At 39.7% G+C, this 144,179-nt stretch overlaps 2 protein-coding genes across 4 annotated transcripts; both read right to left on the bottom strand.

Annotated features, from left to right (window-relative positions):
• Positions 1-31,823: 31,823 nt before the first annotated feature.
• Positions 31,824-41,766, bottom strand: paqr5b (progestin and adipoQ receptor family member Vb). Of its 2 annotated transcripts, XM_078273310.1 has the most exons (8): positions 41,522-41,766; positions 40,655-40,782; positions 37,756-37,961; positions 35,942-36,068; positions 35,031-35,075; positions 34,378-34,474; positions 33,726-33,870; positions 31,824-32,292 (listed from the first exon to the last, which is right to left on the bottom strand). In XM_078273310.1, exons 1-8 carry the CDS (start codon positions 41,573-41,575, stop codon positions 32,012-32,014), a joined length of 1,083 nt encoding a protein of 360 aa, XP_078129436.1. In that variant the 5' UTR covers positions 41,576-41,766; the 3' UTR covers positions 31,824-32,011. The 2 variants fall into 2 exon arrangements, with proteins under 2 accessions (XP_078129436.1, XP_078129521.1); XM_078273395.1 differs by lacking the exon at positions 35,031-35,075 and having other exon boundaries at positions 41,522-41,764.
• Positions 41,767-49,820: 8,054 nt separating this feature from the next.
• glceb (glucuronic acid epimerase b) lies at positions 49,821-111,475 on the bottom strand. 2 transcript variants are annotated; one of them, XM_078273189.1, is made up of 7 exons: positions 111,283-111,475; positions 97,646-97,700; positions 86,708-86,821; positions 71,925-72,454; positions 61,704-61,949; positions 55,182-55,474; positions 49,821-54,657 (listed from the first exon to the last, which is right to left on the bottom strand). In XM_078273189.1, the coding sequence occupies exons 4-7, from the start codon at positions 72,439-72,441 to the stop codon at positions 53,926-53,928; spliced, it is 1,788 nt and encodes a 595-aa protein (XP_078129315.1). In that variant the 5' UTR covers positions 72,442-72,454; positions 86,708-86,821; positions 97,646-97,700; positions 111,283-111,475; the 3' UTR covers positions 49,821-53,925. The 2 variants fall into 2 exon arrangements, with proteins under 2 accessions (XP_078129315.1, XP_078129231.1); XM_078273105.1 differs by lacking the exon at positions 97,646-97,700.
• Positions 111,476-144,179: the final 32,704 nt, after the last annotated feature.

Raw genomic sequence — 144,179 nt, 5'->3', positions numbered from 1 at the left:
TATATATATATATATATATATATATAAAAACAAAAAAGGTGGCAGAATGGCAGTAGCTCAGTCTGTATGGAGTTGGGTTGGGAACCGGAGTTCAAGTCCTCATACGAACCAAAGTATGGTGGTGGACTGGTAGCTGGAGAGGTGCCAGTTCACCTCCTGGGCACTGTCAAGGTGCCCTTGAGCAAGGCACCGAACCTCAAACTGCTCTGGGCGCCTTTCCTTGGGCAGCCCCCTCACTCATCTCTCAATTAGTGCATGTATAGGTACTGAGCATGTGTGTGTGTGTGTGTGTAATTCAGAGCCGTGTGTAATAACAACAGAGTGAAAACATTGGAATTTCCCCTTACGAGATTAATAAATTATACATTATAATAATAAAGTATACATTATTATTAGAACAAAAAAAATCAATATCGCATTCATTCATAATGAACACGTCCACAATGTTAATTTTCACACAGAAAATAATCTCAGATCTGTATTAATAATGCAAATAATGGAAAAACACATTAAATACAAATTGTCTAGCTCTTGTGTACTTTTCTGGGTGGGGTTACTGTTCCCTTATATGCAGTTCGTGTACAATTACCATCGTGGCAGTAGTTGAAATTTTGAATCCTTTAGTTATCGAGACCAAAACCCCAAACTCACCTACAGCCTCTTTAGCTAGGGCTGTTACACAACACACAATCCCAAGGGGTATTTTTTTTTGTTTGGTATTTGTGGTTTTGGTATTTTTCCCAATATAAATATATTATAAATAGGCTGAGCCAGCTATCCAAAAATGTGTGGGTGTAGTATGTTGATAGGGAGGCCCTAGATGTGTGGAGTGATTTTGGAAGAGCTAGATTCAATAACAGTGAAGCCATTGCATTTTTCCCCAATAGAAGAAATTATTTAAAAATAGGCTGAGCCAGAATTTCAAAAAATAGTGGGTGTAGTATGTTCAGAGGGAGGCCCTAGATGTGTGGAGTGATTTTGGAAGAGCTAGGCTCAATAACAGTGAAGCTGTTGAATTTTATCTTTGTATCCACTTTAGGTTTTGCACTTTGTAGACGGTCCCTAGACGCTCGGCTGAAAGCAGAACGCTCACAGGGATGCGTTGTATTTATCCACATATGTGGACGGTTCTTTCGGATAAAAACCGGGTTGTAGCTTGTTGTCTACCTTACTACGGTTAGATAGAGCTGCCTATTGTGTAAGTAACACGTTTCATCTAAGATTTATTGAACCGCAAACCCGCGAATCTTGCGAATCTGTTGGATTGTGGGTGATTTGGAGCGCTAATACAGTACAGTATTTGATGGGGGTGCGTTTGTTGGCAGGCTAGTAAAGAGCAGTGGTCTGCAACATTAAAAACCTGCTAGTTTATGGCACTGCAACTGGACGAGACGATCTTAGTGTCATAACTCGTTTCTCTGTGCTTCGGTCAGCTTTGTTGCATAGGCGCAGCTCCGTGCTGCCTTCATGGAAACGGGACGTCAGAGCATCATCTTTAATGAGCTCCGTAGCCTACTTCAGTGTGAAGCTGCGTTCAGATAAGATAAAAAAAAAAAAAAACTTTAACCCCCCCCAATGTTGCACAAGTAGACTTTATATTTCACAATAACAGTTTTTCATAAGATCGAACACAATGTTTCCTACTGCATCTGAAGGCAGCTTAATTTCACAGGTTTAGAAATGGTTTAAAAGACACTAACCATAAGTAGATTAACAATGCAAATAGATGAGTGGTTTGTTGTGAGGTCTTTCACCTGGAAGGCTTGTGTTCATTCAATTAATATTTAACAAAACACAAATTATATTTATCATCACTGTACATGTCATGACACATTGTACATCAAAAGTTAAAGATGCTCATTGGCACATATGCACAACAATTACAGTGAAGCAGTCGTTGGCAATTAAATTGTTGTTCACAGAATCTCTCTCTCTCTCTCTCTCTCTCTCTCTCTCTCTCTCTCCTGATCCCAGTATCCCTACCAGAGTCCACCCCCGCCCTGCCTCCTGAACCTTATCTTTAAACACCTGTCTTTCCACCTCATGCAATGTGCAATACAATATTATATGTTCAGCATTTTCTTTAACCCCACAGTTTTCACAGTTCTCACTATTCCTTTCCCCCCCATTAAAAACAAGGTGCCATTCAGTCCTGTGTGATCCACCCTGAGTCTTGTCATTATAATTTCCTCCCTCCTGGTCCTTTCCGTATAATTCTTTATACTGATAGACTTTTGTATTTTATAATATCTCCTTCCTTTTTTGTCGTCCTCCCACCATTTCTGCCATATTTCAAAGCCTTTCTTCTTAACCACCGCGTTTCCTTCGCCTTTTCCTAGTGGAATAGGAACTTAGCCAGTTTGTCTGCACTCTCGTTCCCTTTTACCCCCTCATGTGCCGGCACCCAACAAAACTGAACGTCTAAACGTGATAAAGTCCCATTAATAGGTCTTCTCTGACAGATGTCATGGACTGTATGCTTTTTATGACAGCTAAAGAGTCTGTGCATAGCACCACCCTATCAGGTCTGACCTCTTCAACCCACTGTAATGCAATGATGGCTGCCACCATTTCTGCTGTATATACCGATAACTGGTCAGACAATCTTTTGGAGAGATTAACTTTAAATTCTGGGATATATATTCCAACTCCCACACATTCCTGTTTGTTCTTGAATCCGTCTGTGTAAATCTTTAAATAATTATAGTAACTGTGTCTCAGGTAAATGCTTGTTTTAACTCCCACTTCCTCCATTCTCTTTCCCAGGATATTAATATCGGTCTTTATGTCTGGAAACAGCCATGGTGGAATGTTACTAACAGGGTTGGTCATGGTGAAATCTAAAACTTCCATTCTATATTCCCTCACTCTCTTCCCTCGTCCATCCAAACCCAAGTCCCTGAAACTTGGAATACTCCCAACATTCCTGTATTGACTCTTTTGTAGGGTTCTCTTTTCCACTATCTTTTAATCTGATCCAATATGCCAGCGCAAGTTTCTCTCTTCTCAATTCCAGAGGTGTCTCTCCTGCTTCTATGAGTATTGCATTAATGGGGGTTGACTTAATAGCTCCAATGCACACACGTAATGCTCTATACTGTAATCTATTAATTTTTTCCATTATTGTTTTTGCCGCTGCTCCATAAACTACACAACCGTAATCTATTGATGACCTCATACATGCCCTATATATGTCAATTAATGACCGTCTGTCTGCTCCCCAGTTACATCCGGCCACAGCTCTTAGAAGATTTACAACCTTTTTGCATTTAGTTTCCAAGTGCTTTATGTGTGATTTCCATGAATACTTACTATCAAACCATAAACCCAGGTACTTAAATTCATTGACTTTCTCCATTGGCAGCTCATATAATGTTAGTTTTTCAGCATGGTACTTCTTTGTGAACATCATGTAACAGGACTGGTAACACTTTATAATAACCATCATTAATAGATGATAAATTGATTAGTTAATTCATCTTTAGTTAATTGTCATTTAACTGTTAGCAAACAGTAATTTTACTGTTAAATTATAATTAATAATGTTTACTAATTATTAGTAGTGCTGTAAATTAAGAGTTTATTGTAACACATTATATCCCTCATATACTATATTAGGTATCGGTTAATGATTAAAAAAATGTTTGTAAACCTTTAAGAAACCATTTTTAAGTCATCTATAAACATTACATCGATAGATGGACCAGATATTCCTTACACTTTGTTGAGGGTTACTAGTTGGTTTGTAAACCGTCTATAAATAGTTTCTGGATGGTTATTATAAAGTTGCAACATAAAATAATTATATATATAAATAAATAAATACACGCATAAAGTAAGGAAATTTGTGTTTGGTAGATTATTTCTCTGTGGTAACAATGCTTTTTGGCAATGAATCTTATACCGTTGGAAAGCCTGTTTAGTTCCCTTTCAAGCCAGAAAAAAAGCCAACTCAAACAAATCCAGATTTCGGCAATTATGTTGCTAAACCTCCTGACTTTGCGCTGCCCCCAAATGGCCAAATATGGGTTACCGTTGAATTTGAAACCTGATTCGCATACTATAGCTCTTCACCTTTGTAGTGATGCCCAACCTGTCCACATCTACTGTAGAATTATGGAGAAAAAACATCTTATACAAGCCAGCTCATACAAATCCAGATTTCGACAATTCTGTTGCTAAACCTCCTGACTTTGAGCGGTCCCCAAACGGCTAAATATGTGTTCCTGTTGAATTTGAAACCTGATTCGCATACTATAGCTCTTCATGGTAATAGGGATGCCCAACATGTCCATATCTACTGTGGAATTATGGAGAAAAGCCAGAAAAAAGTCAACTCAAACAAATCCAGATTTCGACAAATCTGTTGCTAAACCTCCTGACTTTGCACTGTCCCCAAACGGCCAAATATGGGTTCCCGTTGAATGTGAAACATCATTCGCATACTACAGTTCTTCACCTTTCTAGGGATGCCCAACATGTCCACATCTACTGTAGAATTATGGAGAAAAAACATCTTATTCAAGCCAGCTTATACAAATCCCGATTTTTGACAACTTTGTTGCTGAAACTCCTGACTCTGTGCTGCCCCCAAACAGCCAAATATGGATTCCCATTGAATTTGAAACCTCATTTGCATACTACAGCTCTTCACGATTGTAGGGATGCCCAACATGTCCATATCTACTGTGGAATTATGAAGAAAAGCCAGAAAAAAGCCAACTCAAACAAATCCAGATTTCGACAATTCTGTTGCTAAACCTCCTGAATTTGCGCTGTCCCCAAACGGCCAAATATGGGTTCCCGTTGAATTTGAAACCTGATTTGCATACTACAGCTCCTCACCTTTCCAGCGATGCCCAACATATCCATATCTACTGTGGAATTATGGAGAAAAGCCATCTTATACAATTCCCGATTTTTGACAATTCTGTTACTGAAGCTCCTGACTTTGCGCTGCCCCCCAACGGCCAAATATGGATTTCTGTTGAATTTGAAACCCGATTCGCATACTACAGCTCTTCACGATTGTAGGGATGCCCAACATGTCCATATCTAAATGTGGAATTATGGAGAAAAGCCAGAAAAATGCCAACTCAAACAAATCCAGAATTCGACAATTATGTTGCTAAACCTCCTGACTTTGCGTTGTCCCCAAACGGCCAAATATGGGTTACCATTGAATTTGAAACCTGATTCGCATACTACAGCTCCTCACCTTTCTAGGGATGCCCAACACGATGTAGCTGAAATCATTCATTAAAGTGTCTCATCTGTAAATAACAACTTGGTAGCTAACATTAGCTCAGGTGCTAAGGGGTATGACTGTTGATGGTAAATGTTGATTTTGTTTAGATGTGCCAAATTGTAATTATATTAGTGATTATTGGTCAGACCATTGATATAAAGTTATACTAGTTGAGCTACCACTTGTTGCCATAGCAACTTGAAACACCCTGCGCTGTATCCGTCTCAAGCCAGAAGACACATTCTGTTTACGTTACATTATCTGGGTCACATGACAAGAGATATTACTAAAAGATTTTTTTCCCGGGGATTAATTCAAAACTTACATCTTTGAAAAACTAATGACTAAAATGAATGAATAAAAACATATTGGACTAAAAGAGAAAATTATTTTGTTAATCTAACTTTTTGTCTTAGCCAATTAATGATTAATTAACATAATGATAATCAAAGACAGGCACGGCGGCCAAAAACACAAGAAAATCAAATAAGAGAGATAATGTTTGAAGTAGAAACAATGTGTGCATTGTAGAGATGCAACAACCAAATGATGTGGGTTAATGTAAAGCACAGCAGGCGAGAGAGAGAGAGAGAGAGAGAGAGAGAGAGAGAGAGAGAGAGAGGAGACATGGCATGGCGGCCTACTGGAAAAACAACACACAAATTAAAATGACACTTACTTTTTGTAGATCTACCTGAAATTTCAAACATGAGCAGATATGGCTTCAGGTTTAGGTTGACACAAACGAGCAGCTGATGTCTTCTTACCTGATGAGGGAATTTAAGATTTACATCGTTCTTCCAAAAAGACAGGTTGAGTGTTAATCTTCGTCTGAAACTCGTTCTGTGTGATTCAACAACAAAGAAACACAATAAATGCAGTCCACCACTTACCATCAAACATAACTGCACAGATCTGATATATCAGATGTAACCTGTTATCTGTGACACAAGTTTATCTTAGTAAACAGAAAGGGAAGTTGGAGTGCTCAGTTCTGACCAGTGTGAAACAACAGAAAAAGATAATTCCCAAGAATTTAGTACACATGATGTAATTTATTTTTTGTGATTGTTTTCATAAAAAGTGACATTTTGCAAATAAACTGGAATTTAAAAAGAGTAAAACTCTGAACCTGAATGACATTGTTGGTAGTTATGATCAAGACTGAAAGTTAAAGTTAAACATATTTATCTCAGAGAAAATTAAAAATGAAATATTATAACATACTATGGCAGTTTTTTAGGTGGACATGATTGTCTTCCAATGACACCAGAGGAACTGTTTTAATATTTAATATTTTTTCATTTTTTTGGAGTTAACTCTTTCCTTGTTTTCAGGTGAACAGGTATGAAAATACAGGATTCACCATTTAACTCAAACTATCACTAACAGAACAACACTGTTACATACAGTCAATTTAACTCAAACATCACTACAGCACACATGACATCAAGCAGGTGTCCTCCTTTAAATACCTAGGAGTTTATAATGATAATGACCTGAGTTGGCGCACACATGTAACATGTCTGTGCAAGAAATCAGCATCTCCACTTTTTGCGCAGACTTAGCGTTTGGGGTCTGTAAAAGTATCACATTAATCTTCTATAGAGCAACAATAGAGTCAATTCTTCAGTATATACCAGCTGGTTTGGGAATTTGACAGTCAAATCAAAAACTCAGATTTTCAATCTGGTTAAGACGGCGGGCAAAATGATGGGAACACCTGTACCCCTCAACGCGCAGGAGCTTTTTGATCAGGCAGGCTAAGACCATTCTATCTGAGAACTCACGTGCTGTTTTCAGAGTTTGAGCTATTGAACTCAGGAAAGCGTTACAGAGTTCCTCTGTGCAAATATAACAGGAATAAGCACTCATTTGTTCTTCTCTCAGTCAAGCTCATTAATGAGCAGCGATGAACGTATGACTATAAATGCATTAATGTAAATCTGTGACTGAATGTATGTATGGATATGAATCGAGGAATGAATGCATATTTATAACTGAATGTATGGATAAACGAATGTTTGTTTTACTGTATGCATGGTTGCCTATGGAAGTAGGAATGAGTGTTTGTAAGGCATGTACGGGAGAACACAAGAATGTAGGAAGGATGACTTTTTTGCACAAGTATAGAAAATGGTAATTTGCAATTTGCATAGCTCTTTGAGTAGCCCAAATGTTTACTGTACATTTGTCTTTTAATTGTTTTAACCCTGTGTTTGTGTCTCTGTTGGAACTCTTGCAGCCATTTAGCTCAGTGCTCAAAACCAATTTCTCCTTGGGGAGACTAATAAAGACACTTTGACTTTGCTACATACAGTCCATTTAACTCAAACATCACTACAGAACGACACTGCTATTTACAGTCCATTTCCCTCAAATATCACTACAGAACACGGCTACATACAGGTGATCACTGGACGTCGGTGAGTAATCAAAATTATTTAGGAGTTACTGCACACTATATTGACTCTAGATTAAAATGTGTGACTAGATTAACACATTTTTTTAAATAAATAAATAATAAACAAATACAAATCTTAAAGTCAAGTTCATAAAGTCACTTTATTTGTATTAATTTGATTCCCAGTCAAGATACACTGGTAAGAATTGCTTTCCATTATTAATATGTACTTAAATACAGTTCTGAAATGCAAAATAATAGAATTTTAATCCTGTGATAAAACATGCAATTAACTGTAGAAATTCAGTGATTAATCGCAATTTAAAAAAAATGAATCGTTTGACAGCCCTAATTTTTTTATATTATATATATATATATATATATATAAAAATCAATTACAGTGAGGCCAGTGTGCTGCTAGCGGACAGAAAAATGCTTTGAGGACCAAATTAAAGAGGTGCCACATTAAATTCCTGACAGGTAGAAGATCTAGGGTACTGCCGTACCATCTGGAGGTCTTGCTGTGCAAAGGGCATTGAAGAACTGGAGAACCATAGCACGCAACATCATGAGATGAAACAGGCAAAAAGGCATGCTAGGAAGGTTGTCCCATCCACACTAAACCCAGTCTGCATATGTTCTGTCTGTAACTGCAGCTATGCTTCCAGAATTGGCCTATGCAGTCATCAAAAATCTCATAAATGAAGGAGTGTTTTTTTTTTTTGTTCTCTCAATCAGCTTCATGAGGTAGTCACCAGGAATGGTTTTCGATTAACAGGTGTGCCTTGTCAGAGTTAATTTGTGGATTTTTTTGCCTTTTTAATGTGTTTGACACCATCACTTGTGTTGTGCAGAGGTAGGGTTGGTACACAGTGATAAACACTAAAAAGCCCTATTCACCTGCTGTTTAAATTATGGCAAGGAATACTCAACTAAGTAAAGAGAAACGACAATCCATCATTATTTTAACACATGGTTAGTCACTCCGGAAAATTTCAAGAACTTTGAATGTATCCTCAAGTGCAGACGTGAAATCGCTGTGATGAAACTGGCACTCATGAGAAGAAAAAAAATCAAGAGTTACTTGTGCTGCAGAGGATAAGTTCATTAGAGTTACAAGCCTCATAAACTGCAAATTAACAGCACCTCAGGTTAGAGCCCACATACATGTGGTGCTGTGTCAGATGACTTGGCCTCCACAATCACCCAACCTTAACCCAATTGAGCTGGTTTGAGATGAATTGGACTGCAGAGTGAAGGAAAAGCAGCCAACAAGTGCTCAGCACCTCTGGGAACTCCTTCAAGACTGTTGGAAAACCATTCCTGATGACTAGCTCATGAAGCTGATTGAGAGAATGCCAAGAGTGTGCAGAGCTGTCATCAAAGCAAAAGGTGGCTACTTTGAAGAATCTAAAATATAAACCATATTCTGGTTTGTTTAACACTTTTTGTTTACTATATCACTCAAAATGTGTTCCTTGAAAATATATGACCATATATGAAATAATACAAATGAATTAAAATCATTGATTGAGATGGTGTGTCTATATATGTATGTATATATATATATATATATATATATATATATATATATATATTTATTTATTTATTTTTTATTTAAGTCCTTGTAAGTTTGCCTACGACAGAAATAAACAGTTTTACTCCACAGAAGTTAAGTTAACATGGAGGTGGAGGAATAGTTTTCTCCAATGAACAAAATAAGTATTTCAGAGCCATTTCCCTTATTTTTCAAAACAATATAACCATACACTATTTTAACTCAAGATTCTCTCTTTTAACAAAACAACAAACAGCAGCAGACAGATGAAGGACTGAACCACAATGAGCAGGTAATGCTGATTGATTAATGAGCTGATTGCTGATTGAACTCAACCTGCTGTTTAAACTGGACACCAACAGTCAAACTAACCGGAACCATGAAGTCTCTCCAGAGTTTCACCGCTCAGCGGCTCAGGATTTGGTCTCAATAATCCCTTAACTCACAGAGGGAGAAGTGGAAGTTTTTGTCTGTTTTACAGCTGCTTGCCTCAGCTGCTGTCTGAGCTAAGGAGGCTGGGAGGGGCGGGGCTACAGAGGCCTAGAGAAGCAGCCATACAGAGAAAGAAGGGCAGGGCTACTGATACTGAGAGGGGGCGGGGCTACAGATACCGGAAAGGGGGGGGGGATCTCAAGTTTAAGTAAAAGGGATTGTCAAAACATCTCCTAACCTCGTTTAAAAACTGTATAAAACTAACCGCATGTGTTTAAAACATACTTTAAATACTGTTTTAAATTGCTTTTATAAATTACAAGAGTGACAAAAGTGCTTCACAGGGGCAGAAAACAGGAATCATAACAGTCTATATCCACGACGTTCCACTTCCGGGATTGCTCCGATGCCGCTGGATGTCCCTCATTTTGGCTGGACATCCATCACCTTCCTCTTCCTTTGTGTTGGCGTTGTAAACTCCGGTGGGTTTATGAAGACTATGGTTAACTGCTCCTCAGATCTCTGCAGGGTTAGGGTTCCAACAGCTGGAAATCATTGTCTTAAACCACTGAGCTATCTGACCTGACAAATCGGTCTGTTTATGACGTTTGTCTTCTTCTCACTGCAACATATAAGGTTCAAACACAAAACTTTCAGTCTACCAATCACTCTCTAATCACCCTGAGCTATCTGGTCACAGTGTCGTTTGAAGAAACTCCAAAATGCAGAGGTTTGTCATGATGAGAATAACTGTTTGGTATGTTCCCTGTAGTAACACGCCAAACCTGAGGACTGTGGGGCTGTTGAAGAAGAAAACCAAACCAAACCCCTTTAAGAATGGGATGTTGAATCATTGAAATCTTTCTGTTATCTTGTAATATAGTCTTATTTTTAAAGGCTGTAGAAAGTGAACCTCCTTTCCTGTGATGCAGCCACTAGATGTCGCTGTTCACTGAGGATAACCCACCATCATGTTCAAGCTAAATGACTGCAGGATGGTTCTCTCTTTAGGTCTTCTCACATGCAAACTCCAAACAATTTCAATGGAATCACAAGTTGACAAGAATCTTCATAGAAATCTTCTGTGAAACAAAATGAGACACTTGACAATGAGTCACGTGTTGTTTATTTTTAAAGTAGCCTACTCCCAACAGAGTTTGGAGCAAACTGGAGTTCATTTGGACATCGGGTCAGAGTTAGAGTGGGTTAGGGTCTGTCACAGCATGTTCTAAAACAAAGCGACAAAAACATCCAAAAAGGAGACAAAAATGTTGAAAAAATGACAAAAATGTAAAAAAAAAAAAAAAAATGAGTCTGCCTAAACAGGAGGTTTCTTTTTTTTTTCCTTTTCAATCAGCTCGGAAAAGAGTTGTAATGTAGCTTTAATTGGACATTTTTAGAATGGCCCGATATTACCCTAGTGACAATCTGGGGGTGGTGTACTATCACCCTGAGGTGAAATGAGTCTGGCTCAACAGGAGGTTTCGTTTTTAGAGCAGCCTGAAAAAGAGTTAACATAGCACAAAAGCACAACATAGCCATCCGCCATGGTATACCCCTGGAGGACATGGAGCCACCGGAGGACATCGCATTCCCCCCCCAACAATATGACATGGCCGAAGGCAGACGTCTACGACAAGAAATTATTGGCAGATACTTCAGTTAATCTTTGTTAGGTAGAATTTGAAAATAAAAAATGGAGTAAATAAATCAAGCCAGACTGGAATAATTGCTTTTTGTGTTCTTTTTTATTTGTTTGACAATGTTTTAACTGATTATGTTTGCTTAGTTAGGCCTTTTTCTTTTTCTTAGAACACGTGTGGGCGTAGATATGACTGGAAGAGGCTCAGGTGTCACTGGGGTGCATGGCGCAGATTGTGCCATGCTGGATGGCACAGGTTTAGGTGGCGCAGACATGGAGGCTGCACATGTGGATGCTGCAGGTGTGGATAAGACGCAAGAGGTCCCCTGCAGACCACCGACCATGCCTGCAGCAATGGTCCTTAGGCAGTCGTTGGTCTGTTGCTGGTGGCGACATAATCTGGTTACTGCCCTGGCCAATCCATTCATTGCACTAACCAGTTCCTTTACCTGCCCGTTATTCCGTCTCATTTCACGGTTCATCTGCTGCACATTACCAGATATATGTTGAAGGGCCTTTGTCTGGGCGCATTGCTCAGTCAACAGCATTTCATCAATATCATCTATCCTGCGTGCAGGAGGCTGAGACGAGGCAGGTTGCACAGGAGGCTGAGACAGACCAGAGGCCTCTACTACGAAGCGAGATTTGGCGTTAACGAGCTAACTTCAGGTTCAACCCAGGGTTTTCTGTACTACGAAGGTTTATCACTTGTGATCGGGTTCAATCGCCGTGGTAACTTATGCTGAACGCCTAACCTGGTCGGGAGCAGGTTAAGTTGGAGATCAGAGATCAACCGGTGTAAAAGCACCGCCTACTGACCAATCAATACTCGATTGATAACGGCGTCACCGTTCTTAGAAGATCAGGCGGAGCTCGGTGCGCAGAGAGAGAGAGAGCACATAAAAGTTAAAACATTTAGAGACCGACAACCCCGTTAGCATTCCCTGATGTGTATATTTATGAAATATATAGATTGTAATGGGAGGGAATTACATATCAGTTTGAATTGTGTTTTTATATTTTTTTTATTTGCTCTCACGATGGCTTCCCCCTGCCAGGGTTGCAACTGAGGTACTAGGCTAAAGCAATGACAGTTTATGGAAAGTGCACAAGTGTAATTATGGTCAGATCTTGGTCCTGACTGATGGGGAAGTGATATTAATAAGCGTTGTGATTTACGCATCTACAGCGTCGGCTATTTTTTTGCCAGCTTACCTTCCTGTTTTAGGAAGCAGCGACTGTATTGCGTTTTGCCTGCAAAACCGTGTCTGTGTTCTTCATATTTATGTAGAATTATAGGTTGCTCTTCTTATGTAAAATATGCGGCTCTGGTAGATGTTTGCTATTGGTCGTGCTGTGCAAACACCGCCTCTTTTATGTGAACGCGCCGCTGGATTGGGAAACCCTGGGTTGACTGAACTAGTTGATAACCAGCGTCGTGATACAGCTTATGCGGGACCGTGGGTGTTAGGTTAGGTGAAGCCGGGTAACTGAAAGAAATCCAGGACATGTTGATCTCGCTTCGTAGTACAGGCCTCTGGTGGTTCAAGTGGTTCCCCAAACGCTGTGAAAGGACAAGTTCCAAACATAGCATCAAATACACTTGGCACAAAAAAAGGAAAAACGGCTCCATGTCTGTTCCATTTTTGATAAGCAATTTTGCGATTATTTAACTATATAACACTCTTTAATTACTTAACCCCATCGGTTGGGTTGACATATTAATGATATAGGCTAAACATATACCCATGCCAACACCAGTATCATAACAAACCACACACACCTTCATTCTCTACAGAGATCTCAGCAGTATCTATGCCGTCCACACCTTCTACCTGTTCGGCAACAAGTGTTTTCTGCACCACCTCTTCAGTAGTAGTTAGTGTGTCTATTTCTGGTGGACCTGAACCGGTTCTTCTCGATTGTGCCTGGTTGTACGCAACCTTCTCTTTTGTTCTGCGCTTTATGTCTTTCCACCGTTTTTTTTTTACCTCCTCCACTTCTCTCCGTGTAGATGATGACGAGTTGATTTTATTTGTTATGGCAATCCAAATTGAATTTTTTTCCGAGTGTGTGGATGTTCTGCCCTGTAATATGTTCATGTTTGCTGTTACTTCATGCACTAAGATGTTAATTTCTTCTTCACTAAATTTAAGCTTGCGCTTTCTTTTTCCCAGAGGAAGATCCATGATAGATACATACGGGCTCATTCTTTGCTCTTTTAGAGGCGCGCTAATGGAGGGCGGAGTATGCGCTGATTGCCTGATGGGTGTCAGGTTTGATAAATACTACATAAAATGTGGAAGTATAGCGTTCGCTATTACCGAACTCGCATAAACAGACGCAGCTCAAACTGCGCTAGTGTTAGTAAATTAGGCCCTCTGTGTCCCGTTTGTTAAAAAATCCAGAATCCAACCAACAAGATTAGGACAAAAATCAAATTGCTCAACAAGACGGTTGGCTAAAATATACAGTTGAATTGTATTAAAAGCAGATGAAAAATCAATAAAAGGAATTTGTGCATGGGACCCACTTCCCTCAAGATGTTTGAGGAGCAAATGAAGCAGAGTGAGAGTTGAGTCTTCTACACCCCTGCGTGGCCCGTAAGCAAATTGCATGGGATCCAATGCATGTTCAGTTATCCTTAAAATATGTGGCCTTATCAATTTTATCTTTATCAAGTTTTTCATTAAAATTGAAGTGAGAGCAACAGGTCTAAAATCATTGAGAGTTTCAGAACTACTACATTTTGGAACTGGGACCACTACCGCATCCTTCCAGATTTTTGGTACATGTTGCGTCTGCAGGGATTTATTAAAAATATATTGGAATATGTGATTCAGCTCTCTTGTACATGTTTTGATCACACACTCACAGATGTTATCAGGTCCTTGGCTTTTATTAATCTTTGTCCTACTAAAGACATTTTCAATTGTTGATTACCCTTGAGTTTGTGTTGGAGTTCTTGGACCTCCTGGCTGAAATCAGACTTGTCGAAACGTGTATAAAAAAAAAGTTGAAAGCATTGGCAAGCTCCGCATCAGATCCAAAACCCTCTGGAAAGACATGGCTACTGTTAATGTGCTTCTGGGTACCTGCTATCATTTTCATACAGGACCAGGCAGAGCCAAGGTTGTTTTCAGCCAGACTTTTTTCAAGTTTAGACTTATATATTTGTTTTGCTTTATATATCTCACCTTTAAGCTCTTTGGTGGCTACATGTATATCTGAGGCAGTTCCCTGCTTATGAGCATGCCTTTTTTTTTGTATACTATCTTTTATAGACCTATTCACCCATGGTTTAGTTTAGTTTACCCAAGGGTAGTTTCTGCACTACCTCAGAAATCACAGTGCAAGCGGTGGTGGCATTTGCCCTCGGGTGTATGTATATGACTGTTAAGAAAATTTGTGGAAACTCCCGTGGTAAATAAAATGGTCGTAGTGACACAGACAGGAGTTCGATATCGGGCAGGCATATTTTTTCTCTAACAGTCAGAGAGGTACAATACTGTCTATTAAAGTACACACATACCCCGCCACCCAGTGTCTTTCCCGTTGCACTGGCCTCCCGAGCCATCCGAACAGGTAATCCAAAGCCGTCAATCCACAGTTCTCGGTCTTGATCCCGGTTGGACAACCAGGTCTCCGTGAAAGGCCATGGCGCAGCATTCCCTGAAATCCTTCTGTAGCTGGACATTTCCCTGGAGTTCATCCACCTTGTTCCTAAGGGATTGCACATTCCCCATTATCATCGTGGGCAGGGGGATCCGTCTCATTCCCTGCTTTCTCAGGCGTAGTCTGACGCCTCCGCGTTTTCCCTGCTTCCTCTTTTTTTCTCTGCCATGTCGAGGATCCGGGCCTGTGATCCTTTCGTATACAGTCTGGTAAGTTTAAGATTACATCTGATATACTAGGCAGGTTCCCAGAGCTAAGATGAAGCAATTGGTCTCTGCTGTACTTGACCTGGCGTGACAAAATTCAAACTGTAAATATATTATAGTTATGCCGAAAGTGTAGCTAGCTAGCCTCGATCTTTAGCTACCCATAGGATTGAATGGACACTAGCAGCTAACGAAACCCCTCCTATTCACAAAAATGCATTAAATTGAAATCAGACACAAGCGTTAGCTTTGTAAGACCTTAAGGTAGCTGTTATATAAGTGGTGTGACGAAATTCAAACTGTAAATATACTACAGTTATGCTGGCAGCCGGCCAGCTCCGCGGAGCCCCGGTTGTCCAGTAACCCAGAAACGGTGACTTTTTCCTGGGTATGGAGTGCAGCGGGGCTGCCGCTGTCTCATCACTGTGTGGACCTCCTGAAATCCGACACATCTTACCAAATTTTCAATTAGCCATCAATTTTCGTAAAACGGCCCATATTTGAGCTTTATATAGTTGATTTCTCGCATAAAAAAAGTCTCAAAAGTGAATTTATTAACGAAACATTGCAGTGTCTGAAATATGAGACCTGCTGTCTCGTCTCCAATGTGTTTGTATGTGGTTCACTCAAAGCAATCAGCGCGCAGCTCATCTAAATATTAATGAGCATACCATATTTGGAAAAAAAGCTCTTATTCACAGGGTAGTTAAGGGCCTAATAAAATAGCATTCGGGCAATTTTCAGCCCAACTAATGTTACATACCCTATTAGGAGACATTAAGGAACAGTGTGAAATACCCTATATAATCATTCTATCACCCCTTTAAAATATAGCTTTAAATAGCATCCTGAGAAAGAGTTCAAATATAGCTGTAATTGTTTTTTTAAAGCCTTCATTTTAGAATCCTAAATCAGAATGCTCTGATATTACCCAAGTGACAGTCTGGGGTGGTGTACGATCACTCTGAAGTGAAATGAGTCTGGCTAAACAGGATGTTTCGTTTTAAGAGCAGCCTGAACAAGAGTTAAATATAGCTTTAATTAGCAGCCTGAAAAGGGGTTAAAGTATAGCTTTAATTGGACATTTTAAAAGCGTTTCATTTTAAAATCCTACATCATAATACTCTGATATCACCCACGTGACAGTCTGGGTTGGTGTACTATCACTCTAAAGTGACATGAGTCAGGCTAAACGGGAGGTTTTGTTTTTACAGCAGCCTGAAATAGAGTTAAAATATAGTTTTTATTAGCAGCCTGAAATAGAGTTAAAATATAGCTTTAATGAGCAGCCTGAAAAAGGGTTAAAATATGGCTTTGATTGGACATTTTTAAAGCCTTAATGGTGTGATCTGGGGTGGGAGTGTTTCGAATAACGCCGTTTAAAAGAATGGCGTTAGGTAACAACGTTATTTTTTCAGTAACGGGGTAATCTAACTAATTACTTTTCCCGTCGTTACAACGCCGTTAACGTTACTGGATGTTAAATGCGGTGCGTTACTATGCATTGATTGAATAAACTGTGTAATCCAAACACACCCCTGGCTCACAGCTAGTGAGGAGGTGGGTTAATAATGAGGTAAGCGATTATGATTGGCTAAGGCAGAGTCATGTTTCATGGTAGCCAATCAGAGCCAGTGTTTTTACACACATGACAGCAGCAACAGCTAAACAGAGATTCGATGAAGCAGCAGAGATGATATAAGCACTACTTCAAATTCATTGTGGTCAAAGGCAAGAACGTGCATGTAATGTATACATTATGTCCAGGAGCGAAGACTTTGTCGACATCTGTTGTAAGCAACTCTAATTTAATGAAGCATCTCACAACGACACATGCATCTACAAAGCTAGTGGCCAAAAACACCGATACCTCCACCACAGATGATAGCTTGCCATCCACTAGCAAAGAAGGACTCGGAGCAAAGTCCTCCAAGCAGCAAAAGCTTTCTGCCTCACAACAAAAAAACTGCTCAAAAAAATCCAAATTCTTTCACACTTTTTTTTTTTTAACAGTAACACAAAAAGTTACTTTCCCTGGTAACGAGTTATTTTTATTATAGAGTAATTCAGTTACTAACTCAGTTACTTTTTGGAACAAGTGGTGAGTAACTATAACTAATTACTTTTTTAAAGTAACGTTCCCAACACTGGGGGTGGTGTACTATCACTCTGAAGTGAAATGAGTCTGGCTAAACAGGAGGTTTCGTTTTAAGAGCAGCCTGAACAAGAATTAAAATATAGCTCTGATTGGACATTTTCAAAGCCTATCATTTTGAAATCCTATATCAGAATACTCTGCGATTACTCGTGTCACAGTCTGGGGTGGTGTACTATCACTCTGAAGTGAAAGGAGTCTAGCTAAACAGGAGGTTTCGTTTCTAGTTCAGCCTGAACAAGAGTTAAATATAGCTTTAATAAGCAGCATGAAAAAGGGTTAAAATATAGCTTTGATTGGATATTTTTAAAGCCTTAATTTTAGAATCCTACATCAGAATGCTCTGATATTACCCGAGTGACAGTCTGTGGTGGTGTACTATCACTCTGAAGTGAAATGAGTCTGGCTAAACAGGAGGTTTGGTTTCTAGTGCAGCTCCCCTTTTATTTAACTACAACTCCTCACCTTCCCATTGATGCCCAGCATGTCCATATCTACCCTGGAATTATTGAGAAAAGGAAAGAAAAGAAATCAAGATTTTGACAATTCTATTGCTAAAGTGCCTGACTTTTCACTGCCCCCAAATGGGCAAATATGGCTCCTCGTTGAATTTGAAAGCTGATTCACATACTACAGCTCCTCCCGGTCCCACTGATGCCCAGCATGTCCATATCTACCGTGGAATTATGGAGAAAACCCAGCTCCAAAGAGAAAACCCAGCTCCAAAATCCAGATTTTGACAATTCTATTGCTAAAATGCCTGATTTTGCACTGCCCCCAAATGGCCAAATATGGCTCCCCATTGAATTTGAAAGCTGATTCACATAGTACAGCTCCTCCCGGTCCCACTGATGCCCAGCATGTCCATATCTACCGTGGAATTATGGAGAAAACCCAGCTCCAAAGAGAAAAGCCAGCTCTAAAATCAAGATTTTGACAATTCTATTGCTAAAGTGTCTGACTTTGCACTGCCCCCAAATGGCCAAATATGGCTCCCCGTTGAATTGGAAAGCTGATTCACATACTAGGCAAGGCAATTTTATTTACATAGCACATTTCAGCAGCAGTGCAATTCAAAGTACTTTACATAAAACAATTTAAAACACAGAAATTAAAAAATAATTAAAACAAAATTAAAAAAAATGAATACAAAATTAAAAACAGATAGAATACAGGAATAAAATTCACTTCCCCTTCCCATTGGTGCCCAGCATGTCCATATCTACCCTGGAGTTATGGGGAAAACCCAGCTCCAACCAAATCAAGATTTTGACAATTCTATTGCTAAAGTGCCTGACTTTGCACTGCCTCCAAATGGCCAAATATGGCTCGCCCTTGAATTTGAAAGTTGAATATTACCCGCTTGACAGTCTAGGGTGGTGTTCTATCACTCTGAAGTGAAATGAGTCTGGCTAAACAGGTTTCATTTTTAGAGCAGCCTGAAAAAGAGTTAAAATGTAGTTTATTTGGACAATTTCAAAGCATTTATTTTTAAAATCAGAATGCTCTGATGTTAAACTAAACAGGAGGTTTCATTTTTAGAGCAGCCTGAAAAAGAGTTAAAATATAACTTTAATTAGCAGCCTGAAAAAGAGTTAAAATATAGCTTTAATTGGACATTTTCAAAGCCTTTAGTTTTAAAATCCTACATCAGAATGCTCTGATATTACCCGAGTGACAGCCTAGGGTGGTGTACTATCACTCTGAAGTGAAATGAGTCTTGCTAAACAGGAGATTTCGCAAGATAAATGCTAGAATAATGTTACATATCACAGATTGTTTTACAGAAATGTCCTACTTTCAGTGGATTTTTCATTTACTTTTTACTTTGATCGTAGAAATGCAATATGAAGCAAAAAAAATAATCGCAAATCGAATCGTAATCGCAATATCTGGCAGGAAAATTGCAATTTGATTTTTTTCCCCCAAATCGTTGAGCCCTAGTTGAGGTCAACTGACATATACGACTGGTGGCGTCAGATATTTTTTTTCTGTTTACCTGCTTGTTTAGACAATAGCTCTTGAGTGAGATATCAGGAGGGAACAACAACAGGTTTAGATTGTCAATTTGCTTTACATGCTCAGATGACTTGCCAAGCAGAGAGGGCTGCAACACACTTACCTCTTTGTATTCCCCATTGCGGTTTGCTTTAACACTAGAACGGGCATGACGGTCATTTTGAAATTTATGTGTAATAACTTTGCTGAATTAAAAAATGAAGGCAGTGAAGGTCAGGGGCCTCGACGGACCAGACCCGGGCAGCAGAGGCTGGCTCTGGGGACGTGGAATGTCACCTCTCTGTGGGGGAAGGAGCCGGAACTTGTGCGGGAGGTGGAGCGCTACCGGTTAGATCTGGTGGGGCTTACCTCTACGCACAGTCTTGGTTCTGGAACCATACTCCTGGATAGGGGTTGGACTCTTTTCTTCTCCGGAGTTGCCCAGGGTGTGAGGCGCCGGGCGGGTGTGGGGATACTCACAAGCCCCCGGCTGAGCGCCGCTACGTTGGAGTTTAACCCGGTGGACGAGAGGGTCGCCTGCGGGTTGTGGGGGGGAAAACTCTGACTGTTGTTTGTGCATATGCACCAAACAAGAGTTCAGAGTATTCGGCCTTCTTGGAGACCTTGAGTGGAGTCCTGCATGGGGCTCCAGTCGGGGACTCCATAGTTCTGCTGGGGGACTTCAACGCGCACGTGGGTAATGATGGAGACACATGGAGAGGCGTGATTGGGAGGAACGGCCTCCCTGATCTAAACCAGAGTGGTTGTTTGTTGTTGGACTTCTGTGCTAGTCATGGATTGTCTATAACGAACACCATGTTCGAACATAGGGATGCTCATAAGTGTACTTGGTACCCAGAGCACCCTAGGCCAAAGGTCAATGATCGATTTTATAATCGTTTCATCTGATCTGAGGCCATATGTTTTGGACACTCGGGTGAAGAGAGGGGCGGAGCTGTCAACTGATCACCATCTGGTGGTGAGTTGGGTCAGGACTCTGGACAGACCTGGTAAGCCCAAACGGGTAGTGCGGGTAAATTGGGAACGTCTGGAAGAGGCCCCTGTCCGACAGACTTTCAAATCACACCTCCGGTGGAGCTTTTCGTGCATCCCTGTGGAGGCTGGGGGCATTGAACCCGAGTGGACAATGTTCAAAGTTTCCATTGCTGAAAGCTGCGGTGAGGAGCTGTGGTCTTAGGGTCTTAGGTGCCTCAAGGGGCGGTAACCCACGAACACCGTGGTGGACACCGGTGGTCAGGGAAGCCGTCCGACTGAAGAAGGAGTCTTTCCGGGATATGTTATCCCAGACAACTCCGGAGGCAGTTGCAAGGTACCGAAGGGCCCGAAAGGGCTGCAGCCTCTGCCGTGAAAGAGGCAAAGCAGCGTGTGTGGGAGAAGTTCGGAGAAGACATGGAGAAGGACTTTCGGTCGGCACCAAGGTACTTCTGGAAAACCGTTCGCCACCTCAGGAGGGGGAAGCGGGGAACCATCCAAGCTGTGTACAGTAAGGATGGGGACGCTGTTGACCTCAACTGAGGAGGTAATAGGGCGGTGGAAGGAGCACTTTGAGGAACTCCTAAATCCGACTAATCGCCCTCTATGGTAGAGGCAGAGCTGGAGGATGAGGGGGGATTGGCATCAATTTCCCTGGTGGAGGTTGCTGAGGTGGTTAAACAACTCCACAGTGGCAAAGCCCCAGGAATTGATGAGATCCGTCCAGAAATGCTTAAAGCTCTGGGTGTGGAGGGGTTGTCTTGGTTGACACGCCTCTTCAACATTGCGTGGAAGTCTGGGGACGGTGCCTAAGGAGTGGCAGACCGGGGGTGGTGGTTCCCCTTTTTTAAAAAGGGGGGGACCAGAGTGTGTGTGCCAATTACAGGGGTATCACACTTCTCAGCCTCCCGGTAAAGTCTACTCCAAGGTGCTGGAAAGGAGGGTTCGGTCGATAGTCGAATCTCAGGTTGAAGAGGAACAATGCGGATTCCGTCCTGGTCGTGGAACAACGGACCAGATCTTTACTCTCGCAAGGATCCTGGAGGGAGCCTGGGAGTATGCCCAACCAGTCTACATGTGTTTTGTGGATCTGGAGAAGGCGTATGACCGGGTGCCCCGGGAGATACTGTGGGAGGTGCTGCGGGAGTACAGGGTGAGGGGTCCCTTCTCAGGGCCATCCAATCTCTGTACGACCAAAGCGAGAGCTGTGTCCGGGTTCTCGGCAGTAAGTCGGACTCGTTTCAGGTGAGAGTTGGCCTCCGCCAGGGCTGCGCTTGTCACCAATCCTGTTTGTAGTATTTATGGACAGGATATCGAGGCGTAGTCGGGGTGGAGAGGGGTTGCAGTTCGGTGGGCTGGGGATCTCATCGCTGCTTTTTGCAGATGATGTGGTCCTGATGGCATCATCGGCCTGTGACCTTCAGCACTCACTGGATCGGTTCGCAGCCGAGTGTGAAGCGGCTGGGATGAGGATCAGCACCTCTAAATCGGGAGGCCATGGTTCTCAGCAGGAAACCGATGGAGTGCCTTCTCCAGGTAGGGAATGAGTCCTTACCCCAAGTGAAGGAGTTCAAGTACCTTGGGGGTCTTGTTCGCGAGTGAGGGGACAATGGAGCGGGAGATTGGTCGGAGAATCGGCACAGCAGGTGCGGTATTACATTCAATTTATCGCACCGTTGTGACGAAAAGAGAGCTGAGCCAGAAGGCAAAGCTCTCAATCTATCGGTCAGTTTTTGTTCCTACCCTCACCTATGGTCATGAAGGCTGGGTCATGACCGAAAGAACAAGATCCAGGGTACAAGCGGCCAAAATGGGTTTCCTCAGGAGGGTAGCTGGCGTCTCCCTTAGAGATAGGGTGAGAAGCTCAGTTATCCGTGAGGAGCTCGGAGTAGAGCCGCTGCTCCTCTGCGTCGAAAGGAGCCAGTTGAGGTGGTTCGGGCATCTGGTAAGGATGCCCCTGGGCGCCTCCCTAGGGAGGTGTTCCAGGCACGTCCAGCTGGGAGGAGGCCTCGGGGGAGACCCAGGACTAGGTGGAGGGATTATATCTCTAACCTCTAACCTACTTCTACTGTTTCAGTTTCGGGAACAACAAAGTAAGCAGTGGTCACTTACTCCAACAGGATCTTTCTCTATGTTGGATGCCTTTTTTGGGCCTGGCCTCCGAGGAGTCTTCCCTTTGCTGTAAGTGATAAAGAAATACAGAATCAATGTCAAACACACACAAAAATGTATGCTACATGAATAAGACACATGACTAATTAATAATCCAGATAATTCACCTCAGTAATTTACACTATGTGGACACCTGAACCTTACCTAGCTCACAATTTGAGGTACAGTCCATCCCCAAACTCTTTCAAACCAAAAGTGTCCCCATACTTTTGGCCATATAGTATCATATTATGTGGTATACTCTGTCGCTTAACCTTAAGTTATTATCTGTTACGCTAACTAACGTTATTTAAGGTGTATATCAGGTGTCACTTGCTAAGGACAATTCACAGGTGACGGGTCAACAAAAATATGAACCTCACATTATGACATTTGCCCCTTTAACATGAAGCTAACCAAAGTTGGATTACATTTTTATAGAAATAGAACACACATTGGTGACAGATTAGATGTACTGTCAGTTGAAAAGTGAATGCTGAGCTCACACACCGACCAGTTGCCAACAGTCAAGCAGCGTTAGCTGACCAGACAGCAGCGAGCTATGCTAACAACACGAAGCTAACACTCTTTTTTGCAATAACGTTACAACTGCAAGCAGGTTACGTTATTTTCTTGGATAATTTTTCCAACACAATGCATAGTTGTAGATTGTTAGTCGTTTATCGAGCTTAATATAAAAGATGATAATACTCACTTTGGTCTCTGCATTGTTTGTGTTGTTAATCTCCTCTCCACTGAACACAGAACTTCACGATTTGAAAAAGTCCCTCTGTGAAACAACAACAACAACAACAACAACAACAACAACTTCTTCTTCTTCTTCTTCTTCTTCTTCTTCTTCTTCTTCTTCTTCTTTATGGTTTATTGGCGGTTGGCAAACCAACGTAAAGGTGCATTACTGCCACAAACTAGATTGGAGTGTGAAATAAATAAATGCAGAAAAAAGAAATTAATTAATTAATAAAAATAAATAAATAAATAAATAAATAAATAAATAAATAAAATAATACCTAAATCCTCTTTAATAAATCAATTTCTCTTAGAAACTTAATAATATAGTGATATACCTTGCCGGCTGTTTTCCCCAAAAGCCCAGACAGTGAAAAGGTGTGGTGGTCTGCCTTACGAAGTGTCTGAAAAAGGTGTTCTCTCTGGGTGTTGTATTCAACAGTTTCTAGCTGGTGACAGTATTCACATTTTCCAGTAGAATGTTTTCCTATTTTATGTAATGAAGCCCACCTTCCTCCCATCACCAACACTTCTTTGTATATAGTAAAGATGCCTTCCTGTTTCACTAATGTTCCAATACTCCTGCCATGTTGTTTGTGCATATGTCCTGATGAATGATTTAACTTCTCACTGGGACCTGTTGGTCTACATATGCAATCTTAAGTGCTTGTTTGGCCAGAATATCCACCTTCTCATTTCCCTCCACACCAGCATGTGCAGGAACCAAAATTAAACTTATAACCATACCCTTAATTTGCATTATGTACAATATAATAAATATTTCATTGATGATATCTGTTCTAGATGATGATCTGCCTGTTCTAATGCTAGAAAGTGCTGAAAAACTGTCAGATGCAATAACAGTTTTGGGTAATTCCTTCTCCTCTATCCACTGTAATGCCAGTAACACTGCCATTAACTCTGTAGTGTATACTGATAAATGGTCTGATAACCTGTTCTTTATTGATGTTTCACTCACCGGGATATACACTGCTGCACCTACACACCCTTTGTCGGGATCTTTAGAGCCATCTGTGAAAATGAAAACCGAGTCTGAAAAATTCTTTTTGACATAATTCTGGACTGTGCGCCATAATAGAAGAAGTTCTGACTTATTCGTCAGTTCCTGATGTATGCTAAGATCTACACTTGGCAAGGGGAATAACCATGGAGGAATGGAGGAGATTGAAACAGTATGACTATATTGTAGTCGACCTAATCCAATGCTTGCTGCTGTAGCATCTGTAGAATATATTGTGAGAATAAAGTGAGAGGCTTTAGAGCTCATGAGCTGACCTTGTCGTCTGTGCTTCTCTGGGTTATCAGAGGCCATCTGGTCTTTTAAAGTGATAAGATATTATAAAGGGAGTGCGGGATATTGGCACTACCCAGGGAAATGATTAGAAACTGAGAAAGGCCTATTCTGATCAGGGGAAGCTAAGACAAAAATGGAGCTGTGTCTAAGATGTGTTTCGCAATAAGTAAGACTCAGGCATGAAATGACCTTGTTGTGCCTCTTTTTTGCTCTGCAGAAGATAAGAACATGTACATATCTCAGGCACAATACACACTGTAAAACATTGATGAAACAGAGTATACAGTTTGAGATACCTGTCTAGTTAACAATAACAGAACTGTCTTCTTGCGCGTCATCCTTTAACAATTTCCATGAGAAAGCCGGACCTGGACTACATCCAGCTGATAAGTGAAGATATCACCATGAAGAAGGCAGAGCCTAAGATGTATAAGAGTATGCGGCTTTTAGTTAGCGATCATCAGATGCTGGACGTGACTATGTCTGTTTGCTAGGAAGAGAAATAGGCTATCTTGAAGGAGTCTGATCCTTGTGCACAATTAATTATTCTGCAATATCATTCACTAAAGCTTTGATATAACTTATCTATAAGCGAATCCTGTGTCTTGATTTGATTCTGGTCTACCATTTTAAAGAACACTTAGGCTACATGGTGTAGTGACCACAAATTGGAGTTGAATAGTATCTGGCCTTTTGGGCCAGACCAGAATTGGTCAACAGTCACACTTTTTCCTACACATCACCAATCCATCCAAAGCTAATGAAATCTGACCCGTGTTCCCAGCAGTCTGTTAAAATGCCCTTTGCAGGATATGAGTCACAATGCCCCTGGAGATTAACCCAGTATGCCAGCATTAACTTGACCCGTCGTATTCTCAAAGGCATCTCTCCCATTTCCACCTGCACACTGCAAACTGGAGATGTTTTTAAAGACCCACTACAGATCCTCAGAGCCTGAGCTTGCAAGACATCCAGCTTCTTGAGATGAGATTCTGCTTCTGACATGAAAGCTATACAACCATAATCTAAAACAGGTCTCATGAGTGCCCAATATATATTTTGTAAAGATGATCTACTTGCTCCCCACTCCTGTCCTGCCAAACAACGTAGAGTACATTAATAACCTTTTTACATTTATTCTGAATCTTTCCAATATGCATATTCCATGTGAGCTTTTCATCAAACCATACACCCAGAAATCGAATTGCTTTTACTTGTTCAAGAGGTTGATCATACAGTTTTAACGTCATGGGTGCAATTTTATGCCGTCTTGAAAAACAGATCACCTGAGTTTTTGCCACAGACAGTTTGAATCCCCATCTATTTGTCCATCCCTCCACCTGAGCCATTGCAGCCTGTATCTTTCTACAAATGCCACATTGCGGCCTCTTATCCACAAAGTCCCGTCATCCGCATACAAAGACCTTCCCACACCTTGATCAACATTACAAAATATATCGTTTATCATAATGTTGAAAAGCAATAAACTACAAACGCTTCATTGCGGTGTACCATTCTCCACCAACACTGGAGTATTCTGCACCTACTTTAAAGTGCCCATATTATGAAAAAAACACCTTTTCTGGGATTTGGGGTGTTCTTTTTTGTCTCTGGTGCTTCCACATGCATGCAAACTTTGAAAAAAATTCATCCATGCTGTTTTGAGTGAGATACGGTTTCTGAATGTGTCCTGCCTTCAGTCTCTGGGACTGGGAAACGAGCTGGCTAACCGCAACCGTTAGCTTGTAGCGTTAGTGTTAGCATGCTAACGCTAATGCTAACGCTAGCATGCTACCTCGTTCTCAATAGCAAAGCACTGCTACAACACATACAAGTTCACCATAATCTACAAAAGAACTACTTACATGTGCGCCCTCATTTAGAAGGGCCCAGCTAATCCTGCCTTGTAACTGACCGAAGTTGTAGAAACAGCCTCTTTTACTGTCTATGGAGTTAGCTAGCTGACATGAAAAGAGGATCTGCAGCAGTGAGAGAGAGCGGTGCAGTACAACAAAAATATAGTGATTTTTGAAAATTAAACCATGTAAACCTATTCTGGTACAACCTTAAAATACAATTATGAACCTGAAAATGAGCATAATATGGGCGCTTCAACTTGTATGTTTCTCTCAAGTAAAAAATCCAAAACCCAATTATATGCTCTACCACCAATTCCCAAAGATTTCAACTTAATAAGTAGTCCTTCTTTCCAGAGCATATCATATGCCTTTTCCACATCAAAGAATACAGCCATCACTACTTCCTTATTGGTCTGTGCTTTCCTATTTTCTGATTCCAAGCACAACACTGAATCCATTGTATTTTGACCTGTACGGAACCCACTTTGAGCTTTACTTTCTAGGAAATATGTTAACCTGTCTTTCCATGATTTTACATAAATATGATGTTAAGGCAATAGGTCTATAACTAGATGGATCTGAGGGGTCTTTCCCTGGTTTTAGAATAGGCACTATTATCGCTTGTTTCCACACTGATGGAAGTTGACCGATATCCCAAACACTGTTAAAAGGTTTTAACACTTTGGCTAGTGAGTTCTCTGTCATATATGTTCCAACATTTTATAGCACACACCGTCTTTTCCAGGAGTGGTTTGACGAGCACCAAAAACTGCTCTTCTCAACTCAAACATACTAAAAGGCAAATCTAATGGATCTTCTGACTCTTCTGCTTTATCCACTATTCTTCTTCTCCATTAGGGTTCTGTTTCTACACTGCCTGGCCTCCACTGAAAGATTATCTGAACTATGCACTGTCCTAAATGTTTGAGCAAGAAGCTCAGCCTTCTCTAAATTGTTGACAGCCATTTTGTCCCCACTAATCAACACTGAAATTTCATAATTCCCACGGATCCCACCCATTCTCCTAATCATTCCCCAGACATCTGACAACTGTACTTCTCTTCCAATACTATTGCAGTACTGCCTCCAATATGTGCGTTTTTGAGTCCTAATTTTTCTCCTTACTATAATCAGGGCCCTTTTATATTGAACCAAAGCTTCCAGAGAATGGAGTTTCTTGAGTTGCTTAAATGCTTTATTTCTGCTTTTTATGGCTTTACTACATTCACTATTCCACCAGGGTACATTCTTGTTCCGTCTAGCTCCTGCACTTTCTGGAATGTTTAGCTGATTGTAGTATTACCTCAACTATACCATCATTACATTTGTTTACATCCACCTGATTTTCCACTTGAAGTATTTTAAAACGGTTTGTACTTTTGTCTTTTCCAGTACCAAGTTCAGTCCTCACAGGATAGTGATCGCTACCCACTGTCGTATGCCTTACCACATTCCACGTACATGTACCTGCTATTGCATTGGATACAAAATTCAGATCAAGTGCTGTTTCGGTATTTTGTGTGCTATTATAGCATGTACCTTCCCCAGTATTAATACAGACTAAATTGTGCTCATCTACAAATTCTTCAATAACTGCACTATTTGCATCTGGGGTGTTATTTTGTGTCTCTGGTGCGTCCACACGCATACAAACTTTGAAAAAAAGACATCCATGCTGTTTTGAGTGAGATACGGGTTTCTAAATGTGTCCTGCCTTCAGTCTCCAGGTGAGCTGTTCAAAATCTGCACGGCTTTCTATGTAACTAGCCGAGACGAGGAGCCTAGGGGGCTAACAGTTTTCGCTAGCATGCAAAATACAATTATGAACCTGAAAAATTAGCATAATATGGCCACTTTAAACTCATCGCTTCGTCTTTCTGCTACATTTGTTCTACACACGCAATCATTATCACTATCATCCGATTTAGCAGTTCTACTCTTTTTGTGTTTATTTTTTCTAACTACATCCCAATCTCCAGTTCCAAAACTCCCGCCACCACCTTCGTCCATCTCTAACCCGCTTCCTACTCCATCACGTCCCTCTGCCATCTCAGGTCCAGTCACAGTCCAGTCAGCCAACCAACCAAGAGCTCTCGCTCCCCTCTGTGAAACGTTTTTCTGCGTGGCTAATATTTCAATCAATCACAGTGCAGAGCGGCGGTCAGCAGCGGAAGTCCTATCCCCAGCACCTAGTCCTGTGGAAAATTTGCGTTTCCTATAATGGCGAAGGCATGACCAATGAGCAGAGATGTATAGTAACGAAGTAGAACTACTTCACTACTGTACTCTAAGTACTAAAAGGCTGTATCTGTACTCTACTGGAGTATTATTTTTTTACTACTTCCACTTTTCTATGAGTTTAATACTTTTACTCTGATACATTTTTTATGTGCTGCATCGTTACTCGTTACTGTTGTGAATTCCTCATGCTACGGAGACTGTGTAGGTTACAGTGTGTGTAGTTACGGCTACGTTAGTTACGTACGCTAAGTTATGTAAGAAATCTCAGAGAGACGATGTAAATTTGTACTCTTTCTATTTAGCTAATGTTGCAGCAGATTAAGCTATTCCTGAGTTGTTTCAGTCTGCAATGGGTACTGAATGTTAACCATTTTACCCTGTGATGTGAAGCTGCTAGTTTATCTGTATTTAACTTTCCACTACATCACACGTTACTAGCTAGTGTGTGATACGTTTTTCGGGGCTTTAGTCGTTACTGTGCTGGAGAGAATGTTCATTTTTCTTGCACAGTGTGATAATTGTACATTTTACTTCAGTATTTGTTAATAAGTGATTAATAACCCACTGTTATATCAGATAATAGAAGTTATAACAGCTGTGACATTAATATACCTTTTTTGGGTTTATTTCAGAAACTTCCTTCATATATCCAGCAATGTACAGCTTGTGACTGCCTGTAATGCACCATCTTACTACCAAGTAAAAAGTTGAACTCCAACAATATGATATTCAAACTTTTGACTGCTTTCTTTAATAACTACGTAACACAATACTTGTACTTTTACTTTCAGTACTTGAGTAGTACATTTCAAAATAAACTACTTGCAATACTTAAGTACAAAAAATGTTGAATACTTTAGTACTTCCACTTAAGTGTGGTGCTTAAAGAGCACTTCAACTTCTACTCAAGTCACTTTTCTGATAGAGCACTTGTACTTTTATGTAAAGTTTTTAGTAAAATGTTTAAGTATGGGTCTCTAGTACTTTATACATGTCTGCTAATGAGTATAATAATAATAAGTATTATTATAACCTATTTGGACCATGTATATATATATATATATAATATAATATAATAATTATTATATAACCTCTTTGACAGCCCTGTGTTTGCCTGATATTTGTTATATATAGGATATATAATGTAGAGCATGTTTTGGAAAGGTTTAAACTGAATATTTATTATTTTTGTGATTTACAGTAGTAGTCCTCATAATTGTGTCTGAACAAAAAACAGAAAATTTAATTTGCATGTAGAAATTAATTTCTGACTTTTGACAAAATAACTCAATGTCCACTAATTTAGCCTAGTACTAAAACCCACTACTTGTAATGCTAGGAAGCTACTCAAATATTATTATTTAATTGTATCCATACAGACATATTATTTAGGAAAATTGGCGTTACATAGTATGACAGTGATATTTTATTTTGAAAACACAAAATGGACAGAATTGTTTACGTATTAATTATTGTTTTTTTTAAGCTAATTCTATATAGAAACAAACCCCACCATTGGTCACTTGGTTAATAATAAATATTCATTTATACACCAACTTTGTTGCTAAATTGCAAAATAAAAGGCATTGAAGACCTGAAAATTAAAAAAAAGTATGAGATAATCGATTTTATATCACCTGATTATACAATATATCTTTACCTCTATTTTTCTCTTGTCTCATATATTAATCTATAAACAGTTCCCTGCATGTTCAGCAAGTGTTCCTTTTCTTCTAATACTCTACATGTGCATGTATATGTTATGATATTTATGTTTATGATTGTTTCATTGAAGTTTTTTTGATACTATCTCTGACAAGACAAAAATTAAATCACTTAAATCTTTTCCCAGTGAACGCTTAAATCTTAAAAAAAACTGTAAACTTTTTTAACTGGACATACTGAATAAGATACACAATTCGCTCCTATTTAGAATAAGAATGACATGCAGGCAGGTTTGGTTAAGTTTATTTGAAAAATCATAATAAATAACAATGTGCATAAATACTTTCAGTTTTGTATCAAAAGAACAATGTGACATGTCTCACAGGTCACAGGGACAGAAACAGCAATCATATGAGGTAAATAAACAAACCTGAATTACTCTGTATTCATGCATTAACAGTAACTAAACGTTTTTTAAGTTTTAAGCTACTTTGCAGGCAGCTCAAACTCAAGAGCAAAACATTTTCTTTCCCTTGTCGTAACTTCCCTTCTCTTTTTTGTCTCTTTGGTACACGGCAGTACAATCCAAAAGGCTGTGTACAAGCACTATAAATATGAAAAGGTCCTGTCAGTGTCCAAATGCAGCAGCGGTGTAGTCTATGTGATACGCAGGTATACGCAGTATACCCACTAAGAAAGCTACAGGATTTGGGTGCCTGGATAGCTCAGTTGGTAGAGCGGGCGCCCATATATAGAGGTTTACTCTTCGATGCAGTGGGCCAGGGTTTGACTCCAACCTGTGGCCCTTTGCTGCATGTCATTCCCCCTCTCTCTTCCCTTTCATTTCTTCAGCTGTCCTGTCAATAAAGACCTACAAATGCCCAAAAAATAATCTTAAAAAAAAAGAAAGCTCCAGGATTCATTTCCATATACCCTCTTAAAAATGCCCAACATACTTTCCATTATATTTTTGATATATTTTGAATTATCATCTGTTTTTCTTCTTCGCACAGGCTAAATAAAGGTATTTCCATCATACATTGGTGAATAAAAGTTATCTGAATGCAGGAAATTAAGTCTTTGATGCTAAAAATAACCCTGGGGGAGGACACCCAGACCCCCACTATGATACGCCCCCCTCCCCCAAAGGCAGATACTGGCCCATATATAGGCCAATATATTTATATACAGTACAGTATACCCACTACAATACATTAGACTACACCACTGAAATGCAGCACTACAATTTGAAATTGACAGTGAAACTAGCATTTTGAATTGTATATATATTTGTTCCCTGCAGCTGACAGTGTCATCTTAACCCACGTGTGGAAATCAGAGAATAGAACAAAAAAGTATTTTATACACATTTACAGCACTGCACTCATAATGTAGCTAACATGCTACATTTGTAGCTTTTGTAGGAAACAGTTTCCTCAGAAACATTTAGATTAATTACATATTATGGCAACCATTTTTTTATATGTCCATTGTATGCTTGTGCAACTAACACCCTTGTTTTCAGTTTACCTAATAGCAGTAATCCCAGTGTTGTCTGAAGGCCGGATCCCACCATGAGTTTAATGCCGACTGCAAGTTATGATTATGTCAGTTCCTCACAGCTGTGTTCTTCAAAATCACCCATATTGCACTCTTTTCACATGTCCATATGTCTCGTAACCAGCCGGAATCTCTCAGCCGTGATTTGAAGCCGGAGGTTTAGTAGCAGGGGCAGACCCTGGCTGAGGTTTTCCTTGGACCTTTATCATGTTTCTTTTCTTGATGGACTGGAGCAGAGAAGAGAGGTAGACTGTAGAGGATGATGATAGTCAAATTTACCACCACACAAAGCAGCGCTGCACCCACTGAGTTGGCAAAGCTAATGGGTATGGAGTGTTCAAGGAGCCAGGGACGCCGGGTTACCATGTCTTGTTCCATGGCCTTCATCTGGAAGTGGGTGCCGAGGATGCCGCACACATGGAAGAGTTGATGGCTGTGACCTGCAGAGGGAGCAGTCGAGTCGTGTTTGAACCAAGGCAGCACAGTGACATGTCACAGTAGAAACAGTAGTTGTACATTCCAAAGCCCTCACCACTGAGCAAATGAGTCACTTGAGTGCCAACTGATTTCAACAGAATGAAAAAATGTGGAGGTGGTTACACATTAGCTTTACTTTACAATGTTTAACACAATGAGAATACATTTAAAGTATGTGTATAAGTGAATCCTGTGTTTCACAAAGTTTGACAACGTATTTAAGTTGTTTAAGATCTTAAATGTGACATTTGACAGGGAGCTGTAAAAAAGCTGACTTTAGATCAGTAAATTGCACATGAATGCATCATTATGGCATAACTTTTCACTCAATCCACTTTTTAAATTGGTTTCATACTTTAAAAAAAGAGAGAATTATACAAGTTTAAAACATAATGTTTTATATAAGCATACGTTTTTTAGTCATCTTTGACTTTTCCCAAATGTTTCCTTGCATATAATGAGTAGTAGCCTGTGATACATGTATATTACTGTAGTCTCTTAGATCTCTTCTGAATCTTGGGCTTTGCTCTGCTCCCACATTACATACTTCATGTTGTTACATTTAAGTACTATGTTGTCTTTAAACTCATTTGAGACAAGCTTGTGAGAAAGGGATATGTAAGGAAATGAAACTGCACTTAAAATCAGTATCACCACTATTGCAACATTACTGACTATACTTACAGTAGGCAATAAAACCTAAGACTTTAAGTCCTTAACAAAATCTACTGGCACTTAAAAATGCAGAAGTTGGTAAATGGTCCAATGAACAGTAAATACAATATTAAAAGAAACAAAAGATTAAACATAAACTGAAAACAGAATAATAATACAGAGGTAGATATACTGTGTATTTATCATTTACACCTACTTTAACTATTTTTTAGGACATGGAAAAAAGATGTAAACACAACACTGACATGTCATCATTGCCTTTTAAGTTGATATGACTTGTTAGCAAACACTATCTCATTTACGCATCCACCAGATATGAAGCAACATTTATTTATATACTGTAGTACTCTCCTATTAGCTCTGTTTTAGTCTCAACCTACTCTTGAGGGAAATATTTGGCTCTGTAACTGCTAAGTGGTCCACTATGTTCACCAGCTAATTGTTAACTTTGTCTGTCATTTGGTTATGAGCAGTGGGGTTTTCTTGCTAAAAACAGCTGACCACTGTGACTGGAAACAACACTGATAAAGAGTGGTGATAATGGATCAAAACAGAAAAGACAAGCGAACAAATTAGCTGAAAGATGCTGAAACACTCCTCAGAGTTCTAGGGAACAGCAGATGTTAATTCTCGGTGGGTTCTGGTTGACACACTGGGCAAACAAACCAAAGCTTAACATGCTAATGACAACAACAAAAGCTACTCCTCAGATCAGTCTTACCTATGTAGTCGAAGCTGCCAGGTGCCAGGCGCTCAGGTAAATGTGTGGCAAACAGAAAGCCTGTGAGGAGAGCCAAGGCGATGTGGTTGTAGTGGAGGATGTTGGTATCATTGTCTGTACAGCCCTCTCCTTCACACAGAAACACCTGTGAACAGATTTAACAGATGACAGTGCTCCATTATTACCATTACATATGATACCTTTTATCACCTTTACATTTCTTAAGGAGGCATCAACTTCTTTATTAAGTAACTGTTAGTGGAGCTGCCAGGTGATTTGCAACATGAAACTGTAGTTCTAGTCTCAGGGTGAATTATTTACTTTTCCACTGTAACAGGACCAGATTCACATCATATATCATATCATAGACTGTTCATATTTACAGTCTATGCTAATAACCCTCGTCATGAAGAATAACAAAAAGTCATGTATATGAAAGTGTAAGCATGGAGCACCAGAGCCCTAAAAAATGTCTGACTTTCTATTTTAGTATCTTGCTGTTTACCAGAAAAGTCATTCCAGTTAAAGATTTGTGTTTTAAAACACTATCCAATATATTGAATGTTATCTGTGACACACACTGGAGACACACATGTCTTTTCAGATGTGCCTTGTGTGAGGACATTTGTGAAGTGCACAGAGGTGGCCCTACCCTGTAGAACAGAGGGATGTTGTCAAACAGGTAGGGATAGGCAAAGGCAACAACACGGAGAAATTTGCTGAACTTTGGACCCTGGCTCTCAGGGAATCTGAAATAACAAGAAGAAAGATGTCATTTTCAATAATGACAAACAATAATTATATTCATTAAATATTCCTCATGGATACACGTGTTATACCTGTGGATGAAGCTATGTGGAAACTTACAAAAATAGTATACCTTACAGAATTCTTATACAAGAGTTAAAAAAAAAGGTTATTAGGCATGCACATATTGTATAGTGCCAGAACACTTAATCCATCTTTGATTTTCTTAGAATCAAAGTCAGTGAGTCATTTGTTACAGAACACGTTTTGCCACTCTAAACGGCCCAGCTGAAACTACAATTAGAGTAAACCACGAGGTCTGGTCCCTATAGTCACACTTAGCTAACACCCATTGTATTAAACAAAGAGTTGCTCAACTCTTGAAAGTCAACAATGTTTATGGGATGAAGTCTGTCTGAAGACATGCCAATAATCACACATTTTAAAAAGATGAGATTGTATTTATCTATTGCTACCATCATTCGAGGCACAACAAAAATAGATAGAATAGTGAAGCGAACAGGAGGAGCACATTTTTAGCATATGTATTGTCTTTACCTCTTTACAGTGTCATAATTATATTGCAGAAATGGTAAGCCAAGCCTGAGGAGTGGGGAAAGATGAGTGAAAGTACAATACATTAGCTACACCGAGCCAACATTAATACATGATGAGATAACAGTGCTAACTGTGTGATGATTGTTGTAAGTGAAATAGAACAGGGCTGCATTGCTACAGACTGGGTACTGAAGCCACGCCCCCCATCAAGCTTTATATTATAACCACAGTGATCAGGCTGTTTGGCAGGATTTAACTCACACAGTTACTCAGATTGCACATCACAAATATTTGAGACCAGTCACATTAAAATGCTGCCATGGATCAGGACTTGGAAAGTAATAATTACATTTAAGTACAATTTTGAGGTACTTGTACTTGAGCATTTCCATTTTATGCTACCTTATACTTCTACTCTACTACATGTCAGAGAGAAATGTTGTAATTTATACTCAACTCCATTTATCTCATACCTTTAGTTACTTTCAGTATAATAATACAACAAATATATTATGATATGTATGCATTCTGCATAATAAGTACTTTTACTTTTGTACTTTAAGTATATTTTGATGCTAATACTTTTGTACTTTTACTTAACTACAAATTTGAATGCAGGATTCTTACTTAACGGAGTATTTCTACACAGTGGTATTGCTACTTTTACTTAGATCTGAGTACTTTTTCCACAACTGGACCAGGACTAGATTACAACATAACATTATCCTTATTTACAAGTTAAACCAACACTGAATAAACACACTGGAGATTTGAGAATGCTGTGTGAAGTTATGAGTTCAGTGTTACAGTAATATGCATGTTAACACCTACTAAATGTTGATTTGCTGAAGTTTAGCATGTACATTTAGCATAAGAACATTTTAACATGCATGCTTATGTTTTCACCATACCTGGAGTAGCAGGCCACAGCGGTGCAGATGACAGTGTTGAGCACAGCAATGGGCATGTAGCACTGATGGAAGAAGCTGTTCACCCACTTGTCCGGGAAAACATAAGCTGAATAGACGATTGCTGAACCTGCATGGGGACACATCGACAGTGCAAAGTGGTAAACTTCTAAAACTGTATATTTTATTTCAGGAAAAAGTATCTTTACATTCCAGTTTGAGGGATTATCATTTATGATATTTGTCCACCACTATACAATATATATGCACAGTGCAACTACATATATATAGAAAGTGCGGTTGCACTGTGCCCGCCCATGGGGTGGGAGGGCCCATAGACAGGGTGGAGGTGGGGGCATAGACAGGCGTTATTATAGACCCTTTGCACGTGACGTCACGCTCCACTCCACACACGTGAATTATGAATGTCATGACGAACGGCGGAAGAGCTATGCTGTAGACGGACGGCAAGTTAACTCGTACGTTTTCGTTTGTGTTCTCACATTCACAATCTGCAGAGTAATCCTCACCAACACAAGCATGCAGAGTAATCCTCACCAACACAAGCATGTGTATGTATTGCCTTTCTGTTTTAAATGAGTGATAAATAAAATTATCCTCAACCAGCTAGCTAGCTGCCGTGCTAACCAACTGTTCCTGCTAACAGGACCAACCCGATGATGACCCACATAACTAGCTAACATCGGTTATTCACTGACCTAGCTACATATCCAAAGAAGAAAGCCGTTCCCTTGATCATTTAACTTAACACACATACAAAAAATATCGGTTAAATTAAAGATGACATGGCACGGAAACTAGCTTCAAAAAGGCCAAAAAACCTGAGTTAATTACGGGTTTGCGGAGCTCCTACCCAGCTAGCTGACGAGCTAGCTGCAGCTAGCTTTGGACTGCTTGCTAGCTGCTGCCCATCGCGTCGTAATATCCACCGGTCAAATCTTAACATAGGCTACAGCGAATATAATCACAGATAAGAAGATGGCTAGATGTTACAATTATGTGTGGTTACTACTGATCATATACACTTCGTGATTTACTGCATGGATTAACGTGTGATAGATAATTAATGACTGCACTTCCCAGAGTTGGGATGTGTTCAGGCATCCATTAGGAAGTTGCATTGGCACACCCAGTGAACAACGGTATGTGGGTAGTCACGACCGACCATGTCCTCTAAAAATATGGGCTACGTGTTATATAAATCTTTACTCAAGTAAGGAATAGATGTTAATACAAAATAAACCCTAGATTGATGTCTTATATTTGCCATTATGAGGTTATATCTCTGCTATCTCCAACTTCTCCAAATACTGTTCTTTGTGAGCACCTACCAGATGCCCTACCTCGACCGATAACGGCACGACAACTTGTTCAATAGAAGAAACCATAAAGCCATAAATAACTTAGTGTTATGTATTTCAAACTGATTGAAACTTACATGGTCGTGGTCACGTGTTTGCAAAGGGTCTATAGAACCCACGCAACTTCAAGGCACTTAAATCGGATCGGTGTGTGTGTGTGTGTGTGTGTGTGTGTGTGTGTGTGTGTGTGTGTGTGTGTGTGTGTGTGTGTGTGTGTGATTGTATTTCATAAGTAGTAACTAGCGTGCACTAGAGCCCGTTATAAAAGCCTGCACTGGGGCCCATCATTACTACCTTACGCCACTGGACAGAATATTACCACCTGTTGATATACTCCAAAACAACACCACCACTAACTTCAGTCAGTACCTAAAACTGAACATTAAAGCTTATGAAACAGAACCATGGACAGAGTGACAGTGAACAAACACTTACCCAGGCTGTAGAGACTGAGGGCACCATAGTCGAAGAAGAAGCAGATGTGGCGTGCCCGCGTCGACATGCTGCTGAAGGTGTGAGCACAGCTTGACGCCAGCGGATAAATGCAGCAGGTGAGCAGGAAGATCACAAGAGGCCAGATGAAGGAGTCCTGCCATGCTGTCTGCATCAGCACCACTGTCACTACTTTCCATAGGAAGTACCTGCCAGGAGAAACGGGTCACATTAAGTTAATTAGATTGGATGCAGCAGCACTGATTTTTGTGTGTGTCTTTAGTTCCAACTAATTGTAATTTCAAATCACTTAGTTTTGGAGCTTGATCAAGCAATTGGCACCATACGTAATACAAAAAGTGTGTCCAAACATACGGAGGACTGACATATGAAAGGAAAAACCTGTGTAAATGAGTGGAGAAATGTAACATGAGCAGATACTTCCATACAGGACATGAGGGGCCACTGAATGGTTTATGTGAATCGCATGGCCTTCACAGTCACACATATGAGAGATTTTTTTTTCCTTAATTTGTCACCCAACCGTAGATTTCTACAGCCAAGAGGAGGTATGTAGCCTCTACCCTTTGAGCGAGTGAATGAGAGAGAAAGTCATTCACTGTCTTTAAAAATGGTAACAATGTTACATGTGAATAGAGAAGCAAACACTGTTCAGTGGGCCAATTGTGACTTTATACATCTAGTGGCATGAACTTATTAAGATGAAAAATGGACAAAGTACGTAACATTAGAAAGTAGTTAATGTTCTCGCAGCCAAAGCTAAAACAAGCACACAACTGATCAGTTTCTCTTTTAACTACATTCATTCATGATAATTAGCCATTACACTGAAGTAGTATCACTAGTAGTATCACTAGTAGTATCGCTGGAATATTTACACATATATGAGATAATGAAGGAGTAGATGAACATTTTGTATATTATTTGATCATCATAGTTACAGCACCTAACTGCCCATATAACCACAACTTGCCATTTTTACGTTTTAGATAAAAAATACAACATGTTAATTGGAGAGAGCCATGCTAGCTGTTTCCCTTGCTTCCAGTCTTTATGCTAAGCTAAGCTAACTGCCTCCCAGCTCTAGCTTATATTTCATGCACAGAGAGAGTGGTATCCATCTCTTCATTTAAGTTTCAGCAAGAAAGCAAGTAAACATATTTCCTATTATTTAACTAACCCAAACAAACTGGAACACTGAAGCAGCTAGCATAACAGCTAACAGTTCTACACAAAAACCTCAATCTTAGAAGGAGGCTATAGTTTGCCTTGTGCATTTGTTTTCCACGTCTTAGTGCATCTCATTAACAAATCAACATTATTTGTGCTTTTCCCCATCACTGAGCAGTTAACTAATAGAGGCAACTCGTATTAAAGCCTCGAGCACAGATCTGCTCATTACCGGCATGACTGTAGGTCTCTGCTGAGCCCCAAGACACAAATACCCATGTGGCCTTAGCATAAGCTCAACACACACACACACACACACACACACACACACACACACACACACACACACACACACACACACACACACACACACACACACACACACACACACACACACACACACACTTTTTTCCTGGACTATGCAGTCGAAGCAACTGGGCATTTTATTTTAGCAGGGAAGAAGTGCAGCGTGAATCATGGGACCAGCAGCCTCTGTAGTAACTTTGAATCATCAGACCTAAAAACACACTATATGCATATAATAAAAAAATTGCATCAGCTGAGTCTTGGATAAATTGTGATGCAGTGTTTGTCAAATAAAGAGGAGACACTAAACTTGGGGAGGAAGCTGAGGAGCCAAAATGTTGCTTTTATGGAGCTCCAGTTAGTAAGACTGTGTTATGAGGTGCAGTAGACAGATATGGAAATTATTATCATTCTTTTACTTGCTATCTATCTTCCTCTTCAGCTTTCTGTCTATCTGTCTGCACCTACAGGTGTTGCAACTCTCTCAATACACTATAACAAAAGCTGCGAAAACTCTAAGAAATAACCCTTACCCTAACCCTAAGGCAACTAGCTGCAAAGTCTTCTTGAGTTCCCTCAATTTTAGGGCCAGCTAGTTTTTTTGTCAACTCAGTTTAAGACGTTTGTTTCATTAAACATTGAATGTTAACATTAACTCTAACTCTTTTGTTCAGATAACTTGAAAGTTTTAGGGTAGACAAACTTTTTAAATTAAGTTGAGCCAACAAGTGTTTAGTTCTGTTGTCACTACTGTAGCTGCTAGGACTGATTATGAGAGTCCTGTTGCACATACTGTACAGTAAAAGGCCATTGACAGGGAGGCACTGCAGGAGGTCTATAGACATGGTTGCCAGGATGTCTGACTTTAAAACAAACCTGTCTGTTTAATCCTTCTCATATTAGTTGAGTTTGTGAGTCCCGTGAGTGATTTGGCACACACTGTGTGTTGCTCTACAGTTTCCACAACGATTTTATTACTATGTTAAGGGCACTGCTCTTCTGGCATCTATTTAACTCCTTGAAGAGTGCATTTATGGTTATAAATATACACTGGGATGTATTCACTGACAGATACTGTGAATACTAAGCAAACAGATATTGTAACTCTGGATAAATTGAATGATAGTCTTTAGTCGGTAATGTGCCAGAACTAATATAATTAACCCTTAGTCTTTGAGTGATAGTAGGTAGGTTCAGTATAATAGAATAGAATTCAGAAAATGTCCTACCTTTGAGCAGGACAAAGAACACCTTGTGACTGTTATGAAAACAAAAACAACTGAAAGTGCCCTCAGGTGTATCACTTTGTGTTGTCAGTCTACGACAAACGACAGGTAGCAAATACGTTTATGAACCTTAAATCTTGCGATGCATTGCAGAAAGAAATAACAATTGTCAGCTGTACCAGGTGGGCAAAAAGTGAGTCCAGATGTTGAGCGTCTCATTGGTCAGCTGGAAGAGGCTCAGGATGCAGTCAGTGGCGGAGCTGCGGGGGTGTCGGTAACCAGAGATTATGCTGTCCTCATGGAAAACCTTGAGAAAGAAAACTTTTGGTTAGTCCTCAGCCAGTTTGACAACTTTGTTTGACAACTTTGTATTTTTCTCTGGCTCTGGAGGCAAAATAAGTCTCTCAACAAACAACAAAATACGCCACACAAGGTTATTCTTAGTGGACCAAGTGTTGTATGTTTCTCAGGATCCCCCCAAGGTGTCTCAAGATAAATCTGAGGGGTCACAATATAATTAAAGGTATAAGAAAGTGGTCATGTTTGTTCTTGTGTAGTCTATATCCTTGACGTTCTACTTCTGGGATGGCTCCGCCGGATTTCACTCATTTAGGCTGGATATCTGTTGCCTTGGACATGTTTTCCTCCCATCCCCGAATGTGATGTGGAGTAGCCAGACTCTCCTCCAGCACACTTTGGAGGAGGGTCTGTCAAAGCAAGACTAGTTCTTGTGAAATACTGGAAACTATTCACCTTGTAAGGCTTCTAAAAATCTAAAAAGGATAAATGACCCTTTGCTCGAACTACTTACAGCTCCTGTCCGTATATACTACACTGTGATGAGGATCAATCTTTTTTTTTTCATAATGTGAAACATGAAAAGTGTAAATAAGTCAAAGTATGACTGTGAGCAAAATGAACAAACTTTTCTCCATTTTGTTATTTTATACCGTATTTAACAGTTAACCTCCTTCTGAGTCCAGCTCAGTCTGACTGTGTGAAAGCTGAAATGTCCAGTAAAGATACAGAAGAGAAGAAGAACTTACTTTGGGCACTTGATTGATGGTGAAGACTCGTGGTAACTTGATGAGGCTGAGCATGGCTACTGGCTGCTGCTGCTGCTGCTGCTGCTGTTCAGAAGGGGAGCTGAGGCTGCTGGTGAGGGTGTGCCTCCTTCTTTATAAGGTTTGTGTTGCTATGTTGCCCTCAAGGTTTCTCCCCTTCATCTCCTCCCTCTTCAAACCTAGCGAGAATATCCAGCGTACCTGTGCCACTCCTCCTGCTGCCTCCTCTCTGGAGGTGGAGAGTACGTGCACACAGGTGTATACTCTCACACACACACACACACACACACACACACACACACACACACACACACACACACACACACACACACACACACACACACACACACGTAGAGGAAGACAAGTTTTTCAAGATCAAAACCTTGCATTCATTCTTTTTCACCCTGACTGCTGTTTCCAAAACAAAGCTTTTCTTTTTGTAATTGCGTGGCCACATCACAAAGAGACAACAGTCAAGCCAGTAAGGCAGGTTTCAGTAAAAAAAAAAGAATCACCCACCAGCTGTGACTGACAATAATGTAACTGAGGCTAATTTTTTCAGCCATTTTCCTGCCAGAAACTGTGCAGCAGATGAGTAGCTCAGCTCAACGCTACACAACAAGTGCTATCTGAGTTTCAGCCGGTCCAGATAAGGTGTGACATCATGAATGAAGGGTGTAAATCGGTCTGGCAGAAAAGTCAACCGAGTTCCTTTCATGCCACTTTCTTGCTCCTCTCATGGTTAAACGGACATGTCACCAACTGCCCACACAGTCCGCCGGCAGCCGTCACACCCAGCAAATACGGCTGGGCCCAGCCTGAGCCCTGCAGGACTGTTATCTTATTTAAACTCTAGAGCAATGAAAGCAAACACGTCTCACTGCCACCGCAGAATTACGAAGTGGAAAAGCAGGAGATGTTGTTTGTGGTTTGTTTGACAGTTTGCACATGTTACAAAGAAAAAAGAAAAGTCTATTACGATTATTTTTGGTGTGATACATTTTTACTTTGGTGACATCACTTTAGAGTGTACAAAAGCTGTTTTGTTTTGAGCTCAGTAATCTATAACAGAGTGTCATGCTTGCTTAAATTTAAACACAAAAGACAAGTTAATGCTTTATCCCAAAGGCTTGATGGAACACCCAAATGACTCCGAAATGCCTAATCCTCAGTATCAAGCTTCTGTTTACAAGTCCATTCAAATTAAATTTGAAATTAAATTTGAAATTAAACATACTTGGTCTGCCAAGTATGTTTAATTTGTCACAATGTTTCTTTAAACTCTTCGATTTTGTTACGCCAAAGAAGTCAGCTCAAAATTCAAGCACGTCTCCAAACCATCCACCATGTTTTCAGTGAAACCACTTTCAGTAATCCACCATGTTGTGTTTTAAGATGCAGTCAGAACAGCTGTGAAAGTGTGATGAACTAATAACATGTAGTACAGCACAGCACCTTGGGATCTCATTCAGCTCTGTCTCTCAGAGGAGCAGAGCTGCAGTCAGAGCAACACCACAGCTTTAGAGCCAAAGAAAATAAACAAACAGGTGATGCACATCTGACTGGAAGTTAGTTTGGTTAGCTTTGAGTCAGTTAGTTTATAGGTAAGTCATTAAGACTTCCAGTGGTAACAGTTTAAACAAAGTCAAGTGCAGAGGGTTATGCCCCAAGAGAGAGCCAAGAGCACAGAAAACAAGGTCAAGCAACAACAACAACAAAGTTATTTGTAGGAATATGGTGAAAAAACAAACAAAATATACAATGAGAGGGAAATCACAGGGGTCTCTGTTGAGATGAACAGATTAACATACCCTCTTAGTTTTATAGTTATGTTAAAATTGAATTTTTATTTTCAATTTTTATTTTTGGTGGTACCATCTTTACTCACCACACTTCCTTTGGTGAGTAACTGAACGGGAGCGTGACTATGTTCCCACAGTATGTTTTTTTTTTAATTCAATTTCAATAGGTTTTCCAAGATGGCAGACAAGTAAGTTTGTTACTGCTGAGCTCCTGCACAAAAAGTTTTTAATTTCGTGGAAAGCCAAGAAAATTCCTCTAATGCTGGACTGTTTTTTATTGCCTATGTGGAAAGCAACCTGATGTCATCTCGTGACAGAAAAAGAATGCAAATAGGCAAGAAGAAGCGCTTTTCCTGTTATGCGTTTGCACCTGAAACCAACAGTGATGTCACTGTGTGCTAATAAAGTTAAACCACTGGAGGTCCCCAGAAATTAGATTTCCAGGTAGAGTTAAGTTCCTTTAAAAAAACAAAACAAAGAAGTACCTTTACTACTGCAACGACAAACTATATTTTGGTATTACTTGCAGGTAATGGTAATGTTCTATAGCTCTTGCTTCACTCCTCTTTTGTTAGACAACTTTACAGAAGTGTAAAGTGGAGTAGAAGTGTAAAGAAGCAGAAAATGGAAACATACCATAAAATTGCTCTTAAGTAGCCTTCTGTACTTGAATAAATGTATTTCCTTATTATTATTGTTTTCCAACACTGGTGTATGTGTGTGTTTTGATTAGAATACCTCAACAAAATGAAAGGGAAATCTATAATACATTACAGGCTTTAAGCAAAGAATGAATCTATGTACATATACACAAAACATAATTTATAATTACTTAAAAATGAGTGTTTTTGGTGTTCCCATCATAATGATTTTGATATTCAGTAAAAGCTCAATTTGATCTTGATTTATCAGTTTGATGTCTATTAGAGACATAGAGATGGTGACAAATTAAAGGAAATACCGAAATTAATGAGCGGAGAATCATAACGAACGCAGATGTTTCCATACACCACATGGCAGTGTCACTGACAGGTTTGATGAAAATGACTCAAATGCTGCATGAGATATGTCAAAGACAGACCACACACACACACACACACACACACACACACACACACACACTTCCCATCATGGTCTGTCTTTGATATATCTCATGAACCGTTCATCCAATCTACTTCACACTTGGTTTCCTTGGTACCCGCTGAACTTGGGATTTGGAATTTGGAGCAGTTTGGACAGCGTTGGATATTAAACTGTGAATAAAACTAAAAGACCGCGGAAAAAAAGTTTAGGGGGAAAAAAAGCCCTGCCATAATGCTGGCTCTTCCATGTCTACCCTTCACAATAAACAGTATATAGAATATCTTTAGGAAGAATGGTGTTCATCCCTCCAGAAGAATTCACAGAGTGGACCAACACTATAAGGACTATTATTTTGCCACCCATCTGTATAAATGGAACATAAACATGATACTGAAACAATCTATTACTGCCACAGAGTCACATTTGTATTTCTAATCCAGCACCTGCTGATACTTGTACCATCCCATCTCACCACAAGGCGTCAGTGCCTTCACACAGAAGCTTCACAGGTGTGAGCATGAACAGCTACTGCGGTTGATTATGAAGATGAGCAGTATGAGGAGAACAGGGAAAGTTTTCAGTTCATGCAGTTTATTTTTAGCCTGAATTGAAGGTTTTCTTTATAGGAGCTTGGTGTCCTCAAACGTTGTCCTTAGATTTTATGTTTTGCCTTTGTTTGTCTGTTTTATTAATTCATTTAACACTCAGTGACCTCTGACTGCAGAGCTACATTTTCTTGGAGACATCACAGGGAATTAAAGTGCATCACTGTAAGGACAGAATGGTCTTGGACCGCTGATTCTTTCATTGACTGTTAATGAGAAAAAGTAACAAGTTCGCTTCAGGACAAAGCTCCTCTCTACCATGCAAGCCAAACTGAGCCTCCTGTGTGCCCTGAATGTTTGTGTAACATCAGCACAACTACTAGCAGCTTCTCACAATATGCATTCATTGAGTCTTTGCTGCTGATGCAAACGCTGCTTTCTTTACTAAGAGATAGAAATAACTTTCAGATGTCAGATGAAGGTGGTCCAAAAGCTTCCAGCACAAATATTACCTTGATTGAAAGTGTCAGTTAAAGTACGGAAGTATTATTAGCATTTTGTACTTAAAGTATCAAAACTAAAAGTCTTTATAGTTCAGATAAATTGCTTCTGTGAGTGTTCTACTATCATATATTATATTCATGGATTGTTGTTACTGATGCATTTATGTGCAAGCAGAACTTTACTGTTGTAATTAATCGACATGGAGCTAATTTGAACTGTTTTATTTTTAGTGTAGTGTAATTTAATCTGTAACAGAGTATACTATTGTCTCTGAAATGTTGAGTAGCGATGTAAAGAAGCATGAAATGGAAATACTCAAGAAAAGCAGAAGAACCTCAGATTTGTACTAGTACAATAGTTAAGTAAACAAGTACAGTAGTTGAGTAGATGTACACAGTTGCATTCCATTACTGCATTTACTGCATGTAATCATACATGAGATAAGATTTCAGATGCAGTTATAATAATGCCCACTCATGTCTTTCTTGAAATGTCTACTTTATCAAACAATACATTTCCTTCTTTGGATTTGCTATTTTAAATCCTAATAATGAATGATGCTGTGCTGAGTTTGTGTTGGGATCTGTGGTGGCTGTGTGGTTACAGAGAGACAGATATGCGATAGACCTCACTGAACCAGGCTGCTGTGCTGCAGCTGCTGAAAGTGTTGGTGCCTCCCTGTTGTTTTGGTTGATGAGGTGTCGTTTGTGTCTCCAAATGAGGGGCTGGTGTGTGGCAGACACCCCCATGATACATTATTAATAGTTATTAGACTCCAGGCGCTTTCCTTTTCTCTGCTGAATTTCAAACTTTGAAAGCATCTCCTCTTTGCTCAATCTAGAAATCCCCACCACAGCAGACTTGCTTGCTCATACTGTACTGTCATCTCTATATCTTTTTTTATTTACACTACCCCCTACTGCTGCTGCTGCTCTGTCTGCTCATTCTTCTCTTCCAGCACCATCGTCATCTCTGACTCTGGCTGGTGATTGCACTGTTGAAGACTTTTATTCTCTCTAGCCATAAAAAGCAAAATGTGCCAGCTGCTCATGAATGAGCAAAAGACAGCAATTACCAGGTTTGGAAACTGAGGCAGGATATTTATTTTATTTTAGTCTAATGATAGTGTCTCTGTATCTGGCATTCATTTAGAAGAGAGGATGAGACTGAGTTGGATTTGATAACACTGTTTTTGATAGCAAACAAAAGCACAAAAAGAAAACATTCTAATTTCCTTGCGGGAGTCATCCCAAAAGGATCTATAAAGAGAAGTCTGAGTCTAAATGAAAAGATAGGAAGTGACATTTGAAGGTAGATCTGATTTAGAAAAGCTTCACAGCAGACTGCTCAGCTAGCTGCTAATGTAAGAAGGCAGAGTTTTAAAGGAGTACTTAAATATTTTTTTTAATGTGCTTGTTCCTTTTCATGCTGAGAGTTATAGATAAGATTGATACCACTCTCATATGTGTTCCTTAAATTAAAAAAGCTACAGTCAACAGCTGGTTAGCTTAGCACAAAGACTTTAAACAGGGGAAAACTGTTAAGCAAGCTCTGTTCAAATGTGACAAAATCCACCTACCAGCATATCTAAAAGCTCACTAGTGGACACTTTATATTTTGTTTGTTTAATCCATTAAAAAAACAAGGGTCGACAATTCATGGCAACCAGCAACCAGTGGAGATTCCAGGAAGTTACCACTCAGAGCCAAGACATCCACTGGTGAGATATAATGTGTTAAATAGTGAGTGATTAGAGGTGATGGTAGGTGGATTTTATTTTTAAATCTTTAGACAGAGCTTGGCTAGCTGTTTCGCCCTGCTTCCAGTTTTTGTGCTACACCAAGCTAAGCCAAGTGGCAAAAAAAGAAGCTAATTAGCTGTACACTCATTATTTGTTTCATGGACAGATATGAAATGGTATATTCATTTTCTCATCTCTAACTTACTGCCAGAAAGCAACAACAGCAACAACAAAAAAAATCTAACTTTTGCTTTAAGATGAAAACTTTGGAAGAACGTCCCTCAAAAGCCTGCTGGGACGTTAATTGTCAAAATGCAGGTGTATTGCTTCGGTTTTCTTTTCACTGGATGCTTTCACATCCCGTTTTCTCTTTTCCCACCTCGTCTGAGACCACCAAACAACACACAAACAAATTCAATAATGCAGGGTTCAACGGAGTGGTAATTTTATCAAGTAAGGGTAAATTTATGGACACCATAAAGCCTGTGGCCTCCGGACGCTGGAGTACTAAGGATTCACTGTAATGTTATCACAGCCATCTCAAAGGCATCTGAATGGCAGCAGAAGAGGCCTGCACAGAGCCCATGAAGAGGCTGAGCTTATCGGGTTTATGTGGAGCTAATTACAGGACTGGGAGACAGACTCACTGTCAGGAGGGACGGTAATGTCATCAGCCTCGAGGAAAGAAGAGGAATGAGATGTGTGAGGCAAAGTCTGTGGCTGCGAGGGATAAATTGTGGCTGGATTGTATAAATGCCAGAAGGTAATGAAAAATGCAAGCGGTTGGCAGGACATACAGTCCTTCTCAGGTGTCTGCGCTTCTCTCTGGATCAGAATATCCTAATTAGGATAAATTATTAATCAGGATTGTTTTTCTTCTGAGCAGTTTCACAGAGATGACGTTCAGTATGAGCACACTGTTTCTCTACTGCAGGCACAGCTGCCTAACAATGGACATTATTGTAGGTAGAACACAACCTGAAATACACAAATATCTGGAAAGAATCATCAGAATAAATAGCTAACTGGTTAAAATCAACCTTCTCTTTAAAATTTAGAATTACCAATAAATGAAATTCTGGAGATAAGGTACATGAAAGGCGGTGGAGTTAATGATCCTATCCTATATCCTAATGATATTAAATAATATAGAAAGCTTTGTCATTACACTTGAGAATAAAAGATGTAATGTTATGGCTGTTAAGCTGACAAACTAAATAATTAAATTGATGATTAATCAAATCAATAAGTTGGTCATACCACTAACTGTATTTACTTCAATAAAGCTGAGATTAAAAATACATAAATAAAAAGGGAATTAATTAATATTCATGTATGTTTGGTAATGCCTTTGTTGCCATTGTTTCTTGCTTTCATTGAAACATGAACTATATATAGATAGATGGATAGATATTCAAGAAATCACGTAATGTAAACAATTTGAAATGTTGTAGTCTCTTGCAATAAACTATCTACATCTGTCCAGACTCACTATTTATAAAAAGGTATTAAGTGCATTTTTGGGTGAAAGGTTGATGCTTTACACACATCTTCAACCTGGCAGCAGAGAAGATCTATGCAATCACCACAGTTTCAGGATTAGTGTCACCAATTTAGTCCATTTATAATTACCATAGGAATTCTTGAGTTATGGCCAAAATTGCATTTTGTGAGATGACATTGACCTTCGTCTGGCTCACCGGATGTACAGTGCTGGGATAAAGCCTGACAGCCGGCACATTGTCGCTCCACTTCCGCTAACTAATTTGCAAGGGCACCGTCGCTGCATCCGGGGCTTAGCGCCGCCCAGGACGGTTGTGATTTAAAGCAATGCAAACAATCCAGAGTGTCCCCCCCCGCCGCCATCCTAGGATAGATAAGCAGTGTAGCCAGACCATACTCCAGCGCTGACACAGCTCAGGAGATAGGTCTGGCGTTGTGAGACTAGAGGGACCTTGATGTTTGACCACCAGATCTAATCAGCTGAACCCAAGTGGACGTTTGTGCCAAAATTGAAGAGATTTCCTCCAGGGGTTCCTGTACAGAATACCCGAAACATAATGCCTCCGGCCAACTAACGATTATTTACGTATCAATTAATCTGATGTGTATTTTCTCTTTTAATCTATTAATTGTTTAATCTATAAAATAGTGAAAAATGGCCAAGATTTCCAATCTATTACTTGTTGCGTCCAACCAAGAGCCCAAAAACGACAAACAAAGATATTCAGTTTTTGATCACAAAAGACAAGACAAAAACAAGCTGGAAATCTTAACAATTGAGAACCAATACATAGGATAATAAAGCAGTGATAGATCTGTAGGGAGATCTTCATAGACCTTTTTCACGGCAGACATGTTGACATGTCATAGTAGGAAAAGCACAGGTGTATTCAAAACCATTAATGATGGCTGCATTCCACTTAGGAGAGGCCCTGGTGTTGTTCATGCTAACTCACTGAAATAGCTTACTGGGACACTTGATGGAACTGAGCCATCGTGAAGGTTATCAGCTTCAGCTGTGCTTTTCCTACTATGACAAGTCAAAAATGTCTGCTGTGAAAAAGGTCCATTAAACGTCACAGAGGAAGTGATTCGACCAGAAGTTTAAGAAAAATGCTTTTATTTTTTACACCTTTAAAAAGCACATTTTTAAAGCACTAAGATTTACTCTGTATATAAACACTGTATATCTTCATTGGACTAAAAAAATGGTAGCATTTGCACATTGTGCTTGAATTGCAAAGTCTGTAGATCCGCTCTGGGTCTCCTGTGGTGCTCATGACCCCAGTGAACATGTTATTGCATAAATCACATTTGACTTCAGGGGTCATTTGTTAAAGTCTTTAACGGATCGTGGAAAGACTGAAAAAAAAATAAACACTAAAATGAGGAAAAAGAAGCTCTCATACCGGTTACACAGTGAACAATGATAGCAGCTTTCCTAATGAAGGCGTTGCACATTGTCCTGAAAAGAAAAACAAAGCAATCTGAAAGAAATGCAACAAAAAAACGTGACAATAAACGGCAGTTGTGCTTTTGTCTATCTAGCAAAACATCTTACTCCTCTGCAAATTATTCCAATAAATGATGAATGATGCAAACACACACTCCAACAAAAGACAAAACTGCAGCTACGGGCTCATTTCCTTCTAAAACAGTAGCCGACTCAATGCTAATCTCTAGTTGCACACATCCCCTTTACGATAAGCAAGATTTACACATCTTAGTTTTGCTATAATCTATTCAACCTACATTTGAAAAACTAGCATTTCTCTAAAGGCAGTGTCTCTCTGTGACATCTCCAAGGAGACTTAACATCATTAAATGCTGAATGGAAAATCGGTTTGCACAAAAATAGACAAATTCAAATATACTTGAATCAATGACTTTGGTATAAACAAAATAAAGACAGTTATTAAACTTCCATTCCTGAATGTTCGTTTTAAACTAAATATTTCTACCTGTCGTGTCAAAATGGCAAAGAATGGAAGAAGGGTTCATGGGAGAAAGATACCACCAGGAAATGAAGAAAACAAGCATACAAAAAAATTTGCATTATCAAAACATGCACTCATACCGCTTCTCTGGGATATTTTATCTTTTTAACTTTAAAAACAGAACTTCAATAGAATGAATTGCATCTACATTACAACCTCTACTGTACAAAAAAAGATTTTGGGAAAAAAGTAAGTAAAAAAGAAAGTTGAAATTTTACGAGAAAAATGTATATTTCAAGAATAAAGTCATAATTTTACAAGACTAAAGTCATATTAAGATAAAGTGCTTCAAGAACAATATGCTGTATTTTATGATTAAACGGGATGGATTGTATTACAAGTGCATGTTGTAGCTTTTCCTGAACTAGTATCTGAACAATACAGTACATATGCACTATATATACACTGTATTGAACAGTTACCATTCTTCCTTGTTTTTCCTCTTAATATTGTGACTTTATTCTTGAATATTACAACTTTTCTTGAGATCTCGGATTATTTTCTTCCTAACAGTGGCCGTAATACTCCGTCGTAAATCCTTCCTTAGTTCTGAATGCACAAAGTTGAGTTACAGATGAAGCTGTGAGGTAGATGCACCCGGAGGAATTAATGAGTTTAAACGAAAGAATGACTTGTCTTGTATCCAACGTTACATTGGAAAGAATAAATGCTTCTTTGATTTTGTCTTATTAGCTCGCATCGCACTAAGACAATTTCAAGGCAGGGAAATTGTTTTTCATCTCAAAGTTTACATGAAAATGACCAAAGAAAATTCGGAGAATTCAACGCCTTGAAGAGAACAAACGGGCCTGATTCTCCTCCATTAATAATCTTTAAGGTAGATCGATGAATGCCTCATTGATGCTGAGGTTTCCACTTTGTTTTGTTGCGGAGAGTGCTGACTCATCCCTGACTAGCAACTGCACTGTGTGTGCAGGCTCTCCAGCCTATTAGCCGGGTGAATTGTTAGTGCAATGAGAGCATGCTGGGACCGACGGCCTCTTTATGCTCGTCAAGAATTGACCTCCACCTTCAGTACTCCCGGCATTGTCTATTTAAATGTTATAAACTGACGGGTTAGCGAGACGCAGCTGTGCTTCTGCTGCCCACGTCTTTCTCCCCGAATACACAACACATACATCTACCACCACCTACACTTGTTTCGTGCAATTATTATCTGGAAGTACATACCAATTACAGAGGAAGAGCTTTTCAGATGGGTTTCCAAAAAAGGTCATCAGCGGGGCATCTAAATGAATGAAATTAAATGTAACTAATGGCGCCCATTTACATCTGTAGGCAGAATAGTTACCTGCAAATATCTGAAGAGATGATTGACAATATTATCAGAGACGGCACATATTTGCAGCATAGTCTGCACACTGGGAATTAGGGCTGCACAATATACCGTTTTTTTTTTTATCATCATCGCGATATCAACTGGTGCAATAAACACACCGCGAAAGACACGGAAGACACTCAAGAGATTTTCTGTGTTAGTAGAATGAAAATATCATTGGACTGCACTTTAAAACGTAACTGTCTATTTTTTATTCAATTCAGTGTTCAATTTGTTCAATAAAAGAATAATTGCCTTTCATTTGTTTTAAATTCAACAAGCAATTTGTTGTATTTTAGCAGAATACTGAAAGCAGCAGAAAGGCAGAACTGAGTACAATTTAGTATCCGTTTATGTATCGCAAGTAATATCGTATTTCGCGTTATTCAACAAATTGTCTCATATCGCATATTTTCCCCATATCGTGCAGCCCTACTGGGAATACACTTTAAGACAACACACCCATGAAGAAGTTAAATATATCTGGCTCACTCAATCTAAATCCCAACTGTTTTCTAGCTTTTACCCAAAACAAAGCAAATGAGAAGAACAGAGCAACAGTGACAGTGACGCAGAACTGACGTTTGTAGCTGTGTTTTGCAGCGGCATATGAATTATTAAGTTTGTTTGTGAGGAACTAAGAACCTTTAGTGGGGTTAGAATGATAGCACACAGTTTGTCATCTTAAAACATCTCATAAAAAGGTAACAACAGCATTTCAGTGGCTTCAGCCCTGACGGATAATTAGGATAAATATTATTTATCTCAGGGAATGTACCATGTTGTGGCAGCATGCTACCTGCAGTCTTCCATGTGTCACCTGAAACACAATAGTCACATAACTAAATATGCAGTTATAGAGTCAGCTCTGACCAGATGTGGCTACACAACAGCTCAGCCAAACACAGTGGAATTGTGGGTAGGAACCAAGGAGACCTACTGGTAGCGGAGTGGTTTAACCATCTGAAATGAAATGTGTTTATTCCTCAGAGCTGATTTCAAGCAGCATGAGAGACACCTAATCCATGACTTAATATTTATATTAAAAGGAAAAAAATATTTAAAGGGGTTAAGCCCATTAAAGACATAACCACATTATCCCCACCAAAATTATTTGCAACTATTCATCTGTGTTTTAAGGGAATGAGATTCAGAAAAGAAGCTGCAAGTTTGGAAGCATAAAGTATTTGACTCTTCAGTGTTTCTGTAAAGGGATGATAGTGAAAAAATGTATCTCAACTAACAGCTTTGATATGGTGTTCTTACTTAAGGTTGTGGGATAAAAATAAAAAAAATAAAAAAAATGTTTGCAGTGGAGGAATAAATCCAAAATGTTTAACTAGTTCATATTAATAGGATAACTTGTTCTGGCAACATTCTCCTCCAAATAATTTATAATATATTCTGTTCTGGTTTTCTTTTTTAGTTAATTTTTGTTCAATAAACTTTGCATACTGGGATGAAATGGTAAACAAAAATAAAATTGGAGAAGAGACTTCTGTTGGATGTATCAAAGAATGTCGGAAATATGATTCAGCTTAAACAATTCAAGGAGCTTCATCTTTCTCTAACGCCATAAATCGTTACTTTAAAAACGCGCGCGGGCGCACACACACGCCGAAACTAGGTCTGTGCATAATTACAAACACTAGCTCAAGGAAACAAACAGGAGGGGAAAGCTACAGTCAGCGCTGCAGAAAATATAGACCCTGCAGCAGAGCACACAAGAAACTTTTAGTGTTGAGAGCTGCAGCTGAATAAACTCGTGCTTTAGATCACGATCACACACACACACTCTCACTCACTCACTCACTCACTCACACATCAGTTGTCATCATCTCAGCTCTATACTATATGTGGTTTACTGTTTGTCTAGTTGTGCTTGGCACGAATCCCTTTTAAGTAGTTTTTCCAGCGCTTGACCACATCCTTAAAGATGGGAGCGTTGTCTATGGATGCCAGCAGCTGCAGCTGGTTAATGTGCGTGGTGTGATAGTCCCAGCGTGCCAGGTTGGGCGCTGTGGTCACCATGAAGTGACGCAGGTCGTAGATGCTCCCAGACCCCGTGTCAAAGAGCGGAAGCATGGCCTTCAGCGACTCCATGCCGCGGCTGAACAGCTGCCCTGCCTCCCTGCCAAGCTTCTCCCCGGCTGTCTCAGTCAAGTCGTAGAGTCCCAGCAGGGAGTAGATGAAGCCGTTGAGGACAAAGGAGCTGGGTGTGGTGGGGTATTCTTCATACCAGTCGTATTTGTTCATGAACACAGCTTTGACCCCGTGCTGCGCTGAAGGCACCTTGTAGGGTCCTGTTGCCTTCAGCGCAGCGTCAAGGTACGCCTGGTCCTTGGTGAGGAGGTAGGCTCTCACCAGGGTGGACATGGCCTGGCCCTGAGCCATGGCTGAGTACCAGCCGGGCTCCAGAGGCCGGAAGCCTTCACCCAGTTTACGGGTGACCATGATGGGCCAGCCACCTCGCTCGTCCTGGTTGCGCATCAGCCAGTCGCTGGCGGCGAAGAAGGCGGCCATGTGGGCAGTGGTGGAGATAGTAACATTGTCAACAAAGCCACGCCCATGTAGGATTAATCGCACCACCCGTCTTGGCATGATCTGAGAAGGACCACAGATGCAGAGACAGACAAAATTATATTATGACTGGAATTAGGATTTGGCATACATTTTTTTTCTTAACATTGTTTGTCTTTTCTACATGGAATTATTTAGTGTCTATTAGTGAGATACACAAGTTCAATTTTACAAAAATCTACATACATTTTACAAAAATAAAAACTATGCTGCAATTTTTATCGTGCTATTAGTTTTGTTCATACCACCAACTGAAATGCAGCTTTAAGATGGGAAAATTATGATTAACTATGTACGGTGTAGGTTAGGGCTGCAACCAACGATTATTCCGAAACCCCAAAATATTCAGCAAATCTTCACATTTAAGAAGCTGAAACAAGGAAATGTTTGTCATTTTTGCTTGAAAAATTACTTTAACAATTAGTGAATTATCAACATAGTTGGTTGATAAACTAACTGTTGCAGCTCTAGCCCAGTTACATAGTTATTAGAACACAGGCGTTTCATCAAGAGGTACTTTCAGCACCAAGCGTTGGACATCAACCAACCTTCGTGGCCTTCACAGCCTTGGTGTTGGACAGCCCGACACCCTTCCTGAGGTCAGTGAGCAGGTCCCGGGTCAGAGTGCTCCAGACGTTTCGTGGCCCGACACCGTATGTGATTTCATGGTCTTTGAAGGCGATAAGCTGCGTGCTGGTCACATAGTGGATGGTAAACGGCGGGCCCTTCTCCGTTGTTTCCAGAATCACAGACACGCTGCCGTTGGAAGCAAACTTGATGTCCAAACTGAGGATGAAGTCTTTGGAGTTACCCAGCTGGAGGGACACGCCTTCTGAGGACTCTGTGGTGGCGGGATGAGAACAGGGTGAGTGTTGTAAATGTGTATAATGAATCCAAAATTGAAGTAAAAAAAACAAGTTTCATAGCGTTACTTCAAGTGCATCCGGTCTGAAAAAAACATGACTAACCTCATTTGACAAACTTCTGACGAGTACTGGATGACACAGTGGACTATTTTTAACAGACTGACTGAAAGCCTGTTACAAATGTGTCTGTCTCCTTTAATGTGGTCTTTTTCCTCATGTTCCCAAGATTCACTCTGTAGTCACATTCTCAAATGATTTATAACAGTCATGACGTCTGCGGTCAAAACCTTAGGGTCTTGTATCGTTATTACCTGTGTGAAGTGCCTAGCTCTGTGTGTGTGTGTGTGTGTGTGTGTGTGAGTGTGAGTGTGAGCCTCAAACACACACAAAATTCTAATGGGATGTACAGTACAGATGTGTCAGTGCACACAGAGCCTAATTAAGAGGAGGACAGAAGGGAGGGAATAGAGGGAGGAAAAGAACAGAGTAGCAGGAAGAGAGTGAAAGAGGAAGTTGATGCACTGCAGCAACTTTTCCCTTTGCATCTCCACATCTCTTCCCTACAAAGCTCAAAGTTAGAAACCCAGATGCTATTCAGTTTCCACACAGCCACCGCTCCTCTTACATTATATCAACTCAGTGCCAGGCACTTTAGTTGCTGTTCTGAATTCATTTCAACCCCCTAAAACACTGGCAGCTTCTAACATGATCTCTCCTTTAGCCATGTAGCTCGGTCTGCACAAAACACCCTCAAGAAACCTTTTCTAATCAAGGCTTCCGAAAGAATGAAAAGAAGTTTAAGTGTCAAGAAGTGCCCTTAAAGCCAGCCCGAGACCAGAGAGAGTGAAAATGAGCCAATAGTGAGAAGACAATTGAGAATCAGATCTCACATGACATGAGCTGAGAAAGCAGAAGCAATCGAGGCCGCCCGAGACACAAAGACTGTCGATCAGGAAGGAGAATGGAGGAGAGAGCCAGTCTGGCAGGGGCCTCTGGATGACTATGGCTCTTTAATGCACTCATAAATCCATTACTTAAGGCAATGCAGAGAGTAAGTGGATTTGTACTCTGGCCCCGTGATAACTCTGGCATCAATAAAGGATGGGAAGGGAATATAGACGAGATTCCACCTCCTCTGCGCTGCTTTTCTCTCTGGCTGTTTAGCAATAAGGCAGGAGACAGAGATGACATGGAGCTACAAATATGTCAGCGTCAAAACAATGCATGTATACATGAGTGAGCATGACGAACACTTGAAAACACATGTTCAGTACGTGTTGTGAGGATACAAAGAATCCAAGCGACAACAGTCAATGCATGTTGATTATTCATCCACATTCACATTCGGTGAATAAATCAGGACATGCAGTGCTTATAAAAAGTATTCACACCTCGGGATGTTTTCATGTTTTTAGGGCTGCAAATAACTATTTTCATTATCAATTAATCAGCCAATTATTTTCTTAATTTATCTTTTTGCCCATGAAATGGTGCACAATATTCAAATTAGTTGCCAATTAATTTCCTGGCGATTGCCTAATTGATGGATCGTTTCAGATATACATGTTTATCTTACAATATTGAATGAAAGAAGATTTTACATTCTTGACACTGATGAACATAAAAAGTTTAAAGTTTTTAAAGTGATCTAAATTAATAGCAAATGTAAAATATAAAGATTTAGCACATTTGGCAGCATTTACAGCCTCAAGTCTGTGTGTATAGGATTTCCCGCATTCTTCTTTGCAAAACTGCTCGAGCTCCGTCAGGTTGCATGGAGACCATGAGTGAAGTCCAGCTACAAATAATCGATTGGATTGAGATCTGGACTCGGACACTGACTTGGCCAATAGAGGTCTGTTTTCACTTTGACATAAAAGTTATATTCCTGAAAATTTTAATGAAACCAAATCCCATGTTTTCATTTCCTGCCTAAACACCAGCGATTCACAGGAAAATGATCTATGCCAGAATCCAGTGGTACTGTTTTTGGATATCAGCCTCTCTGTTTACCGTTCATTCTCCTACAGCGGCTTCAGAGCCAGCATTATCTACTGCTGCTGCTTCACATACAGTACATGGTGGCTTTTATTGTGAAGCATTCACAGGAAATGCAATATATCTGTCACCGGGATTAGCGGCGTCCACAGTCATTCATCAAAAATGCGTCTACAGAACAAGACTACTGTCATTTTCGACATTCGGTCATTTTTATTTTTTCAACAGAGTAATGGAACAGCTGCAATTATTACTCACTGACAGCTTCCTTAAAAAAAATACACCAGCAGTTGCTCTTCCGTTTGTCACAAAGGAGCTGCTCAAGGAGTGTTTCTGTTACCATGGTAACAACAGGTGTTGTCAAACCAACATGGACTGAAATCTTAACAATTACGACTTTAAAAAGGTCAAAAAAGAGACTTTAACTCCACTTAGATTCAATGTTGTGAGACAACAAAACAAAAACATTCAAGGTGGCTGGTGACAGATGTCACTCCACTGTATCTCCGTACACAGATCGCCTTGCTAATTCTGACGGGGGTTGTACAAACTGCATTTCTGAGCTATCAAACGACCACCAGGGGATTCGGAAAATAAAGGTGCTTAGTGGCGGAGAGTGTTCGTGCAGGAATGTGCCGTTGATGGATGGTAGATGGTAGGTTATTATCAGGGGACTGACGATTGATCCACTTGTCAGAGGATTCGAGAGGCTGTTCAACACCAGTGCCCTAGATACAGTAAGGAGGGAAAAAAGACCAAAACAGAGCGAAGGGAGTAGGAGGAGGAAGTGGAGGGAGGCAGAGACAGAAAGAGAAACTGACAGCAGAGGAGGACAAACGTCATTCATACAAAGTTTGAATGACAGAGCAGAATAAGGCGTTAAAATGGACAGAGCATAATATGACTGCAATGTTTTGGAAGGGCTGAGGGCTGATAAGTGGGTGGAAATGAGTGAAAAGAGGTGGAAAACTGACTGAAATCTGAGGGTATAGATGAGGAAGATTAATGGAGAATGAAGACTGCCGAGGGAGGGCTGAGAAGTGATGATGAAAACACGATGATGCCGAGGAAAGAGAGCTGATGACGGCGAGTTGATGCTCTAAGGCACGGTGAGCGAGGAGCAGAGAGAAAGAAAAGTGTAGAGCGGTGAAATGAAAAGAAATTGTTGATGATGAGAGGTTGAAAGCAGAAGAATTAGGAAGAGGGTGGAATTAGGAGAGGCAGCAGCTCAACAAAGGACAGAGACTGAGAGAGAGAGAGAGAGAGAGAGAGAGAGAGAGAGAGAGAGAGTGTGTGTGTGTGTCCTGGAAATATCAGCAGGAGATCAAAAGAGAATAAAGACAGCTCACAGTCAGCACTAAAATAAAAAATATTGGGTAACACTTACTTGAAGGTATCTACATAAGAGTGACATGACACTGTCATGACACATGAACCCGAACCCTAACCCTAACTTGTCATGACAAAAACCAAATGACACTTACTAAAAGAAGTGTTATGTCATAAACGTTTATGACTTGTTTATAATGTTCATGACATGTTCATGATAGTGTCATGTCACTCTTATGTAGATACCTTCAAGTCAAGTGTAACCCATCTATTGAATATTCTGACTTAATCCCAAACCCAAAAATAACTGCCAACTATCTTGTGGCCTTGGTGGTCATTTAACAGCTTTAAAACTAGGCCAGATTTCCAATCTCTATTACAATAAAAACAGTCAGATTGTATTCATAGTTTAGATTATTAGACCACTCAGAGATATTCACAATCAAAAAACACAATCTCGACATCGGACTGAACATATTTAAGGAAAATATCTGATTGCAATTTTTCTGACCAATATTGCCCTTTCAATTGAAACAATTTTTGAAGGAAGCTACAGGTCTGTAATCGTGGTCTACATAGTATTAAATAGATCACAAACATTATCAAACACTTATTGTTTCTACATTAATAGAAAATATTGCTATTGCTTGTTGTGGAGGTCCTCGGGGGTCCCTTTTTTCTAACTCTACTCAGTTAGAGAAAGAGCTTTCTATTGAAAAATTGACCAATTTACCACACATTAACATTTTTTATCAAAGATAAAGGAAGAGAAGCAAGAGCTTTAAAAGGAATAAGGTTAATAGTTTAACTAGGAGATTCCAACAAATCTGTTCACCAGCTGTCATTTAGCATTTCACACGACAACTGCCGATCTACCTGCAAACTAGGCTGAAATTTAAGTTAGGGGATCACCCAGATTGTTAATGTAGAAGAAAATTCATCACTCTGTTGCTCTTTTAACTACAGCAAAACGACAGCCTGCTCAGGCAGAGTGGGACGACTTCTTCCACAAAACCAGCTTTGGCAAAGCGTAAATCTATCGATACCAGCATGCAGAGAGTGAGCAGACAATATTAACCAGGCAACAGCCAAGACTTATTGATTGTTGTTTCACACATTCACAGAATTAACATTAATTGACAACAGCTGGGTAAAGATACAGGTATTATAGCTGGTGACGGTCACGGTCACCGGATTAAACTTTAATTCGCACTTGTGATTTGAAAACTTGCACTCTTTCAAATAATATATACACATACTGCTGCCCTGAATACAATTCTCTTTGGAGCACAATGAGAAGGACAATAGGAGTGAAGAGGGAGACAGTCTTTTCTTCATATTTTCTCTCTTTAGAGACACATTTTTAGATACATAAGGGAGAAGGCTGCACACAATAAACAACTATATAGTCTGAGCATCCTCAGTACCTTGATACAAAGCGAGTGAGGTGGATTCAATTAGAGTCCTTGGATAGTGCCATCCTTCAGTCAGTTTTATTACAATGGACCTATAAACTATGCACTGACAGAGAATTAAACAGATACATTATAATGTATAAGGTTTCTTACTGCAATGTTCAAATCTTACCAATTCCCGCAAAAAAAAAAAAAAAGTAAATGCCTGACACATCATAGACATTCATATCTTACGGTATAAACTCTTCTAATGTATTCTAAACTGAAAATGGGTTGATTAAAACATGTACACGGTTTGTTTAATATTACATTCTGATAATATTAATAACATTACAGATACATCACTTCTGTTAATGTTAAAGCTAATGATATCTGACTGATGATCACCAAATGGCACTGCTGAGTGCTCTCTCCACTGTAGCAGAGTGAGCTAACATTAGCTTCACACACTGACAGCACAAACAACTCTGAATCCTGGAAAACTTGACCCAGGGCTATAAGGTTAGTTTGCCTAAAATATAAATATGATTTATATAATATGCTCGTAGGAATAATCTGGTGATATTCTATATATGTTTTTGTCAAGAAATACCATAAAAAGACCAACACTGAACCTGATTCTACACTATGTAGCCAAATCTTGATCTACCTTATTTCTCTATGCCATAGACTTCCACTGTTGTCCACAAACAACGAAAACCACATCAATGTTGCCCTGGGTGACATGCATATTCATGACAATGAACATGTTGTTGGTTTTAGACTCAATCTAACATACGCTGTCCTGCTGCTGTGTGAGAAACAAATGCACCATTTACCTTTTTGTAAAGTAAATATGTCACATCATATCATATACTGTGTTTCTGAACAGCAAAAAAGGCAAAAGTTAACTACCTTTCACTAAAGCTCATATGGCACGTACAATGGTTTGCAAAGAGCACACTAACCTAACAGCCTTGAGATTTATTTCTGTCCTTTGACCAACAAACTGAATTAAGGTTAATTGGCTCCAGCTGATAAAATGTGGACAGTTATCATTTCAACCACTAATATTCATGCTCTGTAAAAAAAAAAAAAAAGAAGAAAAAAAAGGGAGTCTTTCGTGAAAATAATTTTGAGTAAATGTGTTTCTGTCTGTAGCATCAGCGGGAAGTTTTACAATGCATTTGGACAGCATAAATGTGACAATGTCTGACTCAGTGAAGAAAATACGATGATGTGTGTGATGCCGCATTTGCTGGTTCTCTAATCATCATATATTTTCAGGAATCGGTCATTATGTGGTGGGTCCACTGTCAACTAACGCAGTGTGCCAGTATTCTCGTGCTGTGGCGGTGACTCACCGCAGACCATCATCCTGTCCTGAGGATGTAGTTGCATATCGAGCCTCCAAAAGCAACAGCTAACAGGAGATTTTGCTCTTTGCCCGGAGGCCATCTGGGCTCACGGAAAGCTTACATACCTGGAGCACTGAACTGACGCACGGAGGTAGCTCGGGTCTTGTCGAGGACACGGCTGAGGACGCAACCTTTCGGCACACTCCAGGGCGCTGTGCTGGCCCGGCTGTCTCGGTCCTCGGCTGTATCGTAGACCTCCACGTGGGGAGGGCGCTCCGTCAGGTTTTTGCTGTAGTGGCTTAAGCCATACTGAGCAATCTGGATGGCGTAGAAGTAGCCCTGAGGCCCCCACTGAGTGGACAGAGGCACGCCTGGGTGGAAAAGAGGAATGTAGAGAAAGAGGATAAGGACAATGGTGTTAAGTGAATGGAGACAATAACCTCCTTATAGGCAAGAGCCCATAGACGAAGCTTCTGTGGTTGGTTGTCTTTTTATGGTTGTTACTTTTATAGTGTCTTGAAATTTGTGTATCTTGTTTTAAGCTCTTTGCAGTCTATTTCAAGCAAACGTTCTTTTTTTTCTTTTTTTTTTAAGATGGCAGTGGTCATAACAGCTTATTGTTTTTGCAGTGTCACATTGAGTTCATAACCACCAGTCATATCAATTAGAATTTGATAGAACCAGTCAAGCTGCAGTTTATAAACATGTCTGTCCAGACTCATATAATATATGTAGTGAAGACTTTGAAGCTATTTAATACATTTGGTGAAAGGTGGATGTTTCATACACATCTTCAACTGGCAGCACAGAAGATCTGTGCAATCACCACAGTTTCAGGACTAGTGTCACCAATTCAGTGTCGGACCGATCACAGTGAAGTTGACCTTTGGGATATAAAATGTCTTCACTTCCTCATTTTATTTTATTAGACATTTGTGCGAAATGTTGGCATAATTAGCATAGGAATTCTTGAGTTATGCTCAAAAAACATTTGTTTTGTGAGGTCACAGGAACCTTGACCTTTGAACTTTCAAAATCTCATCTGTGCATCCTTGAGTCCAAGGGGACGTCCGTGTCAAATTGCAAGACATTTCCTCCAGGGGGTCCTGAGATATCACGTTCAAAAGAATGGGACAGACATACCGACAACCTGAAAACATAATGCCTCTGGCCATTGCGGTCGTTGGAGCAGAGGCATAATAAAACTGGTCTTAAATTAATTTTTGATATTAAACATACACATTTTAGGACTTTCCAGTAATTGGATGAGACTGACTATGGCAATTACAAAGATTCTAATCTGGGTCTATTTTATAAACACAAACACAGAAGACAAAAAAAAAGAAGCAGAAAAAGATAAAAACTAAAAAAAAAAAACACACCACCAGCTATGGTAAATGATTGCACGGTCTGGTTAAATTCAAGCTAATCTACTGCATTTCACCGGAGGCGAGCTTCCCTGTTCACACAGCCAGAAATAGCTCAGGCAGGAGAATCACTCTGATTAACAGATAGTTCACTTAAAGACCTTGTGACAGAGAGATCACATGTGCAGCCCAAACCTCATCCTTCTGAGAAGACCATAATATACTCATGTTAGGGCTGGGTGATAACGTGCCTCCTTTCAAACTAATCACCACTGCATACAAAGCTGATCACTTATGTTGTACTTTCCTTATTGCCATTTGGGCCGTTTCCCCAATAGGATGCATCTTGCACAAAATATATTTGCTGTTCTGTAGTGATTTACTGATTTCATAGGTTGCTAAAATTGCACTTTTTTTACTGTATGATTAAAAGGGAGAAGATCTTGGATATTAAACAAGAGCTTATTCATTATTTTACCTACTACTGTTAAAAGCAAATACAGGCTAGTCTTTTTGCACTTGCTCGGTTTACTTTAAGTTTTTATTTTTGTATTCCTCCTGAAAGTGACTTTATTTTGTTGTTGGATTGATAGCCTACATCTGGCTTCAGGTTGCCCTATAAATTCATTGTACTTGAACAGTGCAGTGTTAAACAATTTTAATAAATAGAGATTTGAACCTTATTGACATATGTTTTGTGTAAATTGTTAGCAATGGGAAAATAATCGCTAATTGAAAAAAATTAATCGTTGGATTAGTAGACTAATCTAAAAAAAATAATCGCTAGATTAATCGTTTAAAAAATAATCGTTTTGGGACGTACAGCCCTACTGTATGTGCATTACTGTGAAGAGTTATTTCAGACAGACCAAATCCTTTCCACAAAAACAATCAACTTCTTCTAACTGTAGAGTAGCAGTCACACTGATGAGCAGAAGTAAAAGATTTTGCACATTTGCCAACTGCTTCCTGCAGTGTTTCGACTGCAGAGAGCCTATATGGACAGCCCATCAACATAGATTCACTCTAATCCACAAAGATTTTTCATGTTTGTATAGATTTATATTCCTTTCTGAAGTCAAAGTGACATAAAGATGAATATCAATAAGTAATAAGTATGTGGACAGTCCCTCCTCCCTGCACTCTTGTATCATGCCAGACAGAGCTGAAGTTGTGCTGCATGCATAGCCATTGCATGTGTTGGCCCATTTTAACTTTGGATCTGTTTTTTGTTTTTTTTTTTTATAAACAGAGACAACAAAGTGCTCAAATGTGTCCTCAAATAAATTACAAGTTATTACGGGCTATTGTTTGTCTATGTCAGGGAAAACCTATTATTTAATGTTCCCTGACATTGTCACTGAAAGTCCCTATGTGGATAGAGTGTTACTGGTGCAATACGCATGGTTGAAATCCTGTTAGCAACAATCACAAGGTAGCCTGCTTCATGGAAAACATATCTAAGTTATGTATCTGAAATATGCATTTTCACATTACTGGTGGGGCATTAATTTATGCCCCATTTTAATGTTAATTTTTAAAGGGACGCGTACACAGCATGGACCGATGCCACATATTACATTTAAACAGTAAAGTCATCACAAACACTTCTGATTGAGAAGTGATATATTTGATATATACACTCTCATACATTCCCACTCAAAAACACTCTCCAATCCCTTGCCTGACTTTTCTCCATGCTTGTCTTGTTACTGGCGTCTCCCTTGACAACTTAAGTCAAATGACTGTCAAAATCCTAACACTGTAACGCTGTGCTACTCACTGAATAGCACTAAGTAATCCATGTGGAATTGACTGTTAAGCCTCCACATATTTTCATGACTCCAGAGAGCAGACTTTTCTAAAAATCTGAAGGCTCTAAGCCTACTGAAGTTAATATAGCAGCAGAAGTGCTAGACCATCTTATTGTTATGCAAGCTTTTCTTTTCTTTTAACCTTTAGTTAGGTCAGCAAGACTAACATCTGGATGAAGGTTGGCAGACATTATAGCTCCATTAAACAATATTATTAAACTAAATGACTAATGTGTCATGTGAAAGGGTTGATTGTTGTGCTGAGAATTAAGACCCAACTAAGTCTTCAGAACTGTTTCTATAAGGTTTTTTGTAGTCTTTCTGCCAAAAACAGCTTAATGTAGCTTAACGTTTGCATTATGGCTGGGTGATCCAGCTAGGTACTTTATGAAACACTTTGGGGGAATAATACTATATTTATTTTGCTATATTGCATCTATTTAAATTAAATTAATTTGTGTTTTATAGTCATTGCAACCTAGCTGTAACCACAACAGTTGGCAACAGTGTCCTGGATTCAGAGACTATTCATCCCACTTCTGTCTTCACTAGAAAGCGCTGCATCCATCTTGGTCAGTAGGTTGACCATGTGCAGGTGTTGCGTTAAGAGAGATCGCATGTCATGTATGTGTTTGCACCGAGAGTGTAAGTGAGAGTATGTGTGTTTTATTAAGCACTTAAAAGGTTAGAAGATGTGTTTTAGGACTGTGTGCATGGGTTTGTGCAAATGTTTAGTTTGAAGATAAAGATGGTTCAAAGAAAAATGAGACACAAAAAACGCATAATTTAAGAGGGTGTTGTTAGAGAGGATTAACTACTTCCACTAATGGTAGTGCTCCGGCTGCTGGAGCTTCATTATTCTCAACTTTTGTTCTTTGTCTGATGGAGGCTGTACCGCAACAAAGAAAAGTAAGACCTCAATTTCGAATCCTCTGCTATAAAACCACAAGCCCTACAGGAGATGTGATATAGTAGAAGTAATGGCATATAAAAGTGCTGCGTTTTTATGACCCTTTCTAATAATAAAAACCTTGAGAGCATACTTTTGTATTCAGTGACTGGTTGTGAATTTCAGACTAATGTATCTGAAATGCTCTCAATTTAAAGTTTTTTCATCCCAATAGTATTACAGTTTAAAGAAGCGAGTGACTGCTTGAGATTGAGATATCAGTACATTCTGGGTTTGTGTCAAATGCCTCGACTCCTGACACAAGTTACATCCCAACAGAGTATGGGAGAGGCCAGAGTTATGTAAAAGGACCATCACGACATTTAATGAACATTGCTGAGGATTCTGTTAAATAACTTTACCATGGGTAGCAAGGTCTGTTGGGAGTGAAATGCTCCCATGACCTTGTTTAAGCCCTGTGGTAAATTGGACTGTGACAGGCTAATTAATGAACTGCTATTTTCACCTATAAAAATATGCTAAGTTCAGGAGAGGTGTGTATGCTTGGGCGTGTGGAGTGCTAAAAGACCTTTGGGCTTAATTAATGGACCTTGTTAAATTGTGTATGTGTGTGTGTATATATATATATATATATATATATATATATATATATATATATATATATAAATATATATATAGGAGTGTAGATGTGTTTTCTCTGTGTTGGACTAAAAGAAATGGTCTAGAGGAAATGAGAGGGTGAGAATAACTGGGCTCACCGCTCCTCAGCCCTGAGGTACTAACAGATTTGGCTAGATTCCAGTCTGACCTATTTCCTGCGATATACGTTCCCTGCTATATATGTTCCCTCCCTTACATATCGACTACTAATCGACCGAATGTGTTACCGGGCTTTCTGACCTGTCTCATAATTTGGCATTCTCTGCATCCATGCGAGTATTACAGCCTCTGAAAGAGTGTATAGCAGATTTACACAAATACTTCTTGCAGATTTTTGATATATATATAGATAGATAGATAGATAGATATATATACACACACACACACACACACACACACACACACACAGTATGTTTGTGTAATGAACAGAAAGGCAGGTAAATATCTAAAAGAGACTGTAGACCTCTCTTCATCTCTCCCTCTGCACTGTGGTTGGTGCTAGACTGAGAACTGAGCCCCTTAGCAAGTAGCTAATTAGCCAGCCGACTGTCCGGCCACTAAATTAGTAAGATGTAACAACTTAAGGTTTCATTCATATACTCAGTCAGTAGTCTCGCTTTGCCAGACCCTCCTCCAAAGCGTGCTGAAGGAGAGTCTGGCTACTCCACAAAGCATTCGGGGATGGGAGGATGGTTTAATGGCATTTCTTTAAACCAATCCGAATCATCAAGGTGGGGTGCTAAACTCCACACAGAGCTGCTAAAACTAATAGTCATGCGAGAAAACTCAGATTGGACAGATAGTCTAGCTAGCTGTCTCCATTTACCATGCAGTGATCTGAGGAGCAGTCAACAATAGTCCTCATAAATCCACTGTTTAAAATTCCAACACAAAGAAAGCGGAAGGAAACAGAAAATACATGCATCCGGCGGAATTTCCTGCAGCACCGGGGCAATCCCGGAAGTGGAACGCGAAGGATATAGACTAGCTAGTCAGGTACCTTGCTCCCCACTGCAGAGAGACTTCTTTGCCTAGAGAACGGATGACAGATGGACAATCTGGTTTGCCATCTCCCAGTGTCCGCTGTCATCTCGGCAGGGAGTGAAGCAGAGTTGGATCTGTGCTGCAGCTGGCTGATTTTTTGTTGTATGTATCATCAAGGTTTGTTTATCTGGTTTCCCTTTTTGAATGACAAATAGATTACAGCCACCTGCTGGCATGGAGAGTTATTTCGTTATGCAGGCGCATAATGTACATAGTGTAGGGCTGTTGGAACGAATACCGAAAGTCGAGTATAATTTGAATAGTAAAAGAAGCAATACTATTCGAATGCTGAAATTACTATTCGAATGTGAGTTTTTATAAATATGTTGGCTAACGATAGCTAATCTCCCTCTTCTTGCCTTGGCCCACCTGCATGTGTCACTCATGTCACGTCTTATAAAAATAAGTAAGCGGGAGTGAGAAACACAGGCATTGTGATATCTAAGCTAACGTTACGTACCGAGTAACGTTAGTACAGGGGGGAGTGACAGGCTGCGGCTGGAAATCGGAATGGAAATAGTTTTGACATGACTTTAAAATGGACATCCACCGAGCCAAAGTGCTTATGTTAACATTAGTTAGCTCGTTCTTGTTTCCTAACTGCGTTGCGAGTTATAGTAACGTTAGCTTAGCTGGGAGCTTCATGGAGAAAGCTAAAGTTTATGTTAGCTGCCCTACAGCTGTCAGAGTTAGCTTCAACTTCATATATTACCTTCTAATAGATGTATTCTCAGTAATATGACAATCTGCAAGAAACAGGTTGCTAATAAATCACTTAAATAATAGTGACAGCACAGTTTGGCTTAGTTATCAATGCCGATAGCATCGTTTGTCACTTAGTTTATGACAAATCGTTTCGGCTGTACTTTCAAACATGATGTTATTGTGCTAACCGAGCACCATTAGCCCTTACAACAGAGCAGCTTTAATACACTTGTTAGATAATGTTTCATTACAGAGTTCTGTTGATTTGTGTTTGTTGCTGTGTACTCGTGGTGGAAAATGAATGTAAACAAAGTTGCATGCAATGCGCCATGACGTAGGTCCCCTTCAAGGCCAGGCCTTTAGCCAGGCTTAGAGCCCTTTATTTAGAGAGTGTGGCCAACTAGGGAATCGAATGTTCTGAGCTATCCCGTTATGCGATTGGTTCCGAGGTGGTCACGTGTTTCGTGGACTCCATGTTGGATACCAACATTCATCTGATTCCCACTGACACAGTGCAGGGAATAGTGGAAAAATTTAATGAAATTATTTAAAAAATGACATAAATCACTGAAGAAATGCCCAACTGTTGCGCGTTTGGCTGCAATGAAAGACAGGGAAGCAGCAAAAGATTTCACAAGTCCCCCCGTGAACCAAAAAGGCGAAAAGTATGGGAGCTGTTCATTATTGTGGGAGGTAAATGTCAATTTCTCTCTTTAATATGATAACAAATTACATAGGACAGATATAGTAATACCATTGTTAATGTGTACCATGCTGTCAAAAATGTTCTAACACTGCTTAAGAAATTGAATGAAGTTTGAAGTTAGCCTTATGCTAGCGTTAGCTTTTTCGCTAGCACTCCATGTGCCTGACTCCATCTGCAGGTGGATCACTGACTTCCTGTCTGACAGGAAGCAGCATGTGAAGCTGGGGAAACACGTCTGCGACTCACAGACCATCAGCACCGGATCCCCTCAGGGCTGTGTTCTTTCCCCCCCTGCTCTTCTCCCTGTACACCAACAGCTGCACCTCCAGTCACCAGTCTGTCAAGCTTCTGAAGTTTGCGGACGACACCTCCCTCATCGGACTCATCCAGCTGACCACCTGGTGACCTGGTGCAAGCAAAACAATCTAGAGCTCAACGCTCTAAAGACAGTGGAGATGGTTGTGGACTTCAGGAAGAACCCAGCCCCACCTGCCCCCATCACCCTCTGTGGCTCCACAATTGACACTGTGGAGTCTTTCCGCTTCCTGGGAACTACCATCTCCCAGGACCTCAAGTGGGAGCTGAACATCAGCTCTCTCGTGAAGAAAGCACAACAGAGGATGTACTTCCTGCGGCGGCAGAAGAAATTCAACCTGCCAAAGACAATGATGGTGCACTTCTACACAGCCATCATTGAGTCCATCCTCACATCCTCCATCACCATCTGGTACGCTGCTAGCACTGCCAAGGACAAGGGCAGACTGCAGCGTGTCATTCGGTCAGCAGAGAAGGTGATTGGCTGCAATCTGCCGCCGCTTCAGGACCTATACGCCACCAGGACTCTGAAGCGTGCTGGAAAGATTGTGGCCGACCCCTCCCACCCCGGACACAAACTCTTTGAGCCACTCCCCTCTGGCAGGAGGCTGAGGTCCATCAGGACCAAAACCTCACGTCACATGAACAGCTTTTTCCCCTCCGCCACTATCCTTATTAACAAGGCCCAGAAACCACCCTGACTCTCCACCGTCATGCCACTGTTCTCTCTCTACTGTAATGCTCTTTGCTCTTTATTTTTTATTTATATCTTTATTTATTCTTTATTTTTAACTTAATACATACTGTGTAAATATACTTATACTTATATTGTTTGTACCTATACTTATATTGTTTAATATTCAATCTAAAGAATGTGTGACGTGCACCAACAACACCAAAACAAATTCCTTGTATGTGTTAAAAAACGTACTTGGCAATAAAACCCTTTCTGATTCTGATTCATGTACCTAAATGCTTGTGATCTTGTCATATGGCTTTTGGTCTCGACCGAGCCCAGTTGTCTTTATTATGTTCATAACAATATTGGAGGGAAAGTGAAACACAGCTTGAACGGGGATGTTGTTCGGCTTTTCACAAGTTTAGACAGCTAGCTAGCTAACGCTACGCCACCGTTTGCTAACGTTAGCACAACAGCGTTAGCTTAGCCTGCTAGGTAAATATTATGACTGCCTTCGGCGTTTCCACGTTGTCAACATAAGACCTGTGGCATTAGTGCACCTTTTGTACCATCAGCTTTGCTCCTCTGAGATGGGTGGGGTTTTGTTACGTTACACAGAAAGCTAACTGGCTATAGTTAGCCTGTACTATGCTAGCGGACATTAGAATGGTAAACACTGCTCAGAGACTTATTAGGCGACTGGTCACTCACTACATGGGCCTTTTTTAGAGGCCCATTTACGATATAGAAGGTAAATATACACTGGAATATTTCCGTAAGGGCCTTTTACATATTGACAAACATTGATAATAACATGTATATGCCCGTTTATGGTGAAAATAAGCGATTTATTTCAAGATAGCATATTCGCCCCGTAGGGTTACACTGTAGAGTCATCTGACGTTGGTATCCAATATGGCGCCCATGATTTGAGTTGGCCACACTCTCTAAATAAAAGGCTCTAGCCAGGCTAATGTTAGAAGTCCCTCTAGTGGACAGAACATGTAACAATAACCACATGCTTATAGTGGCATTGACAATGCATAAGCCTGAGTAGTGTAGTACATATTAATAACAGCTGCATTTGAGCATTTAATATTTAAATATTATTTGAATATTTAAAAAAAAAAAAAAAAAAAAAATTTGAATGGTATTATAGAGGAAGATTGACAGCTCTAACGTGGTGGTTGCCCGTAGTCGGCCTTCATTGCCACTAATTCTTTGCCGTGTGCCTGGTGTGTCAGGGCCTTAAGGACTGTGGCCAAATATCTACGACTCTTCTACTTCAGTCATTTTCACTGATAACACTGACATGTTTAAATTTGGAAGGAACGTTTTGGGGGACTTAAAACAAACCCCTACATTTTGAGTTTCTGGTGTGATGGTGTTTCTTTTTTTTTTTTTTTTTTACTGGTGGCTCTAGCTATCTGGCAATTAAAAGATTAATAATGAATATCTATTTTGTAATTTCAGGCAAGTATACAGGGTCACTTCTTCAAGTGAGTGGAGCATGGAACTATATTGATGACAATGTGGTTTGAACTAATAGCCTTTTAAAATGAGCTATTGATCCTTCCTGGTAATTATTTTAAAAGGAACCTTGAAGAGAAAACTACTTTGAGGATGGACTCAAAGTGTGAAGGAACAGGGAGGGATACACTCACTTAACAGACATCCAGCAGCAAGATATCTATACAAAGTGCTGACTGTGTCTAAGTGAAGAAAAGATACATTTTTAAATTGACTCCACACAAATCACATTTGATCGTGTTCAAGAAAGGCTAATAGCATTTGGGAATGGGTGGCAGAGATTGATTAGGTGGTTTTGAAATCTGATCTATCTTTTTAATCAAGTCTTGATTCACTTCCTCACAGATCAATTATGAGAATTTACGATGCAATACTTTGCTGGAATAAACCTCATTAAACAAATCATATATTTCTCTTTGACAAAGTGTTTATTAAACACCTAAAAAGAATCAAAGTTTAAAATCAAATACATATCAAACTATAATGTGAAATATACCTAATAAATGTGCTGCATGTTTGTCGTAAATTGACTGTGTATTTGCTGTTATTTTATGCTCCTGTATCTTGTGTTACTACAGGAAAAAATGCCTGCACACTGACACCCCCCTTCTCTTACCTTCCACTCCACTTATACACTTGACACGGTCGCGGACCTCCACATTGTATCCCTCAAATGACATGAAGACTCCATTGGGGTGGTAGGGCTCACGCTGTGCGTAAACCTTTGAATAGCTGTGCTGGAACTCAAACCGATCGTAGCCGTCGTACTGCACCACTTTGCCGTACACTTCAAAGTATTTTTCCATCCAGCTGAAGGGCAGGTATATCTCGCCGCCCTCCCGCCGGCCTTTGATTGTAGATTCATCATTGATCAGACAGTCGATTTCTTCATACTTGATTCCTGTGACAACCCCAACAACAGGCGGGGGCTCTGGAGGTTGTGGAGGGTGTTGCTGGCTGCTGATGCTAGCATCACCCACCTTGGGACTTGGAGCCACTAAGGCAGCACGGGGAAGGAAGCGTAGGGAGGTGTCACTGGAGCAGCGGTTCCACAGCAGCACAGTGATGAGTGTAAAGAGGGCACAGATAACGATGAGGGTCTTGTAGTTCACCCGAGCAGCCAGGCAGCGCATGGTCACAACTCGCCTGCATGACACACAAACACAAGAGTTCATTAGAAGCATGATGTATGATTGATCATTTGTTGAGAATCTACAACTCTCAACCCTGTGGCCTTGCAGCCTTATATATTTTTTTTAAAGCCCATCAAACAAACACTCTCCTGATATCCCACTTAATCACCATTATTATTATCATCATCATCATCATCATCATCAAAAGGGTAATGTGGAAAAGCTGCAAATCTAAATGCAGTGACGTAACGTCAGTACATAACATCTAATGCAACTTCCATAAGAAGGGTGAGTAAACTGACATGCATAAAAGAGACTGGGTAACTGTAAAATCTGCCTTTGCATGTAGCACATCAGTAATCACATTTCTCCTCTACCCCTGACTTGGAGCCATGACTTCACAATATACTTTTTATTGTAAGAACACTTGGACTGACACTGACGGTGCAGTGAAAAGGACATGCTCTGCGTGGGCACAGTGCAGTTTGTTCTTTCAGCAACAGTGGGTCCGAAGTTCACAAATAGTCAAATGTTTAGCAGTGGAAACGGACTTACCTAGACTTCTAGACTTTTTAATAAGAACATTTTAAAACAAGAATGCATTGCTATGTGTGATGATTTTTCCTTTGATCCTGCAGCATTTCTGTTACAGCGGGCCCTGTTTGAAGTCTTTGTCATTTGAACCCGGTATACATGAACAAGACATTAGCTTTCTCCAGGAGAATTCTACCTGGCAAAATCTCTAATCCCCTACCTCTATTACTGATACCAGATTTCTGGTTTACATGACGTTTCAAAAAATAAAACAAATCAGCTTGCTGGAGAAAGCTGACTGTAACCTGTTTACCCATGTGCATGTAAATGCACACAGCGACATAACTGCTCTGCTCTATTACAATAATTTGAAAATCTAAGATCAGTGAAAAGTCTGTTATCCAGTGATTCTCTCATGAAACGCTAAACTACAAACCCAGGGGAATGCTGCTTGGAACAACTTTCCCTAAATAGATAGGTATATATATATTTTTCTGGTCCAGAAAATCACATTGTATGATTTTTAAATCCTTAATTTGCATTTTATTGCATGACATAAGTATTTGATCACCTACCAACCAGTAAGAATTCCAGCTCTCACAGACCTGTTAGTTTTTCTTTAAGAACCCCTCCTGTTCTCCACTCATTACCTGTATTAACTGCACCTGTTTGAACTCGTTACCTGTATAAAAGACACCTGTCCACACATTCAAACAGACTCCAACCTCTCCACAATGGCCAAGACCAGAGAGCTGTATAAGGTCATCAGGGATAAAATTGTAGACCTGCCCAAGACTGGGATGGACTACAGGACAATAGGCAAGCAGCTTGGTGAGAAGGCAACAACTGTTGAAGTTCAAGATGACGGTCAAGCTCCCTCGGTCTAGGGCTCCATGCAAGATCTCACCTCGTGGGGCATCAATGATCATGAGGAAGGTGAGGTTTTTAATAAGAACATTTTAAAACAAGAATGCATTGCTATGTGTGATGATTTTTCCTTTGATCCTGCAGCATTTCTGTTACAGCGGGCCCTGTTTGAAGTCTTTGTCATTTGAACCCGGTATACATGAACAAGACATTAGCTTTCTCCAGGAGAATTCTACCTGGCAAAATCTCTAATCCCCTACCTCTATTACTGATACCAGATTTCTGGTTTACATGACGTTTCAAAAAATAAAAAAAATCAGCTTGCTGGAGAAAGCTGACTGTAACCTGTTTACCCATGTGCATGTAAATGCACACAGCGACTATAACTGCTCTGCTCTATTACAATAATTTGAAAATCTAAGATCAGTGAAAAAGTCTGTTATCCAGTGATTCTCTCATGAAAGCAGCTAAACTACAAACCCAGGGAATGCTGCTTGGAACAACTTTCCCTAAATAGATAGGTATATATATATTTTCTGGTCAGAAAATCACATTGTATGATTTTTAAATCCTTAATTTGCATTTTATTGCATGACATAAGTATTTGATCACCTACCAACCAGTAAGAATTCCAGCTCTCACAGACCTGTTAGTTTTTCTTTAAGAACCCCTCCTGTTCTCCACTCATTACCTGTATTAACTGCACCTGTTTGAACTCGTTACCTGTATAAAAGACACCTGTCACACATTCAAACAGACTCCAACCTCTCCACAATGGCCAAGACCAGAAGAGCTGTATAAGGTCATCAGGGATAAAATTGTAGACCTGCCCAAGACTGGGATGGACTACAGGACAATAGGCAAGCAGCTTGGTGAGAAGGCAGCAACTGTTGAAGTTCAAGATGACGGTCAAGCTCCCTCGGTCTGGGGCTCCATGCAAGATCTCACCTCGTGAGGGCATCAATGATCATGAGGAAGGTGAGGTTTTTAATAAGAACATTTTAAAACAAGAATGCATTGCTATGTGTGATGATTTTTCCTTTGATCCTGCAGCATTTCTGTTACAGCGGGCCCTGTTTGAAGTCTTTGTCATTTGAACCCGGTATACATGAACAAGACATTAGCTTTCTCCAGGAGAATTCTACCTGGCAAAATCTCTAATCCCCTACCTCTATTACTGATACCAGATTTCTGGTTTACATGACGTTTCAAAAAAATAAAACAAATCAGCTTGCTGGAGAAAGCTGACTGTAACCTGTTTACCCATGTGCATGTAAATGCACACAGCGACATAACTGCTCTGCTCTATTACAATAATTTGAAAATCTAAGATCAGTGAAAAGTCTGTTATCCAGTGATTCTCTCATGAAACGCTAAACTACAAACCCAGGGGAATGCTGCTTGGAACAACTTTCCCTAAATAGATAGGTATATATATATTTTTCTGGTCCAGAAAATCACATTGTATGATTTTTAAATCCTTAATTTGCATTTTATTGCATGACATAAGTATTTGATCACCTACCAACCAGTAAGAATTCCAGCTCTCACAGACCAGTTAGTTTTTCTTTAAGAACCCCTCCTGTTCTCCACTCATTACCTGTATTAACTGCACCTGTTTGAACTCGTTACCTGTATAAAAGACACCTGTCCACACATTCAAACAGACTCCAACCTCTCCACAATGGCCAAGACCAGAGAGCTGTATAAGGTCATCAGGGATAAAATTGTAGACCTGCCCAAGACTGGGATGGACTACAGGACAATAGGCAAGCAGCTTGGTGAGAAGGCAACAACTGTTGAAGTTCAAGATGACGGTCAAGCTCCCTCGGTCTAGGGCTCCATGCAAGATCTCACCTCGTGGGGCATCAATGATCATGAGGAAGGTGAGGGATCAGCCCAGAACTACACGGCAGGACCTGGTCAATGACCTGAAGAGAGCTGGGACCACAGTCTCAAAGAAAACCATTAGTAACACACTACGCCGTCATGGATTAAAATCCTGCAGCACACGCAAGGTCCCCCTGCTCAAGCCAGCGCATGTCCAGGCCCATCTGAAGTTTGCCAATGTCCATCTGGATGATCCAGAGGAGGAATGGGAGAAGGTCATGTGGTCTGATGAGACAAAAATAGAGCTTTTTGGTCTAAACTCCACTCGCCGTGTTTGAAGGAAGAAGAAGGTTGAGTACAACCCCAAGAACACCATCCCAACCGTGAAGCATAGAGGTGGAAACATCATTCTTTGGGGATGCTTTTCTGCAAAGGGGACAGGACGACTGCACCGTATTGAGGGGAGGATGGATGGGGCCATGTATTGCGAGATCTTGGCCAACAACCTCCTTCCCTCAGTAAGAGTATTGAAGATGGGTCGTGGCTGGGTCTTCCAGCATGACAACGACCCAAAACACACAGCCAGGGCAACTAGCTCCGTAAGAAGCATCTCAAGGTCCTGGAGTGGCCTAGCCAGTCTCCAGACCTGAACCCAATAGAAAATCTTTGGAGGGAGCTGAAAGTCCGTATTGCCCAGCGACAGCCCCAAAACCTGAAGGATCTGGAGAAGGTCTGTATGGAGGAGTGGGCCAAAATCCCTGCTGCAGTGTGTGCAAACCTGGTCAAGAACTACAGGAAACGTATGATCTCTGTAAAAATTACAGACCTCTACATGCTTTGTAAGTGGGAAAACCTGCAAAATCGGCAGTGTATCAAATACTTGTTCTCCCCACTGTGTGTGTGTGTGTCTGTCTATATATATATATATATATATATATATATATATATATATATATATATATATATATATATATATATATATATATATATATGCTGATAGCCCAATTGTAAAATACTGTATATGAAAGAAGACCTCAAACAATGCAATGAGATTGGATGTTACTAGATCAATCAGTCTGGATCCATGTTTTCATGTCCTCCGTGTTTCTCTGGCATTTCCACCAGTGAGAAATCAATATGCATACTGAGGTCTCCTCCTCCACACTAATTACAGCTTAAAAATCACTATTTCAGTGACAACAGAGCCAGGTCCTCTGATGACAGAGGAAGGAGGAGGAAAAAAAACTACTATTCCCCAAGTTCATTTCAATAAACCAAACTTCAACTAGACACTGCCAAATGTCACCTCAATTAATGTACATTAATTGCACAATAGCAATGCCCTACAGCACTGCAGAGTCAAATTATAGTGCTAGCAGTCTCTTGATACAAGTTAATTGCTTAGACAACTCTTACTAAATAGGAAAGAGGACTTCCAGAGTGCTTAAACAAGCAAATGTTGAGGGAGTGCAAGTTGTGGAAGATGAAGAATAGCCTCCCACTAAATCAAGGCTTTTAAAACTATAAAAGCCAAACTGTGAATTTAGGTTTTGTTGTTGGTTTGTGTGTAATAAAGGGGTTGAGATGTGTCCACTCAAATAGGCGCACAACAAGATACACAACTGAATCATGTTCGTTCCACAAGAAAGAGAAAAAGAGAAGTTGAAAAGGTAATTATTTTCTTCCATATAAGCCCTAATTTAAAACATTTTGCGGATGTGTTCCAGTCAGTGGTACCTCTGTGTAGGCTGCCCTGATTATTTCCACACTGTCATTGATATTCAGAGAAATGTTGGTGCTGCTTGGTGCAATGATGAAAGATTGCGCCGACAGGAGCTCTGACAATGCTAAAAATGCGAGGGAGAGGGCCTGGGGACTGCACCCTGAAAGATAAGTAGGACCGGCCCTGTCAAGTAACGGACTATAAATAATGGGTTCTTTTTATAGTGATTTGTTGCCGCTGTTGAGCTCAGGCTCAAGGTGGATAGACATGGGCTTAAGCACTGCAGCATGGAGAGTATCCTAATGGCTCGCACTGACCACAAGACAATTCGTCTAAGCCGTGTCCCATTCCCTGAACGAAATTGACACGCAACAGTAAGCACACTGGAAGAGGAGTTAATGTCACAAGTTACAAGATGCAGTTTGTCATCAAAAATCATGAATGTTTTGATTCAGGTGTTCTCTCTCTCTCTCTCTCTCTCTCTCTCTCTCTCTCTCTCTATTTCTCATCCACATCTGACACATAAATAGGCATTTGTTCATTTACCACTTGGTTCAAACTAGCTTGAGAGGTTGAAACTTGAGGTTACTAATAACTATCTAGAATGATGGAAATTTCATTTAAAAACCAACAGAAAGGGAGAAAAAAAAAGACAGTTTGCATGACAGTTAACAGAAATTTCAACTAAAGAAAGATGTAACTGCAATTGTTCCATATGTTATTGCAATAAATGAAAAAAAAATAGCAGATCAAACTCAGCAACATTTATAAAGAGCAATGCGATACGTGACCGTGATATATTTGGCAAGGCATCTTGCAAATATCAAGCCTGGTTCTTTATGACAAAACTCACTTAAGACACAGTTAAAGAGGTCAAAAATAGGGGCTACTCTTCTCACAGCAAGGTAGCGACAGGGCATGTATTCTAACCTGTTTGAAAACGGGAGATGGCTCTCAATCAGTGAGTTAAATGCGTTCTAAAGCTGGGTCATTGCTTCATTTATTCTGTTGCTTATCCATATTAACTCGTTCCATGTTAGATTTCATCCCGTTTATGGGGGGAAACATGTAATACCGATTCCAGGAGAGCACTGAAAGCAGGTGGTTAAGTGTATTGACTCTGGAACAATACAGAGTCCATACAAACCACATGGACTTGAAGGCTGGGACAGCGATAGGCTGCTATTCATTGTGAATGGGACTCGTTGACACAGCGCAGGGGAGATCTGGCAAAATGATGCAGAATCATCCAGCAATAAAGTTGAACCTGGCTGGACTTTTGCTGCATCCCAATGCAATGTCACCTGGCAGGCCGCTGTGTTGAACCAATAAAATATGCGCAAGTGCACATTCCTGGTGGATTACTTTGTCACGGGAATACAGTATTGTTTACCTTGCGATTGTTGCGACGAAAGATAAAATTGCTGCCATCATAACTTTTCCTGAATGTGAAGTGCTTTGGCAACTGATAAACCTTGAAATGCATTAATCTTTTATTCAAACTTAAACAAGGCAACCCCCAATAGACAACCCCCCCCCCACCAATGCAGGATGCTGCATTGTTTTAATGCAGGGCTGTTTTTTTTTTTGTTTTTTATGTCCTGTTAACTAAGTTGACAATAATAATAATTCAGTTTAACAATGTTATTTCTCCTCTTAACTGTGTTCCCACAAATAAGGATGTCTGTAAATCACATCTGCTGCTTTTGCATGAGTTAATTACAAGACAGCATTTAGCTAGTTGCTCAGACAGTAGCTGCATTGTCTCTGGTGCATTATTGACCCAAATTCATTTACATCTATCAGGAGGGGAAAAAAACTGCATCGGTTGTTCAGTTGTTTGTATAGTGACTGTCCTCGCTCAGTAGCAAAGACAGGAGTTGAGTGGTGTGTTATACGACCACAGAAGCTTTTACGGAGGAGGTCAGAATGAATAGTTGAGAGTACAACAGGTATGAATGAAACACTGGAGACTGCAGTTTGTCTCCTGGGGCCCGTTTCAGGAAGGAGGTTTAACAAACTCTGAGTCTAACCCTGAACTCAGAGTTGATTTACCCTGAGATGGGAAACTCTGAGTTTTCGGTTCCAGAACAGCTGATTTGAGTTGGTTCAATCAACTCAGAGTAGGTTCACTCAGAGTTAAGCGCGTGCACCACCACTACAAAAAGGCAGCATAAATGAAGCCATGATACTACGATTCACCATGGCAACAACCACAAACAAATGGGTTGGCGTACTTTACCCTTTGGAACTGGAACTACTCATGGGCACCTACAGCGAGTTTGAACATATATTTTGATAAAAAGCAACACAGCTGTTGCTGCAAAAGAGCGAGAATTGGTTTGGGAGAAAATTGCTGCTCGAGTCAATGCGTAAGTTCCAATATAGTGTATACATTTCCTATTATAGCACAAGTATAATATTACTGGTGAATTACTGCTATTATTCAATAGTATTCCACCAGTTTTATAATATATTTTATAATCTAATTTAGGTGCAATCCTGCGGGCAAAAAAGTCCTAGGCCTACTAATTCCATTCTGAGGTTGCAGCACCATGTCATTAACAGAATTATAATTTATAATCATTTATTTCAAAAGGGTTTTACATCATTCACCTGCAATGCTGTGGAACTCCTTTTTAATGGCTCTCACTGGTTTGTGTCCAGGGAACACTACAACGTTTAAAAAACGTTTCAGAGCGATACACACTTTTCTGATGGCTATGCATGTGGCTTTACTAATATACTCCCCAACATCAATGTTGAAAACTGCAGTTTGCAAAAAAAAACATATAGGACACAAAGAATCTGCTGGGATGTAAGAGCATGTCCTCGATGGGTATCGCTATTCAGGACAGATAATGTTATGTAGGCTACATATCTGATGGACTGAAGAAAAAACCGATACCACTCAAAAAGGTAGTTATCTGAAAAATACATCTAGTCGAGGCCTCAATATCATCTCCTGACGTATGATTAACTCCCTGCAAAGAAATACAGCTTCTTCATCAACGGGATCATCGGAAAAAAGGACATGAACCTTTTTAAAAAAAAATTTTTTATTCATGCAGATGACAAAACTGCACTAAAATGTGCCTGATACACACTGAATGAATGAATGAGGAAATGGAAGAGTGCTGTGTCAGAGGGAGGAGACTGAGAGAAACGCGAGGTTACTGGAAGAAAACCTGCTCCCGACCAGGTTAGGTTCACAGATTCAGTTACCATAGTAACTGGCTCTGAGGTTAAGTTACCTCTCTTTCTGAAACAGAAAACCCAGAGTTCCCCCTCATCTTAGGGTTAACAAACTCAGAGTTTCCACTAAACCTGCTTTCTGAAACGGGCCTCTGTTCCCTACCAATGTCCACTTTATTTTTTTTTACCATAAAAGACAATCTTTCCCTAACCAAGGCCACAATCTTTAGCTAACCTTCAAGTTGTTTTCAGACATTAACCATAGTGGTGGAATATCAGAAAAAGCTTTGGAACAGTAGCACGCATCATTTTTATTTTACTGTTTAGGTATCGGGGCTTGTTTATAAGATATGCACAGACCTTTGTGTAATCCACTTGTTATCAGCTCAACTCAGAAAGTGTTGTGTAAATATAATCCCTCTGGAAGGAAAACTACGCTGACATAAAATACATAAAAAAAGACAGATGCAACTGGACAGCAAGTTAAAGACAATCCTGTTGGGGGATAAAAGTATTTCATGCTTGACAGATTAAGGAAAAAGACGCTGGAAAACAAAAGCAGCTTTTCAGTTTACGTGCACCCAATGTCCCGCCTCAAGAAATCGAAAGCCTGAAATAGCAGGGAGTGACTTGCTGAGGCTTTCGATTTTTATATGATGGCATCATTCTTTGTGGATACCTGAATAATCAAACCATGTAAGGCAGAGAAAGGTATGAAGGAAAGCTTTGGCATATTTCTTTTTTTTTTTTTATGAATCAAATCCAGTTCCCCTTGTGCACCCAAACAGCAATATACCACCTACTGTTTCACAAACCATAAGGCCTGTAATTGTTGCAACATTACAGTAGCTCTGGGGTCAATGATGACTGAACAATTCATCAGTTGAGAAAATAAGAATCAGATTAATCAAAAATGACAATAGTCTTAAATTCGGTACAGTATGCTAACATTTACAATCTGCTGGGAAATCCCAACTGAGCTTAATGATCTCAGGCTGGCAAGTCCTGATGCGGACAGTTCTACACTGTAGATGCTTGAGCAAACATCTGCTTCACTGAGAACAGGATGAGCAACTTCACAGTCTTGAATTCCCAGGGTGCTTGCATATCTAGCTTTTCTGCTGCTTCTGCAGATCAGCAAAGGCTTGAGACTTTGATGGGGAGCATTTGCCTTTGAGCTGTGATGGACTTTAACATATGAGGGATCTCTGGGTGCCCTCATGGTTGCTTCATCAAATGTAGCAAGAAATCCCCTGGCTTAAAACTATGAGTATTAATTCTGACTGACAAAATCAACATATGAAAATATTTGGATGTCTTTATCCCCCAAAATCCCTAATAACAACAAGGCTGGATAATTTCTAGCAGGCAACTAATACTACAATGTTTTTTTAATGATGAGAAAGGGTTAGGCTAGGTGTTTTCATGAAATCAAATTTCAGCAAAAAGACACTGACTTTGTTAAATGCAGTTTGAGTAAAACCAGCTGCTAATCTCTGTCCTGATCCCTAGTGCAGAATGTACAACATTTACAACATGATGAAACTGCTGCAGCAGTGAGCATAGGGATGGGTGAATGGAGTTGTTTTTCTTCTCCTGCTGTCCTCTGGTGTAAAAATCATGAGCAGTCATCACAGCAATAAAAGCGGAGTGCTCGTGAGCCACCCTTGGGGAGCTATTGGAGCAGAAGCCAGGTGCATGTGTGAGATTCAGGTGTTGTAGCCCTAACTAAACTCCTGACATTTTCACTGCTCTCCTCAACGGGTGAAGTAAGGTAGGGGTTTGAGACTGCCTGTAAATTATCAAGCTGTAAGGCATGTTATCCCCTGTAGAGATGGGATGGATAGTGAGTGAGTGAGTGAGTGAGTGAGTGAGTGAGTGAGTGAGTGAGTGAGTGAGTGAGTGCACATAGGGATGTTGTTCGGGGTGGAGGATGGGTAAAACACAGGACTCTCACCCAGGAAAGTGGGGATCGCGTCCTGCGTGTGACTTTGTGTCCCCTAAACCCAACCCCATTCTGCTTTTCCTAAACCCAACCTGCGCGTGACATTTCCTAAACCCAACCCCATTCTTGTTTTCCTAATCCCAATCGTTTCTTCTTTTCCGTGGCGTGTATGTTTACGCTGTGACGTTGCAGACTGCCGTCCGCTGTATAGAGCGTAGACATACACACGGATAGCTCAAAATGCTGACAGATAACACGCCACTTGGCTTTAGGAAAGTGGCGTGTATGTTTACACGAAGTCATATCACAATGTTCAAGGCAACAAAAATAAAATAGCATATTTATCCCACAGCCATTTAGTATGCGAGTAGAGTTAAATCTCACATTCTTGTACCATTATACATTTCAAACAATTCAGAGTTTTGGTGAACAACATAAACAGATCTGTCTGTCACCAAAATATGTTAACACTCCCTCCCAGGCCTGATTTACTAAATTTCTACAACTGACTGATCCCAGGAATTAAAAAATCATTAGAACTTGTTGTATCATAAAAGGTTCCTAAACAACAACAAGTCACAAATATAAAAGCCAGCACTGATCTGAGGTCAGTAATGGAGTTTTCACTAAACCCGCTTTCTGAAACAGGCCTCTGTTCCCTACCAATGTCCACTTTATTTATTTCTTTATTTGACCATAAAAGGCAATCTTTCCCTAACCAAGGACACACTATTTAGCTGACCTTCAAGTTGTTTAAAGACATTAACCATAGTGGTGGAATATCAGAAAAAGCTTTGGAACAGTAGCACGCATCATTTTTATTTTACCGTTTAGGTATCAGGGCTTGCTTATAAGATATGCACAGACCTTTGTGTAATCCACTTGTTATCAGCTCAACTCAGAAAGTGTTGTGTAGATATAATCCCTCTGGTAATAACACTGTTTTTATCTGGAAGGAAAACTACGCTGACATAAAATATATAAAAAAAGACAGATGCAACTGGACAGCAAGTTAAAGACAATCCTGTTGGGGGATAAAAGTATTTCATGCTTGACAGATTAAGGTGAATTCAAGGCAACAACTGACAGGGGAAAAATAAAATTGCATATTTATCCCACAGCCATTTAGTATGCGAGTAGAGTTAAATCTCACATTCTTGTACCATTATACATTTCAAACAATTTTAGAGTGTTTTGGTGAACAACATAAACAGATCTGTCTGTCACCAAAATATGTTAACACTCCCTCCCAGGCCTGATTTACTAAATTTCTACAACTGACTGATCTAAGGAATTAAAAAATCATTAGAACTTAAAAGGATGTTAAACAACAACGTTGAGTCACAAATATAAAAGCTCTGAGGTCAGTTATGGAGTAGTTAACCTTTACATTCAAGATATCTCTCTCGCTCTCTCTCTCTCTCACTCTCTCTCACTCTCATAATGACATGAAAATGGAGAAACATCATCATTTCGTAAAGCCCAACATCCCGTCTACAAATGACTTGTTATACTGCCCAACAGCCCCTAACCCAAACACATTCAGTTTACTATAACATAAGACAAAATAACCAGTAAATACTCACAAGTGAAACTGGAACCAGAGAATGTTTTCTTGAAAAATAACTTTAAATGATTAACCATTTATGAAAATAGATTCCGAGTGACACAGTTACACAGTTGGTTTCGAGTATGATCCATTGGGCCATCATGAATCTGTAAAACATGCACTAAAGACCAAAACCTTGGTCTTGTTACTCCAGGCCTGCAAGTAAGGTACGGCGACCTTTCTTCATGCATCGCTTAAAAGAGGGGCAGATGCTCAGCTAACCTTAACCAAAACAACAGACCAACAAATAAACTTGCATCACTGCTCAATGATAAAGTTTTCTTTGGATGCAGCAAAGAAGTGAGTAAACTGCTTTAAAATGAATGCGCTTGTGCGTTTTATCTCTAGTAGGAGGATTAAGCAGGTCATTACCAAAAAGCTTATAACTGATGCCTACTGAGGGATTAAGCAAACTCCAATGATCAAATGGAGAGGAGACAAGAGAGGAAATGTATAAACAAGACCTTCTGCATCATTTTAGAGGCAGGTCATGCCAGCTGCCTTGTCCTACAACATCATAGAAACAAATGTCGATCTATAAAAAGGATGCATAAGCTAAGTAACAAATCATGCTAAAAGTAGAATTTTGTGCACAAGGTATACACGTGCTGCAACAAGAATATGAACTGTGCCAACTCCAGCAGTTTTGATAGTCCCCAATTTCTTAAAAGTCCCTATTGATTTTGCTTGGGCAACATGATCTTGTTGTCAGATATCACTGCTTTCTACTGACACTGCATCTCATGTTTTTGTCAGTTAATGAAGTAGACATGAAGCCTGCAGCCTAACCCCTTTGAGTACTATAACACAAAAGTATCAGACAATTACTCAAGTGCCTTTTAACTACAAGCAATTTACACAATTATATATGTATATTTTTGCTTTTCTGCATTGACCAGCCCCTCTTAATTTGTCCTTGTGAGCTTAGTGTTTACCAAACAACTTACAAATCAGCCAAGTTGTGCAACTAGCCAAATGCCATCCTTAACTCTTTTGTATCAAATGTTAGCATTCCATAACTGAAACAATACAATTGCTTCTTCTAACTTGATTGTCAAACAAATTGTACAATAACTTGTGCAATATGTATTGACATTGCTACCAAGAAAATAACAAGTTCAATAAAGTATGTTCACTGTGGTTGTTAATGACGATTATAACACACTGACCATATGACATAGTGGTCTCAAATATCAGCCGTGGTATAAAGTGGTGTACCATTATCCAGAGGTTATAAAAGTGCTGTATGGTGTGTGCCTCTTCATGCACACACACAATTACTCGTGTTATACAAGCTTATGAACCCATAGTTAGTTCAAAGCGCTATATCTTTCCTTCTTCTGTCAAAGATGATTCAGTGATGACATAGGGAGGAATGCAGGGCTCAGGGGTACTTGTAACCGCTATGCTTAATCATTTCATCATACAATGCAGGAAATGTAAGATTTAATTTGACCATGTAATAAAGTCAAATTGGAATGCATTAGAGGTTGCACTGCATATATGTTATTTAATTTGCACTAAGTAAGTTTTTCTTCATACAACAAAAATATCCAATGTTTCAGTAAGGTCGTAACTAGAGGTTGTGCATGAGCAAAATATTAATGCTAAATGTCATCTAAATATATAACTGTATAAATTAGGGCTGCACAGAATATCGTTTTTTTGTCGTCACTGGATCTGAACTTCCGCAATAAACACATCGTGAAAGGCTGCAACATATCGCAAAAGTCACTCAGAGATTTGTTTAGTTAGTTTAAAGAAAATATCAGTAGAAAACTCATTTCCAGGTTCATAATTGTATTTTGAGGTTGTACCAGAACAGGTTTACATGGTTTAATTTTCAAAAAACACCATATTTCTGTTGTACTGCACATTGCTGCGGCTCCTCTTTTCACCCTGTGTGTTGAGCTCTCTGTTTTAGCTACAGAGTGAGGCATCACACTTCTATCCCATCTTTGTTGGGAGTCTCACATGTGCAGTAGCTAGGTAAGGACTACTAGCTAGAAGCTAGCGCTGCAAGCGGTTAGCCACCTCGTTCTCAATGGCAAAACACTGCTACAACACTGTAGAACTACTTACTTATCCCTGTTCTGCAAGAAGTCTCCCGGCTAATCCTGCCTTGTACTGACCGAAGTTGGAGAAACAGCTAGCTGATGTGGTATTAGCTAAAGTGGTTAGCACACACCAAATGTTTTGGCCAATGACGTACACGGCCCTGCCGATTTTGACCAGCTCACCCGGAGACTGAAGGCAGGATACATTCAGAAACCTGTGTCTCACTCAAAACAGCATGGATGTTTTTTTTTTTCCAAGTTTGTATGCGTGTGGAAGCACCAGAGACACAAAATAACACCCCAAATCCCAGAAAAAGGGATTTTTTTCATAATATGGGCACTTTAACATCGCTATTGTGATATTCAACAACGTTATTGCATATTTTCCTCATATCGTGCAGCCCTAGCATAAATATATATTCTGTGCATACCAATTGGGACGTGAGGACCTTGATCGTCAATGTATGTTGCCCTGACGGGAGGACTGTAATGATATTGATACTGACCTCTAATCCATTCACAAAGAAACGGCCAACTGGCTGGACATCCTGTCGACATTCACCACCGAGTCTTTCCACAGCTCCTTCTCAGGTATTTTCTGCTTTCAGTTTCCTCAGCATCTATACATGACAGAGGAGAAAGTGGAATTCCATCATTGTGGCTTAAAGTATGTATGAAAAAAAAAAAGGCCTGAATATGAACATATACACACACAAACATACTTCTAAATATCCCCGTTCACTGGTTTGGTTCATGCCATTTCAATTTATGCGTGTGTCTTTTCTCTTTGTGAAAGATGTACATCTGTGCTTATGTATTAAGTAGCCTTTAAACTTTGATTTAACTTGATGAGATTACATAAGTCTTATCACTTGTCATTAAACAAGACTAAAAGATAGGATAGCAGCCCTTAGAATACTGTCATGATTTTTATATGTTCGGTTTCCTGTTTTATTTGAAGTCTGTCTTGTCTCCCTTGTCCTACTACTTCCTGTCTTTTGTTTTCCCGCCTGTTTGATTGTTCTGCCCTGATTAGTTTCACCTGTTTCTTGTTAGTCCTTGTTAACCTGTGTATTTAGTCTCTGTGTTGTCTTTGTCTTGTGTGGGAGCATTACATTTCTGTTTACCGTGTATTCTGTTGCTGTGTGTTCTGTGAGTGCGTTTGTGTCTGGAGTCTACCTTTCGTCTCTGAGTTCCAGTTTTTGAGATCCTGTTCTGTTTGTTCTGGAATTAGTTTTTGCCTGTTGCTTTCTGGACACTTTTGGTATGTACTTCATTTTTGTTTAATAAATCATCTAAACTGCATTTGGGTCCAAGCCATTCCTGACAAACCGTGACAAGTTGCTTGTCCATGAGTTGGGAGCAGTTGAATATTCAAGTCGTTTTCCCTTCCGATTGTTTCGTTTGAGTCATTTTAAGAGGTAAACTATACTGTATTTACATGTAGTAGAATTGTTTTATTTTTTACTCCAATTTATGACCCCAAGATTCATCTTGTGACTCCCTCTGTGGGTCCACCCGACTCCCAGGTTGGGAACCACTTCCCTATAGGCCTGTGTTGCTCTTTACGTCCAACCCAACCAAAGTTTCCACCAACAAAACATTTTACTCAACCACATTCATTTCCATCAATTTCAAATGCGTGCTTATTGCTATTCTGGGTCACATCATAGTGGAGAGTGACATTGCATTGAGGGAAAGTTGGAAACAATGGACAGGCTGCTGCCACATGGTAAATATTCACATGGCTGACACAATTTAAAAAAGATTAGATAATCATGCAGAAGAATGACTTCCTCAGCAATCTGAACATCTTGGTCGATGCAGGCGCCACAATCTTCAGATAAAATCCTTTTAACGGGCTAAATGTTTCCAGAGGTAAATTTATGAGTGATTGCTCCTGCACACTAAGCAGCTTTCAATACAAACGTTTGAGGGAAATAATTATCTATTATATTATCTATCAATTATCAACTGTTGCAATTCTTTTTGATTGTAGGCAATTATAACCTTAAATCAATGCTCCACATACTCTGATATTATACATTTAGATGAGGAAACAAATACATAATTGTAATTGCAGCCATGATGAATTTATAGGCTTTCTGACAGCAGGGTCATTAATGTACAACCAATCTATCAGTGCAAATGCGCTGAGAGTGACATGGATACTTTACAACGCAATTAATCTCACCAATGTATTTCTAGCCCCTGTTGAAACTGGCTATTAAATGAAAGAATGTGCTAAATCGCCACATCAAGCGCAAAATATTGATCTTTTTATGAAATGTGCTTATTGACAAAGCACTTAAATTAGATAATGTAGAAATCTGTCATTGCATAGACAGACAGAAGGCCAATCATGACAAGATAACATTAATATCTTACAAAATAATGCAATCCAATTAAGAATAAGTTACAGGAGTCAAAGCGTGAAACTTAATTTAGATACACATTTTTGCTGTTATTCTTTCTCAACTACAGGTTAAAGCCAGACCTGAAGAACGTGACAGTAAAATATTATAGAGTGCCAGTGGCTAGTTGAACCAAAACTCTGTCTATTCACCATTAACACACTACAGCTGGTCTGCTACATAAGATGCAGAGAGATCAGCTTTCCAGCCTTTTGTCTGTTATCAGATTTACTGTACCCCAAACCTGGCTAGAGAAGCAAATTATTTAAGGCAATTTGTTTAAACCCAGTAGCTACATCCTGCATATCATGATCTATATTGTTAAAAGGTCTAAGAAACAAATTACATTCAATATTTCTGACATAATTAGGCTCTGATGGCACAAAGGGAGGATGTGTGCATTTGTGTAACCTGCCATTCTCTGAAAGACGGCAAAGGCTGTACCCAGACAGAGTGAAAAGGAAGTAGAAATGTCAGCCGTCTTAATCAATATTCCCTGAGTACTGTATGGGCATACTGATGCTTTTTTGAGACAGGTGTGCTGCAGGCAGATGGTGAGAAGTAGAAAATGAGAGTTAACGTCAGTCTAGCGCAGCTCATTATTCCTGGAGCTTATCCTGCACCATTCCTGCCATCGATGCATTTTCTAGGCAACATTTAATTCTAGATATCTCCTCTCTCTGAACATCTGGATATAGGGTTTTCTTGCTTAAAGAAGCATCTCAGTTGAGAGGCTGCACAGGCATCGACTTATACAGAAGCCAAAATCAGATAGTCAAAAATAACACACTAATCTATACATACCGGTTTTGTGGCCATTCAAAATAACAGGCATTCTGTGTTAAGATTTAGATTTTCTTTTATATTTTTAGACTTTTTATCTGCGATGGATGTTAAAAAGTGCTGGTTGTTGCCGTTTTGCACATACCTCTTGCAGTCTTTGGACAATCGAGGGTGTTATGCCGTGAGAGTTTGTTACTCCTCGGCTGAATTGAAAGGGATTGGAGCTGGCCTGGAACAATGGCAGAGTGGGTCACCGGCTACCGTGGCGGATTTCCAAGAGTTTCCGAAAGAGATAACAAGATGCAAGAGAAGTAAATCTGGCGGAGTTTTAAAGAGACTTAAATCACGGAGATGTCGGCCCTACATTCCGTCTATGATTATGGGAAATGTGCAGTCGATTGGGAATAAAATGGATGAACTAAGAGCCAATGCCCTGTTTCTCCACGAATATAGATCAATAAGCTTGATGGTCTTTACAGAAATTGGCTCAACAGAAATCAAGCTGATGAACTAAAGCTTTTCGAGGGGATAGAACAGTGGATTCGGGGAAGAAAGGAGCCGGCGAACTTATGGTGTATGTGAATGAGGAATATTGTCACCCAAATAATATGTCCATTAAGACACATACTTGTACCCCAAACTCTGAGATACTGACTGTCAGTGTTCACCCATATTATATCCCTCGTGCATTTTCACATGTGGTTGTGATGGCAGTTTATGTGTCACATAGAAATGTGTCTAAGGAGGCGGCCGAGGAGATACAAGTCTGCGTCGCCTGATGCGTTAGTCGTGATAACTGGGGAATATAATGAATGCTGAAATTAAAAGGCTATCGTTTGCTAGGGGAGACAAGAATACACTGAAAAAGATCCATAAAGAACTTAAAAGGGCAATAAATAAAAGAGAAATATCGGTATAAATGCGAAATAGAAAATTATTTTAAAGAGAATGATATGAAGAAAGTCTGGGAAGGAATGCGGTTAATGAGTGGATATGCAGGGAAAGGGAAGGTGAACAGATGGTAGTTAAGGGAATATGCTAATAACCTAAATCATTTCTATAACATATTTGACAAAATAGACTTCTCTGGTGAAAGACTTATGGAAATGATTGGGAGCACAGAGGATGATGACTATACCCTGCAAACAAGCAGGAGTTATATGGTATGTTTATGAGGCTGAAAGCTACCAAAGCAGCAGGTCCAGATGGACTGTCTCCAAAAGTATTAAAAGGCTGTGCTTTTCAGTTAGCAAGCATTTTTTCAAGTATTTTTAATTATTGTTTCTCTCATAAAGTGTTATCTGATTTATGGAAACAATCTTGCATTATACCAGTACCTAAAAAGAAAACCGCTGAGTGTATGAAGGATCTAAGACCAGTGGCTCTAACCTCCATAGCTATGAAGGTATGTGAGAAAATCGTGTTAAATAGTCTGAAGGCTCATGTGGGGCATTATCTTGACCCCTGCCAATTTGCTTATCAGAAAGGGAGGGGCAGAGGATGCTATTGTCTGTAAACTGGACAGTGTCTATGCTCACCTGGATGCAGGGGGACGGTGTGTGAGAATTCTGTACTATGATTTTAGCTCAGCGTTCAACACGATACAACCACACATTATTGTAAATAAGCTTTTGATGATGAAGGTTCCAGGTGTATTTATCTCTTTCATTCTATATTTCTTAGAGAACAGGTCTCAATTTGTTAAGCTAAACTCAAAAGTAAAGTCAGACAAGATCATGACAAACACAGGTTCACCTCAGGGAACTGTTTTATCACCCTTTTTTACCATTTACACTGCAGACTACTGTCCACAGCAGGCAAACTGTCAAGTTGTTAAATTTGCTGATGACACAGCGCTCATTGGGTTAATTGAAAATGATGACTATAGTCACTATCAAAATGAGATAAAAGCTTTTGTTGATTATTGCGACACTAATTTCCTAGAACTCAACATTAAGAAAACTAAATAATTCATAATTGATTACAGGAGAAATAAGATGACAACTGAGGCAGTGGAAATCAAAGGTTCGGTAATAGAGTGAACACGTACAAATATGTGGGCATTGTTTTTAATGATAGGCTAACATGGTCTGATCATGTTGACTTATTGGTGAAAAAATTAAGTCCACGTGTATACTGTATGAGGAAGTTCTTTAAGTCATTTAAGGTGAATACGGATGTGGTGAGAATGTTTTTTATGTCAGTGATATGTACTGTTTGGAGTTACTGTGTGGTGGTTTGGGGTGGAATGCTGGGATAACCGAGAAGGCCAGGATTGATAGAGTGACTAAAATGGCTGGAAAAATGGTGGGAGAGTTAAATACAGTGGATCAAGTATGACAACCGTCTGACAAAAAATGCAAAAATGACTCGGGTCACCCTCTTCATGGTAATTTGACTGCAGGGTTATGGAACGTAGTGGTAGGTTAAGGCCTCCTGTGACACGAACTAAGCGGTATGCTCTCTTTTATACCTCAGACTATCAGACAGCACAACAAGCACTTTTAACGTACACTTTTATAAATTTCTGTACTGTATTTATGTATTGTATTTATTGTATTGTATTTATGCGCTATTTTTTATGGGCATTAAGGGGGGTATGAGCACTGTAATTTCCATTTTTATGGATGAAATAAACTTGACTTAAACCAAAAGGATCATCACACAGGTAGTGGTATCGGCTTTTCACTTAACACATAGAAGACACAGGAGCTGAGTCTGCAAGTGTGGATGTGCCATTAGGGTTCTCAATTAGGACTCTCTTTAGTAGCCTCTGCGTGCAACGAAGATAATCAATTTATCTGATAATATGCACATATGTTTAAAGCAACGACATGAAGAAAAAGAAAACGTGTGTTGCCTATTTGTGGTTGTAAGCACACGTTTGTTTCCAGATCAAATAAAAGAATGTAAAACCTAATAGTTTACCCCACAGTGTTTTATTGTGTTCTCGGTTACGTCAGAAGAAATGATTACATTTTAGGTACTTAACAAGTCTTATAAGACAGTCCGGCAAAGAATCCTACCTTCATGAGGGTTATGCATTTCAATTTTAGTTAATACTGTTTAAGAGTGATGATTCAATTTTTATAATTTGAGGATGTGGTTTGTGGTGCTGCTAAATTGTATTGCATTATATTGACAGGTGTTTCCATTGTTTTGTTCATCCCATTTATATAAATGTGGGTAGACTAGAAACACGTATAATGCAATACAACTGCTGCCTCCAAAATGATCATTCAGGTGAGCCAACACCTAATAAAGTTTCATCAAAAACTGAGCCTTAAAACCTTTAATTTAGTGAACCTTTACCCGTAGACTTTAATTTTAGGCTAGGTGTACCTAATAAAATGGCAGCTGAGTGTAAAATTAAGCTTATTAAAAGGTAACGTATATGTAATAATATATATATGTAATAATGACATATGTAATAATGGCAGCTAGTGTTTAAAATAGTTACTGCAGTACAAATTAAAAATACTTGAGTCGTCTCCCCCGCCCCCTCCTCCCCAGACTCGAAGTTCACGTTGGTTGCCAGACTGATACCACAGCATCCACAACAATGTTGCTAGACGCTTGTCTCACATAGGCAGACATTACTCCACAGCAGAGCGGAGTAGCTAACGTTAAATGCTGGCTATATTGACAGTCATAAAAGCCCGTGCTCACGTGGAGCTCTGTAGCCAACTGACAGGCACGCTGTTTGGCTTAGAATTACGGTAGGAACTGCTAAAAACACAACAACCTCGCCGTCCTCTCCACCCGACGGACAGACACACTTTCGGCTTAGAATTACGGTGAGAACCGCTAAAAATAACACTGCCTTGCTGTCCGCTCCACCCGACTGAACACACTTTAATGACTTAGAATTACGGCAACAATCGCTAAACACACTGCAAAAACACAAACAGAAATTCCGTCACGGAAATTTCAAAAGGAGAAAATATTGTCATTAGCATTGTAAGAAAAGATAGTATTTCAACTTAGCAGGTTTCCTTAATATCTGACGCATTGGGGTCATTTTTGGATTTATTACAGTAAATATATTACATATTGGACCTTTAAGCTTCAGGAAAGACAAGTTGTGGTGCTACATTACACAGAAAAGGCCATGTATTTAATGAGTGAGATGAGTGTTGACATCCTGTAACTACTTCTTTTTTTTTTAAATGAAATATGCAATGCATCAGGATCTGTCTGATTTAGCTGAGCAGGTAATGGATTAGCAATTCTGCTCACCAATGTCCTGGAGGAAACCCTGCAGATAGTAGTTTTTTGTTTGTTTTTTTAAGTTTAAATGATTAAATTTAAATGTGATTATTTTGGTCAATTTACTGTATTTTTATTTGATTGTAACAATATGCGTAAAATATGGTTTCGTCTGGTTTTCAAAACATTCCTTAGTGTAAGTGTGTTGCGAAAAAAAATTGAGAAAAAGAGTTGGACTGTTTGAGGTGTTCTGATAAAAGGGTACATAAGTCCTTACATCTTTTAATCAGAAATGAGCACCTTCTGTGGCCATGGTATAAACTATTGCTAACAAACACTACAACAGGAAACCAAAACTTGTTGGCCAATATAATTAAATAAACTGCAATTACGTTGTCAGACATAGACCGAAGTTTAATTTCTAAAGTTGAAGTTGAACCAGGCAAGTATGAGTTTTAGAAATAATCTCTTAAGGCTGTGTTATCAAGGGCAATGCAAGCCAAGAAGCACTCCAGCTCCTCTTCAAGGTGGCTTAGCATGTGGCTCTCAAAGCTTAGCACTGTGCTGACACCATTTTCATAGCCTTTACATATTGTCCCATTTAATCGACCTTTCTCACGCAAAGAGTTGACACTTTGCATATGAATCATGAACATCAACTTTATGGCTCTCTCCTGTGAATGCATTTTGAACATTAGACTGAGGATATTCCTTTTACTGCAGCTTGACTCAAGTGATATTAGGTCATTCATTATTTTAGTCACTCCTCATTTGCTGCCATCCTGACACAAGCAGCCATCTATCAAGACTTGTAGTTGGGGTAAAAAGAGAGATGGAGACCCATCTGTTGGGCATTCATAACACATCCATTTTCTCTGGGGAGTCATTGGCTGGCCAAACACTGAATGATCGCACCACTGATGCCACCCCGGTGCCAGCCATCGTTGACCATCTGATGCCCAAAGCAATATCCAAGAATTCTGTTTGCAAAGTGAAGAGCTCAAGTAATTGTGATTTTTGCTCGCAGACCTGGAGCGAACTGATCACATGTGATCACTTCTTATCACACTTTTCATCAACTCTGCCTGTTCACACACACCAGAGGCATTGTGATGCACACATTTTCAGATTTAACGCAACATACATTCAATTAGAGTTTAGGGCTGCAACTAACGGTCTATTTTATCGATTAATCTGCAAATTTGTTACCCCCATTAATTGATGAATTGTCATATATGACAAAGAAAAGTAGCGAATCCTCACATTTCAGAAGCTAAAACCGGGGATAATAGGCTACTTGGGATTTTTGTTTTAAATATTAATGATATTAAAATGATTAATTAGTTATCAAACTAATTCATTTTCTAAAATAATTTTCTCTTAATGAATTTATTTCTGCAGTTCTATTACAGTTCAGTACAAAAGGTAGTTGCTGAATAAATGAAGCCTGCTCTTTTTCCAGGTGCTTTCTTCCAGTGTGTGGTCCACTCTGTTATGTGTGCGTACAAAGAGAAACAAAAAAAAGCTACATCTACAAGTTTAAATATGTCATTAAAAAGGAGACAAAAGAATGTTGCATGTTTTATACCAAATGTTAAATAAAACATACACTTTTTAAAAATAATTGAAACTCTTGCTCATTGGATATTCATAATGACCCGTGAAAAGCGATTAAATTGAGACAATCTGGGGTACATATTAGGGGTGCAAGATATATCAATTCAATATTGTTATCGCAGTATCACGTTGCGCAATATTATATCGAAAGTGTCGCAGTAAGTATGAAATATTTTGTGGATTGCTGCGTCCCGTCAGTTGTGTTCGATTTAGAGCCCCCTTGAAACTCTATAATGATCATCATTTCATTGGCCAGTTACTGTGCCACTTGCACATATTATGTTAGTGCACGTCAACGCACGGGTCCACTACGTGACAAACCCTATGGAGCGTACCACGTGTGTGTATATTTCAACAGAGTGACAGTGTAAGTGAAGAAATAAAGACAACAAAACGGAACGAATCAGAGAAGCGAAAGAAAAGTTGTGTCCTGTTCTCTTTATTTATTTTATACTGTACAACCAGTAAAACATGTCCTGTTCTGTAGACATGGTCCTTATTTATTTATTCATGTTTTACCAGTCCAATATGGCAGTTAGTTGAAATAAACCTTGTGTTGTATTTGTTTTGAATCTATTTTTATGCGTTTTCCAATAACTTTTGTAATTTTACATACATTTAAAAATATCGAAATTAATAGATATCGCAATATTCATAATTAATACCGCAATATTCATAATTAATATCACATTTGGTCAATATCGTGCAACCATAACACAAATTATGAACTGCAATGAAAGAATACAATGCTTCTGTATTAATACGAAGCAAGATTTTGCGTTAACGAGGTAACTTCAGGTTCAACCCAGGGTTTTGTGTATCATGGCGGAGGATCACTTGTTACCGGGTTCAATCGCCGTGGTAACTTATGCTAAACACCTAACCTGGTCGGGAGCAGGTTAAGTTGGAGATCATAGAGATCAACCGGTGTAAAAGCACCGCCTACTGACCAATCAATACTCGATTGATAACGGCACCACCGTTCTTCAGGTGGAGAGAGAGAGAGAGAGAGAGAGAGAGAGAGAGAGCTCAGAACAGTTAAAACATTTAGAGACCAACAACCCCGTTAACATTCTTTGATGGGTATTTTTTTTTTTGGAAGATATAGATTTTCAGTGGAGGGAATTACGTATAGGCTATTTATCGGCTTCTTGAGCCGTGTGTTGCCAATGCACACATCAGTTTGAATTATGTTTTTATATTTTTTTTAATTTGCTCTCACGATCGCTTCCCACTGCCAGGGTTGCAACTGAAATAAAAGGCTAAAGCAACGACAGTTTATGGAAAGGACAAGTGTAATTATGGTCAGATCTTGTGCCTGACTGATGGGGAAGTGATATTAATAAGCGTTGTGATTTACGCATAACAGCGTCAGTTATTTTTTCGTTAGTTAGTTTTCCTTCCTGTTTTAGGAAGCAGCGACTGTATTGCGTTTTGCCTGTAAAACCGTGTCTGTGTTCTTCATATTTATGTAGAATTATAGTTTGCTCTTCTTATGTAAAATATGCGGCTCTGGTAGATGTTTGCGATTGGTCGTGCTGTGCAAACACCGCCTCTTTTATGTGAACGCGCGCCGCTGGATTGGGAAACCCTGGGTTGACTGAACTAGTTGATAACCAGCGTCGTGATACAGCTTATGCGGGACCGCGGTTCTTAGGTTAGGTGAAGCCGGGTAACAGAGAAATCCAGGGCATGTTGATCTTGAATCGTAGTATAGGCCTCAGAAAATACTGCATTGCCAAATAGATCTTTAATTCACCCCCCTAAAAAAGCCACAAACCTGGGCGCCTAATCTAGTCACCAATGCTAGGCATATTCTCTCAAAAGCACAGGCCCCATGCCAACTTCTCCCAACTCTCAAAACATTTTCACACTGAATTTAGCAAACAAAGAGTGTTTCAGTGGGCCTGCATCACATGCTGGGAGATGCGTTGTGGTCGTCACAAGTGTTCAGGGATATAGACAGTAAATTCTGACATTATTTAGTGGTACTTTGCATATATTTAGGGGCTGTCGCTCCCTTTTTGTGCCCAGATTGGGTGCAGCTGTACACCCACGGTTTGCTCTCTTCTTTCCCATGCAGAGATTATTTTCCATAAAACTAAACTACTTTTTGCATTCAGTCATTAGATCACGGTTACATTAACGTCAAAGTTAAAGGGCTAGGCAACAAGCACAAACAGGCTCTGGGGAGGCAAGTGGAGTCAGTGCGCAAACGCAGCACAAACAGAGAAACGTGAAAAATGAAGCGTCTCTGAGAGCCACTCCTGCTTTGCACTCCAACTCTTAACTGAAGAAACAGGATGAAAGGATAAGACTTGGAGTGGGAGGCGTCAAAGGCAAGCTTGCAAGAGGAAGCCAAGATGAAAGTAAAAAAGAAAAAAAAAAGAGTTTGGAAGTTTTTGGAAGCTGAGTAAATACCCTTGGTGCCTGTCAAGACTCAGTGGTGCTCTCTGTAGTGAACTCCGCTTTCATTCTGCAAAAGAAGCCAATGGAAAGACCTCACCATTGGATTCCAGCAATAAGTCATATAACAGAAGCATCAAATACAACACACGGCAACCTTTAGCAACAGTAATTAACGACTTATAGTAGAGAAATTATTAATGATCTCATACGAAAGCTGAAATTGTACACTTACATCCACCAAACAAGTGTCAACATGATACTTAATTTACCACAGATATTTCAGTTCTCTGTTAGCCCAGAGTTGAAGCTCATCGTCCTGTTCATTAAATGGAATAGGGTTGCCGACGATTATTTTATTACTGATTAATCTGCAGATTATTTTCTTGCATAATCGATTCATAATTTAGTCTAAATTAAATTAATCAAAACAAAAACTATGATTTCCAGACTCCAGCAATCCAAAAATCTAAATAAATGAATAAAAAAAGCCATACCTAGAGTGCACAGAAACATATTTTGTCTTTGAAAGGACAGCAGATGGACACTGGTACAGAAAGAAACTGACACGAGAAGACGTCCTACTGGCCTCTGTGTATCCGACGGTACAGCTCTGAACTTGTTGGTTGCACAGACACCTCGGTGTGAGATCGGAAAAAATCAGAGGGCTGTGCCCCAGCTGCCTTTCACATGAAGACAAGACTTGCATCTTCAGAACCTTGTTAGTTCTCTGAAAAGGCCACCGACTAGTTTGGAATAGTAAGCAGCTCATGCTGTCGGAAATCAAAAGGATTTTGGAAGAGAGTGGGAAGCTTCAAAAAGTCTTTGATGGTATATATCGCTCAATCTCTTGCAGATATGATGGAATGAAGAAATAAAGACAGGGGAACAAAGAGTTTCTGAGAGAGGAGGGTGGCAGAGGTTACTCTTCTCTCAGAATTCTGCATATATTTTCATTATTCCTCAATCGGAGAGACTTGTTCTTAAAATGTCAGGACGTCTGACTGAAAAAGACAGATTGCACGTGAGACAAAAATAGAAAAGAGGAAAGTAAGACACCATAATGTTTCAGGTGATTTATCACAACAGGCACACTCAAGTAAGGCCGTTGTCTCACTTCCAGTAATGTCCAAATGCAGTCCACATTTACAGCATTATTAAGGAACGCCTAGCATCACTGCTTCTTTACGCAGTGTCGAAAAGGAAGTGTGTGCAAATATGGAAACTTAAAAACGTACAGAGATTTTTGGATGACATGAGATTCTGTTTCTGGGTCTGTGCTGTGCTGGGAGGGGGAACAGTAATGAGGGTGTGGGGACGGAAAGATAATGTTTCCTTATGAAGAAGAAGAGGGGAGAGAGGCAGGAAGCAGAGCAGTAATCTTTTTTTTATGATTTCTTTGTGGGAGAGGAAGCGGTTCATCCAATTCTCCCAAGAGGAATCTAAGGTCAGCTCCCTAATGAAATGATTGGATCACCAGCGGCCTTTGCAGGAATAATTACAGAAACTAAAAGTTTGACTCAAAGATTTAAAGACACACTGTGTTTTTTCTTGGTGCGACTCTTGCCAAACATGTTGATTTGATAACGGCAGTCCTGTTGCAGTGAAAATTAACCATCACTTTGCAAAGAAATTAGATTTAGTCTGATAACATGTCTCCTTCAGTCACAGAAAACAAAGTTTTTTCCCCCTTGAGGCTTTAATTCAATCTTTTGTTACCAGACTTCCATATTCAAATTTAAGAAAGAAAATTCAAGATCTAAACGGTCACAGTCGATATAACAGAGACAGTCTGGTGTGAGATTTAATATGTTGAGCATGTTTGTCTCACCGAGGTGGAGAATTTATCAGAAATCCAGCAACAATGTTGAACATGTCTGGCATATGGGAGAGGTAGGACTTAATGGTTCTTTCTAGCTGACCTTGTCTTTGCTATATTCTGCAGGGTTACCAATAAGTGGCCTTTCCAAGCAAATTGTAACTCCAGTCAGGGCAGCAGTGTCCTGTCAATCATATGTTTTCTCCCTTCCCTGTAATTGCTCTTGTATAAATCCCTTCTACCTCTCTCTGTAACTCTAAGGCAATTTCCTACCCTTTCGGTTTATCCTTCCGGCATAAGTGTGTATAGGATCACACAGGAATATATTAATTCAAGAATCTTCTTCTAGTTTTAAAGACTGTACAACAAGGTCATGCCAATTCTTTGACACCGTTCACATGTCTATCTGCTTGTAACTCAGAGAGTCCATGTGGCAGGAAGATTCAAAGTCAAAAACATTGTGTACGGTTGACAATCAGTAAATATAATCTGACAGTATGTCTACTAACAAGACAAGCTAGTTTTCAAGCCATGTCATTGTACCCCAAAACTAGGAATGTCCCGATCAGCTTTCTTGGCCCCCGATCCCAATCAAATTTTTTAAATATTGAATATCTGCAGATACAGAGTCCCGATCTGATACTGTATTTGCTCAGATAACACACAAACCAACCAGCCAACGGTTCAAGTGAGTCCAGCTGCGGTGGTAGAGATGCATGCTCAAAAGAAAAGAAACGCAGCTACTTTTAAACATTATGAAAGCCGTGGATATCAACAGGTTTTTGGATATGCACAAACATCGCAACACCGACCTTTTCAAGAAGGGGGTTGAAGAAATGAAAGAGAGACGCTGTGTTCACATGGTCCAACAAGTAACGCCACCGGTGGAAAACTGTTTGGCATGGCTGCATGTAAACGGGAATATTAGTGGACTATTCACTTTCATTAGCCATGTAAACAGCTTAGTCGGATTTTGTCTTTTTCTGAATAAGGGCACAAACCGGAATATCTCACACACACACACACACACACTTCTTAGTAGGTGTCCTATATCACTTTTTTATGGACACCGTCCAATCAGAAGAGAGTATTTACCCATGGCAATATTGTTTACTCAAGAAATCCAACAATGGGACAAAAAAGTAGTGTACATGGCATGCACACTACATCCATTAACAATCCCACAATGCATTGTATTTTATAGAGAACACTACCCATGTCAGTAATTAAGCAAAATAATCAGAATTCACAAGTGTCTGAAATCTTAATTGACATCTCACTATAGAATAAAATAAAGTGTATATTACATATGGAGTAGCGAGAGACCTACAGAGTGCTGAATGTCCGTCTTTACTGCAGGTGGAAACAATAACAAACATTCACTACCTGAAGATAGAAACCTGCCTCTGTAGTAGGTAATGATGCTAGACCAAAAGAAACGAGCCCAAAAGGTCGGCCCAAAAGGTCCATTAATTTTATCGAGAGAGAGAGAGAGAGAGAGAGAGAGAGAGAGAGAGAGAGAGATTTTTGTTGTTTGTATATCTGGAGTTTGTAACAATAATAATTTCCCCCTGGGATTATTAAAGTATTTCTGATTCTGATTAAACAAAACCCCAAGCAACAAAAGCTTGACATTTGCTTGAAATTTACTAAGTGACAACTGTGCTTGATTACTTTTTTTCTTTATCTAAAGATACCTTTATCAACAACAACCCATCTACATGTACAGTATTATTCCATTAGCCTACAAACCACAAACAAGGCTCTTCCCTTGGTTGTATAATCACAGTGTCCTTTTTACATTAGATGGATGAAGCGGGTTGAAGATATGACATTGAGATAGCCATGGTCCATCAAATTCGTCATTGCTAACAGGGCTGTCAGAGCTGAGCTGAATGGCAAATGTGCTACTCAGGCATGGGATCGGGTATACATTAGGTACTGGCAGTGGGGAAGCAGCGGAGTGGAGACGAGACATGTGCTTCGATGGTACAGCAAAGCCTGTTAATTCAGCTGCACTACTTCATCTGTGGAACCATACAGAGACAGAATATTCACTCCCTTTTCTGCAGTCAGCATTCCCGTGGCTTATAGACTTCAGCTGCATTCATAATGAGAAGGCAGATGTAAAATAAAATGTAAAAGAGGAATTATTAAACTCTCTTGCAAAAATAAATGATCATGACGAGGTCATATAGTACCTCGCCACTCAAATGAATTAGCGTAGGAGATCTCTAGTGTAAGAGGGCAAATGGAGGTGCTACACGTCATCTGACAAGTAGCATGAAATTGTATACCGTGGCTTTTACTTGTGGATTGGTCAAAACATGTGATAGAATTTTTTTGTATTATTTTTTACAACCAATAATCTGAAGGAAATCGCTTTTGGCAAATCAAAAGAGGTATTCTAAAACCGGTCTCCGGCATCCAAATTTTGATGTAAAAGACATTTAAAACCATCTCTTTTGAAACCAATCTCATTGTTTGCCTGAACGACTTAAGCCTGCTCAAAACTATAAGAAAGGCACTTTTACATCTTCTCTACCACACACAAACCAGCACTGATTTACAGCATTCATCTGCAACTCTGCTGAGACTTACAAGTAGAAGAACACTTTAATAACTCATTAAATGTTTTATTCTTGCGAGGGGCAATTTAGAGTTTCCCGTTCACCTTACCTATAGGTCTTGACTGTGGGGGGAAACCAGACCACCCAGAGGAGACCCACTCATGGTGAGAACAAGATCCCTCGACACAGCAAGGGGAGCAGGTTTTAGCCGTCTTTCTGCGTGGCAACAGTGCTAACCACTGAGCTATTGTGCTGCCCTGTCGTATTGTAAATGGCATTCTAATTTTGTGGTAGTATTATTTAATCGACCAGTAAGCTCCAACTTAAACCCCCTTTGACCTGCCAGTTTGAGGCTACAAAGGACCATGAAGAAAAGCTAAAACAAGTGCTGATGAAGCATGTGCATTGGCTGCAGCAAAACACTGCTGCTTAATATGTCCAGCCAATGCCATAAAGACTTAACAGGTCTATGGGGCCAGGGTCGCACTTCCTACCTTAAAAAGAAGGACAATTTCATTTGCAAACCTAATCAAGTGAGAATGTCACTGAGGCATAGCGAAGGAGGGTAGTGGAAGGCTGATTTTGTTCAGGGAAGATGAGAGAGCTTCAGAGTCTCCCAGTTTAGCAATATTGGAGGGTGTTGAGTTGTAAAGATGGCTATTAAAACAATTAACTACGACATCCTTTATCCACATTGGGTAGTAAGAGTAGATTGCACTTATGAGAGTGAAGTAAAATGGCAGCCCAGAGACATTTCACGACAGGTTTTATGTACTGAGCGCTTCAATTATCAAACTGGGTGGAAAAGAGAAGTCCTTCAAAAACTGAATGAATCACAGTTCAGTGCAACACACACTTTTTTAGCATGGGAGCAGGGCCAAAGCAAGACTGTGATGCTCTTCAACTGAGCTGTACCGACATTGCAGTCAATTGCGGAAACTTGCAAGTGTTCAATAATTTAACTACATAATGCAGGAGTCACTGTCGTTTGGAGACTTTTACTTTTCTGTTACTACTTAAAATGTTCATGTGACAGACGGGGACTACTGAGCTTTGATGAAGAAGGGGTGAAACTAACCATTATTTTCTCAATCAATCATTGGGTCCATAAATTATAGAAGATTAGTGACAAATACCTATAATAACTTCCCAGAGTCCAAGGAGGACTACTTCCTTTGTCTGACCAACAGTAAAAAATGTAAACAAAATATTCAGTTTACTATCATATAAGACAAAGAAAAGCAGCAAATCTTCAAATGAGAGAAGCTGGAACCAGAGAATATTTAGCATTCGTGCTTAAAAAATGGCTCAAACTATTAACCGGCTATAACAATTGTTGCAGTTTAATTTCCTGCCGATTGATAATTCTTGATTCTGGCAGAATATTATGCACTCAATTTATACTGAAATAAGGTTAAGGAAAGTAGACTTAATACCTTATTCAGAGCTAAACAGTGATGTGGGTCTAATTTGAAGTGGTGATCTGTCTGAGCAGGTCAGCACGGTTCACCGACCCCATAGAGTGCCAGTGCACTTTTATGTGTATAACTCACCACATTTTACAAAGTAGTTTTGTTGTCTTTTGGCAACGAAAGAAAATTCCAGTGTTTTAAATTACTCTTATACTCAGAATTGTGCTAGCTACAAGTTGCCCCTGAAGTAGATCCCATATGCAGTTAACTAAATTAACTAATCCAGGGGGCTACTTACTTTCGGTTGGACCAAGAGATGAGCGTTTAAAGCTATATGCATACATATATAACTGAAGCGGTTTGCCCACATATAATATAGTGTATAGTCTGCAATTTTGAGAAGAACTGGAAAGCTGGGAATGACGTCCCACCCGAGTTGAATGCGTTCCATAGACAAGTCGGATTTTCAATGTTTTCATTAGCGCTAGTCAGGTTAGCCATTGTTAGCAATGCCAGTTTATGCATTACACTGTTTATTGTGCATACAAACAGCGTAACAACAACCGAATATGGACAGCACTGTGTGTACGATTTAGTGAGACACAAATAACACAGAAGTGCTAATAACTGTATGTTACCACTACTTTCACAACTGTTGATACACGGAGCAGCTATGTTGGATTTTTTTAGCTCGGGGTACTCGGTGGTTGCCCGAGTTCCGAGCTCGGAAATCCGAGGTCAGGGGGGCGCGTTTCCGACTTTGACCTCGGAAAACCCAACTTCTGCGTACAAATGGAATGCACTATAAGATAGGGCTGTACGATATGAAAATATCTGATTGCGATTATATTTGACTGATATTGCGATATGATTCACGATATTGGGAATTATGAGGGAATTATTTTTTGTATCGTTATTCTCATTTCCATTGAAAAACATTAAAATTCAAAAAAAAAATTAAATGAGTGTGAGTTTTGCGAGGATCTGTACCATCTGTAGTCTGTAGGATAGGATTTGTAGACTGGGACATCTCTGCAGCACCACAATACTCTATTCAGAATGGTTTGACACATATTTTGCCTTTAACAAATATTGCGCCCCCCCTGCGATTTGGATATTGCACTAGTCCATATTGTGATTTCTATACAATTGCGATTAATTGTGCAGCCCTACTATAAGACCACAGTAGAAAAATACCCAAAAAAAAGTACAAAAACAAAAAGTACAAAAAATAAACATTTTAAACTTTAAATGCAAAATGAATACAAAGCAACAGAAAAAAAAACAACGAAATATCAATACACACACTCTATTGGCACAAACACCAACAACCAAAGACAGCCGTTTGTGTAGCTGGTGCCAAGTGAAGTTACATTACGAACAAGTGAATGACACAATAAGTCCGTAGTGAGTAAATTAAGTGAGAAGCATTCAGCATGTCAGTATAACATAAGTGTTATTAACTTTGGTTGCACAGAACACAAGTTGAGAGACAACACAGTGGCATCTCTATTCTCTGCCAGTGAATAGATACTTGCAGGTCAGACTGTCGCAAGAGACAGTTGTGGCTGAGAAGAACAGCACTACAACATTGGCTTAAATGTATGGTTAACCCATGTGTATAAAGGAGCAGGGTAGTGGGGGTCTTGGGTTCGGGTACTGAAGCTGTGACAGAAGGCAAAGGCGCAAGCATTCCACACATGATCATGAGCCAGCCAACCAGAGGATCTCGCTCCCCGCAGTGTGTTACAATTCCTTGGAAAGCCTGTCTGGACCTACCAGCTCTTAATCCTGGCTAAATACAAAATCAGTGTTAAAAACATTTAAGCTTGTTCTGAAAGCCCAAAAGTATGGTGAATATTCAGCGGGAGCATAGGTCCATACCTGTTGTCTGTGTGCTTGAGAACAACTGGGGCTCTCTTTTGTTGGAGGGGGTGGTTAGTATTTAGTATAGAGAAGGGGTATAGAGGAACGTGCCTGGGGGAGGGTTGCAGCTTCAAAGTATGCAGACATGAGCGGTCTGCGTGTTGCCTTTGAAGCGGGCCATGGCTAGCTGTACTGTGAGGGTCACAGGGCAAGGGCTTACAACAGTGGTGTCCCACAGAGAGCCTGGACTCATCCAACCCCTCCTCACTGCCAAGAATGAACACAGAATGTAGGCTAGAAAAACTATGAAAAGCAGCCATTATGAAGTGCCTGTTGGGCTGTGAACTTTTGAGTCTCCAGGATATTAAAGTAGAACTTGCTTTCAAACCATGAAGGTACTGAGGCCAAATTAGTTGATTACTACTTACAATTCTAAGCAATCATAGAGCAACTTTGTCACACAAATAAGAACAATTTGGGAGAGGTTGACAATGTCTCTTAACCATTATCAAGCTAGTTGATGAGAGAGAAAACATCAGACACTTCTTATTTTAAGGTGTGGCTAGTACAGACAATAACAGTATTGGAACAAGAGAGTAAAACAACTTGCATATGACACTTATTTGTTATACTTACTTTGGAATTTCATTTCAATGATTAACATAAGCATTTCACCCCTACATTTATGCAAATTCTGATATATTTTTGTTGTTTTTTTGCAGTAGGGCTACTCTATAGGATTATGATTTTACATAGGCCTATAAAAAATAAAATCTTTAATCATGCTTTTACAATTGTCAGATTTTCACAAACATTTGAACTTCTTTGAAGTCATTTGGTAAAAAATGACATCACTTGAAGAATCTTTCTTGCTGCTGCAAACATCCTATATATCTGCCATCTAGCCACCTGACAGGCTACTCAAAAAAATTGGGGTAACTCCTGGCAGAAGTCATAAGGAGGACTAAAGCGCCCCAGATGGGACAGCCCCCTGCTAAAACATGTATAAAACACACTCTCGGCGTAAAGTGGATATAAAGCTAGCCTGTTTTTATCTATATCCAACGTCCACTCAGCGGCCCTTGTCAAGTGAATCACAGCAATAAAGGGTCTCAAAGGACAAACGCACGCACGACAGCAGGTTTGAATGCTTCCATGCTAAATTGTGTGATGAGGAGCAGGAGAGTAATGGCTAATTTAAAGAGGATTTTCTGGTCAACTTCAGCAAGAAAGGCAGTATCAACACTCAGTAGAGCTGCCATCTGCCAGCCTAAATCACATACAACCCACATCTGATAATCTCTTCTGCCACTAGGTGTGGGCAATATGGATCGAGTCTTATGTTGAGAATATGTAATTTATATCACAATAGTACTATACTGTACATCAGGAAATATAGTCTGTAAGGCATTTTCTGGAAATTCAATTGAGAAGACAATACAATAGCAATATGGGAATGTCTGTTTTGAGCTAATCCTATGAATGAAGCATCTGACAAATCAAGGTACTTCATCACACTGATGCAAAAATCCCCTAAACCCAATATTGCAACAAAGCAGTCCTGATTTGCAAAATTGCCCACAATGGCCTAACACAAAAGATATTAAAAAGGGAAAGCTAGTTTGGTAGAAACATTATAATAAAATCTGTACTGGCCCATTGTCTCATGGTATGGTATTTTTGACTAACCCTATAAGCCAACCAAACATTTCAGCAAACCTCTCCCAACAAATCATGTCAAAACTGGAACATAGTGAATGCGATAACATTTTAGTTCCAATTATTTAGTACATTTGGGGCATCATATATAAGCATACAGATCTCAAAGGTTCATAAACTGAATGAAAAATATATAATAAGAATATAGTATACTGTTATATTAACAGATATTTAAATGTCGCCTGTTTATGATTTGGCAGCATTCTCTCTTTTTGGGCTGCTGGTAGAAAACAGATGGGAAAGCCTTGACAGTTTGAGAAATGACCTTTCCTTTAAAGCTCAATTAAGATGATAAACACACTCCAAAAAGAGGTATTGTACAAATAAAATTGAAATGTTACATTTGCTTTGCATGTTCAGAGGAGAAGAAAACAAATGTCTTATCATCCAGAATGTATTAGTTGATAATAATAGACAGAAAATAACACTTTTTAATGGCACAATTTGAGACATACAGAATTTAACATAATAAGGAAAGATGTACTACAGTAGTGCTACAGCCCAGAACAAAATATGATTTACTACATTGGTAGCATCAGCTGGCTTGACACCCTGAAATCAACTGTTGCTCAGAAGACACAGGTTTTACCTAAGGCCTTGTTCAGACCAAAACCATTTTTTGGCATATCCAGATTGTATTCCGGTTGGTTTTAGAAAATCTGGACAGCAAAAAACACATGAAATTACATTTTTGCAAACCGGACTCAAACCACATTTGGAGTTGGTTTGAAATGTGATTCCAATCGGATTTCTACAGTCCGGACGCTCAAATCAGATTTCAAAGTGTCTTTTGCGTAACTTGCAACGCAACACACGACAACATCAAATCAAGAGTGACAAAAGTATTGAGCAGATAGAAAGCCACGTCACCAGTGTAGCTACGTAGTTACCGAAGCCGTAACATTGTTACCACAGCAACTCATGCAGATAGGTTGGTAATGTACTCTGAACACACAAATCCGATCGGAACACTTGCAAATAACAGTGCGGACAGTCTCTCTAAAAAGACCTGATTTGAAAAACTAAATCGGATTTGCCTCCAGTCTGAAAGTGCCGCACAGTGACCAATGCTTTAGAAATTCAAGCTCCAGGCAGACAATTGTCATGCACACACTAAAATATGTAATCAGGCCTAGACGTAGATCTTTCTGCTGTTGATTCTTGTTGAGACGGACATGTTTAGACTTGGCATAACAGCATAATAATAGGGAATTATATTTATTTTACAGACAATTGCCTGATTCAGGGAGCAGGTGAGAGAGCAATGGTCTTAGGTTTAAGGCTAGTAATTACAACAGTGTATACAGCAAAGGATTGGACAAGTTGCATATCTGGTTTCTACTTTGCTCCCACTGTGCAGTAAAAGTGCCACAGAAAAGGGGTAAAAATGAGTAGAGTTCAACATAAAACATTGTTACCATTAGACAGCTTTCTGTCCTGTACAAAATGCGTACGGTACCTGTTGGAAACCAGAAGAGACAACTTCAGCCACAAGGACACTTGACTGTTTCATGCTGTGTGCTGAAATGTGCTGATTAAGGACACTAATCAGAGAAGAGACTGAAATGGCTTTGGAAGGGCATACATCGACAATAAATCAAAGCCTAGCGACACAAAACTGCACTCTGCCAAATTCAGCAGATAACGCTCGATAGGGCCCCATGTTTAATATTTACTGGAGACGACACACTGAAGGGGAAATATGGGTTTAAGACTACTGTAACTGTGAAATGTTTAATACCACAGAATTATGAGGATATGGTGAAATTATGCAAGTAGACTCTGCCATGAAAGACACCAAACAAAACAGCAACATGCTCAGAGATCAATGCTACATCTATAGAGCTAACGTGTGAAATTGGATTTTTTTTTTTTTTTTTTTTTTTTTAAACACACGCTGGATGGTGTTTTCTGATGGAGGAATAACTTGAAAAGGGTGCACTTTGCACCACTGTAAGAAATGGACTTAATAGATCTAAGAGGGGTGTACAGAGCTGTTGATCAATACCAGTGAGCAAAGGAATTCAGAATCTCCTCACTTCCTAATTAAGTATTATAAAAGGTAATATCTATTCCCCACTGTTCACACTACCATATTCTGTCTTTTCTAGGCGTTTCTATCAACTCTGATTTATTAGCTCTGCTTCTCAAGTTTTTGCTTTTCGTTCATTTGGGGGAGCTGCCTCAGCGCTGATCCTACTGTGATTACGGCTGACCTCATACATATTTAGAGATTCAGTAAATCAACGAAACGATACTTTTATTTTTTTAAGAGTTTTAATACACACAAAAAGTGGTAGTCAACAGCATCGACCAGACTAAATTAAATGGTTGATGTGTCAACTGTTAGTATTGACCCCTGCCAGACATGCTAAAATAACCTCAGTGGCTTAGCAAAAGTTCAGGTGGGTTTATTGGGGTTGTGCTCACACTGATTTTGAGTGCAACACAGTTGCGGTAAGAAATATTTAAACATGTTTCAGCTGGCTCTTGAGCAAAATGTAAAGCATTTAAGGTATCTGGTATTTGTCAGACGCCGTAATAAAAAAAACTACTTATTAGGTATAGCCTGTGGTGTAGTTTGACATTTAAAATCCAAATCACAGCAGTTTGTAGAAAGGCCTATTGTACAACATTCATCATTACAGTTTAAAACTTGACCTCCCTAAACCAGCCATGAAAATTAAGTCGTTCTACTTACTCCTTTTATTCAACTAGCTATTTGATAGCATAGACATGAGGTTATTTGTTGTGTTGAGGACACACTAGGAGCCCAGGACACTCTGAAATTCACAGAGTCATAGATCACACACTTAGCACGGTGCAAACCAGCAGACAAATAAGCACTGCAAGTAGAAAAATTAAAATCATGTTTACAGTTAGGCTTTACAGTAGGCGACTGTCAGTGACAAACAGTAATTTCATATATCCTTGCCAGTGTACCCAAAGTTAATATCAGAGTTAGCCTGATCGCAAACAAGCAACCACTTTCCAGCATACAGTGCATCTACTCGTATATGTGGGGCTAATAATGTTTACAGATTTTGAAAGTGACAAAGGATGTGCAGATAGTTTATAATCGATCAATGTATTTGTTCCGGCGTGTTGTGAGTGCCATTTTCATTCTATTATTATTTTGGTAAGTATATACATTTTATTATACAATGTATTAGTACATTTTAACTAAGTATATGCATATTTCAACATATCAAGCATAATGGACACAAAAACACCTGTCAGCATAAATACAGCTCAATCTTATCTTCTTTTCGTGGACATTTACTGTTCGAGGATATGAGCACATAACTCAATGTTAGTATCCTGAAAATAGCCTAATGTCCACTACATCAGATCCTTAACAATGCACACTGTTAACAGCTGTGTAGTTACCAAAACATAAAGGGATCAGACTGTAAAAGACAGGTGTGGATAGACAATTCAAGATGTGTATACGCTAAAAAGCAAATTTGATGTCATTGCGTTACTGTATTCCCAGATGCACAATTGCACATAAGTGGTATTTTACCTTCAACCTGTAATAACAGGCCAGCGTGGCGCTTGTAGGTGGAAATATCGTGGAAAACGAAAAACTACACATAACAAAGTGACCCTATCCCTAAAGACACCGAGGAGTATCAGAGTAAACTAGCAATGTAAAAGTAGATATTCTGTTGCAACGATTTACGGATGAAAACACATCTTTGCCTAAAAAAAAACAACAGCAACATTACCCTAAGTAAGATGACTGGATGTTATCTAACCGGTGGCAAACTTAAGTTTGTCAGTATCTGATCTGGTCCATTTACAAAAAAGCCTGACATGGCTTCCTCGCAAAGACATCATCACAACCTCTCCAACAGGAAAATATTGTAAAACGCTGAAATTTTTGGTGTTGATCTGGCAGAAAGACGTAGCCAGCTGGCTGGTGAGCCAGCCAACAGCTACTTTATTTTAAGCAGATGTATCGTTAGCATACAAGCTAACAGGGTATGGCATTCCAGAGAGCAACACTGAGCTTTGAAGTTCCTGTATTCCCCCTCGGGTTCCGTTAATACAAACCGATAAGCTAAAGGTTGTATTAAAGACTTTTAATGGTCAAGCGTTTCACGAAGGTAACGTTAAGATGTGACAGAAGAGGAAACGAAGACTGGTGGGATTTAAATGTTGCATAGCTGATGTGAAACTGAACTGTGAAAATATCAGCTAGCACTGCACACGAGTGTCTGGACAGAGGGAGCCAACAAGACATAACGTTAGCAACCTTACCTGCAGGATTAAAGGTGTCGTACAGAGCCGGAGTTGGTTCAGGGGACACCAGAAGTAGTTATTTTCGGTTGGTCGGTTAGTTTAAAAGACTGCTGTTTTGCCTCAGGCTGAATCAAGGCTCAACCGAACAGACTGACTGACTGTGCCGCCTCTCAGCCACAACAGCGACTGAATACAGCTCAGGATCTGCTTCTCATTGGGAAGGATCTGCAGTATCGCGAGATAGGACGAGATCTCGGAGATATCTACGAACCAATGAAATTAACTCCAACTGATCCAAGCATTTGTTTGGTTTTTGTCGGTCAGAGTCAGAGCTCTTGAAAGAGAGTCTGTGCTCTGTGAAAAGAAAAAGAAAAAGAAAAAGAAAGATTAATAATAATAATAATAATAATAATAATAAATAATCAAATAAAATGATCACAATAGTAAAAAGATATAAAATATTGTGTCTTGTATAAAATCATATTCACCTGTGTGAGCTTGTCAAAATGCTATTTAAAGAGCAACTTTCCAGTTCAATTTTAACTTTCAACTTTACTTACTTTTATTTTTTTACTAAATTTACACTTAACCTTTTCTGAAAAATATCATTTGAAAAGGTAATGCAGGATTTTATGTTTTACAAGCCATAATGGCAGAAATTCAGAGGGAAAAGTAGCAGTTTTTAAACAAAAAAATCACTTTAATTATTTGTCAGTCCACACAATCCACAAGGTTCGTGTAATTGGCAGTTGAAATTTATCTTATGCAAACCCCTCTTTATACACACAGCACACACATGAAACATGAGTAGTGCAGGGTCCTTGAGCAATGCCCGCAATTATGTAACACAAGGAGTCATTGTCCAACGCGCAGTAGTAGGTGTTGGTAGTTTGAGCAGTTGTAGTTTTGTGAATCTGGCTTGTTTCGGTAGTTTTACATCCCATTTTTCAGAAACACAACTGGTATAGAAAAATATATCACATCCCATCCATTTAAATATCTTCAACCTATTTTTTACATTCAGAAAGAACACCTGGGAACAGGAGACTGCAGAGATTACATTATATTCAACTTGAAAAGTAACAAACAGTAATAAAAGAAGATAAGATAACCAGCAATACAAGAATATAATCAACAATATACTTAATAAGTTAATACTTATATACTTATATAGTATGTACTTAATATACGTACTAAGAATTAAAACATCAGTTGTATTAAAGTATTAAAAAGCATCAATGTATATTACATAAGAGTATAATCACTCAAACGTGTGGTTTACATACTGAGGGATCACAAGAGTGTTGAGCTTTAGGATCTAGTGTTAAACACTTTGAAATCTCAGTATTTACTGGAAGCTGTAGTTGAACTGAGTCACAGATTGTGTTTGATAATTACAGATCTTCAAGTGACAAATGAGGATTATATGAGAACTATGCGCTTGATAATGTCTTTTCGTGTACTTAAAGTGCTCATATTATGCTCATTTTCAGGTACATAATTGTATTTAGAAGTTGTACCAAAATAGGTTTATGTGGTTTAATTTTCAGAAAACACCATATATTTGTTGTACTGCACATTGCTGCAGCTCCTCTTTTCACCCTGTGTGTTGAGCTCGCTGTTTTAGCTACAGAGTGAGGCATTGCACTTCTGTTACATCTTTGCTGGGAGTCGCACATGCGCAGTAAGTACTGCTAGCTTGTCAATTGCAGAGTATGAGGGCGTGCCACGCTAGCAGCTAGGCGAGCATTATAACGTGTGTTACAAAGTGATGCACATTCGTCACGGAAGTAAAGGCTGGACTACAATAGAGCTGTTTGGAGCAGTTTGAGAACAGTGTTTTCTGTTGGAGATGGTAAGTGCCTTTGGGGTGAACTTTGGGCTTTTTCACTTTGTAAACCTATTTATTACATGCACAAAAAGATATATAACACAATAAAGGAAAGGGGAAAAGCCAAAAAGCATAATATGAGCACTTCAAACCCCTTTAATCTCATGTCAAAACTACACATACAAATTTGTTTTGAATTAAATAATATGGTAGATACAAAAATAAAATGGATTATCTGCAGGTGTGTGTGTGTGTATGGGTGTGTGTGTGTGTGTGTGTGTGTGTGTGTGTGTGTGTGTGTGTTTGCGTGCGTGCGTGCATGCGTTAAATAAATACGTTTTTTATTGCTGTCGGGGTGTAAAGACCATTTCAAACAATGTATAAAAAAGTGTATATTGGAAAAAGTTACCAACCCTGCCTTTGATTTTATGCCATTTAAGCAAGATTAATGAAGTGCTTAAAAAGTAATATTTAATTAGTTAAAAACAATCCTGTTTTCTAAATGAGCCATTGCCTTTCTTATGGCACCTTGGGGGGATCAAATATATTGCACAGCATTCTAATATTGTTTCATGCACTGCGTTGCATCTCACTTCTGTCTCTTGACATAATGCATTATTCACTTTGTTCAGGCCAAGCTCATTATATCTCTAGTATCTCTCCAGTTGATTCCAGTGTGGCAAAGAAGTGTACCTTTGGTGATAACCAAGGGGGTTAATGACAACATTCTGCATAATTATGAATCCTGCAATGGGAGGAGATGCCTGTGGCAGAAATTGTTTAAGATCCTCACAAACACAATGCTGTCAAAAATACTATTGTTAGGCATGCCCACAGATTCCCCTCCTGTTTGTCCCTTTAATTCACCATCCTGAATTTGGTGATGCGTTTCTGTGTTGAGTTTCCATATTGTCCACATGTTTTCCTCACAGTGTTTTGTTTTTCTCCTTCCACAGACTATATGACAAAAGCCAGGATCCATACTCTACACAGCTATATGCCCAGTCTCCTTTGCTTTCTACTCAATGGACAGTATCCCAAATCTCTGTGCAACCCTAAAAAAGAATACAGGAAATAAATGCCCACGTCATTGTTAATGCTTAAGGCAGAGTGTGCTGCAGTATTTTTTGATAGAAAAGAGGTTCCATTGTTGAAATGTGTTACATCAAGTGCAATTTCAAGCTTTTCTTTGAGCTCTAATGTCTTTTTCATGAGGCTGCATTAGGGCATTTCAGCAAAGACTTAAATAAATGAGACATCCCCTCTCCTCAGTATCTGATGCCAAATCTTATGAAATACACCATGAGAAAGAATAAAAGAAGATGATATCATCACAGGCAAACTGAACTCAGGGTACAGCACATGCATGATGCAAGACAGCAACATCTCGCCTTGGAAAAAACTGTGTTCTCCCACTTTCTCTTTGAGTGTCACATACTGTATGCCTATAGTGGACTGGTAGTAATTCATTGTAGTTATAGTTTTACTATAGTGGCATTTAAAGGTCAAAGTTGCATGTAGATTTTGAGAGAACTGCAGCTTTGTCTCTATGTACTGTATGTTTTTATGTGCTGCAAAAGAAATGTCTGACATTCCTATTATTATTCACAATACATAAAGCCACTAATGTCACATTAAGGTGTAATGGAAACCCTTAGTAAGATATTGTCTACATTGATGCGTTATTAGCCACATGGCAGTGTGGCTCTAGGGATGCTGATGTCTGTCTTTTGGTCGGGTAACCACTTTGGTCCAGACTGAAATACCTCAACAAATATTGGATGCATTACCATGCATTTTTCTGCAGACATTCATGGTCCCTGGATGATGAATCCTAGTGATCTTTGTTTGCCTCTGACTTTTCCTCTAGCCCCACCAGCAGGTTTAAAGTTTTCACTTATTCAGTGAAATATATCGACATCTGCTCTATGGATTAGCACCACATTTTGTACAGGCATTTACATGAAAGCTGAGGACTTTAGTGGTCCCCTGACTTTCTTGTGCCATCATGAGGGTTTGTGTGATATTTAAGCAGTATTTGGTTATTTTCGAATGGATTGCAGATATGAACCCAAACATGTGTTTATCATCCCAATTAAATCAGGAAGATGGTAATAATATTACGTTCACTGAGGTGTGTATGCATTTCTACAAGCAGACACATGGTTTAAGCTAGATTTCCATTATGTTCCATTCGTTTTTGATATGTTGTCCCTCAATAAGTCTTCTAATATTTCTCTATTACAAAATCAAGGAATGTCTGGTGATATTTTTTTCCTAAAGCACTGTGTGAAAATGACAATGTGGGAGGACAATGTTATGTGGAGCTTTATTTTCAGTGTGAAGTATTGTACACTGATTATGTGCAGTTTGCCCAGGAACTCCAGTCAAGCTGTCTTATTATTATTATTATTATTATTATTATTATTATTATTATTTATTTTTTCACAGTTCTTAGTGGAATTACCTGACAGGGACAAGAAACAAAGCCACTGGAAAGTTTTTTTTAGAGGTTAGGTTACCAAATTAATGTAGAAATCTTTGAACAGGACAATTGTCTTCTTAATTGTAAGTCGCTTTGGATAAAAGTGTCAGCTAAATGACATGTAATTGATTGTAGCAGAAAAGATGATTGTTTTTGTGTATTTCTGACATTACTGTGATTCAGGTGAACAGTACGTCTATATGTTGATAAAGAGAAACATAACACCATTAACTGTTATAAAATCCATAATATCATTTCAAGTGATAACAGGTGTGAGAGTAGTGGGATTGGTGAAGGAAATGTGGCTTCACAGCTCATTTCTTCACTCAACATGGATACAGCATGCAAACCTGGTCATTCCCTTTGTGCAGAGTAATATTCTGCACTGTAACTGTTGAAAGGAAGATGTACTGCTGGCAAAAGTAGAGATCCAAGAATTTAAATTTGGGATTATATAAAGGCAATTCAAAGCAGATAATTTCCCCTTTTCATTCCTTCAGCGGTAGAATGCATAACGAGAAAAGGGACTGCTTGGTGAAGATAGCAGTAGTTCTTGAATCGACAGAGAATATTTCAGAACTTAATCACATTTCTGGTTGACAAGCAGCCTTCTCCATCAAACCCCACTCACTGCTCAATAACTAAAGAATTTAATGGAAATTCTCAGGCTCTTTTTTTTCTTCAATCAAGGGCTGATTAAACACATCACAGCTGAATAGATTTCTGGGTGTTTTTCTAAGTCTATGCTTACCTCGAAGTTCAAAATGTGGACTCACTGGGGCTATTTAAGAAGAACTTCACACACCGGTCCTACTTTTAATACCTGTCAGAAATCATTCCAGAGCGACAGCAGCAGAAAATAGGGATTAGTGGGCTTAATGCTCTGTCTTAAAAAAAAAAAAAAAAAAAATCTAATTTCCTCCTTAAAAATGCCGCACAAACTGGAGTCGGATGAACTTTTCTCTGAAAAGTCTGTCAGCAGAGGATTAGCAAAATACAGCTTGAGTAGAAAATAGAAAACAATCTTTAAAAAAAGCTATACAAATGTAATAAAATATTGGAGGCAAAAGTGAATGTAATATGTGTGTGTAGATGTACCTCTTTCCCCTGCAGCCGGAGGGATAGTTGGGAGGATCTCTGAGGCCATAGTCCTCTCTCTGGGTCTTTGTAGCAGGCGCCAACTCCAAACTGACTGACTGAGTGAGATAAGGCGCTCAAAATCCCTACCATTCATTTGATCTATGGCTATTGGTATTCTAAGTCCGTCCCTCATTTCCACCTTTGGAAAAGTAGAATTGTCACGCCACTTTAATGTGGTGCTCTCCCTATCTGACATCAACCTCAGGCACAAGAAAGAGAAGACTGACAGTGCTATGTGGACAGAGATGGAGGGAGAGGGGGCTTTATTAATGTGACAACGCCTAACCATTTCTTTTCCAAAGCCTTGGAATGTCACTCAGTGATTTGTGTGCTTTATACCGAGGATGTGTTTGTCACATTATGGACCCCAGGAAGAGTAGTTGTTGCCAGGGTAACAACTAATGGGGATCTCACTAAACAAAAACAAAACATCCTATTTTGCATCAGACTAAACTTTGCTGAGTGTAATGTAATTTGTACCAATGAAGAGTGGTTTCACCACAAATACACAAAAAAAACCCATAGAGATCATTCAGATTGATAACAGTTTGTTAGATTGCTAATTTACATTCTTAGTCCTTGAGAATGATAAAGTTCTGTTGCTGATGGACAAATAAGGAGCGCAAAGGGAAATAATCAAATGCTAATTTTCACACAATGCACCAAGGAACATAACTGATACAGGCCTGGATGCATTTAGCTTTAGAAATTAATTTCCCTGCAAGATGTCTTGTTTTATAATATTTGTGGCGCATTGACAGATTTATCAACAGCAAAGAAAAGTGGGACTGAGGGAGTTAGTGTTGGAAAAGTGTTTTTTGACAGGGTACAGATGCTCCAGTTAGACTGAGACTGAGCAAGATTTGATCAACAGCATCTGTGACTATCAGTTATGTAATTTATTGTGTCATGCACATACAAGTGCCCAGCCCACATGGACCTGTAAGACACCAACAATACAGTTGCAGTGGTGAAACATTTGTCAGACAAGAAACAAAGAACTATGTCTTCTGTCCCAGGTTCAACAAAAAAAAATCTGTCACAAAACTAAAGTTCCCTTCCAGGAGACATTTTACTAAAAGGTGTCGCCCCTAAATCATAATGTATCATCATCAGCAGCAGCAGCAGCAGTTGCAGCATCATTAGGATCTGCAGCTTTGCCTCTTTGTTTTTCCCTCTATATTACCTGCCCCTCTTGTTCTGTGTCTTGTCTCCCCTGTCTGTGCCAGTGAGAGAGGCTGGGCGTGGCCAATCTCGTTCCACTCACCTGCCTGCTCAATCAACTACCTACAAGTCTTCAGCACTGATTGCCACCTCCTCCTGCTGCAGTATATAACCTGAGCCCTTTCCCAATTTCCAGTTTGTGCATCCTCGATTCCTCTCCTCGATTCCTCTCCTCGCGTCTTAGTCCGGCCCACAGGAGATCCGAGCCGAGGAGTCAAGGATGAGCCTGCCTCGAGGATCGAGGAGGTACAAATTTGGGAATTGGGAAAGGCCTTGGTCTCACTCTCCACTCCACGCCAGTTTCTTGTTGAAACCTCAGTGGTAGTCTCACATTGCCAGACTTTCCTCCACAGCGCCTCGTAGGAGGGTCTGGCTAGTCCACTTTGCTTTCCTCGATGGAGAAAAATGGGCTCTGGTTTATTGGCATTTCTTTTAACCAATCACAATCCTCTTGGTGTGTGTTGTTTGTGTATGTCAAAGGTTGTTTTAGACGTGTAACAGAAAACTCAGACTAGACAAATAGTCTAGCTAGCTGTCTGGATTTACCCCGCAGAGATCTGAGGAGCAGTTAACCATAGTCCTCATGATTCCACCAGAGTTTAAAATTCCAACACAAAGAAAGCAGAATGTTTGAATTTTGCTCATTGCCTTTTTTCCTGCTTTGACTGACCTTTTGTCTTTTGTTCCCTCTAGCTGTGCAACGCTCGTCTGCTCATCTGCCACTCTCAGCCTCGTCTTTGTTCACCACAATCCTCACTCGGATGCCCCCTTCACTACCGCTGAACACCGGCTCCCTGCCTCCACGCTCTGTTCACCAGTTTTTCACCTTTTTGCATATTTTACTTGTTTTTTGTGAATAAATTGTTGATTGTTGAACTCATCCCTGTGTCTGCATTGTGGGTTCTGTTCTGGTTTCAGGCATATGCTTAACACATTATGTAATAAGGGAGACGTGTAAACCTGCCTGTTTCTAAGTGAGTTATAAACAAAGCTTCAGTTGAATATCTCTACATTTCTGCAGGTCAGCAAAAGCAACATATTAGTTTGCATGTAACAACAGCACTTTGGCACGTGATGCCCTCTTCAAAGGAACTGATTGAGTCACAGAGGCTCAGATTAAGATTCCTCACAGAGATGAGTCCGTCTGTCCGACATTTGATTGATCTGAGTATACAGAGTGCGCCATGAGCAGAGCTTCTTTTATCTTTCACTTTATCGGCTCTCTCAAGGTTATAAAAGATTCATGTGATGTGGCTTCCAGTGTTTTTAAATTGACTTTAAAAAGTAGAGCATTGTCTCAGAGCATTGCAGAGAGACACCAAGAGTGAACAGTGGTGTGTTGATTTTATAAATAATAATAATAATAATAGCGCCCGAAGAAAGTTCTGTTTAACCAGATAACAAAGTGAAAGCTAGGCGATGAGTAAGGAAAACAAGCTCTTTAAACCAAAGTATCCAAGAAGCAATCTCAGTTTAAAAAAAAAAAATCTACTCCCACACCTGCTCTTACTTAAAATGAGTGCAAACAAACTCACCAGTTGTGCCTGTTGACTATATATTGCTCAGCATCTCCAGTGACGCTAACCATACAGATTCAGAGATTAAGAGTTTTAATCATACATTTAAATCTGAAATTAAATGTGATGATATATTTTGTTCTACAGGTATAATGATAAAAATGTCAATAGAAAGCAGCTCACAAAGGTAATACTTTATTATAAGCATTGTCTAAATAGTATCACATACACAGCTCTTTTGATATACAGTCATTTATACCAGGGCTAAATTCAACAACACTAATGTGACATAGCTGTCAACCCAACACGAATATGATTTCTTGCTTTTGTTTAACACGTGAACACTTTTGTTATTTATTACTCTAATACTTCTTTCAATTATCATAGAGTGGCTCATTTTTAAAGAGGTTATAGAATTGCTGAAGCAGGCAGCTCTTCCTGACGGCCGAATGAAAGCTCAGCTTTTCCAGTTGCAATCCATCACTGAGCTAGAGTAGAAATTTGAGTCTTGCACTTTTTACCGGATGCATATGTTGTATCATCTAGTTTCACCGAAAGGAAACCTGTCATGATTTGTTTTAAGAGCTAATCTGGAGTCAACAAAGACAACTTGTGGCATAGGCCTCAGCACTAAAATATATAATAATGCGAGAAACAGAGAAGCCAGTGGAGGTTTTGCACATTCAAACAGCTACAGTTCTTCTGATAATCTCAAGGTGATACTTTGGTAATTGAGGTAGGTAGTGCAGTTGGTTGGTAGGGGGATAACTACAACCCATGGCTCATTGTCACCAGGCCCCACCCTCCCTCACACACCAGTCGATACACACCGGTGATCTGGACAACACACACAGCTACTTGAATCAGTCATGTATATGCATATAACCCTTATCTCTAGTGTTTTTCGTTTGCAGCAGAAGGGGAAGGGTAGCTGTTCATGAATGAGCGTTTGGTTCCCAGTTTAAAGGTGAACTCCACAATTTTTACACATGGCCTTGTTTGCAGGAGGTTAGGTGGTTAGAAAGAAGTGAACTTACTTACCAGACCTCTGTAGCCCGCTCCTCATCTCTGCTTAAGGACACTAATGCTACTGGCATAACACACCCGAATCTCAGAAAGAACTGTCAGGGTTCGAGTTGCGTTGTGGGTAATGTATGCGGAGAATGTGTGGAAGAAAACAATAATATCAACAATATCTCTGGTTCTGCTGCATCGATTTTCATCATTGGTCTATAGTGAGTCCGACAATGGCACAGTGGTACAATGCTAAATTGGCTGAGTACTCTTTTAATACACTTTTTTCTCTCATTATTTTTTGCCAAAAGGTAGATGAGAAGATCCTACCACTTTTATTTGTCCAAGGCTTTATATTAAGCTACAGCCAGCAGCTGGCAAGCTTAGCTTAGCATAGAGACCAGAAGCAAGGGAGAAACTGCTAGCCTGACTCTGTCCAACGGCAACATAACCTCTAAAACTTACAAATTGGCATTTATCTCATTTGTTTAATTTATTCATGATAGGCTAAGACAACCGGTTGCCGGGTCCAGAGACATATTTAATGGACAAAGACAAGAGTGGCATTGATTTTCTCATGAAACAAGCAAACATTGAGTCAATGTCTGCTTATTGCTCACATTTGTTTGTTCAGGGCTATAAACAATAAAGACTTAGAATAATTTTTGTTTTTCTGGCAGGAGCAGCAATTCTCCAGCAGTGAGAAAACAATAAGTGCTCACAGATTTCTCAACCAACAGCTGCTTGTGCCTTTACCTCCTACAGGCGAGAAGTCAAAAGACAGCAAGAGGTAAGGAAAATACACTGGGAGAGAATGGGAGAGTAGAGCTCTACTGTGTTGGCAAATCAGTGCTGCAATTTTTACAGCTTTGCAAACCATAAGAAAAAAAGAATGTAAATAGAAATGGTAGGGGAAGGGTAGCTGTTCATGAATGAGCTTTTGGTTCCCAGTTTAAAGGTGAACTTCACCATTTTTACACATAGTCTGTTTGCAGGAGGTTAGGTGGTTAGAAAGAAGTGAACTTACTTACCAGACGTCTGTGGCCCGCTGCTAAAAATAAAGCAACGCATCACATTCACTGGGGTATCTCCCCATTAAAAGGTCTGGTGTGAAATTGCATAACAATATAGGACAGATAACAACTTTGCTCCGTCAATCCTGAGCTGTAAAGGTTTAACCAATATGCATTGTCTCATAATCTCCTAATTAGGGCTGTCAGCATTAACGCGTTAATCACGATGCAATTAAGGGCCGACGACATTTTTTTAAATCGCATTAATCGATGCCGGCAGTTATTAATTTATTTTACACTTCACTCGGCTTTGCGTCGTGCCTAACAGGCTACTATTTTGACCCTTTGCAGCACCGTTACTTATCATCAAGCTGCCACTTCCTCCTAACACATCCTGCTGCTGCAGGCTGCAGGCATGATGGAGAAACACAGCAGCAATAACTCTGAATGGAGCTTTTTATTTTCCAAAACTCCCGGACGGCTCGTAGACAAGTCGAAAGCCATATGCACATTGTGTAAAGCCAAATTAAAATATCACCGAAGCACGTCAAGCTTGAGCTACCACCTACGGAGCTAAGCATAGTAGTACAGTTAACGTGATGCTACCAGCTAGCGGGCTAAACAGGTGGTAACTAACTGCAGACCTATCAGCATTGTAGAGGACTCGGGACTTAAAGACGTACTACGGTTGACCTGTCTTGTTGCCGTCGAGGGAGACAGTAGTTTCACCCAACACATACCAAAGCAGCTACAGTGGAAATGCTGCAAGGTGCTGCGAACGCTGTCTCATTAACCGGTGATCACTGGACGTCAGTGAGTAATCAACATTATTTAGGAGTTACTAAACACTATATTGACTCTAGTAAGGATAGGGATTTTTTAGTTTTTTAATTAGGTACTTGGAGGAATTGTGCAATAATTGACATTTTTCTTTTGTTTACAATAAATAAATAATTACAAATCTTAAAATCAAGTTCATAAAGTGACTTTCTTTGCATTAATTTGATTCCCAATCAAGATACACTGGTAAAAATGTCTTTCCATTGTTAATATGTACTTAAAAACTGTTCTGAAATGCAAAATAATAGAATTTTAATCATGTGATAAAATATGCGATTAATCACGATTAACTATAGACATTAAGCGATTAATCGCGATTAAAAAATTGTAATCGTTTGACAGCCCTACTCCTAATATATGCCTTACCTTGTAAAACTAAGTGAGCAGACCATTTTTCTATAAGAGGAGAACTGATGAGTACAAGTGAAAAAGGAGAGCAGCTCTATGAAGCTTCTTATGGCATAATAGAAATTATGCAAATGAGGTACAGACGTTGTGAACATTACAAAAGTTATTAATACCAGATAAATTAAGGTTTAAAAGTTTAATTTATCTCCACAGCTTCTCTCTTTTACTGCAGTCATTTTTGGTATTAGCTCAACTGAAACTTTAACTCAGGAGACTGAGGACATGGTGCTTCTTTCTGAGAGGAACAAGTGGGTGCCTACATGAATGTCAATCATGTTACTATGGTTGCTGCTGCTGTGGCAATACTTTGACAAAGAAATAAGAGCTAGTGAAGGCCATTACAGTGGAGGATAAAGACTGAAAATAAGCCATGATACACTGTAGGATAGTGAAGTAATGTATCACATTTATCGCCAGTGTTCTGTTGTCCTACTTTTGATCAGATATCTCAGTGGATCAAGTTACATAGAATACGCTGCCCCCGTGCTCTTACTTTACATGAAACTATATTTAATTCAGTAACAATTAAGTTTACTGTTAACGCTAAAAGTAAGCAACATTACACTGGTGACAGCGGGTTTGTGGACTGCTAATTTTTGCAGAGTGCTGTGAATTCAGGTTTTTAGCAGGTATAATGTTTACCATGTTCACCATCTTAGTTAGCTTTAGCATGCTAATATTTTCTAATTAGAACTAAACATTAAGTTCTGTTAGGGGCTTGTTCTGACCCAGAACGCAGAGATTTCACACACAGACAATGAAAGCAGTTTGTAAAGGTTTTAATGAACAAAATGATACTCAGAGATACAGTGTGGATTTTGTCTGAGCGGGGAATCTCCTGGCTGGTCCGAGTACCGAGGCGAGCCAAGGGGGAAGGATCCAAGTCGTACGAGACTTGAGGCGGACAGGCAGGGAAGAGTTCACAGAAGTTTCCACAGGTGGAGGATAAGGCTGGACGGTGAGGCTGGAAGATTTGGCGTTAACGAGCTAACTTCAGGTTCAACCCAGGGTTTTCTGTAGTACGAAGGTGGATCACTTGTGATCGGGTTCAATCGCCGTGGTAATTTATGCTGAACGCCTAACCTGGTCGGGAGCAGGTTAAGTTGGAGATCAGCGATCAACCGGTGTAAAAGCACCGACTACTGACCAATCAATACTCGATTGATAACGGCGCCAACGTTCTTAGAAGATCAGGCGGAGCTCGGTGCGCAGAGAGAGAGAGAGCACATAAAAGTTAAAACATTTAGAGACCAACAACCCCGTTAGCATTCCCTGATGGGTATATTTTATGAAATATATAGATTGTAATGGGAGGGAATTACATATCGGCTCGGCTTCTTGAGCCGTGTGTTGCCAATGCGCACATCAGTTTGAATTATGTTTTTATATATTTTATTTGGTCTCAGGATCGCTTCCCCCTGCCAGGGTTGCAACTGAAATACTAGGCTAAAGCAACGACAGTTTATGGAAAGTGCGCAAGTGTAATTATGGTCAGATCTTGGTCCTGACTGATGGGGAAGTGATATTAATAAGCGTTGTGATTTACGCATCTACAGCGTCGGCTATTTTTTTGCCAGCTTTCCTTCCTGTTTTAGGAAGCAGCGACTGTATTGCGTTTTGCCTGCAAAACCGTGTCTGTGTTCTTCATATTTATGTAGAATTATAATTTCCTCTTCTTATGTAAAATATGCGGCTCTGGTAGATGTTTGCTATTGGTCGTGCTGTGCAAACACCGCCTCTTTTATGTGAACGCGCGCCGCTGGATTGGGAAACCCTGGGTTGACTGAACTAGTTGATAACCAGCGTCGTGATACAGCTTATGCGAGACCGTGGGTGTTAGGTTAGGTGAAGCCGGGTAACTGAAAGAAATCCAGGACATGTTGATCTCGCTTCGTAGTACAGGCCTCTGGTGGAAAAACACAGATACACACAGACAAACAGAGAACAAAAACACCCAAAACAGGGCGGACAGAGAGAGCTGCCCATAACAAGTTCAGCTGAGGCTTGTACTGTATGACTGAAATTAGTTTTGCAGGTATTTGGTCAAAACCGAAATAATGGACATTATAAAAAACTTTGACCTGATGGTGACACTAAAGTTATTACAATTCATCCTGAAGTGAACATGAAAATCCATCAGATAGTCACCAGAGTCAGTAGGTGCATCATCTGAGAACCATGAATGTCTGTACAAAGTGCTGTGCCAATCCATTTAGTAGATTTCACTGGATAAGTAACCTGATGTGCTAGATGGGAGCTGAGAAGCCGTCATTGGAAACTGTTTGGAAAAGGGCTGGCACTTACTTGAATACATGGCAGGTGATTGGATGAACCATCTGTCTATCAAACTCTTACCGAAGCCAGTCGGGATAAGACTGAAAACATCTTCTCCATCAAGAAAAATCATTGGGGCCGTTCTTTCTCTTCTTTCAATGAAGAAATACTCTGCAGGTATGACATAACTGATGCTATTGCAGCATCTAACGCCAAGGTCCACATTGACAATAAGTGTTGCATTATGCTTTTGTGTGATAACATTCTTTTTTAATAATCAATCAATCAATACTCTAACCTCTTTAGGAGCAGCCAATGTTGTTATGAACAGTCGTCCTCCGTTTCGTCACCCACACCTAAACCACGCCCGTAGCTGCCAGTAGCTCCTTACAGGACGCTGATTGGCTGGACACAAACCCATTACTTGACAAGATGGATTTGCGTGTGATCTTGTGATATTGCGGGAATCCAGCTGCTGTGTAAGGTAAACCTGCTGGTGAAGCTAAATGAAAAGTCAGAGGATCAACAAAGTCATTGGGATTCACCCTCTCAGCACCATGGAATACATGTACCAAATTTCATGACATTCGCAACATTTCACTAAAAATCAGAAATTGCCAACCTCATGGTGGCGCTAAGGAAAGGGAAAGAAATCAGTAGGCTGCAGCTGTCTTTCTGTGTGAAATTTCATGGCAATCCATCAAATAATTGCTGAGACATTTCAGTCTGGACCAAAGAGGTGGACTGACTGATCAACTGACATTGTCATTCATAGAGCCTCTGCGATAGCTTGGCTAGAAACATTACAGTAACTACATACAGTCAGGTCCATAAATATTGGGACATCGACACAATTCTAATCTTTTTGGCGCTATACACCACCACAATGGAGTTGAAATGAAACGAACAAGATGTGCTTTAACTGCAGACTTTCAGCTTTAATTTGAGGGTATTTACATCCAAATCAGGTGAACGGTGTAGTAATTACAACAGTTTGTATATGTGCCTCCCACTTTCTAAGGGACCAAAAGTAATGGGACAGATTAACAATCATAAATCAAACTTTCACTTTTTAATACTTGGTTGCAAATCCTTTGCATTCAATTACAGCCTGAAGTCTGGAACGCATAGACATCACCAGACGCTGGGTTTCATCCCTGGTGATGCTCTGCCAGGCCTCTACTGCAACTGTCTTCAGTTCCTGCTTGTTCTTGGGGCATTTTCCCTTCAGTTTTGTCTTCAGCAAGTGAAATGCATGCTCAATCGGATTCAGGTCAGGTGATTGACTTGGCCATTGCATAACATTCCACTTCTTTCCCTTAAAAAACTCTTTGGTTGCTTTCGCAGTATGCTTCGGGTCATTGTCCATCTGCACTGTGAAGCGCCGTCCAATGAGTTCTGAAGCATTTGGCTGAATATGAGCAGATAATATTGCCCGAAACACTTCAGAATTCATCCTGCTGCTTTTGTCAGCAGTCACATCATCAATAAATACAAGAGAAGCAGTTCCATTGGCAGCCATACATGTCCACGCCATGACACTACCACCACCATACTTCACTGATGAGGTGGTATGCTTTGGATCATGAGCAGTTCCTTTCCTTCTCCATACTCTTCTCTTCCCATCACTCTGGTTCAAGTTGATCTTTGTCTCATCTGTCCATAGGATGTTGTTCCAGAAATGTGAAGGCTTTTTTAGATGTTGTTTGGCAAACTCTAATCTGGCCTTCCTGTTTTTGAGGCTCACCAATGGTTTACATCTTGTAGTGAACCCTCTGTATTCACTCTGGTGAAGTCTTCTCTTGATTGTTGATTGTTGATTCCTACACCGTTCACCTGATTTGGATGTAAATACCCTCAAATTAAAGCTGAAAGTCTGCAGTTAAAGCACATCTTGTTCGTTTCATTTCAACTCCATTGTGGTGGTGTATAGAGCCAAAAAGATTAGAATTGTGTCGATGTCCCAATATTTATGGACCTGACTGTATCGGCAGAAACCACTTGCTCTATGAAAACATGCCTCATCTGCTGCAATTGAGCCTCTTTGCCTAATTCCAGCATACTGTACAGATTATCAGATCTGTGTGAAATGCTCCTTCACCTTATTATAAACATGAGGACACTGCTGCAGATTAGCACTCTGCAAATATGTAATTATACATCATCCACCGTGTTGAAATAGGATTAGGCACAAGCAGGGATGTTTTAAAGTGAATGTGTGTGTGAGAGCGATATATATAGACAAAGAGAGAGATGGTTGTAGGATGTAGTGACAGAGTGTAAATGTGGTCTGTAGGTATGATTGTATGTGCACAACAACACTGTCGACTGAAAGAATCTCAGGAAGGTGAACAAAAGCAAACAGTAGAAAGCTAAGAGGTAGGAGTGTATTTGAAAAGGATGAAGCAGAACACGAACAGAAAAAAAATCTTCCCTTGTTAGGCGAACTAGATCTCACATTGATAACATACAGAAATCTCATCCTACAGCAGATGAAACACAAGCACGGAAGACCAAGATCAATCTGGTCTTTTTAAAGAAGTCAGAATATTATTTTTCACGTAGTTTGTTTTGAAATTTGAATGCCAGTGGACAAAAAAAAATAAAACTAGGAGGAGACGGGAAGGGACAGAAGAGCAGAGAGTCTGCACAGTAACATCTGACTGCTGTAGTTGAGCAGAATGGAGAGGCCTCATTAAATTTTAATTGCAGTGCGATGCTGAGTGCATTGCCATCTACATCGAGATGCATGTGACCTTCTTTTTTTCTCTTTTTACTTCTACCAAATGTGAGTGTGTACAGTCTTGTCTGCCCTCTTGTCAGCTTAGCAGCCTTGTGATTAAATAAAAGGATGTTGGAGAAAACACGGCCTCAGTTAAATTTCACCATTTAGATTTAAAAAAATGATAAACAGAAAAACACTCAAAGCTACTTAGTATCCCACAATTATAAGCTGCATTCTTGGATATTCCTATAAGTATTTATTTTGCGTGGAAGCTGTTGCACATTAGCCTGGCTCCGCCCTCTTACGTACATCTGCTCAATTTTCATTTTCCTTCAGTACTCCGTCTGGGTTTGCGGTATATTCTTGGGTTTTCTCCAGCCAAATCTTTACTGGTCCAATCAGCGAACAGACGGAGTGGCTGAGAACAATGATGTTGTGGTCATGCGCTAGTTTGAGTTGTAGTTCCATAATGGCGGCGGAGAAAGATGCGAGCGAAGCCATTTGGTCCGTTGTGGCAACGCTGCCGAATATCCAGAAGTTAAAGCACAAGCAAGAACAGTCTTTGCTGAGCTTTGTTGGTGGCCATGATGTTGTGGTCCTCCTCCCTACGGGGTTCGGGAAAGGTTAACACTTGTCAATGGAGAGTGGCCAGACTCACTGTACAAATGAAATGTACGAGAGTCTGGTAGGATCAGGCTAGTTGCACATGTGTTAGGCATATTAAGACTATCTTAATAAGTGTACATACACAATAAACACCATGATGCTCTAACAATAAATATCACACTCCAGCATCAAGAATAAAACTTGAGTCACACTGTTATAGCAGCAGGAAGCAGCCTGTTCAGTATGCATGCTGGAGATTAGTGCGTGTTTATCGCCTTCCTGTCCTGCATGAGTGTTGCATTACAAGGTATTGTCCCCAAACTGCCAGAATCAATTAATATGAATAATGAATGCTGACTGACGCCGAGTGCTCATTTTGTTCCAGCTCCTATTGTTTTCAGACATGCAGAAAGGTTTCATTTTTGCAGGAGGTACAAGAAGCTCATTCTTTTATGGATACAAATAAATATTCTTAAGCAAGGTAAAGGACCGTATGTGCTCAACAAGCCTCACACCACAAACTCACGCACTCTGATAGCTAAACATGAACTATCCTGGCTCTTAAAAAGGATCTAGTTCCCTTGGAGAAAGAGGGCGATCTCATCTCATGTGTGGACTGACACCATTGAGTGAATTCAAGAGACATCGATGGCATTATTCACCTCACCCTACTAAGATCACTTTACACACTTCAGCAACCACAGCTGGGGGAGCCACACATGTTAGCCAGGTCACTCTTTACAGCTTGTTTTAACATGCTGATTTTCTGCTCTGTGTACAGTAAGACCACAAATGTAAAATAAGCTTATCCAATCTATTATTAACAAGGATTCAGTAAGTCATTAAAGTAAGTGAATTAAACTAGTTTATTACTACAAGTGGAAAATAACTCCATCCAAAGATTACCAAGATTTTTTTAAACAATTCATTTTATGTAATGAACTAAGTAAAAAAAAGCTAAGACTAAGTAAAGAGAGTTTTACATCCATGCTACCAGCTCTGGTAGGCTCCACTTACAGCAGTGCTTTTAGCTAAATGCTAATATCAGAATGCTCACAATGACAGTGCAAACATGTTAAGCAGGTATAATATTTACGCTGTTAGCTTAGTGCAAAGGTGTCAAACTCAACTCCCCTAAGGGCCACACTAGAAAATGAGAATCATATCAAGGGCCAGACATAGAGTTTATTGCTTTTATGTCATGGGAAAAGTCAAATATCTTTGACGGTATTATTGCATGTCTCATATGGTCTTCTCACTTACAGTTTGGTCGACAAAAATGTCGAAAAAATGCCAAAAACGTTTGGAAAAAGCATCAAAAATGTAAAAAAAAAAGGTTGTGAAAAGTGACAAAATTTAGGTGGGCCAAAATGTATTGTGAACCTAAATGTATATAGGGGCCGGATCAAAATTAGCAAGGGGCCGGATTGAGTTTGACACGTGTGGCTTGGTGTGTTAACATACATTTGCACCAAACACAAAGTACCACTGAGGCTGATGGGGATGTCACTATAGTTTTGCAGGTATTTTGTCATAAACCAAAGTATTAGACAAATAGAAATGTATACCTGATGGTGGCGCTTGATGAAAAGTCAGAGGATAATCAAAGTCATTAGGAGTCACTATCTGGAAAACCAACAATATTGTGGGTGTTTGGTGTTTTAAGCCCCCAACGTCGCCTCCCAGGCAGCGCTGCCTGTAAGGCACTAGGATTAGGCAATGGTTAGGGTTAGGATTAGGTGCCTTGAAGTCCACGGTCGCAGCGCTGCCTTGAAGTCGACTTTGGGGGCTTAAAACACCATCAAGCAACATTGTGTGCTAATTCATCTAACAGACGTTTCACTGGATTAGATGAATCTTTGACCAGCTGGTGGCACTATAGGGGAAAAGTCAGGGGAACCACAAAAGTCAGTAGGCGTCATCCTCTGAGGACCATGAATGTCTGCACACAATTTGATATCAATCCATCCTATAGTTGTTCCATCTGAACACTGGTGCTCCACCCAGTTAAGAATGAGGCTTTACATGTGAACCAATTAGTGTATAACACTGTGTGCACATATCAATAGTGCTCTTTACAAACAAAATGAGCTATAATGCATGCTTAACATGCTTCCTTGTGTGTTGCTATGGCGATCATCGAAGCAGCATGGACGCATCAATGTTGCATATGTCACACATTGTCCTGAATTAGGGGAAGAGGTTATAAACAATTCATTGCAATTGATATTAGTTACCAGTGTCATGGTATTGGTTGTTCTGTTGTGAATAATTGACATTCAAGGCGTCGACCCTTGACCCCGTGAGAGGTGCAAAAGAGGCCTGATTTAATTTGAGTAATACCAAATTAAAAGTTACTTGCAGTTTAGGTTTTTTTGTTACACTTCAACAGATTTAACTAACTACTTCATAATGCTCATCTTCAGAATTCTAATAAATTCATTTCGTAACTGGATTTGTTTGGACGAACCTACATATTACCGTAAAATGCATTAACATCATGGCTGCAATTATTCACATCAACTGTTTCCTCATTTTAAAACACAAAGAAAAATTAAATGTGCAACACACATACAAACTTTCAGATGCAGATAAATGGTAGTAGAGAAAAATACTAATATTTTGGCCTTTGACTAAAAGGGTTGACATGCAATTTTTGCCAAAATACTCATACTACAGCGAGTGGTGAAAACTGCTCAAAAAATCATTGGCACATCACTCCCGGCCATCACTGACCTTCATCACTCACAGTGTCTGCGACGTGCACACAATATCATCGAGGCCCACACACACCCCAGTCATGGACTGTTCTCCATCCGCCCGTCTGGGAGACGCTACAAGAGCCTTAGGAGTCGCACCAGCAGGCTCAGAAACACCAAGACCCAACACGAGCCCCTACCCCTGCCCACCCCACTCCGCCCCCTCTCCTTTTGCAAATGGACTATTGACTGACTGACTACCTCTGATCACTATGCACTTTATTAATGCACCTTAACAATGCACTATATATGACCATACTGCATTCTGGCTCTACTATTATATGGACTATGGACTCTCTATGCACTGTATTTGCTAATGCACTTTAATAATGGACTAAAAAGATCATACTGCATTCTGTGTTTTATGTCATTTTAAGTACTGCTATAAAGAAAAAGCACTTTTCATGTTTGCAATACTGGTTAGATGTTAAACTGCATTTCATTGTACTGGTTGTCCTTACTTGTGCAATGACAATAAAGTTGAATCTAATGTAGTATCGTGGTTAAACGTGAACTACACTGTTACATTTGAATTCATTAGATGGGGTTTGTTTTTGGAGTTCTGCAGGTTATAGCTAAATCGATCTAAGTTATTAGCATTTCCATTATTGACTTTTATCTCAATGAGCAATAAACGAGTTGGTGATTAATTGTACCCAACAGCAACCAACCAACCAGGGGCTCCAAATAGTACGAGGTGTATCAGGGTGCATACGAAAATTGAGATTGAGAAATGGTCTTGCGCATCAGTAATGCTCTCTGCGTATTTCTATGTCCTAATGCAGCATTTTGACACTAGAAAGATTTCTTGTGCTTTATATAGTGAATAAGTCTGTCTTGACAGTGCAGCTGCTGTTTTAAACCTTCAGTCTAATCAAGTCTGTTCAGGTTTTGTTTTTTTAATTTTCAGGCAGCTTCTGGCGGGAGATGAGTTAATTATAACTGACAAGTAACATTATGAGAAAGATTTAATGCAAAATCTGCCCATGTGTGAGCACTTAAGTTGGCAGATACCACAGGCGGAAAGTGCTGCCATGTGGAGAAAAGTGGAAGAGTTTGATTATTTCCACAGAAACTGTTTCTCCCTGCCATCACTGTGCCATGAAAACAATATGTTCACTTTAAAGTTGTGGAGGTTTTGTGATCATCTAAAATAGCTGAGGTTTTGAATTGCTTTAAAAAATAGAGATTTTAATACATTAATTAACTTTACACAGCTTTTAGTTTAATATTTCCAAAAGATGCTCAACATGGCCTGTTGATGCCATCTCTTCTTAACAAATACCACCCTCTAGTGGTACATTACCTCTTTCACAAGCACGCTTTCTACCAGCCTTCAGTACAGTTTTCTTCAGATTGTCCTTCATTTCCGTCACGTGATATGCACCATTATATTTACACCTGTTGCCCTTGTCTTTTTTTTGTTCCACCAATATAAAAACAACCTTGGCAGAGTCTCAGGGACTGAAGCTGGACTGAAAAGGATTTGTTGAACTGTATTCTGGGTTTTGAAATTGATTAACAGTTTGAAGAACACTTTTAATCTTCAACTAGGTCTAGAAAATAAAGGCCTTGTGCACTCATGCACAGATTTGTTCACTTCTGCTGACTACTGCTCAGGTTGAAATAGGCCATTTTTGACTAGGCATGAAAGGCACAGATGTCCCTAATATCATTAACGATGGCTTTGAGTTCAAGCGTCCCAGTTAGCCATAGAACCTTTATTTAATTAAGCAAACTCATAAGATCAAGATTTCTTTTGCAGTAGAGACTAGTACAGTAAATAAACTGAAGAAAAAAAACACCTAGACACATACAAAGACACATACAGCTCTGAGACAGACATCACAGAACAGATTCAAAGTTATCACATGACATGACAAATGCAGGATCCTTTGTATCATTTACACGTGCTTCTTCTGTCAGATGTTAAAATGTCTTCTGTGAAAAAGGCCTATTAGGTAAAGCTATGGTGGAGTTACACAAGGTCATCAAAATTAATATAGCCTTCCAATAAGAATATAAAAAAGTACAACAGGAGAGAGATGTCAATGAAACTCAGTCTGTACACGCCCACACAGTCCAGAGAAGAGATCTAATTCAGCAAAATAAGTGAAATCACCTGTTGGGGTGTACCATGGGTGTGCAGGGCCTTTGAATGAAAACTAACCAAACACAGAATACAGTGCACAAGTCCATATTCTTTTCAGGATTGGATTAGAAGTTTTATATTTCAATGATTTAAGGGTCTCATATTCCATTTGTGTGTAATGTTTTGGGTAAGAGACACTTAAAGTAGCTCTGCATCAAAATGGTGCATACGTGGCTGGCACAGAGTCATTTTTGTCTGTAAAAGGTTGCATTATGTAATGCCTAATTAACTACTAAGTTTTCAGTATAAAAGTAAAACGGTGGTTTAACCGACAACAGATGTAAACAAAGAATGACTTATAAATGGACTCACTTGTCATATACACGCCTACATATTCATATATACTCTCACTCATACATACACACTCTCACGCACCTATATGATAATGTATAATACATACACACATGCATTTTTATGCTGAATCAGTTTTATCCACGTATACTGTATATTTAATAATAATAATAATAATAATAATAATAATAATAATAATAATAATAATTATACATGTATTCGTATGGCACCTTTCATACAGAAAATGCACTTCAAAGGCTTTACAGTATGGCATTAAAAACAAAACAGTAGAGTTGCTGCTTGCTTCTCCCTGTGCTTATCCGTGTTGTCCCTGTTTAATAAACTAGCAAATAAAATGTTATATTACATATACCATCCACACAGGAGACACAAGCAGCATGATCTAAACACCACAGTATCAAACATTGAACCTTGGGAATTCACAAGTACATTATTTATCTAAATAACTTGTATGTATTGAATGTATTTCCAATATAGTGAATCTTATTGTTCCACTGGGCAGCTTGCATTCACAAATCAGAGGGCCAAAAGTAGGAACAGCAACTGCTGCAGATTAAACAAACACGATTTGATAGAGAAGTGGCTTATGCCTCAGTAAAATTTGCTTGAAAGATCGGATAAAATGATTTCCCATGCCGGCGTATCCTGAAATACAAGTCTTAAGATTCTGTCTTAAACAAGTTGTTTTGCTAGATGAATATCTAAATTCAAAGTCAGACAGCCGAGAATCCTCAACAGAGACCTCCTGCATAGAGCATCAGAAGATTTTTCTCAAACAGAATTATAAAAACATGTTTCCATAAAGTCTGTAAGTACAGGCGCTACTTTTAGTGTCTGCGTTCTCCAGCAGCAACAACTTGTGAGTTAAATACATTTGGAATTATTATTTATTATTATTATTATTAGGATTTGGACAACCCACGTATTTCAAACAACAATCTTAAAAAGGATAAACCATTCATAAAATGATTTCACAGATGCAATTCCTGACACAATAAAATGCCAGTGGTAGCGGTAACAATCCTGTGTGTGGGAAGTGTACGAACTCCAGCCAAACAACAAATTATCCGTGCATTTATGTGGAACTAAGCTTTAGGAGCTTTCCATCTTTACTCTCCTCCCTGTTACGTTGCATTCGGAGATCGACACTTTTTGACTGGCAAGATGGCGGCGAGCGGAAACAACAACTGCTAAAGTGAGTTGTTCAAAACCTTTCTTTTTAGTTAACTCTGTGTACACAAACAATGTTCTCAATGCTCGAGTTCATGTGTAGAGCCCCTGGTGATACTTGAAGTTTCATGTTGTGTCGAGCCTTCTTAGTGTTTTAAAAATAGTGATTTTGATGTTACCTAGTAGTGCCCCTAGCACTCCCATTCAAAAGGCCATTTGACCGAAAACTAAAATACAGTGAATCTTAAAAGTGGCGCTTCCGTCATAATTATGCTTTTAAACGAAAGTTTGACTCGGCTATCATTCACAAAAAGACCCTAGGTTGCATTGTGGCGAGAGTTACGCTTTATGTAAAAGTATGTAAGTATTATTAGCAACAAGGAGGTTTAACATATGTATGTTTGTTCAATTGTGAGATGTGTCCAGAAAGCATGAAAGAGATGTTATGTGACTATAGTATGTGGATATACCTGTCTTAAAAATGTGTTCAACCTAAATGTAAGGAATGCCCGATGACTGCACTGGTGGAGCTGTCTGTGTGTCTGTCCTTGTCTTGTCATGTGTGTATTTTGTTATTTTATGAGTTGTGTCATGAAATGATAGTGTATGTTTAGTTTCTGTCTTACAATTCTGTCTAATTTTTTATTGTTTATGATGTTGTTATGTGTATTTATTATTGTATTGCAATGCAGGAGCTAATGAGGATCCTAAATAAACAAACAAACAGACAAATGTGCTTTTACTAATCAAAAACATAAATACCCCTGTATACTATTATATTATTATTACTGATAAGATTATGGTGTAAGCAGCATTTTTGTTTGTTTATTTTCTTTATTATCATTATTATTGCAATTCAACATGGACACGTTCATTTCAAGGAGACATTCTTACATTGAACGTATTGACACCACTAAAAATTAAAAAAAATTAAAAAAAGAAGAAGAGAAAAAGGATAATCACACACGAAGGAAAGGGAGTGACCACTCTCCATCACTGTAGTATGGTTAACACTACTGCCTCATACATTACGGAACTTCCATACATATCCACAAATGAAAAATAAATAAAATATAAAGCATGTCTCTACTCATTCTACTGGGAGTCAGGCAATGTTATTTGTTCCCTAACATAATCTAAGAAAGGTCCCCATATGTTATTGTACTTAATTGCTGATCCTTTCAAAGAGTATCTAATTCTTTCAAGTTTGAGAAAATAAAGAACATCTTTGATCCAGTGTGTAAATGTTGGGGGTTTGCTGTCTTTCTATTTCATCAAAATCAGCCGTCTAGCGCAAAGAAATGCAATGCTATCAGATTGTGTCTTAGATGGCTTGACTCAGGTGTGATACCAAATAACCCAGTTACAGAGCATGGTGAGATTGATTGTAAGCAGCATTTTACTGTTGTAGTTGTTAGAGGTGGAGCTAATTTGAACTATTTTACATACTGTTGTGTAGTTGAAATAAATGTAGAGGAGTCAAAAATACAATATTTCCCTCTGAATTTGAATGTATATATAAACGGCAGTAGCTCTGCTCAGCTGTAGGTACTTGGCTTGGGAACCGGAGGGTGGCGGGTCCCACACGTACCAAGTACGATAGCTGGAGAGGTACCAGTTCACCTCCTGGGCACTGCCGAGGTGCCCTTAAACAAGGCACCAAACCCCCAATTGCGCCGACTATGTGGCAGCCCTTCGCTCTGACATCTCTCCACTAATGCACGTCTGTACTGTAGGTTCGGTGTGTGTATTTTGGGATTATGTGTGTCATGAATAAAAACAGAGTGTAAAAACTGAATTTCCCCAATGAGGAATTAATAAAGTGCTTATTCTTCTTAAGTATAAAGCAGCATGCAATTAAAATACTCAAGTATCTTAAATGTACAAAACCTGACTAAATGTTATATTCCACCACTGAATTCAGTGTTCTGGAGTAAAGAACTGTTTTTACCTTAAAAAACCTTGTCATAGTTTAATTTTACCTTGTCATAGTTTAATAAAGACAGTTTAGTGGGTAAATAGGACATACATAGAACCTCAAAATCCCATTGACACCTCTTTCCTCTGCAAATCTCACAATTTGAAACTGCCTCTGAAAACGGGCAAATCTCAATGAGCCTCCTCATTTGTCTCTAGTCTCTATCATTGTCATGCCCAAACATTTACATAGGCTACACCACTGATCTGAGGTCAGCTTAGTCTTCTGAATAGGTCGCGTAGATCTCAGAAATTGTATACATTGTTAATCTGCTATTTTACCACTAAATTCACTTCTGAGACTTTTTATGCGAGAAATCAACTGTGTAGAGGTCAAATATGGGCCGTTTTACGAAAATTGATGTCTAATTGCAAATTTTGTCCGACTGTGTGTCGGAGTTCAGCGGCCGGTGCTGCCTGTGTTGCTGCCTCGCCGCCGGCCTGCCTTCCTTCACAGACCCCGGCCTGCTGTGAGGTAGATGGAGCTTGTTACGCCAGCAATCGCTTACCACAGGTTCCAGTTAATCTTATAATGTGTGTAATTATAATGTGTTGAGTTATTTAAACAAACGATCGGGGAAATAAACGCCTCTTGTCCGCGAGTCTCATTGATACAGCCTGCGGCTGGATGGAGCTCTATCAATAAGAGCTAGCTAGCCTCCTCTTAGAATTCCTCTGGAATTCACAAAAATGCATTAAATTGAAATCGGACACCATTGTTAGGTTTATAAGACCTTGGGGTAGACGTTATATAAGTGGTGTGACGAAATTCAAACTGTAAATATACTTGAATTATGCCGAAAATGAAGCTAACTAACCGCGATCTGTACACATAGGATTGGAGGGACAGTCGCAGCTAACAAAACCCCTAATGTTCACAAAAATTCATTAAATTGAAATCGGACACCATTGTTAGCTTTATAAGACCTTGGGGTAGATGTTATATAAGTGGCGTGACAAAATTCAAACTGTAAATGTGGATGTATTGCCTTTCTGTTTTAATTATCCTCAACCAGCTAGCTGCCGTGCTAACCAGCTGTCCTGCTAACAGGTCCAACCCGATGATGACCCACATAACTAGCTAGCTAACATCGGTTATTCACTGACCTAGCTACATATTCAAAAAAGAAAGCCGTTCCCTTGATCATTTAACTTAACACACATACAAAAAATATTGGTTAAATTAAAACTAGCTTAAAAAACGAGTTAAATGCGGGTCTGCGGAGCTCCAACCCCGGCTAGCTGACGAGCTAGCTGCAGCTATCTTTGGACTGCTTGCTAGCTGCTGTCCCATTGCGTCGTAATATCCACCGGTCAAATCTAAACATCATCATGTGAATATAATCACAGATAAGAAGATGGCTAGATGTTACAATTATGTGTGGTTACTACTGATCATCATAGACACTCCGTGATTTACTGCATGGATTAACGTGTGATAGATCATTAATGACTGCACTTCCCAGAGCTGGGAAGCATCCATTAGCTAGCAAGTTGCATTGTCACACCCAGTGAACAACAGTATGTGGGTTAGACCTGTTCGAGTCGTGATTCACTCGGATCTTTAACCTGAGTCTTTAAATTGACTCACGAATCATGAGTCTCTAGTATCATTAACCCGGTTCAGTTAAGTTCTACTATAATTCAATCTAAAATGATAACAGCGCCACACACAAACCTCTTGTAACATTAGCTTCTACTATGCTAGCCATCTTAGCTGCAAAAAGCTTTATAACTTACAATTTCGTAGGCAACAGCAACTCTAACAAGTCAACTCAAGCGCCTGAGTGAACAGAGAGACAGTCCCGACCCGCAGACTCAGAGCCGGAAGCTCGCAAACCATGGGATTCACTCAAGAACTCACGAGTCAACGAGGGCTCGTGAGTTGTCGGGTGATTCATGAGTTGTCGGTGATTCATGAGTTCTCGCTCGAATCAGCCGGCTATATGAGTGGATCTGATTCAGACGAGCGAGTGAAGTCTCTCCTCGAGCTCAGGGTAAAGCAAATCCACAACAAAAGCCATTCTTTCACTTCTGAAATAACATTAAATGTTCTGCACGTAGCCTAGCTAGGCCTACTGTTGGTTTTGGTGTATAAATGTAGTATGTTAAAAGCAATTAGGTCGAGCAGACAGTCCGAAACATTACAAGCTCGCCTCGGCTCGGCTGGCTCGGCTTGCAGACAACTCGTGAGTTGCCAACAACTCACGAGTCCTCGATGACTCGTGAGTTGTTGATGACTCGTGAGTTCTCGCTGGAGTCAGTCAATCCCGCTTTTCAGCCAGCTACGTTGTTATGATTGAATCTGATTCAGACGAGCCAGCATAGCGAGTGAGTTAAGTCTCTCCTCGAGCTCAGGGTAAAGCAAATCCACAACAAAAGCCATTCTTTCACTTCTGAAATAACATACAATGTTCTGCACGTAGCCTAGCTAGGCCTACTGTAGGTTTGGTGTATAAATGTAGTATATTAAAATGCAATTAGGGTGAGCAGACAGTCCATAAAGTGACCTTGCCAACAACTCATGTTTTTTTTGTCTTCAAAAAACTTTATTATTCAAGTACAGATACACATACACATTGAAAACATTAAATGCATACATACATACATACATTAAAAAGGGGCGCATGGAATTTAAATTAAATAGGTTATAAGTCATTGTGAATGTTCAGAGTCTGGATGGCTTTCTTATTTGTCAGTCCTATTAAAGTTTCAAAATATAATTTCATGTTATTTTTAAATGAATATTCGGTTTTCATTATGAGGTACCTCCCCCTGCCGTTAGCGTAGCATCGCGTACCTGTAACCCAGCCAGCTACAAAGAACTGGTAAGCATCCATACTTTTAAAAGCTTTGAGATCAGCACCAGTATATGGGGATACCTCGTTTACCACATAGTGGTACGGATCGTGTGGACTGAAGTTGGGCAGACTCTGTAATTTAATGAGGTCCGTGAAAACGGAGGGAGAAAGAATTAAGGGTCGGTATCCAATCCTGCTCTCTCCAACTTCTCAAAATACTGCTATTTGTGAGCACCTACCAGATGCCCTACCTCGACCGAAAACGGCACGACAACTTGTTGTTCAATAGAAGAAGTCATATAAAGCCATAAATACAGTTTATTTAGTGTTATGTATTTCAAACTGATTGAAACTATGAAACTTTCCACTCGTCCACTACTGTTTAGCCTGTGCTTCCGCCGTCCGTCATGACGCCGTCACGTGGTCGTGTGACGTGTTTGCAAAGGGTCAATACTTGAATTACGCCGAAAATGAAGCTAACTAGCCGCGATCTGTACACATAGGATTGAAGAGACAGTAGTAGCTAACGAAACCCCTAATGTTCACAAAAATGCATTAAATTGAAATCGGACACCATTGTGAGCTTTATAAGACCTTGGGGTAGATGTTATATAAGTGGCGTGACGAAATTCAAACTGTAAATATAGCTACTCTAGTTATGCCGGCAGCTGGCAGCCAGCCAGCTCCATGGAGCTCCACGTAGCCCCGAAGTATTCCAGTAGTCCAGTACCCAGGGAAACTTTCACTGGGTATGGAAGTTGCCGCTTTCTCGTCAGACTGTGTGGAGCTCCTAGCTAAAGTCCGACACGTCTTACCAAATTTGCAATTAGCCATCAATCTTCGTAAAATGGCCCATATTTGAGCTTTATATAGTTGATTTCTCGCTTAAAAAAGTCTCAGAAGTGAATTTAATAACGAAATAGCCCGACTAACAATGTATAACTTTGCAGTGTCTGAAATATGAGACCTGCTGTCTCGTCTCCAATGTGTTTCTATGGGGTTCGCTCAAACCAATCAGCACGCAGCTCATCTAAATATTCATGAGCATACCATATTTGGAAGAAAAGCTCTTGTTCCAAATAGAGCCATATTCACATTTTATATTCTTGCCAGGCACCCGTCCTCAGCAAACCATTTTTTTTGTTGGCCGTTTTGTGTTAAAGTTTTCTTCAACTCGAGGCATTCAGGGCGCGCTGGCAAAAAAAAAACTGGGGCGCTCAGCAACGCGAAAGCAGCAAGCAAAAGGTTTCACTCTTATCTAACTAATCTAACTAAAAAAGGCAGAAATCTCTGTGAGTGAGTGAGTCCGTGCGGCTTTCTGTCTTCAAATGTGGTGACCTGCATGCGCGACAGACGTCCGATGCAGCACGCTTTTACGGATGTAAACAGACTCATCTATCTATAAAAGGAAGGAATCTAATAAAGTAACAAGCTAAGTTAGCCCTCTGAGCTAATGCATTCAAACTGCTGTAGCCGAGGGTAATAAAACAAAAACACGCAAGCAGAACCAGTGTGAACTAAGAAGGCCCACACATCTTTAAATAACTCCCATAGTGACAACAGCAGCGCATAAAGCTAGCTTCACTTCTTCCGTTTCTTCCCTTCACAATGAAAGCCCAACTTAAATTAACTCCGAGCATTTTGCTAAGAGGAAACACTAGATATCAAACAAAAGCTGTATAATATATCGTATTAAGTCGCTCTAAGCTGTTGCTGTTAATTCACACCTTCTAAGCAGAAGATAACGTCATCTCCCGACCTTTATCGGGGCAAAGGCTCTCTTTCTCCAGGTAGGTCTCACTCAGTCCGGTGCGAAAGCTGCCTATACCATGGTCCATGGATGTATAATAATAACGGCCTGTAGCCGTTGCTGACGTAGTGGAATGGGGGTGTCTAACTGCGTGTCAATCACTGCTCATGCACACACATTCATTCTCCCTTGTGGGGGGAGGGGCTTAGGAGACCATTTTGGGCTTTAGCAGAAAGGGAGGAGGGACTGAAAGTTGTCGATGTTCAAATTTTTTGGCTAAGTCCTCGATCTTCGCAATCCTACCTACAGCTCCTTTAAAGCGAAGAGTGAAAGAGAGACATCGTGAGCACAATGAACTTAAACGTACGTAACGTCTGTTCAACGTACAGCTTTCTACTCTAATATAATGCTGCATAGCTTAATAAATAATAATGCATCATTTTTATTTTATTTTGTATTTTGCAGTGCACAATAAGTCAGTAATATATAGCGGAGTTAAAGTTTTTTAAGCGCTTTGGGGGCCCATGTAAGTTATTTGGGGGGTACAATGAGTTAGAATAGTAACATACTCAATATTTTTCACATCTAAACATCATAATAAGTCTATAGATGTTTAGGGCCCTTTCACCTCTGGACCCCAGGCAGTTGCCAACCTTGCCTAATGGTAAAGTCTGCTCTTGGTGTTTTTCCATTGAACCAGACTGTACTTCACCAGTGTTTCTGACTGCGGTAGATGCCACCTGGTTATGTGACACAACTTTTTCATGGCAGGTGTATTGCTCAGGCCCCAAGAAACATAGTGTGAGTGTGAAGTTGATGAGATGAGCGGTTCTCGAGAAAGCTGCAAGCAGCAATACCACAGGCCATGCAATCAGCCCTGCAGCCCTACACTGCACCTATTTGAAAACATTATAAAAAGCTGCTAAAACACGCTCTGTCTGATCAGGCGCTAGATTTATTTTTCCTCTGTACTCAGGTGTTATAAGATCTTGATCAATGTGATTTACTAATTCAATAAAGTAAAATATGAAGCCCTCCTACACCTGATTGAACAAATTATCCATCAACATTTGTTTCTGGGAAAATGTAAGCCTAAAGGTAAACCGTGCAGCTGCAATGCCTCATTTCGTATGGACAACACCTGTAGTTTGAATAGTTATTCATGAGGTTCAAAAAATTCAAGAGGCCATGCTTGGCTCAATCAGCCGCTTTCCACCCATCTACATGGTGGAAAAGGACAGAGTCGCCCTCTGGTGGTCTTGTTTCTATCTTAACCTCTACATCCCAACTACCCCCACTGGTGGGTCACTCAGTACAAGCTCACGCTGTGCAGCCAAACTTTGATCAAACCCACGGAGATTTGCAAAGACCCCAAATAAGTTTGTATAAAATGATGAACAGGACATCTAGAATATTTCAATTTGATGGAATAGTGCAGCCATAACAAAAACATGGTGTCTTTGGGTGTGAATATTTTCCCTCATACAGCTTGAGTGAAGAGCTGATACACAATGTATATGTGATGCTGTCAGACAGACGGAAAAACACAACTTTCACAACCTTAATGCTATTTAGAGTAAGAAGTAATATAAGAAAATAAAACTGAGTTCAAAAGGTTAAACAGAAATGGCTTGGATTCTCGATCTTGGCCTGTTTTATTGTCTTGGTGGCACACACAAAGCCACATTTAGCAGCTATTCTGCATTGCATGCATTATCTATCAAGATTTTATACCAGATTAATAATACATGGAAAAGTTAGCCTCATTAACTGTGATGCATGCGTGCTGCTTTTCTAATGTGGCTTGTTTGACACTAATGGAGCAAAGCAGGGAGTTAATGTGTAGAATAGGCTGTGTGTGAAGCAGAGAGGAGAAAGGCGACTGACTGGCAGATTGCCTCGGAGGCTGGCGGGAGCGATGTAGGCAGCAATAATGCCGTTATTGGCAGTTACTCACATGTCTCCTTATCATTAACATGCACATTATTTATCACACTAATAAAGTTACGTGGACGAGGAGCGAGGCAGTCCTCCCTCTTGATAACCATTGGTATGCAATTCTATTTGGCAGACAAATACTCCTTTTAGGCTGATATATTTCATAATTTTCTCTTCACATTAGGTCTTTAGTTTGCTTAGACTACGCTTGTGGCTTCATTAGACCAGTTACTTTTCATCACAAAGTAGATTGTGCTAGCAATGTGATTAAATCTTCTCCTCAGCGAGGTTTATTTCTGCTTAAAAAAAAAAAAAAACACCTTGTATCAAGAGTTCATGTGAAAATGGCAATTTAAATACACTACTGGTGTGATGGTCACTGGCTCTAGACTAGTAGCTCTGCTTCCCCCTTGTGGATGAAGTCTTTACAGCCTCATACTGAGCTCTCCTGTCTGCTAATATAATCCTAGCTAATAAATACTAACTAAGAGAGGAAGACTCACAGACATTGTGGGAAAGTCACTCAGTGGAGGTCTGACATGGTCTGAGCTTTTGGAGTGTTTAATGGTATATGACATAGATTTATTATTCAAATAATAAAAAATAAAAAAAAGCATAATAGTTTAACACAAATTATTCAGAAACGAATCAAATTTTTGAACATGAAACTAGTTGTATTATCTTATTTCATTTTGCTTGTCATTTACTTATTTTTGCTACTCTTTGCACTTATACGAACTGATACTTTTTCAAGCGTAACTTTAATTGATGTTGGTCCCATTCTATAGTGTTACATGCAACAGCAGTTATCAGTATTTTCCCAGAAAAAAACAAACAAAACAAAAACACGGTGAATCCATATTTTATTTTTATCCCCGTCATGCTTCAGTTTCGAGCATAACTGTTTGCTTTTGTTGCATACTATTTACTGCCCCCCCATGTGGGATTTAATCAGTGATTTTTTTTCGTCTGGTGTTCT

Source organism: Sander vitreus, chromosome 1 (genome assembly GCF_031162955.1).
Source record: "Sander vitreus isolate 19-12246 chromosome 1, sanVit1, whole genome shotgun sequence".
Classification (NCBI taxonomy): Eukaryota; Metazoa; Chordata; class Actinopteri; order Perciformes; family Percidae; genus Sander; species Sander vitreus.
The sequence above is the reverse complement of the archived record's forward strand: the minus strand, read 5'-3'. Positions and strand labels throughout refer to the sequence as shown.

Excerpts from the sequence above, each read along its gene's own strand:
- paqr5b (XM_078273310.1), bottom strand. The coding sequence starts at position 41,575 with ATGCTCAGCCTCATCAAGTTACCACGAGTCTTCACCATCAATCAAGTG. Across the intron at positions 33,871-34,377 it reads ACATCCCTCTGTTCTACAGG|GTGTTTCTGTGTGAAGGAGA; the intron begins GTAGGGCCACCT and ends ATCTGTTCACAG. Across the intron at positions 32,293-33,725 it reads TGGCAGCTTCGACTACATAG|GTCACAGCCATCAACTCTTC; the intron begins GTAAGACTGATC and ends CTCCCTCTGCAG.
- glceb (XM_078273189.1), bottom strand. The coding sequence starts at position 72,441 with ATGCGCTGCCTGGCTGCTCGGGTGAACTACAAGACCCTCATCGTTATC. Across the intron at positions 55,475-61,703 it reads GCGTCAGTTCAGTGCTCCAG|AGTCCTCAGAAGGCGTGTCC; the intron begins GTATGTAAGCTT and ends CCGCCACCACAG. Across the intron at positions 54,658-55,181 it reads AGGCTGTGAAGGCCACGAAG|ATCATGCCAAGACGGGTGGT; the intron begins GTTGGTTGATGT and ends GGTCCTTCTCAG.